The sequence below is a fragment of the Sander vitreus genome, chromosome 15, assembly GCF_031162955.1.
Source record: "Sander vitreus isolate 19-12246 chromosome 15, sanVit1, whole genome shotgun sequence".
NCBI lineage: Eukaryota > Metazoa > Chordata > Actinopteri > Perciformes > Percidae > Sander > Sander vitreus.
In genome coordinates, this window is record NC_135869.1 from 7929835 (window position 1) to 8051461 (window position 121627).

Consider the following 121627-nt stretch of genomic DNA (forward strand, 5'->3'; position numbering starts at 1 on the left):
GAGGCAAATAGTTCCAGTGTTTGGAGGAAATATGGCAACAAATGAACCTGAAATCAATTTAATTAGATTTTTTGACTAAAACTTTTAAACAATCAAAACACACAGTATTAAAAAGTAGTTTAAAAATCAGTTTGTCCAGTTAGTGTGATTAGAAGCAGACTCTTGCTAATAATTTAATAATATAAAATCTAAAAGATTACAACTATCTACATGATCAGTGCAGTTAATAGTATACATAAATACCTGATTTCTAAGTGGAATCCTGCCATTTTTAAGAGTTAAGATTTGTATGAATTGTCACGCTAAATACTGAGTCTGAGATTCACTGATTTGTCTTTTTTACTTGAGCTACTATTGGGCTATGTTTTAGTATTCAGCAAGTTACACAGTCTCTCTGTAACACGACTAACATTATGGAATCCCTCTAGAAGCTCCTTTGTCTAATGTATTGGACGGAACCAATAACAAACTAGCAATCTCGGAATCCATCAGTCTGACGGCAATTTAGCCTCCGGGGGGGCAACTGACAATATTTTGGGTGTTGCGGTGTGTGATATAAGCCAGTGGAACAGCAGCGTCAGTGACAGAGAATACGCACCTGTCTGTAAAGTGTTTCATGGGGGATTACACTGAGCTGAGAGCTTAGATGTCCAGTGAGTGAACTACAGTGAACTGACTCAAGTATGTTTGCTGGTCATACAAACGGTGATTTCACCAACATGTTGGGGGGGATGGGGCAAACAAAGTCAGAAGGTCTTTAAATCTTATTTGATAATGTGGGATCTTTGTGTCCTACATTCAAACACACATGAACGAATTGTTTTGGTCCTTTAGTTTAGTTTCCTTGTGGGATACACGGTGCATATAAGTTCATTACTGGAGTTTAAGTTCTCATATTTAATTTAATTTCTGACCTCAACAACAAAAGAAAACAGCTGATGTCAAGTCCTTAATATCATTAATACAAATAAAAGAATTCATCATGTGCTGAAAGGCATTTTACAATCACAGTTTTTACAACAAAAACAGGACGGGACTATTTGCTGGTTTTTAGGTTTGTGGCTGACATTGCCATGTTCGTACTCTTAAACACTGACTTGTTTTCGTTCTTCTTCCTCGAGCTGGTCGGATGAAAAAAAGTGTGGTGACCTGGCAGCTTCAGTCTTAACAAACACTTTCTTGATGTTATTCCAATCTAAGATGAAAGCAGCGTGACTCTAAGGTACCAATTTCACCCTTGTTCCCCCTCTTTCCCCTCTATCTGTCTGTTTCCATCTCACTATTTATTCGGTCCCTTCCCTTTCCTTTGTTCCCTAATCTCTCGTTTTCTTTTTCTCTCTTTCTCGCTCACATCTCTGGCTGATGTCTCTCAGTCAGTCTTGGTGGTTTTGTGTCTCCACGGGTAAATCAGCTCCCCAACAAACAGTTTCTTGACCAGGGCAGCCCACGAGTCTTTGGGGTAACAGCTGTAAGTCGGGGTGCGGTAGGTCTGAACCACTGTGCTGCACTTCAGAGGGTTAATCTGAGGAGGAAAACAGAAGAGCATGATCATATGACCAAATACTGAAAAAGAGACAATAATAAAGTGCTTACATAATTTGTATTGCGAGGTTGAAAAAGTATTATTTCAGTAAAACTACAGTAAAAGAGTACTCCATAATACAAAGCCCCAGAACAGACATGGAGGAAAATATTTTTAGATGGCGGGGGGGGGAAAAATCTACTTTTGTTTGTGTCCTGCCAGCAGTAACAACAATCCGACTTTTGGCTCAAATCCTTCAGAATAAAAGCATAATTCCACAAACACTAACTGACGAGAAGACTTAAATTCCCCTCCAGACATATTTTAAGACCGTGCTTTCACTAATTCTTTTGTGTCTGATATATGGGCTTTCCACAAGGGCACATCTACGTTCTCTCTCATGAAAAAATCCTGAATCTCTGAAAATTCAAATATAAGATATTGTATAGATTGAAGGTCAGCTCAGAGAAACTTTCCTCCTTCAGCAGATGAATGTGAAAACAAACTCTGCACACACATCATTCTGTACACTGGAGCTCAAACATCACAGTGAAGGAACTAGAAGTTAAACACATCATTTATTCACACACAACATTTAACCTGTTAGAGAGAAAATACAGGCCATCCACATCAGCCACTGTCTAAAGCCCCTTTCACATGCACTGCAACCCTGAAGGTACTGTATCTAGACATTACCAGGAGTAGCTGTATGTGAGAAGGCAAATGTCCGAATCATTTGGACCGGACATTAAACAGACTTTACCCTGCCAGCTGCCTAGCACAAAGTCTGTGTAATGTTCGATTGAGCCCATGTGTGAATAGAGCAGGTCATTGTCCGGAGTATTCACAGCGAGTGAGTGGGCGTGTTGATGACGTTTCTATCAAGTGGCTGGCCTGAAACCGGAAGATTACAAACATCCAAGGGTGAAGAAGAAGAAGGGTGATTTACTCAAAGACGGCAACAAAAATATTTAACTGTAGAGACGACAAGATTCAGGAACTTCTGTCTGCAAGGGCCAATGCCAAAATCGTCAGACAAGTTCAAGAACGGCAAAGAATCTGTGTTTGGTGAAAATGCGTCTGACACAAACAGACAATCTCCTGTTGTGAACTACATGTGTGAAACGGAAACTCCGGACAATGTCCGGAGCTCATATGAGAAAACAGCTTAAGGCTGATATTCCTTTTTGATTTGATCCAAATGCACAAATCATACACTGTATCAAAATTACATAAACTCAAATCTTGCTTCACTTCCTGTCCGTAGTAGCAAAAATGAAGCCTAATCCTGCGTGGGGAAGAGTCCATAGACACAGAGAGTCTATGGGCTGAATGGGACACAGAAAACTGATCAATGCCAATATATAGGAGGATACAGTGGTGAAGGTGACAGGGAACATGAGTGAGAATAATTCTCTTTAGTTTATTATGTGAGTGAAAGGACTCGATTTTGGACATTGTCCTCAGCTGGATAGAACTAGACCCATTTCAACTTCTACATTAAATATCTTTATAACAAACAAAATGGGGCTTCTTACCTCCATCAGCAGGTGCAGGGCCGTCCCAGGCTCCTCACACAGCACCCTGAACTTTACACCCTCTGTAAAGTACACAACACAAACACACATCAAATTGAGGATACGTGTCATCCATTTATTCATCCACCCATAAAATGACCACTTCCCTTTTCAGACTAAATGACCTGCAGATACCTGGTCTGCATCATGTTGTCATCCATCTGTATGTCTGTCTGTCCAATCATTCTTCCACATGGCTTCAACATAAACTCATTAGGTGTTCACATATTCAATTTCCCTCTTTTATAAGCAAACTGTAAGCAGCAAAGTAGGTCTGAACACTTTCAACACTTTCTTGAAATCAACTCACGTGCGCCTTTTGGACATTTTAGAAATCTGATTTTGGACATCCAGACTTCTACTTGTTACATAGTTGTATCTGGTTGTCCAGATCTGTTCATCAAATAGTTTTTCCATTTCGGAAAGTTTATGTGTCTTTCCGTCTTCTTACGATGGTGTTGCTTCCTTTTCTGTAGTGTTTTCTTTGTCTTTGTAACTCAGTGTCATTGTAAATGAGGGCTGCCCCTCAACGATCTCTTGAGTATAAATAAATAATTAAAATGAATGAATGAGAAAAAATTTAACCAGTGCATCCGTTTCATAGTGAGAACCTGTGGTGTTAGCATCCAGCTTTATATTTTATTAATATAACACATTTGTTCTAATTTATTCTGATTCTATTTCATTTAACTTTCATCGTGGTAACAGTTAGTCTGGCTATCACCAGACCAAGCTCAATCTTTTAAGATTGAACATTAGTCTGGGGAGTCTGCTCTGTATTTTTTTATATATTTTTTTTAAAGATTATTTTTGGGGCTTTTCCGCTTTTCATTTTTGACAGGACAGCTAGGTGAGAAAGGGGAGAGAGAGGGGGAAGACATGCAGGAAATCATCACAGGTCGGATTCGAACCCTGGACCTCTGCGTCGAGGCATAAACCTCTCAGTATACGTGCCCCTGCTCTACCCACTTAGCCAACCCAGCCACGTCTGCTCTGTATTTTCTACTGCACAAGAGGCATGATCAACGGGCATAGTTCAAATGACTCTGTACGCAATTGGATAGTCCTTCAACCAATCAGACCAACGACCCGAGTGACGTGCGGGTTTTGAGCTGATCTCCATTCTTTTGGCCACCAGCGGGGCTAGCCGGTAAATTAGGCTTTTACCAAAGCCGGTCGGTAATAAGGCAAACACATCCCTCTTTTGTAGGAATTGTTCCAGGGCAAGTTTCTGTTCCGTTTTCAGAGAAAACTTGCCTTTGAAATCGTTTAAAACAGCAGCAACAGAGGCATCAACGGGTTGCTGCGCTTCGGTGGCCGCCATGTTGAATGTAAACAAAAAGCTGCTTGCCGTCGCTTCTCTATTGTCATCGTGTTAAACCCACCAATAGCGCGCCAGGTGGATAAGCCAGTTTGTGATTGGTCCCCGCAGATTTGTAACGGAAGCAGGACAGAAAAATTTACAGGTTTCCAGCCTGAGCTGCAGGGTGAAATCAAATCGCCGGCAGATCGGGCTGGGTTTACCCAGTCTAGGTAACAGTAGCAGTTTTACACAAATAAAGTACATGCATGATAAAAGGTGATGTACCTGCCAGTCTGTAGGGCCGAGTGATGCGGAGGCCCATTGCGAACAGGGGGAAGGAGTTAATGAAGTCCACACTGAGGTGGAGGACGCCCTGGAACAGCACCACCACCAGCCGCAACTGCAGAACACAGGGACACACAAGCGTTCAAAACAGTCACACCGGAATGGAAATAGTTAGAGCTGGAGTCGCATATTAAGCTAGTCTAGAAATGTTTTTAAAATTGGAAATGGACCAAACTGCTGTAGTTAAGTGAACAAATTGAAGCAAGCTTTTCATGCTTTATTTAAAGAGTTTACTCCACCCCAAATCTACGCATAGCCATCAATCACATCCCCCGCAGATTTTAAAGGTGGCTGTTAAGTTTGTATCTGGCTTCTTCACAGAAATAGCAACTGTCGTCAGTTTTCGTTTACGTCAGTTATAAGAAAATAGTGACACATTGTCACTGTGTTACACCACTCCTGCAGCATGATCAGTTGCTCTCTTGTCTCCTAAGTCGACACAGAAGCCGTGGTAGTGGTTGGTAGGAACACTTAAACTTAACCTTTATCGTGTTGGCCAAGGGAATATGTCAATTTAAGAGTTGTTATTTCTGTGAGTTGACTTAAAACAACCCGTACAGATATCGTCCACGATGGTTGCCTTTCTTGTGGTTCTGTTTTTTTCTGTCTCTGTCACAGGAAGATGATGTCCTTGTTCTTAATCCTGCCTTGTGTGACTTTGGTGTTTTAAAAGGGTTAGTTTAAATTCACCACAGTCACACAAACAAACAGCGGTAAACCAGCAACTCCAGTGTTCTGCGAGGTGAAATGACTTGAACTTGTTTTTGTCAAGTTCCCGGTCGGAAAGGGCTGTCTGACGGCAAGGTAAAGCGGTGAAAATATGTTAAATATAGCATACATTTAAACATATAATTGATTTTTTTTTTAGGTGCTCCTTATTGTGTCTAAAATACGTTTAGCTGCTGCCCCCCCGTCCACGGCAGTACATTGCTTAGCTTCCGTGTCAGTACTCTGGGGGTGTGCCGACACCCATCTACCGTAGGTAATACTAGACTACTTATAATATTGACTATGGATAATACCTCATACAACCCCACTTCAAAAGATCCAAACTATCCCTTTAAAGTTTCTTCACTTGTAATCTGGATCAACTACATTTCGTTTCCAGGATAATCAGATGTTCCGCTCCCTGTGAGTTCTTAGTTCTTTTGGGGAATGATTGTAAAGATTTACAAATAATATGTTTAAGGTATTTACTGTCTAACTGGGACGTTTTAATAGGCGCACACACGTTGATGCACTGATAAGAGGAAATTACGTTTAACCATGTATCCAGCTAATTTAAATAGCTCACGTTACTGTATTGTGTGAAAAGTTAACTTCATCTAATATTGTAGGTGGCTTTTTCTTTTGCGGGCTGCAAATGTTTCACCAAAACAAGTTCCTTCCAGAGACTATTTTGCAGAGCCACTATCTCCACGTCCAGAGATTAGTGCCCAAGACGATTGTGATTGGTTTAAAGAAATACAAACAAGCCAGAGCTTTTTTTTCTCCTATCCCAGAATGTATCTGTGGAGGAGCAGCGCTGTGGCGATAGGTCTGGCAATGCGAGACTACTTCACTTGTGACCCGTCTTACCAGAGTGAAGACCAGGTAGTAGAGTGCTGTGGTGGGCAGCAGGAATAGCAGGACGGTGAACAGCAGTGTCCCAATGAAGAGCTGAAACACCACAAAACACACTCACAGTAAACGTCTGTACTAATGTTATGATGACAATGATGTGTGTGTGTGTGTGTGTGTGTGTGTGTGTGTGTGTTACCTGGTCCATGTCATAGGAGCAGGAGTCCACCCTCTGCCGCAGGACGTTCCACTTCTTCCCTCTAAAGAGCCTCCAGAGAGACGAGAGGCCGTAGATCTTCAGGCAGTACAACCTAACAGACACAATGTAAACATGGCACCCCACTAACTGATGATGTGTATATTTGTTGACAGAACTTCATCTATTTGTATTAAATTAAATTAATTTAATTTACAGCACATTTCTTTTTACTGGCAACCGTTGCATTTACAGAAGAAATACAAGTATTTATATATATTTGTCACCCTGTTCTTACATATTCAAATAAACTAATACATTTTTAAAAAAAGCAGCAGGAGAAGAAAACATCCAACCAACACATTAATCTCTATAATCACATTGGATCATTGTGTGTGTGGCACACATTTAAGCCACACTTTAATCAATTACCTGGAAGGAAATGGGAATATGTTACAAGTTATATAATTGTGTTTCATATACAGTCTTGTCTTTGGATTGTAATGTACTCAATCCACATTTAATTTGTTGATGAATAATGTTGTTATCCTTTGGGGAGGAACTTTAGGAAATGGGGACACATGATAAACACTATCTAAATATTGGTAACAAAAAACAAATTAGCTGTAACTTCAAAAATATCAATCAGTTTTTTAGAACCAGTTAATAGTGTTCACATTCTTCTCATGCAAAATTCTTCCTAAAAACAGATATAAAAGCTACCTAAAGCTAATTCTGAAGTACAACGATAGCTATTTTTTCATCCTCTTCAATGTAGAAACTGCATTGTGATCACAGCAGGAGATATTTTTAGGTCCAGGCATAAAGATTTAATACGTTACTCAGACAAGAATCGCACACACACGTCCATATTCCAAGAGCAGCTGGGGCATAAATATGCAAAGTTGGTAATATTTCATTATGCATCACGGGCGAGGGAGCCAAGCTATCTTTAGAGCAAATGCATAATTTAGCCAATCCTCTCTCAAACATCCAAGACTATTACCAGCGTTCAGCCTACCATTCCATCACACCACGCATCAGACTCACAGATCTGAAGCTTTTATTCAAATATGAACATACCATATTAATACTGTGAACAGAATCAAAGGTAAGTCTACCTCAAGAGTCAACTTAACAGCCCTGATTTAATAGAATATCACCAGACCTGTACTTCATCATCTCCAAACAGGACAGTGGTGACATGCCTTTACATGCCTCAACATTAAGGGTGGGAATCACAGGGTACCTCACGATACCATCAATACACCATACTAGGGATGCACCGAACTGACTTTTTCAGTCCCGATACCTGGGCTTTGTGTATCTGTCGATACCTAATACCGATCCGATACCGTTGTTGAATTAATAATAAACTGTATACCTTCCACCTTATACCTTCCTCCCACCATGTGGAAGAGACTAAAGGCACCAGACTTTCCTAACTAAACATTACTTTCCTAACTAAGACAAAATAACATAAATGTAATGTATTGAATTCTTATTTATTTGTTATTTAAAAAACAATTGTGCATTCAAATCGAAAATAGAATGTAATCAAACTTCTTAAAATAAATTGAAATAAATAAAATGTAGCAGTAGAAACAAAATAGTGTATTGGTCAAACATACAACAGTAGGCTAATCAAACAGTTACCAAACATTATTTTTTGGATTTGCTTGATTAAATTGATAGTATTGTACTTTGCAGTACCACCACCACCCCTCGAAACATGCTGCTGACGAATGACGTAGGATAGGCCCGTGGATCTGTTCATTTTTCTGACGCCCAATCCAGCTATCCAGCTAGGCCGATATCCGATCTTAATATTGGATCGGTGCACCATACATGGCTCACCATACCGAGAACTTCGCGATACAGCAATCCTGCCATTATCAATATATTGCTAGACAATTCTATAATGATCTATCACAACATTGGTCTATCTATGAATACAAAATGCCAGTGAAAAGGTTAAGTGCAGGTTTTCTCTCTTTATTCATTAGAGCAACTGTGTCCAGACTTTGGACCAACGTGGCTTGGGTATCTGTTATTTTCCTTAAACTGCTGTCCGCTCTTCCCGTTAAAAACCTCTCTTTCTCTTCGGCTAGTTAACCTATGTTCAAGTTTCCCTCGCCGATGTGCATAGCATAGCCATGAAGTAGCGATGCTGAAGTAGCGATGCTGGGAGAAGGGAAATCTATTTAGAGCGCCTTAATTTATTCATTAAAATATAGATATTTGGCCCCAGTGTATCGATTATCGTATTGCACGGAGGACAACGATATATTGACATATCAATATTTTGTCGTACCACTACTCAAAATATTATCAAATTAAAAGAAGACTGACAAGCTGACAACATGAGGACACAGTGACAAAACTATATTTATATCTCTGAGTCTTAATGATGCACCAGGACACTTTTACATTTCCTATTCTTTCATTAAGCTAAAGCCAGCTTTTGAGCATGCTGCTTTTTAGCAGGTATTATATTTACCTAGCTAGAAATCTAGACACACCCTAGCGGCCAGGGTCGTCTAACAACTTTCCCTTTTCTTACGAGCTGGAAAAACCAAACTCTAGTCAGGCCAAGAGTTGCGGCGGTTCCGCGTGAATTCCCTGCTACTTGAAAACAAAGAAGGTGGCTGCTGCTGCTGGCGAACAGCGGTCTTTCGAATCGGCTTTGGCCGTGACTCTGGAAGACTTGGCGTTAAGCTTTTCTTTGAGAAAAGAACAAAGAACGGCACAAAGTCATTCTTAAAAAAGGAAGATGTGTTTGGAATTTTGCTCTGCCTGGTTGTAGCGCTATCCTATTGCGTGCAGAGGGAATTTGAAAGACAACCGTTTATCCCGGCCCTTGGATTGAGCCCTGCCAATGGTGTGTTCCCAGACTCAACATCTTGATGTGGGTCTGGCTTGTCAGGCAAACATTTCCCATGTTCACCATCTTAGTTCATTGGTTATTATTAGCTAATTATCAGTTAACACAGAGTCCAGCTGAGGCTCATGCAAATGTCATTAGTTCTGCAGGTATTTGTTCATAAACCAAAGCATTGGACACATTCACATGATGACCTCATGATGGCGCTAGATGAAAAGTCAGAGGATCACCAAAGTTATTACAAAAAATCCTGATGGGAAGATGAATGACGAACTACAATTCATCACAATCCATCTAACAGTTGTTGAGATATTTTACATAAAACTATAACTGTCAACCCAATCATGGTGGCGCTAGAGGAAAAGTCAGAGCATCACTAAAGTCAGAGGGATTCATCTTCTGGGGATCATGAATGTCTGAACAAAACTCCATGGCAATCCGTCTAACAGTTGTTTAAATATTTCAGTTTGGACCAAAGTGGTGGGGCGATGGACTGACCAACATTGCCACTGCTAGCATGGCTAAAAATGAAACAGAGGTTTACAATTACAAACGTAATCTGATTTCCTATGGATCCAGTGACACTGTTAATATTATCATTAGGCTTTCACAATCACAAGAGTTTAAATTCTTTGGATCATCCTGCAGCTAAATCTTCATAATCTTTACTCTCTCTTCTCCTCAATGATTATATTGTCCTAAACAGTACAGAAAAAGCAAACATCTTGAGCAAACTTCTCTTCTACTCTTCCCTTTTAGACAGAGTGTGTAACTGAGGCAGCCTGAAGAAAACAACGTGAGGCACTAAATTATTTTTTATAAGCATCTGACCCAGTTACACAACAGTGACGTAAAAAAAAATCCTGTTCTGCAAGTCGGATTCAGATGATTTATGTATTGCCGTACCAGTTATAATTAAAGGGATAATAACAATGGTGTGTGCTTTTGAATGTAGCTGTTATACTGCTGCATAAATACACTTTTTCTGTTGTTTATTCTGTGCTTCATTTCCTAAACCATAGGTCCATTTTTGGTTTCCATGAGTCCATTCCTGAATGAGCAGAATTGTTGTTTATTTTGAGACAAAGTTGCTCTGACTGTTGTGATTAATAGCTCCCATTAACAGCAGGGCCCAGGACAAATATCAAAATCTAAGAGCAGATTGCCATGAAACCCAAGAGGATGATCCTGTCTTTAATGTTACTCTCCTGGTGCAGATGAAGACACCGTAATGTTCATTTTGTGCCACCACCTCCACAATCCTTCACTCAACCCCCCACAATGACACAAAGAAAGGTTACACCAAGACTCTAATGTACGGGTCAATAAAAAAAAACTAATGAAAATGTCTCTACTGGAGGAAGAAAAAGGTTGGGAAAATACGTCCCCTGCAGGTAATGAAAAGAAATATCTTCCAAATCCACAGTGTGTCTCAAATCAATACAATCAAACATACAATTTCTCAAAAGCATTTTTGTATGTAGTGTCCTATGTAGTGTGTTCACAGTAAGAAAAGTAAGTATACTCAAAAAAGTTAGCATGCATACTAAAAACACTGCAAAACATCACACATCATGAATTGTGGATGGTGGTGAGACGGCTGTAGAAAGATCTTGATAAAACTAAAATATAAGTATTAAATCTTCTGAAAACATTTTTGCCGTCTCTTCAAGTTCAAGAGTCAAAACTGCAGTTTAATTGACATCTGATGGAGTACATGCAGTATTTTATCATTTCCTGTTAGTGTTAAATGTATTCCTTAAATACTGACTGCAAAAGCAGTATACTAAAGATTACTATAGTATAGTACATACTGTATGTCTAGTATTCTGTTCGTACAGAACAAATGGTTTGGAGCAGTAGAAGCATCACATAGCCAAGTTAGATAATGTGTGCGGACCGATTCAGACTGAACTCTTAAATTAACAAACTAAATAAACAAACTGCAATTCTTATAAAACACACTTGAGGCAAGAAAGGGAAACAGATGATCAGTGAGATCTTCCCAGTTCATCAGGGGGCTGTTTCACCAAATTTGCAAGCTGCGATAATTTCCTCTTGTGTTCATTTTGAGACATTTCACTAATGAAAGCAAACACCACACAACAAGTGACCCATTCATGAGCATGCAACCCCAAATGTATCATCCTTTTGTGAGTGACAATCAAACTGGATCATTTGTGTGTAAGCAGCGCTTGCAAATCACAAAATGTGGCCCAGGACTTAGGGCTGCTCGATTAGAAAAAAAAATTAAAAATCATTATCACGATTATTTTGGTCAATATTGGAATCACAATTATTTAACACAAATACTCATTGGCTTTTGGAAAGATGTTGCAATTATTGAATTAAAAAAACTGGAAAAGTTAAACAAATCAACAGTGAAAACACCTAGAACTGAAATTTCCCTTCATACTTTTCCCGTTTGAGACTTTTTTTTCTATTCAGAACACAAGACAAGAGTTTAAGATAATAGTTTACTTACAAAACGTGATGTCAAAAGCCAAAATCGTAATCGTGATTAAAATGTTGATGAATTGCACAGCCCCACCAGGACTGCAACCTTTTCCCACTGGACTGCTTCTGTTAGCCCTTCAGGTAGATACAAACTAGCCCTACTTGTCGAAATACTCTAATGAATTTAAAGTGACACATTTTCAAAAACTTTGTGTAATCAAATGGCTTCAGAGAAGTTAAATCTACATCCAAAAACTTCTCTTAAAATATTGACTAACATGCTCCTCTTTTTATTTACCACATAGCACCTGCTTCTTTGTTTCGTAGCAGTGATCAAACTAACCCTAAACTAGCAGTGGAACCTGTGTTGGGGTCTCACCTGGCTCCGTAGACGTAGAAGCAGTAGATGTGGAAGGTGAGCAGGGCGACCATGTCCGAGAGCAGCGAGAGGGCAAAGGTCAGGCCCAAGCAGGCCGACAGGCCTCCGTACCACAGGATCCCCTCGATGAAGGGAGACATCAGGTGGATGTAGCCTGGATGGAAAGATGATGAAATCAAAGGCAGGGCCACTAGCATGCCTTTTAGTCCTGTTTCTATGTTTCTAGCATTAAAATGGTCAGATTTAACAGGGTTTCAGATTAAAGACTTTTTAAGACCATTATGAATGAAATTTAAGATCTATATCACGACATAAAAAAAAAAGTCAGATGTCAGAGTCCGAAAACACTGTCTGAAACAATTCCCCAATTTACCTCATTGGCATTATAGAACTGGTGTCTAGATTGGCTGCAATATAAGTTGCATGTTGGTCTCATTTGTAGTTGTAATACAGCGGATTATATTTGGACTAGCGACAGAAAGAACTACACCACCACAGAATAAAAACTGCGGGAACATTTCAATGAGCATTAGAGGTAGCGTTACATTGACATACGACAATTAAGATCTGTTCAAAATGATATAAGACCTAGAACACAATACTAAGACTTTTTAAGGCCTAACATTTTGATTTTGATATTTTAGACATTTCTTAGACTTTTTAAGACCCCTGTATAAGCGGAGAATATCAGCACAACATGAAGCCCTGAGTGTGTTTTGTGCTGCGACTCACTGATCCAGAGGTGAATGTGGTAGAGGAAGAAGCGGCCCAGAACCTGATCCAGGGCCCGGTTCATCTTCAGCCCTGCAGGAGCTCCCATCAGCCACTGCAGGAGCTCATCCAGCTCTTTAGCCACATGCTGAGAAAGAATCACACAGGTTAAATGGTTGGACAAAGAAATCTGACCACACCGGTTCACTTTTTAGGACTTCTTAGCCACGTCTGAGGATGTAGTTTGCTCAGTTGTCAGTAGACTGTGCGTTAAGAATTTTTAATCTATCTACTATATAGTGAAAGGCTAATAGTGAAGTATCCAGGTCAATATTTACTTGACCTAAACCTAATCTATCTTGCAGTAACGTGACAATGCCTTGTTTTCAATTCACAACACGACACCCTTTAAATTGTATGGCATCTTTTGCATGGAAGACAAAAGTGGCACTAGTTTTGGACCCATTATCTCAAGACTACAACTTAAATATCTCGATGTCTTGAGATAATAGATTATAGTTTTGTTTCACTAATATTATATTTTGAGAGTACTGTGAGAATGACTTAATTATTTTATCATCTTGATATCCTGTTATTTCTTCTGTTTGTAAACCGTTTGAAAAAGAGAGGTAGAATGTACCATAACATAATTATAATTTTTTGTGTCATCTGATCTTGGTAACACACTTACATCTGCTGCAGGCACCAGCGTGTTGGCTAACATGGTGATGTGGTTGTCTCTGTAGAGCCACCAGATGAGCAACATGCCGAGAGCCACATCCACCAGGAACGACACCACGATGTTCGCTTTCCTACAGGGAGACAGACAGACAGACATGAAGGCTACAAACGGCAGGTGTGGTGTCACTTTCAGCACAGAAAAGTCCATAACATCAGGGATTTTCTAGGTTGCTTTTACAAACGATCACCTCATGAACTGCGTGTGTCCGGCAGCTGGTTTGGGTGAGCTGAGCAACCTCATGTGTTCGGTTCTGTAGCTGAGCTGGACACAGGTGGACAGCTTACTGGACAGGAAGCGCAGCGGGTAAAGGCTGAAGATCCTAAAGAGGAAATACAATAATGAAAATAATGATGGGGAATGTGCAGCATCTCAGCATCTGGATCTGAGTAAAGAAACTAGTCAGATACGGGTCGTAGGGCTGTGCAATCAGTCACATTTGGCTCCTAACGATCACAAAAACAATCTAATCATGAAAAACTTGCAAATTATTTTGCGCATTAGATTTTGCAAGTATACTCTTATTTTGTCTTGTGTTCTGAAGGGAAATTCCAAAAGTTAAACGGGAAAAGTATTTCACAGTTCAAGGTGTTTTCACTGTTTAAGTTCAATAAATGCAACATCCAAAAGTCAATGAGTAATCGTTTTAAATAATCGTTATTTAAATATTGACCAATATAATTTAAATATTAATTTAAATATAAACATATACAGCAATGTTATTGCTGTATATGTTTGGTCTTGGATCTGGCTTGGAGCTAACCAAGCATGTGGTCATCTCTACCTGTATGCTGTGCCGTGTTAGTTCGATGGAGCATACTAATGAATTGTGTCTCTGTTTTAACATTGACTAATGAATTATCCTGTATTTCTTTTCTTTCGTCCTGTTTTACTTTTTACGTTTGATATAGCAAATGTTGCTGCTGTGTATCTTTTGTCCTTTTTATTGTAATATCTACCTGATGAATGGACTACAGACGGAAATTAGCCCTTGGGCTACAATCTGGCACTTTTACGTGTACTTCTGTACATGTTCATCAAATGTGCATTGTCCTGAAATAATAATAAAAAAATAATTGTGATTATGATTTTTTTTCCATAATCGAGTCGCCCTAATGGGTCATAGCATCTAACTCTCAAAGAACTGAGATGATACAATATGGTCATACATCTATTGTAAAACTGATACTGAAAACTGAATACTACATCTCCATATAACACAACTATAAGAGAATATTGTATCAGTTTATAGAAGAAACACTGACTTTTTATTATCCATGTTGTTATGTATATGTGTATATATATATATATATATATATATATATATATATATACATACTATATATACATATATACACATATATACATATATATATATACATATATATACATACATATATATACACATATATATATATATATATATATACACACACATATATACATATATATATATATATATACACACACATATATATATATATATATACACATATATACATATATATATACATATATACACATATATATATACATATATACATATATATACACATACATATACATATATACACATATATACATATATACACATATATACATATATACACATATATACATATATATATACACATATACATATATACATACACATATATACATACACATATATATATACACATATATATATACATATACATATATATATATACATATACATATACACATATATATACACATATATACATATATATATATATATACACATATATATATACATATACATATATATACATATACATATATATACATATACATATATATATATATATATATCTCTATCTTTGATCAAATTCATAGTACAGAAAACAGCACAAATTACAGGCTTTGTTGACAATAACAACCATAACAAATATTGCCGACTTTATCCGTTAAATTTCCTCTCTTCTCACCGGATGTTGCAGATCCAGGTCCATACGGAGAGCAGCCAGCCGATGAGCATGCAGAGCGGTATGCAGGCCTGTTTGAGCAGCTCCACGATGATGCTGGCCTCTCGACCCTCAGTCTGCCAGTGTGTCGACTTCAGTGGCCCGTCGTCGTATCTGTCCAGGAAGAACAGAGGCTGGCTGTTGGCCACCGTCTGGAACATCTGGACCAGAGGAGAGGAGGTGCATGTTAAGGATGATTTATGGTTCTGCCGAGGGTCCACGCAGAGCAGGGCTCCACGCAGAGCAGAGCTCCACGCGTTGCCTACGTAAGTGAAATGAAGTTTATACTTGTGCGTTGGTGTGTGCGTCGATCTCTTTAAGAGAATAACAGGGCTGACGTGTGTGTGTGTGTGTGTGTGAGTGTGTGAGTGACGGGGATTTGTTTTGAAGCGAGTGAGGCATAGTGAGAGAAACAAAGTGTCTCCCCTGTGTTTTCTGACAACGGTCGAAAATTTGTAGCAGGAAAAGTTAACCCTCTTCTTAATTTCATGTTGTTTATGGAGAAGGAGAACCAGGAAATAGGGGGGAAATGCAACGCTGCCAAGCCACGACCGAGTGACATGCTCCGCCGCATGGTGTAGTTACATTTTTTGAGAGGTACACGTGAGGCTACGGGGTAGGGTCCGGTGTAGGGCCATCTCCACATACCTACTGACGTACCCACGGCGTCGATTTAACGAAGAAGCATAAATCAGCCTTTAGGTCTACACATGGCTACATCCACCTGTAACCTGAGCCTCTTTCATACATGCACTTTACTCTGTACATTTTCTGGCAACATGTCATATTTGTGATCATTTACATAGAATAAGATGCCAAACTTTTGGCAGTTTTAATTTTATGCTGCATTATTAGTCTTTTATTCTGAAAGTTGCATCCTGTATAGAGAGCTCAAAGATACTTCAGACGATCAGCCATGTCAGTCTGAATTTTTTAACTTCCATTCACGTTCAGTCATACTTCCATGATAAAAAAAAAAAAAATCAACAAACAGGAATTAAAACGAGAGCCAGCACTTTTTGTGTCCTGTACCTGTCTCAGCTCAGACGGTGGAGCAGTTGTAGGGTCGGGAACTCCGTTCTCGATGGGGTGAAGCTGTGACAGCATCACCTTCCTCTGCTCGTAGTGGACGAAGATCACCTTCTCCTTCTCGTCCTCCTCCTCCTCCTCCTCCTCCTCCTCCTCCTCCTCCTCCTCCTGCTGCTCCTCCTGCTGCTCCTCCTCCTGCCCTTCTTCATCACCTCCAGCCTCTCCAGCACCTTTGTCAACCTTCTCATTCTTCTTTTTCGTCTCTCGCTGAACTACTCTTCCATCTGGCCATGACAAGTTAAATTCATTATGAACTCCTGACCAATATCTATCTTTATGTGAACAGAAAGTCCTGCTGAGGTTTATTAAAGCTATAGTGCGTAGTTTGTCTCCCCCATGAGGAATTCTAAGTAATGACAACAAAACTCAAAACTGCATCCATATGATACAAGCCTTCTGTGATCGCGCACCCCCCCCCCCCCCCCCCCTTCATGCAGTTGCTAGTAGCCAAGGAGGACACAGAGGATTAAAAAAACATGGACTCTTCAGAAGAGGTAATTATCTTCACTTGAGTTTCTGCGTTGGAAAGTCGCCGGACGGCACAATCTTCTGAACATAGCCATACTGAGAAATCCAGAGAGTGTTTTGTGGAGCTGATAATCTTAACTAGCTTTGTAGCAACTCATTTGGCAATGGCTTGAATGTAACAGATGTTCATTAATATCAGAAAGTTACGCACTAAAGCTTTAAGTATTTGACACAGACACTCAACAGAGTAACTCTAAATGAAATGGATGAAACAATGTAACAATGGTTAATATTTAAAAATTTGGAAGTTATTCCTATTAAATAATAATCCTGTCAAATTGAAAAAAGCCTCTGCAATGAGATATAAACTGAAACTAGTGATGAGAATTTGTCAGTCCTAAACTAAGCCATCAGAGAGCTCCAGTACTACTGTGTAAAGCCAGTGAATATTGGTCTGAGGGTCTTACTCTGATCCCGCTGGAGGACCTGGCAGGTGAAGCCCATCTTGCCCACCTCGCGGTTGATCTGGAGCCAGCGTTCCTGGGGGAAGATGGTGCTGAGGTCTCTGAGGAAGCTCTCCATGCCCTCTTGACCGTCTTTGGGTAAACTCCACGAGCCCAACACCGACAGCTCCACCCCACTCTTGGCCTGCATCTGGGTCAAAAAGATGGAGGAGTGCGGTGAGGGAGGAGGAGAGACTAATGACTTTAGCTAATGGAGCAGTTTTGGTTCACGTTGTACAAACTGAGCAAGAAGAAAGGTCTCTCCAGATATCATCTTTGTTTGGATTAGGAAAAAGAGGAGCAACTTGGGTTTTATTGTGCAGAAGATTTAGTTTTTGTTTCATCCAGATGGTTAAAAGAGTCCTTAAGGAGTCTGGAAATACTTTCAAAAAAGCAGCGAGTTTTGTTAAACGACCTTCTGTTTTTTTTGGGTTTTTTTTATATCACCAGGTATTTTATCTTTCGGAAAATCCACTGCCTGGCTTTGTAACTCAAATGTCATAACAATACGTGAGAGGCACAAACTGGGGCTAAATGTATCCCTAATACAGACCTGAGAGGACACAGAGGTCTGTTCTGCACTGACCTGCTGGATGTACTGTTTGACATGTCCGGGGATGAATGGGTAGTGGATGACCGCCAACACCACGGCAGAGTCCTGGCTGGAGATCCAGCGGCCGACCAGCAGGCCGCTGTCCGCCCGGTTACAGCACTGCGGGAAGAAGATCTTCAGCACCATGACTTCACTGCAGCTCAGTGTTCAGCCTCAAGCAGGTCGGATGATCTGACAAAGAGATGGAAAAACAACCAGGTCAGGTTACTTGCACATCTGCAGCACAGAATGGGGGGGCAGCTGGTGCTATTCTAGATTTCTGTTTTTGTCCACAAAAGCCATAAAAACCAATGATATGTTAGTCCATCTCTCAATCCTTTCTGATTTCCCAACCCTGCCTGTGGCTCTCAATCAATGGGTTCATACTGAAGATGTTAATCTTTAAAAACACCTCACAAATGTGCAGTTTCATATAACCTGAGAACGGTTGAATTGTTAGCTATAGCAAGAAGCTGGTGTTAAGATGATCCTCCAGGAAAAGAACAATAGCATGATGGTGTCCAGTACATTTACTCAATGCAAAATCCCCTCAACCTTTAAAAACTAGTTCTACTACATTAAGTTGCATTTGTGCTACTGTCACGCTGTTGTTTCCAGATGTGAAAGACAACAAAAGTATACGTAGGCCTATATATAAAATTGAATTGTAATAAAAATATATAGTAATACCTGATGAGTGCCGAATCGAAGAATAGATCCTTATTATTCATAAAAGATATTCCTGATCCTAGAGATGTCGGATTTAATCGCGACGGTTTGCACAATATTAAATCTTCTTATTTTTGTATGGAGTTTGGTGAACGAAAGGACGAAACTGAACGGGACTACACGGTGGGCCTCCTTTTATGCCCTTCAAATATTGACTCTAGCCGCTAGACTCAATATTTAGTGTGACTCTAGCGTGTTGTTGTGGCAACATAAAGCCCGGGGCAGCTATTGATGTCAGTGGTTAGCACAGGAAAGTAGGTTAGCTGTAGTGTTAGCTAGCTAGCGAAAAACAAATGTTGGCAGTTACCGAAAAAATTATACGGATTTACTAAACATGTATATGAAGAATAGGAGCGTTAACGCCGATTGATTCTGTCGTTAAAATGACACATTTACACATTTAACTAAAAGTGTTCAAAATCTAACTTAATTAGCTAGCTATCTGATCAAACAGCGGAGAGGTAAAGCTATGAAACGGCATTATGGACACAAGATATGTGTGTAAAAATACTTTATTTACCTTCTTTAACACTGAAAAAAACGTTCACCTTCCATTTGTAACGTCGAGTAGAGTTTAGCTAGCTAATTAGACAACAGCGCCATATTCTTTGTTGACAGTCCGTTGAATACAATGCTCCGGTGAGAAACACAACGTTCATGTGTGTTCCGGTTATCGTGATAGCCCTCCTGTCGAGTTATTTAAAATTGGGAAATTTCAGTTGGACTAGGACAAAACCAATTATAAAAGTTTATTTACGCGGATTATAAGATTTTCTGTCGTCTCTCTCGAATGTGTTTTGGATTTCTGGAGTCAGGGGGACAGCTCCACTACAGTAAGCAAAATATAAAACAAAATAAGTTTTACATCAGTGACTATATGGAGAAATATGTCTACTTATGTTTGGGCACTACTGTAAAAGCAGTCATAATGTATAACTTTAAGTCAAAAAAGTGTTTTTGTTGTCATTAATTAATTGTATTGATTATTTCATGTTTTAACTGTTACAGATGCAATAATGTCAAAAAATCCTAATAATTAAAAAACAGAACAATGCATCGTCGTCATCATCATCATACATTGTGATGATAATAATGTGCTTGTTACTCACCACTAAATGCCCAGTGTGTGTGTGCTGCTGCTGTCAGAGTTGTTGGTGAATGGGGAGTTGGCCCAACTGTAAAGAGATTTATCTCCTTCTGCAGTGACACAGCAAGAAAAGAGCGGGATGAAAACCTCCAACAGACTAAAAATAACAAAATATATTCTTGACAGATTATTAACGTTACACCCTTTAAGGCAAAATGTCTTGCCACAATGAGAGATAGTAGCCTGCTGGGAGAAAAAAAAAAGAGTTATTGTAGCTTTGTGTATTGAAACAAAATATGATTAAAAACATTGTTACTGTCTTTCCTTGCATGACAAGAGAACATGTCCCTTTTATTTTAATGTCCTCACACTGTATGCCAGTGTGTTTTGGGGGTGGTTTTTAAAATCACACTCATTACTTTTAAAACATTTCATAACTTCCCCTCCCCCCTTTTTAAAATGTTGTTCCTCTTCAAATCTTGTCAAGGTCATGGCATCTTTATTTGTCTCCCTTGGGAGAAATGTGTGTTTGGATAAGGGCAAGTTGCTGCATGGATAATACAAAAAAAAACATAGACAAAACATCAAAACAAAAGACATCGCGGACAGTAAAAAAAATTCCTCTCAAGGGCTGTTTAGGCCTATTTATTTAATGGCTTAGTGCAGATTTTTATACACTTCGTGCTATTCATTTATTTTCTTGTAATTGTTTTTGATTGCATGCGTTAACGCCATTTAGACTACTTCCTGTATTTTTACAAATGCAGTGGGTTGTATTGAGTTTATTGACCAATATACTAATTTATATATAAAAAACTACACTACCCAGTAGGTCTAGCGACAAACGATAGCATTGCCTTGTGGGTAAGCGGGAAGTAAACAGTGAACACGTTGAACATGGAGCATTCAGAGCGGAACCAAACCTCAGACAGTAAAAGAGTAAATAAGACGGATATTTTACGGGACTTTCAAGTGTCTTTTTTTGCCATGAGTCGCCTGGTTTCATTTCCCTGGACCGTGAGTATGACTACGTGCTAGCAGTATTTTAGCCCGTCTCTAAACATCAGACAAAGCGAATGTCACGCTACAAACTTATTCAGAAATGTCTAATTCCATAGACGGTATAACATAGGTCGAGCCGTGTTTTCTTGCTCAGTGGTAAACATACTCACTGTCAGTATATAACACAACATATATAAGTATTTAACAAATTAGCGGACTCTTTTGCAAAGTTTGGGTAATAAGGTCGGATTTTAAACAAATAACTTCAACATTCTTCTGTTTAGACTGCAGTCCAGTTTGCTAAGAGACTGTGGACAAGACCCAAGGTTGAATTCTAACATTTGAAATAAGAGTGGCTTGAATAAAATGTTGTATTTGTCACATACACAAACAGTATGTGTAGTGAAATGCAGGGTGGTACACTCTTAATGGTGTACTGAAAAAAACGACGTGAATGATTAATAATAATAATAATAATAATAATAATAATAATTAGAATAGCCTATACGTTTTAAAATAAGAATTAGAAAAAATAAATATAAAGGATAAAAATTCAAAGTTGATAAAATATAAATACATGTAATATAAGTATCAAAATCAATATCTGTCTTTATTGATAATCTGTTAAATATATAAAGTAAATAGTGGAAGATTATTTTTAATTTTAATACAAGAGTCAAAAGGCTGATAAACGAGGAATTCTGAGAGAGTCAAATTAGTGAGAACAATGTATTAATTTGAATTTAGTTTTTCTTAATTCTGAAACTAATTTTAACACTAAAATTAAAAAATACACCTCATTAAAAGCTTCAAACCAGTTCATACTGTAGTTTCTAACTGATAATTTCTACTCTTCAGTTTTTAGAAAAAGATCTTGAAAGCAACAAATCATCAAACCTGATTTCAGACATCCTAAAACAGGTAAGTCAGCCTGCACACTCACCGTTCATAGTCTTCTAATCAGTTATCAAGCAAATAAACAACAATGTGTCTTTTGTGTTTTTGACAGACGTGTCTTCACTCTTTGTGCCGGAAGTTTCCACCATCATTTAGATACAGGAAGCTGTTCCTCTCTGAGCTCATCAGACGGGTGGGTGGTCTGTCAGTCAGCCTGGCTCATTACAACATTCACATACAGCGGTTACATTATTTCCTAATAATTTCTTAATATATTTAAAGTTTCCAGGAAATAAAGATGACATTTGGGACTAATTATAGGAATTCTGAGACTATTAGTTTAGTTGAAAACCAGTTGTTGATTTCCAAACTTTCTTAAAAGAAGTCAATTTAATTCATAATTTTCAGTTATTTATGGCTACAACTAACGATTAATACTTTCATTATCAATCAATCTTCTAATTAAGTTCTCGATTAATCCATACATTCTTTTTTTCTGTTAAATGTACAAAACTCTCTGCCAGAAAGCAAATGCGCATAATTCCCAAAATGCCAAACTATTTCTTTAACATTTGCTTACGTGCTAACGCTAGCATGTTGGCATGCAACTTTAGCATTAATTAATGGTGTTGAATGCTGAACTAGGATATTACTAGTGGGCAGCGGTTCTGGGTCTTTTGTTCTTCCAGAGCCGGGGAGTAAATCTCAAAGCGTGCATAAAAAGTGTTCAGTTCATCTTGGAGAGATGCAGACGTTACCCCAAACACTGCTGGTTGTCCTTTTGTAGTCTGTGATAGTTCATAGTCCAGCCCACGTGTTCTGGTGCCCTGGTGGTCTATATCCATGACGTTCCACTTCTGGGATTGCTCCGTTGCCAGCGGAAATTCCGCTGGATTTTACTCATTTAGGCTGGATATCCGTTCCCTCGGGCTTCCTTTGTGTTGCCATTTTAAACTCTGGTAGATTTCTGAGGACTATGGTTAACTGCTCCTCAGATCTCTGCAGGGTAAATCCAGACAGCTAGCTAGACTATCTGTCCAATCTGAGTTTTCTGTTACACAACTAAAACTACTTTTGAACGTACAAAACAAGTTCCTTCCAGAGGCTATTTTGCAGAGGTGCCGTTGCGCCGTCCGGCGCTTAGCGCCACCCAAGACGATTGTGATTGGTTTAAAGCAAGGCCAATGAACCAGAGCACGTTTTTCTCCCATCCCAGAATGCTGTGTGGACTACCCAGACCCTCCTCCGCAGCGCTGTGAAGGAAGGTCTGGCAATGTGAGACTAGAGCCCTGGTAGTTAGACTCCACTTTGTCGCTGTATTCATACAATCCATTACTGTAGATAGTAACACAGCTACAAATGTGGACACAAATGTAGGGCTGGGCGATATGGAGATAATCAAATATCACAATATTTTTTACCAAATACCACGCTATCGATATTGTGATAGTGTAGGGTTGACAATTGATGCTTTCACAAAATATTTACACAATGCAATTTGTTATAAATTCTCATCAGTGATGTGGATATAATTACTTACTAAGTGCTCATATTATGCTCATTTTCAGGTTCATAATTGTATTTAGGGGTTATATCAGAATAGGTTTACATGGTTTAATTTTCAAAAAACACCATATTTTTGTCGTACTGCACACTGCTGCAGCTCCTCTTTTCACCCTGTGTGTTGAGCTCTCTGTTTTAGCTATAGAGTGAGGCATCACACTTCTGTTCCATCTTTTTTGGGAGTCGCGCAGTAGCTAGGTAAGGACTACTAGCCAGTCAGAAGCAGAGTATGAGGGCGTGCCATGCTAGCAGCTAGGCGAGCATGTGACGCACGTTCGTCACGGAAGTAAAGGCTGGACTAGAGCTGTTTGGAGCAGTTTGTGAACAGTGTTTTCTGTTGGAGATGGTAAGTCCCTTTGGGGTGGACTTTGGGCTTTTTCACTTTGTGGACGGATGGACGGACGACTTTAAGTGGGTAAAATAATAGAACTGCGGCGAGTTCAGAAATCACTTTACTGTAATGCAGCCTATTAAACCAGGAAAAGACAACACTTGTGTCATATTACAATATCCAAAATCTAAGATGATATCTCGTCTCATATCGCGATAATGATTTATATTGATACTGTATATTGCCAAGTCCTACAAAAAGTGACGTAGTTCCTCGTGTGTGATCCGTCCCCAGGAGGAGGCTGCAGGCTGCGATCCTCTTGACGAGCTGTACGACGTTCTGGCTGAAGTGGTGGGAGCCGAAGACACGACCGAGTGCTACAAGAGCTACTTACTGGTACCAAACTCATCATTCCATGGATTACAGCCAGGAAATAAACACAGAGGTGTATTTCCTCATATAGGGTGACTTTCATCATTCTTTCTTAAAGCTGTAACATGATACTGAGCTTTTCTAAAAGATAAAAGGACTATCAACAGGACATCACTGGTTCAGTTCTGCCCGGGGATCCAAAATGTCATCAAGACATGAATGCCATCCCTCCTGACTTTCTGGTGGTTTTGTCCTGCAGCCCAGCGGTGATGCTGTCAGCCTGCTGGAAAACGTAGCTTTGATCTCAGAGGGGACCACCGGCCTGGTGACCTGGGAGGCCGCTCTCTACCTGGCAGAGTGGGCTCTGGATCACCGGCAGGCCTTCACTGGCAGGTATCCAACCCCTAAAACCACCAACAGAACAACTTCAGCTATGAAAGAAAGAAATTATTGTATTTAATAAAAAAAAAGAAAGACCCAATTTCTTCAAGACTCAGATTTCTATTTTTATGACTGCATCCCTCAACTCTTTGATAATCTGTCCCTCTCCTCTTCTCCGGTCTGCAGGACCATTCTGGAGCTGGGCAGCGGTGTTGGGTTGACCGGCATCACCATCTGTCACTCCTGCAGCCCCAACAGATACGTCTTCAGCGACTGTCACCCCAGAGTCCTGCAGAAACTGAGAGACAACGTCCGGCTCAACGGTCTGAGCGAGCACAGTGTGGAGGAGATGGACTGGATGACAGCGACAGAGGAACACATCAGACAGATCGGGGCTGACACGGTCATTGCTGCAGGTCAGCAGATCAGTCTCGTAAAGTAAACTCCACAGAGAACATACAGTCAGCCGCCTGCCTCATTCAGTCTAGTCTATATCCACGACGTTCCACTTCTGGGATTGTTCATGTGCCGCCGGAAATTCTGCCGGATGTCACTCTTTTTAGGACGGATGTCCGTCACCTTCCTCTTCCTTTGTGTTGGCGTTCTAAACTCCGGTGGATTTCTGAGGATTATGGTTAACTGCTCCTCAGATCTCTCTCTGTCCAATCTGAGTTTTCTGTTGCACGACTAAAACAACTTCTGAACGTACATGTTCCACCAAAACAAGTTCCTTCCCGAGGCTATTTTGCAGATGCACCGTCATTGTGTCCGGTGCTTAGCGCCGCCCAAGACGATTGTGATTAGTTTAAAGAAATGCCAATAAACCAGAGCACGTTTTTCTCCCATCTCGGAATACTGTGTGTGGACTAGCCAGGCCTTCCTCCACAGCACTGTGGAGGAAGGTCTGGCAATGCAAGACTACATTGTCATGCATGCATGATGCAGATGTTTCTTCCCTGTGGTGCAGATGTGGTGTATGACCCAGATGTTGCAGAGAGTCTGGTGAAGCTGCTGTCCAAGATCCTGAGGTGTTCGTCTCCTGAAGTCTTCATCTGCTCCACCATAAGAAACCAGGAGACGTACGGCGGCTTTAAGCAGCGGCTCGGTAAGAGATTTCTGAAGATCTGTGGGAGTCAAGTCAGTCTTAGTTCTACTCTTAAAGGGAAGCCAAACCTGCCAGTCTTTATGGATGAGGCTGGTGTTGTTTAATTTCTACTTATTGACACATTTGGGATGCCGTTACCTGTTAACTGACTGAAGGTTTCCTTTTGACAGAAAAAGCAGGAATCAGCCATCGTGTGATGACAGGAGCCGTCAGCCACGTGTTTCCTTACAACAGAGTCTCTGCTATAGAAATGATTAAACTGTACAGGTGACACAACTCTAGCGCAATAAAGATTTTATTTACAAATGTACATCGTATCAAAGTGTCCTTTTTTATAAATTCAAGTGCTCTGAAGGAGGGGAAAAAAGTTTTTTTCTTACAGGTGGAGAGTTTCTCACCTGGGTGTTAGTCAAATTATCCAAAGAATCCTCAACCTTTATGTTACAAGACATTAAAACAAAAGATGCACCTACTGTCTTTCATCCCAAATATTATAACACAACTTCTCTGCCGTTCATCCCCGTTAACACATTTTGCTCATTAAAGTCCCACTCTGGTGTCCCATCAGGGAGCAGAGATCAGAGGCAGGACGTTCTGGTCCCAGTTGTCGTCCCAGCGCTGCCCTCTGCTGGTGCGGAGGTTCCTCCTGAACACTCCTAGTCTGCCGCCTGAACCGGGAAACTCTGACAGGAGAGACTGAAAACACACACAGACAAATCAACATCATTTAAATGAAGCTCAAGCAATGAAAGGGAAAAAAAAAAAAAGTGCTACAATTGCTTGGGCCCAGTTTATACTCTTTGTTGTATACCTCTGTTGAAAACCCTGAATTAAATCCTAGCCAGAAGTGAAGCGCTGAATCTTTGAGTTAACAATTACTGAATGCTCTTTGTCGTTCCTTAACATAAGCCAGCAGTTCATGTTCGTGGGTCTGTATTTTGAGGTTTTGCAGGTATTCCCCCTTACCTTGAGCTGCTCTGCGAGCTCCCGAGAGTCTCTGAAGATCAGGCCGTTCTCCTCGTGCTTCACCAGCTCGTGTAAACTGAGGAACAAAAGAAAAGAAACTGCCCCGTTTAGCTTTGAAACACATTTCAGTATTCAGTAACAATTTAACAGGTTGTCTGAGCCGTTCAGTTTATTTTTGAATTCCTTTGATTCAAAATCTTTCATAAATCATCTACTAAAAAAATGCAGCAATGTGAATGTCAACAACTCAATTCTACCGGCTATAACAGTATAATAACTGACTTCAGAAATCTGAGCCGGAGGACACGTCATCTCAGTACAACAAATGGACTCTCCTAAATTAAAACAAAAACAAAGGCTTAAAGTCTAGAGCTCCGTAAGCGTCTTTTCCAGTCTGCAGTATTCATCGTGCTCATGCTCTGTGTATTTGTATGTAAAATCTAAAACAGCCTGGATGGAGCTCACCAGTTGAAGTGGATGGCGCAGACGGGCAGGCAGCAGCCGAACATGTCCACCACCTTCATGGGGAGATCCAGACCGCTGGAGGACTTATGGAGACAAACGCCCAGATCTGCTGAACCTGACAACACAAACAACCATATATTAACATGTTTAACTGTGCTCTTTCCAGTGTAAACATCTTGTAGCGTTCACCGCCAGCTTTAAGGTTTTGTTTTTTTTCCCTCTCTTTTTAGCTGATCACAAGGCACATACACAAATTATTGACTGGGTAAATTCACATGAACGCCCGCTTAAGTTGGAACGTCGGACTTCCCAATGTCCAAACGACGTTCCCTCAGACAGCTCAGACTTTGGTCGTGTCAGATTGCTGTGACATGAGCCTGACATGTCACACTGCCTCCACATTTACGTAAAGAGATGCAGGTCTTTTTAGAAATGATTTTAATAGAGTAAATGAAGTTTACAGGTACTCCACTAGGGGTAGCTCAACAGATTTTGTACCCCCCAGATCTAACACTAACCTGGGCAAACAGTCTTTTCTTTATACTGGAACTACCCTTAGGAACCGGTTACCTGGTACACTGAAGACAGTAATAGGCATAGGCAAAGGTTTTAAACAGGGTTTGAAAGTATGGCTTAGGTGCCAATCATAGTCATTACCTATTTTTATTGTTAATTTTTCTGTATAATATGGATGAATATTGTTTAATGTATGATGATGAATGATTGATGTGTGATCTGCTGCCTCTTGTCCTCTCCCCCTGTCCTTATAGGGACCACAATGGAAATAAGTCTTTGGGCTTTATTGTGTCATCCCTGACTATTTATGTATTTTAATGTATGACACAGAGTACCGTTTCATATTTTTATATTTAAGTGGTCAAATAAAAATCAATCAAAAGTCTGAGAGGGGTTAAAAGCACACACAGTGAGTGTACAGTCCCTAATGTTTATCAATTCTTACCTAACAAGACCGGATAGTCTTCTGCCTCCAGCCAGGGAGTGCAGATCTTCACATGATCCAAATGCAGAGAGTCAATCAACTTCCTGTAGTGTTCCTTCTGGGGACCTTTACCTACACACACACACACACACACACACACACACACACACACACACACACACACACACACACACACACACACACACACACACACACACACACACACACACACACACACACACACACACACACACACACACACACACACACACACACACACACGTAAACTAAAACTTTATTGAAATGAGACGTGGACAAACAGTGAGGCAGCAGAGGGTTACCTGTGATCACACAGACTAAAGATGGTAAGGAAGCTCCTCCTCCAATGAAACCTTCGTACTCTGTTGAGAACAAACAGGAGACAAGTCAGTGGTGGAAGGTAACTAAGTAAATTTACTCAAGTACTGTACTCAAGTACAAATTTTGAGGTACTTTCCTTGAGTATTTCCATTTTATGCTAGTTCATACTTCTGCTCCACTACGTACATCTCAGAGGGAAACGGTACTTTTTACTCCACTACATTTATTTAAAAACTTAAGTTACTTTCCAGATTCAGATTACTGATACAAAAGATATAAAACAAATAAATGATTATGTATTTGTATAGGCTAAACTACCCATATAAAGTTATTAAAATGAGCTCCAGCTTTAGCAGCTGACACATTAATGCATCAGTAAATCATATCAAATAAGCCAGTAATATAATATATATGATTCTGAAATGGATCATTCTGCATAATGAGTACTTTTGCTTGTTACTTTAAGTATATTTTGATGCTAATACTTTTACAGAAGTAATATTCTGAATGCTGGACTTTTACTTTCTGCAATGCGTTATTGCTTTTTTAAAGATTATTTTTTGGGCTTTTGTGCCTTTATTTTGACAGGACAGCTAGGTGAGAGAGAGAGAGAGGGGGAAGACATGCAGGCAATCGTCACAGGTCGGATTCGAACCCTGGACCTCTGCGTCGAGGCATAAACCTGTGCCTGTGTGCCTGCTCTACCCACTGAGCCAACCCGGCCACTGGTATTGTTACTTTTAACTCCAGTAAAATATCAGAGTACTCCTTCCACCACTGTGGAACCCATTCACAGTCCAGAAGGGAAACTGTCGTACCTTCAAGAGCCGTCAGCAGGACGGAGAAGTCTTCATCCTCTGTGGAGAGAAGGAACATTTGTTTGATTAGAAACATACCGACAGTGACACACTCAAATTGAATTATTTTCATTATTAATTCATCAATCAGAAAAATATCAGAAAACAGTGAAGTGATTTATTCACACAGCGCAGAACCAAACCATGTTTGGTTCAGTTCTAATAAACACTTTCTGACACACGACCATAGCATCACTTTTTCATTGTCAGTTTTTCTGCATAATGGCACCCTAATGTGCAAGAAAATGACCCAACCCTGCTAGTAATAGATGCACCGATTACAATTTCCGATTTTTCATTGAGTTTGACCAGCCGATACCGATTTTAGCCGATTCCATTTTTTCTATCCACTTTACAGCACAAACAAATATTTATTTTCTATCTTTTAATAGAAAATTTTACATTTTGCATAGAACATAGAACATATTTTGAATAGATAAACGATCGCTATAAAATAGAACTATAAATTACTCCTGGTGTGGGAAATTCACACACATCTAAAGTGCAATGTTATGGAAGAACCATTTCCTTCTTTTCACATCCAATATCCAACTAAAAAAAGGTGATATATTTAGCAAACTAAACTTCTGTATGTATGAAAACAGGTAATAACAAATAAAAATAAAATAATTATAGCCTTGCAGTATAAAGATATTTCTCAAAACACACATACAGGCCTGTTTGAACGTCAACAGTAACGTTATCTGAAAACAGTAACAATACCGTTGCTGTCAACAGGCCTATCTGCTAACGTTAGCAACAAAACTAAACACTGAGGGAAGATTACTACGTTTTTAATGTTGGTTTTGAGCGGTAGGCACTCCCACTAACCTGGAAAGCGTTTTTAAAACAGTAACGTTAATACAGCGTGTCGGAGGAATACAGCGTCTCTTTTTTATTTATTTATTTTTTTAACACCCTGTCTCCTACACCGGCCAGCGGGGCGTCAAAGGCAGAGGGACCACAGCGTTCGCCAATAGACTTAGACTTCTCTTTATTGATCCTTTTGGGATGACTCCCGCAAGGAAATTAGATATCCAGCAGCAGATTTTAGCAGCAACAATAACAAACCTTTAAGCTAAATATTTTTTTACAAAAAGTAAACAAACAGTAAACAACAATAAACTACAGATAAATAAAAGATAAATATATAGGACTGTGTATGGTATTGTGTTATTATACAGTTAATAAATAAATGACATTTTAGCATAAATTAGCAATTAGAGTGTCCAGGTACGTATGTGAGCAGATTATTAATTTATTGCACAGTGAATGAGTGAGTGGCTACCACTCCTTCCCTTCCTTCCTGTTCTGTTCTCTACCCTATTTCCTCCTCCCCCCGAGTGAGGAGTTGTAGAGTATGATGGCATTAGGGACAAAGGAGTTCTTGAGTCTGTTGGTCCTACACTTGGGAAGGAGCAGCCTTCCACTGAACAGGCTCCTCTGGTTGCTGATGATGGTGTGCAGGGGGTGGCTGGTATTGTCAGTAATGTCCAGCAGTTTGTCCAGTGTCGTCCTCTCTGCCGCCGTCACCAGTGAGTCCAGCTTCATGGCGACCACAGAGCCGGCCCGCCTGATCAGTTTATCCAGTCTGGAGGTGTCCTTCTTGGATATGCTGCAAAATCCCCCACCAGACTTCGATACTCCTCCTCCGTCACCCTTTATACACCCAACGATGGCTGTGTCATCGGCGTACTTCTGTATGTGACACAGCTCTGAGTCTTAACAGAAGTCCGAGGTGTACAGGGTGAAGAGAAGAGGAGCCAGCACTGTGCCCTGGGGGGCTCCAGTGCTGCTTACCACAGTGTCAGACGTGGTGTCCTTACGTTAGCTTCTTGTCTCATCTGGGGTCTGATAAACAGTAAATTCATCAAAGTCAGTGTGCCCAACGCTATTTTCCGATAAACTGTAGCTGTCATATTTCACGGGACCTGCGTGAGTGCGGTTTTCATGTTCCAGTTGTTCAGCCTCAGAGGGGAGAGAGAGCGGCTGACCGTTCGCCCAAGATCACTAGAGCCGACGGCTCTGGAGAGCCGTGTATAATTACGACTTTATGACATTTCATAAACAGCTGATTGAGCGGCGGTGTGCCGCTGCTACATGCATATAGCGGAAACCCTGCATGTGCACGTGTGGTGCGGATGTTGCGCGATGTAAATCATGCGGCGCCCGAGTGAATTTGTCCGGCATAAAATCGGCATATGTCAGACTGACCGGCAGGTTGCCGGTCATGGCCGATGACGTGAAAATCGGCCAATTCCAGTCACCAGCTGGTCAATCGGTGCATCTCTAGTTTAAATACACCTTCAGGAAGACAGGAACTTCAGAGAACTGGGATGCAATGCACAACAACACGTCGTGGTTAAACTGTACCGCCTGCTTAATTCTCTCCTCAATTGAGTGTTCATTAAATGCTCCAGTGTAATTCGTCAAAATCTCTAGAATCTTCTTCACATATGTGAAATGAGTTGTGCTGCTCCTGAGTTTTTCCATGACACTCTGAAAGGCTCCTCCTCTCACCTGTCCAGCTGGTGCTGCTGAGCAGCAGCGCCGGTCGCTCCGTCCTCAACGTCACAGTGTCTCCAGCGAGGTCACAAACTGAGAAAACTGTCCTCTCCACCTCCACCTCCTCAGACCTGAAAGACACACAGCAGGTGAGTCATGGCGGTGTTTGCTCTTCAGGGTAAACCAGTGTGGTGCAGCTACACCAGCGTCTTATACTGTATGTTCCCGTCTTTGGAAACTTTGAAGATCTGGACTGAAGTTTGAAATAAACCTCTGTGGCTCTGAACAAAGCATTTGTTGGTTAGAACGCACATAAATCCAGCAGAGCTGAAGATACACAAAGAGAGCAGCTCAACTGGAAACTGAGACTTTAGAAATATTTTCAAATCTCCAGTTAGCTTTTAGCACTGACTTAATGTTCGACCCTATGTAATCAGTCTTATTTTTTAAATTCTTAATTTCGTGATTCCGTCCATGATTCTGTTATCACAGAAACTATTGGGCTCTACACATTGATGCTGCCATCAGTCTGTGACTGGCCCCGGCTAGGCCCTCGTCAAAAAAGAAACTTGCCACCGGCCTATACAACTTTTCTGGGGGAAACCCTGGGAAACCGAGGCATTTTGTTATGTTTCCTGGACAAAATGCTGTGGTGGCACTCTTATAAAACAGACGTGAAATGTTCCTGTAGTGTTTCTCACTCACTCTTTGCTCTGGAACTGAGGATACGCCTTGGCCAGTCTCATGAAGAGCTCATGCTGCAGCTTCAGTGGAGTCTCTCTGAAGATGGAGGCAGGTCTGTCATACAGAGTCGTCGCCCTGCAAACAGTCAAAACAGTCGCTTTTCACTTCCCTTCATACAGTTAAAATAATTGGGGCTGAAAGGTATAGCAGGGTTGTATCTTCCAGCTCATGTTTAAATCCAACCGCCATGAATTTAACTGTGGATATTCATTGTCCCCCAGATAGGACAAACGTTTAGCTCCAGTATTGGTGAGACTCAAAGCTAAATTGTCCCTATGGGGGATATTTACTAAGTCTGACCCAACTTTTCATCAGGGACATGTTGCGTCACCACAGTTTTTCTATTTCGTTTTGCACTTAAAGAAGGACCATGAATCCTCAGTAAATATCCCTGGGTTGTTTCTTTAAATCATCACTTTCACACTGTTCAGTAAAGTTGTGAAGAACATAACAGCCTCTACAGGCTGCTAGTGAGCCTTCAGAACGTTGGGTTATATTTATAACATGATAAGTGCAAAACAAATCATACCTGATGCCCCAGTTTTTCTGCAAGTCGACATTCATTGCATTGGTAACACACAGGTTGTGAGTGGCCAGAGGGCCGAAGAAGTGTTCATACCTGGAAGAAGAAGAAGAAGAAAAATCACTGTCAGAGTATTTTGTGCCTTTTTGGGCCATATTAACACGTTAGACACCCAGAAATTATTTAACATATAAAGTTCAAGAAAATGTTTTCTTGTAACTGAGCAACACAAGGAGCACAGCACCACACATTAATTTGTGATCTCAAGGTAACAGCCCAGAAACCACAGACTGGCTTCTGTAAACCCTAGTCCCTAGTCATTATTATTAATCTATCTAAAAACTAAACAGTAAAGTACCAACATCCACCTCCCAGTACTCACCACTTTGCCAGTCGGACCAGCGGGTGTGTCTGGCCGTGGCTCAGAGCCATGATGGTGTAGCCGTAGTTGTGCCAGTCGATGACGAATCTGCTGCCGCGCAGGACACACACAAGCCAAGCCACTGCAATGCTGGGCAGGCCCGGGGGATTCTGGGATACAAACACAGTCATTATCAGGGGCAGAGTTACAGTCACTTAATAAAAGTATTTCTTTACAAGTTACTTATTGGTTATATGCACTCTAATTAATCTGAGGTGGATTTGTAGTAAATAGGACAAAATTCAAAATCAGAATTTAATACAAATACTGGTATATGACCCTTAACTACTCACAGTTTGGATCATTAATTTCTTTATTTATAAAAAAGGCAACAAAAAAAAGTGCCTGCTGGTTAATTTTCAAATGCAGTCCATCCATCTATAGATGCAAATTGAACATATACCTGCATCAGTATATGAGACTGGGTCTCCATCTTCAGCAGCACATGCAGGAACTGCAGACACTGAAGGATCACCTTCGTCACATACGTGAGGATTTTTGGTCCCCCTGGAAAAGAAGAAGCAACAAAGCACCTTTGTGAAAAAGACTTAATCACTTTTCTGTGATTTTTCATCACTCAAGGAAAAATCGCCAACACAGTGAGAGCAATACCATGTTTCCAGTTACCTCGAACACCTTTCACTTCTATTATGGGCACTATGCTTATTTTCTCCTCTCTCAGCACGTCTTGATGAGGTTTGGTATCTAAAATGAGAAAAGAATACATTACTTTTACAGCTCAACTGATGCAGGATGTTTGTTGACTTCTGCATTAATGATCTCTTTTATTATTTATGCGCTGCTCAGCTCGAGAAGTGAGAAATTTGAAGTATTGACAATGCAGCTAGTGCCTGATTATTCGGCAAGTGTCCCACCGTACAAACGTTTGACATACTTGTACTTAACTTGAGTATTTCCATTGTATGCTACTTTATACTTCTACTTCACTACCTTGTTGTGACACTGCAAACAATTACGCTTATTGATGAACAGCATAAGGTGAAGTTTGTTGAATTATAAATCATGTATAAATGGCAGTATGAAACTTCATTCTTACCTAAAAACCCGACAAAGGTAACATTATATCCGTGCTTGCTGAGGGACAGAGCGTGATACTGCATCCGAGGGCTGCGACCGATATCCCCCAACACAAGCACACACACCCGCCGGTCTGTATCGCCGTTCCGCCGCCGCAAACTCCACAACCACAGCGACACCAGTACGGTAACAACAGTCAGAGACACAGCCGAGCACGTTACACTTGAACCTGCGGTATAAAACGCAATTAAAAACGCCGCAATGAGCGCAAACACAGCTAGAGAAGCCGTGCAGGTGCAACGCGTCGCCATGTTTGTTGTGACATGTGATGACGTGGCTCAGTGGAGGAGGACAAGATCCGGTTTAAAGGGACCGCAGACTTTATGATGCGTTCAAGAAAAATGTGTTCATCACACAACAATCTCTTAAATAATTGATAGATTGTATTCCCTTTTGTAAAGGCTTTTACTGATACTGTGTTGTGTATATTTTATTGTGGTTGTATTTGTAGGTCAAGCACTGAACTGGAGGGGGCAGCAAAGCATTGTACTGCACAATGTAAAGACATATTATATGATAAAACTTGAAACTTTAAAACTTGACTGTCACTTATTTATTTTGAAAATGTTCTATCTGCCTTTATTATTTCCTGAATTTATCCTAAATACATTTTTGTCTTACATGGAAAAATGTTTTGTTCGTTTTTTGAGCACAGCAGGAATGATAAGGACTAATTCTACCTGGTAAATCAAATTTTGTATTGATAAATGTATTTCAGAGTAAACCTTTTTCCTTTCTCTGGTTAGTGAAATAAAAAAATCTCTATTATTCTTATTTTTTTTACTTACTTACACTCTTTACTTAAAACCAGACATAGAAGTGTATGCAACCTGTCTTGGAGATTTAGTTGCAGCCCTCCTGTTTCCTGTCATATCTCTGTTAACTTCCTTTTCTGGCATGATTTTAGACTTCTACTGTGACAATAGCCTTTTTTCTTTTCTAATTCTTTAAAGATGAAAAAGTATTATTACAACTGGATGTCCCCCTCATACAAAACCTGCAGCACTGCATATTGGAAATCTGCAGGAAAACACATAGGCCTATCTAATGTGATAACAACAGATTTGAGTGACTTGTGATGACAGTTTTGGTCACAAACATCATACTTTGTAAATTTTGCAATATGTTTCTCCTGCACAGATACATATGTTTACATTTTGCCTCAGAGCAGCAGCAAGAAAATGAATATGGAAAGGACTATAAATAAAATAATATGGTGGTCTCCGAAAACAATGCAATACACTTCACTCTATCTCTCTTAAACACTTTAGAGAGGTAATGTAAGACGTGCAGTGGTGGGATGTAACATTTACTGAAGTATACTGTATACTGTATTTAAGTACAATAGTGAGGCATTTTTCATTTTCTGCTACTTTATACTTCTACTCCACTACATTTCTCTGACATTAGTTACTAGCTACTTTTAACTACTTTTTAATGTTGAGATTATTACAAAATATAAATCAACTAATAATGATGATGTTTTATTATGGATTAAGTAAGATAATACGATGCAGTAAATAAAGTAGTCCTTTAACTGCAGTTTTACCAGCTGCAAAATACAAGTCATGAACACTTTAATGCATCAGTAACCTAATTATATCCAATATACATTATTTTTAAATGGGCCATTCTGCATAATGAGTAGGCTACTTTTGCTACACCAGTAGGCCTACTTACCCAGATAGCAATGAGTCAGCGGACCACCGGCGGTGCTCCAGAGGCAGTAGAAGCGTCAGAATGGCGTAATCGCAAACACGTTTTCCCTTCCGCGGCCCGTCGGAGGCAAACGCTATATATATATATATATATATATATATATATATATATATATATATATATATAGTTCAATGATTGATCAAACCAGACAAATTTCCATTTGGCGTTTTAATTCCACATTTCAAAGTACAGTAACTGTCATTGAAACAAGATGTGTCAGATCACTGAAATATAAATAATAGAAAAAAAAACAACAACTTTTGAACGCAGTACTTGTAGTTGTAAGTAGAATATCTGAGTACCTCTTGAACCTTTTAAGAGTTATTGTTTGGTAATTTGGAGTTTGGATCGTGGAGGTAAAAGTGTAGAAATATGCAAATGATGTGTCTCAGAAATAAAAAAAGAAATAGGCCTACTTTTAAGTTTGGAATTCGTAATGACAGCCTTTCTGACGTCACTCACACACACACACACACACACACACACACACACACACACACACACACACACACACACACACACACACACACACACACACACACACACACACACACACACACACACACACACACACACACACACACACACACACACACACACACACACTCCCGTTAGAGGAGAGACGTTTTTCTCGGTTTCGAGAATCCAGACTGGGACTTTCCGAGTGAGAAGATGCGGGCAACGGGACTCCAGGTGGCCGCCGTGCTGGCTCTATTTGCCGCAGTGTTGCGGTCGCAGGCGGAGGTGATCGATGACGTCCTGGGCAGCCTCTCCAGGGGAGCATCCTTCCTGGAGCGGCAACATGAGCACATCAACCTGGACGGGGTGGTCGGGTTCCTCATGCTGCAGGGTACGTAAACACATCCTGCGCTGCTGAAATAGGAAACAGGCTGCAGCAGGAGCGTCCTCTTGGTGTCCTTTCAACCGCAGGAAACATCTGGAAAATATCTGCACTTTCTTTTTGTTTGTTCATCACGAGTGGCTTTAGATAATGTGGGTCACTATTTGGAATATTCATTATAGGCACACAACTAGGCCTAGGGGTGAAGTCAGTTAATTTGGGACACTTTTTTGGTACATTACAAAGAAAACCTTAGACCTTAAGTGTTTCTTTTAGAACTTGTTAAGGATCTCTGCTATATATTTTTTATAAAGAAAATGTGTTGCCAAGTAAAATAGAAACTTTGGACCTATAAACACATCAAGAAGCCCTACCTCACTCTGATGACATGTTCAAGTAATATTGGATAGTGATTGACCGTTCAAAAGGACACCAAGCAATTTAGCTTAATTTGAAGAACAACTGAATTTCATGTTGTTTTTTCCCAAATCCATTTATCAGTTCAGTCATTAATTCATTAAATCATTTATTTAACCTAACTAAATGTGTGATATGCATAGATGTTTGTATACATGTAACAATGATGGCTAATTCTGGAATAGTGTGGCTGACATGACGCACTGCAAACAGACAGACACACTATATCTATCTGTGTATGATTACAAAGTTGAAAAACATTTTATTGATTCTTCTTTGCCCTGCTTTGTTCTTATTCCTTAACCATTTTTGCTTTTCTTTAGTTTAAATATTTGTCATCATATTTTTGTAACTGCAAAGAGTCTATAGTATAGACTTTATTGTCCCCAAGGGGAAATTCTTTGTCACAAACCGTACGTTATGGACAAAGCACGCTTACAGAGAAACAAAAGTACAAATATAACAGAATGACATGCAGGGGAATAACACAGACAGGTAACACACACAAAGTGCCAGTGGTTTATCTCGGTCTCTCTTATCTCAGGCTGCTTTGGCTGCAGGCACCAGGCTTTGAATGGTGAAATGCCTGGAGAGTATAGTCATGCTAGCAGCACTGTGAGGCCGTACTAAGTAGGGGTGTGAATCTTCACCGGTCTCACGGTTCTATTCCATCATGATTATCCTGTCAACAATTTGATACGATTCGATATCCTGATGCATTGCGATGCGTCACCTCCTCAATATTATTATATATTCCTGGTTTTCATCAACAAATTCCAGCAGTCGGCTATATATGAACTCCCCTTTTAACTGTATCTGCACTTAAAAAAAGACACTTCCTGAATGTGGTGGAGTCTGAACACAGCAGACAACAGGCAAAAGGCAAAAAAGAAAGAAGTAGCGACCGGAAAATCAACAAGTAAAATCATTAGGCAATACTCCATTATGGTCTGTCACTGCATTGATGCAGAATAGTCCAGGTCCGCATCGCGATGCATCGATGCAATGATACATTTCAACACCTCTAGTACTAAGGTACAGCAATGCTTTGAGCTAAACGCTAACATGCTGATGTTTAGCAGGTATAATGTTTACCATGTTCACAATCTTAGTTTAGCTGCAACCAATTCACAGTGTGTGTTCTTGGACTTAGTGCACACAGTGTGTGTTCACACAGACACTCTGACACACAGGACTTGTTCTGGAAATGTTAAGTTTTAATACATTTCCATTTGCATATAACCTCTCACACAAATGAGTGAACATGTATTGTGCAAAGAATGTGTTTTCTCTTAGAGCCACTGATCCTTAGTCTGTTGTTTTGTGTTTCAGCTGAGCTGAAGGAGGCAGTTCGGACATGGCCTCACAGCGACCCAGTCAGCTGGGCTCAGAGAAGCTCGGCCGTCGCCCTGGTCAAACGTCTCGACCAAAGCTTCGAGAAGGCTGTCGCTGCCCTGCAGCAGGACGACCCCAAATACTACAAAGGTGAGAAGGACTTAATTTCCTAGAAGTCCTCTGGCGTGTAAAGCAGTAAACCTACTCAGTTGTGAAGCATGAAATGGAAATACAACGTTTTTGACAATATGCCAACAAAGAGTGTTGTGACAGTCAGCTCAGAAAGCCTCTAATATTAATAAAATAAACGGTTAATACATGTGAAATGCAACTGAAATCACAATTAGTCATCTGTCTGAGGTCCTTGTACTTTACTTGAGTATTTCATGCTACTTTTAGGATGCAGTGTTCCTTTATGTGTTAATAAATGATCCTATCTCTCTATCTATCTATCTATCTATCTATCTATCTATCTATCTATCTATCTATCTATCTATCAAAAGCCTTTTTGGATCAGCTGATGAATGTATTGTCACAAAGCTGAAAACAGGGCTGTCATTCTGAAACCATGAAAAGTTGACTTTCTAGAGAAGCGTGGTTCTCACAGGACAGCGACGGTACAAACATATAATGATCTTATACAATATAATGCATTGCTGTAGATTAAACCACTCAACAGGAAATAAAGGAGTTACAATTAGCACAACCTTAAACATCTACAGCAGTAAAATGCAACATACACATTAATGTAGCAGTAATATTAATCCAGAAACATTAGATATAATAGTCAAACACTGACAGGGAACATTGCACTATACATACTTTTACTTTAGGTACTTTAAGTACATTTTGCTGGTAATACTCGGTAATACATATTGTAATTAAGTAAAGACTTCTACTTGTAGTAGAGTATTTTCACTGTGTGGTATTAATATTTTTACTGAAGTAAAGGATAAATACTTCTTCCACCACTGACTGTACCTGTATGAAAACGGAGCCTTCTGATGACTGATGACAGTTTCTTGCGTCCTTCCTCTCCTGTGTGTTTGCAGAGTTTGAACCCCTGCTGTCATGGAGTTTCTGGCTGATTCCTCAGGAGTGGAGCTCCACTGATCCCAGCCTGGTGTATCCCTCCACCATGACCACCGAGTGTTACGACGAGCAGCTCAGCGACAAATGCCTGACCCTGCTGCTGGGAACCTGGTACCAACACACACCAACACAGAGAACAACACACACTTTGCATGACTTTATTTCCCACCAGAAATCTCAGAGGAGGGATGTGACTTCGGCTCACGACCCACACCTCTCTCTTTCACTAGTCTCGCATTGCCAGACCTTCCTCCACTGCGGCGCTGTGAAGGAGGGTCTGGCTAGTCCACACAGCATTATAGGATGGGAGAAAAACGTGGAAAACGTGGAACGTGTACGTTCAAAAGTTGTTTTAGTCGTGCAACAGAAAACTCAGATTGGACAGATAGTCTAGCTAGCTGTCTGGATTTACCCTGCAGAGATCTGAGGAGCAGTTAACCATAGTCCTCAGAAATCTACCGAGTTTAAAACGCCAACACAAAAGAAGCTCAAAGCAACGGATATCCGGCCGAAAAGAGTGAAATCCGGCGGAATTTCCGTCGGCAACGGCACAATCCCGGAAGTGGAACGTCGAGTATAGACCACTCTTTCACTAACATTACACAAATGTTTTAGTTGCCTAATCTTACTAGACCTAAACTATAGTTTAGAAAATAATAAAATGTGTCATTTTGGAAGGCACTGATAGTCTCTCTAAACAGCATCCTCTGACCGTCAGGCTGCCGAACTCTGGACAAGAGCAGCTCTGGGAAAATATAATTATTATAAACATAATAATTCAGTTATTACTATGCCCTCAGAGTAATGCCATGTCAGACTGCCCTACCCTCTGATTGGTGGAGCTTTGTTGGGGCCTGAGAGGATCTGCAGATGCTATTCAGGGCTAAAAATAGTACTCCATGTCCTCTGTATGTTTTTAAATTAAAAAAGCATTGTAATTGAAAGTATAATGTAATTAACAGTTAATATTCTCTAATAAAAACATGAGCTAAACAACTTTATTCATCCAAAACATCTTCATTAATACAGTATAAAGGCAGTACAGTACAGTATAAATGCTTTAATAAAACACTTGCTTAAAGGTTAGGATTTTGCTGCTGCTTTTTTGTTTTATTTCACTGTAAATTTTGATTTTAATCGCACAAAACAAAGAATAATGTAGTTTCAGTGTGAGGGAACTAATGTGCGTCTGTCTCAACAGGAAGATGAACGGGACGCCCTGCATCGTCACCAAACCCTGCCGGGACACCATGACTCGCTTCGGCTGTCCACACTACTCTCTGTCCCACCAGCTGCTCTACTTCATGATCGGAAAAATGGTGAGATGGTTATTTTCTTTAATTTCTAAGGCACTCCGAGTATGAGGTATGGAGTTGAAAGGCATGAAGGAATATTCTGATATTTTAGGAGAAACTCACTTAATGTTGTTGCAGAGAAATCTCATGCTTGTGCATTACGGAGCTAGAGGCAGGAGGTTATTAGTTTAGTTTAGCATAAAGACTGGAAGCAGAGAGGAGAACCAGCTAGCATATCAACACCTCCAAAGCTCACTAATTAAAGGTAGGTTTTTGGTCGACAATTAAAGTTATGTTTACATTGTGTGTATCCTTGAGGCCTAAAGACACATTGAATATTTCTTCCTAAAACATTCCCAGAGACAATATTTAAAAGAATTTAAGATGTGCATTGCTGCATTTCTTGGCACGTTATCGTCACGTTATTATCGTCAATCAGTGGAATAGTATGAAACTTGCACAACCTCCATCCTCATGGTGCATGAGAACAAGGCTGCATGTGCCCCCCCCCCCCAAACAAAGTACCTTTTACACAATTTATCTTGATTGTTTAAGCAGTATACAAAGGTGCTGGTAGATGTATTTGTGATCCTTGGACTCAGCCATGCTAGCTGTTTCCCCCCTGCTTTCATTCTTTGTGCTAAGCTAAGCTAAGCTAATTGCCTTCAGATTCTAGCGACATAGTCAACGCACAGATACAAGAGTCTGATCATCTAGCTCTGGGCGGAGAGCGGGAATCGTCAGTCATTTTTGAAATATGGTGCGGTGGAACAAAGCGTTGACTGACATCACGTCATTACAGACTCGGCTGCCAAAAACCAAAACAACGTGAAGGGCATTCAAACCAACAGCATCTTGAAGAAAAGATACAGCATACATCATCTTTTAATATGTAGTTACCCTAAAAAACACCTGCACACTCACTGTATTCTCAGCAGATGCAAAGATAAAAAGAGTATTATAATAGAATAACTGAGCAGAATCATTGCTTTATTTATAACCTCGACGCTGACTGGTTTGTGTTTCCGCCTCAGAGAGGCTGCACCAACCTGCTGAAAGGCGACACTCGAGCGTCCCGAGCCAACATAACTGAACGCAGCTACCAGAAGATCTTCTGCTCCAACATGATGAAGACCAACCAGGACATCGTCAGGGACGGTCTGACCGAGCAGACGGTGGACATCTTCATTGAAAACAGTGAGTTTTTACCAGGGTTTTACGGGTTTCTGTTTTCTGTGCAGTAATTCCTTTAATCAAAGACTTTCTTGATTCAAGCTGATTCAGTCTGCTTTAATGTGTCTTTTCATGAGATACTGTCCTCTAGTAAGTGCAGACAGAAGGGAAACTGCACTGTGAACAAGTGTAAATCTCTCGAAATTGAAGAGTGTTTTGACTGACTTCCTCTGCTCTCCGTCAACAGTCCTGGTTTGTGGATTGGCTGGTTTCTCTGACTTCTACAAAGTTGATTGGCTGCAGCATATCCTCGGGCTGCAGGATGAGGAAGTGGGCTGCTTTGGGAGAGACAGTGAGTATTTGAACAGCAGTTAAAGAAATCCAGTTAAATGCAATCTGAATCATAATTATGTCATTATTTTCAGGTAGCATGGCTGTCAAATTGATTATTTAAGTCTAATCTCTTGTGTTATCTCAAATTATCAACACTGTTTTGTGGACATAAATGAGTCAATCATTTATACCGCTCCATTTTTCTGGTATCGTGGGCTGATTCCCACAAGAGCTGAATTATTTGACTTATTTGTGACATCTTACAGACTCTCCACTCTCAGACTGTGTCCGTTCTGGATTTTAACTTCTTGGTTCATAGTTTTTTCTGTATGTTTAGATCACAATAGATTGATAAATGAGCTCCAAAACAGATCAAAATCTGGTTCCATTTTCTTTTTATCACAGGTGAGTAGGGTTGTACGATATTGACAAAATGTGATGTTGCGATATTGATTATGAATATTGCGATATCAATATTCATTTTGATATTTTTAAATATATGTAAAATTACAAAAGTTATGGGAAAACGCATCAAAATAGATTCATAACAAACACAAGGTTTATTTCAACTGACAGTCATATTGGACTGGTACAACATGAATAAATAAATAAGGACCATGTCTACAGAACAGGACATGTTGTACTGGTTGTACAGTATAAAATAAATAAATAAAGAGAACAGGACACAACTTTTCTTTCGCTTCTCTGATTCGTTCCGTTTTGTTGTCTCTATCTATTTCTTCACTTACACTGTCACTCTGTCGAAATATGCACACACGTGGTACGCTCCATAGGGTTTGTCACGTAGTGGACCCGTGCGATGACGTGCACTAACATATGCAAGTGGCACGGTAACTGGCCAATGAAACATGATCATTATAGCGTTTCAAGCGGGCTCTAAATCAAACACAACTAAGCAACACAGCCAACGGATGCGACGTAGCGCTCCACAAAATAAATAAAATATTGTATACTTATCACGATACTTTCAATATAATATTGCGCAACGTGATATCGTGATTACGATATTGAGTCGATATATCATGCACCCCTACAGGTTAGCCAAAGAAATTAGGATTTTAACAGGTGGTGTAAATGAGAACTTCTTTGTTACTTAGCAGGTGTCTGTGAACAGCCTGAACCGGACTAAGATTATTACCTGTATACAATGGGTAACCCAACAGTTTATCATCTCTGCTGTTTGTCTTCTCAGAGAACATTATCTCTCAGATCATTGGAGACGAGTTGCTGGAACAGCTGCAGCCGCACAGGAGAGTGAAGAGGAGGGAGAAAATACTTCCAGGTCAGTTTAGGACCTGACAGATCTGGTATAATATAAGTCTGCCATCCCACAGAAAGCTCTCTCCACTGAAAATCAAACAGGGAGCGTTATAACACTGTGGCTCCGATTCATAAACTTATCACTCTTAAATTTAGGGATTTGTACACTAGTGTGTGATGCTAACCACCTTGTGCCGAAAGAAGACAGAGGAAATGTTTTTTGACTCTAATTTTTTTAAGCTCAGTTTCCTGTACCAGTGCTTACTTTTCCCCCAAAATGTTAATTTTAATTTCACCTGTATCTGTATATTTAAAATTGGTATACCACACTGTGTGGATATTTTGAAGCGGGGTTCTAGTAGAAAGAAAATAGTTCCTACATTTGCGCATCACAAGCCGAGTGTCATCTAGTTCTATTATATTTGGGAATTATAGTGAAGGCAGACATCTCTATGGTCGATATCTCGAACACTGTTTAACTCACACCAAAATAATCTAGATTGCTAAATAGCACTACAGGTAAGAGGAAAAATATGTATTTTTGATTTTGGGGTGAACTTTTCCCTTTACTGTCCTACTCTTCCATCTGGTTTCTGTCTGGTCTCTCAGATGGCTGCTCCAGTCACATGACGGCAGTGGCTGTTGGTGCTCTGGGAGGATATCTGAACTACTACCTGACAGAACAGGACATAACCAAGAGGCCGCTCTCCTGAACGCACCCACCCAACCCTCGGCATCCTCACAGGTGTGTTCACACGAGCAAATCGTAATGTTGTAGACCATCAGGTAGAGATGCTTTTTACGACTGGACTCCCGACACAATATGTTGCTTTATGAACATAAGTTGTAAGATGATGAAAATGCTTAACTAAACGCTGGGATGTGGCCGTTTGACACAAAATTAAAAAAGATTTCTTCTACCTTTTATATTTTATAAATATAATGAGGACGATGCTGTAATCCTTATGTGGTGTATCTGACCTACAGTTAGCGATCTAATCATTCCCAAAAAAGATGTCTTTTCAAAGTAGGGATGCTCCGATCCAGCAGATTATTACAAATAACTTGAGGAGTTAAAAAAGGGTAAATCTGATCTCCATGCAGTTCATGTTGCTGTCCACGTGCAGCTGGACATGGTGATGCTGCTGTTGTCTTAAGATATAGACAGGCAGTGTCTTCAGGATGTTATTTGATCTGTGATGCAACAAGCCAGTTTAAGAATGTATCTTTTCTAAATGAAATCAGTCAGTATTACAAAAAACTAAGTATTACAAAATAAAATGGGTCAGATTCATCTTTTTGCCACACAGCTTCTTAACTAGTTTCGCAAGGGATAGATAGTGACAGCGGTAATCGTGATGTCATCTCCTGGTTGGTAGTGTTTATCCTATTTGATGTAAAAATAAATTGTAAAGTAATTTGATATTTTGGGCTGCTCTGTGATCAGTCAGAGAGAAAAGGTTTGCAGAGGAGAGACCCCAATTTAGGTAAAAATACACCTGTTGATTTTTCGAGGATGTATAACAAGATGTGATGCATTAAAGGAAAATGTTAGAACATGGTTCTAATTCTCGTAATTGTGCATAAATTGGGCATGTTTGTCCCCCAATTCAGACATCTGAAAGGTTTGAGGGGTTTCAGATGATGTTCGATGATCTGGCAAGCAGTTTGTTTGAAGCACACTGACCTGACTGACACTGATCCGTTTAAAAACAGAAATCAGTTAATGACATCGGTCATTAAAAGCCTGGTTGGAGCATCTCTATTTGAAAAACAAGGAAAACAAGACATATTTACTGTAGCTTTAAAGAAAAACATCCTAATAAGCAGTTTTTCTTCCAAAAATAACATCTTTATTTTATTTTAAATTATGTTTATCTACTGAATGTAAACCCACAAAGGAGGGCCAGAAGGCAGCTGTACAACCAGCACTGACCAAAGAGGATGTATGCATGAACTATGAATGTCTGTAGATGAACTTACATACAACATGTTATCATGCATTCCATGTTAGCAGAATAAACAAAGTCTGTTGTATTTACACACGTTATCCTCTATAACAGTATATAAGTAGTACTGATAATAAATGTAAACTTATCTCTGCTTACATTACTGGCTGTAAGAGTCATAAAGTGAGAACGAACACAAACTGATGATGTAAGATCTGTTGGAGCCATCTTTCTGCCAAGACTCCCCAAGCCCAACTCAACTTCAAAATAAAAGCTTCCCCTGGGGTGTGCGTGTGTTGACGAGAGACAGGGAAGACAGAGTGAGTCCAAAAGCTTCCGGGAACTGGAAACGGTTTTGATTCCCAGAAATATAAATCTCGCACAGCAGCCTCATTATGTGTGCTGATTGTCTCTTGATTCCAGTTCCATCATCTTTTATATCAAAGACATCGACAAAATGCCACGGCTGGCTGCAGTCAGTGACGTCACTCATCTGGTAGAAACCTCACACGTAACAGTGACACCTGATGAATGATGTCACTTGTTCCAGCCAATGACCTCATAAAACAGCGCCTTGAGCAGTCGAGCCTCGTAGGTGACGGTGTTCTTGCCGATGTGAATGTGGTGCTCCTCCAGAGGCTGCTCGATGATGGCCGGGACCTCCTTACCGTACGCTACAGGTGAGACAAACTGATGTCAACTCAAACTGAACAACATATAAAAGGTCCGCTGGCGTCTCCTAGAGGCTGAAATGCTCGTAACACCACACATTATGAAAGCGTTCCGGAGGGATTTTGCTATTCTTACAGGTAAAAGTCTGACCTAAAGGTGGCAGTAGAGGAAAGGTCCCAGGGCCATACAAATCTAAAGGGTTCATACTCTGAAGAACATGAATGTGCTCGGCTAATTTAGACTTTTTAATTTAGTGTTTATTATATAAGTTGTAACTGTGACTAGATCACTGAAACCATCAGGATTCATCCTCTGGAGACCATAAATATAGATGCACATTTCATTAAAAGCTGGCCAAAATGTATGGACACAATATTGATAATTATGGAATTTCGGTAACTGTTGCTACGCCTGTTAAGCTTTCTATTTTAACGCTGCATATATGCAGTGATTCACAATGATAATGAGGGCAGATTTACCATCGAAATTCTGAGGATTTTTTTAAACAATAGGTCCTTGAATTCAGACAAAAAAGGAGCAAATGCAGAAGCAGTTTCTCACTGTCGCTAGCAGTTTTGATCAGCTGTAGCTACCTAGCTAATCGCAAGTTAGCTCCATGAGTTTAATGAAAAATTTGGCCGACTTTTTAATGTCTTCAGCTGACTTTGTTTAAAACGAAAATCCTGTAAAAAAGGTTTTAAATATGCAATAGATGGCTACATGGTGTACTGCTAAAAGATGATAACTAAAGGTAATTATTCTCACCATGTAGAAAACATGGAAATAAAGAAACTGAATTGTTCTTGTATTGCAGTGTAGAACGAGTCAGTCCTAGTATAATAAGAAAAAATGTAAGATCAGGCTGTTATTTCATGCTAACATATCCCTGCTACTGAGCCTATATCTAGGTTACTACTGTAGGAAGTAAGCAAGTTAGTTAGCCAGAGATACTTGCTAAGCTGATCGGTTGCTGAGCTATGACTAGAAAACTGCTGTCTGAGTGAGGGGTTTATCTATTGTCTATTTTGACCTGATGGTGACGCTAAAGGAAAGCTCCAGGGGATCATGGGATGCTAAATATGTGCATTTAAAAACTGATAAGTGAAGTATGTCGCATTGGAATCAGTATATATCTCTCAAAGTACTCAGCTCAGACATAAAAGGATCCTGCAGAAAAGAAGCCTGTTGTCACACTGATGGTGTAGATAATGCTGGTTAATGCAGTGATCCAGCATTTTGCAGGTGTGTGCGCGTGTGTTTCTGTGTGTGTGTGTGTATGTGTGTTAATGCTGCTCACCCTCGCAGTGCTCCAGGAACTGGATACACTCCTGTACCACAGCGTCCCTCAGCATGACCATGTGTTTGGACATGTTCTCCAGCAGAGAAAGGAAACAGCGCTTGGCGTAGAACCATGTGTCCGTTCCCAACTACACACACACACACACACACACACACACACACACACACACACACACACACACACACACACACACACACACTAATGTTAATAAAAAGTCCTGCTAGCGTCTTTGTTTTAGTTTCAGTTATGGTTTGACTCTACAGGATGATAAGTGGTGACTTCTTCCTTCTGTTGTAAAGGAATCAGAATTCAGACATGATAGATTGTGAGAAGCTGGCGTGACTGTGTGGCTCGCCAAGCTTCACATTCCTGAACTCCTCTCTGCTTTCACTGTGAATGTGACTTTGTGGTGGTGATTGTTGTGAGGATGAGGAGGGGGCAACACTCAGGATGACGGCTTGTGTTCTCAGCTGGAGCTTAGTGGACTCAGCTGCAGCCAGAGTCTGCTGTTGTGACTGGATGAGATCAAAAGGTCCCAAAAAGAGCAGCAGCTCAGAGAAGAGTCCTGCAGGGCTCAGATGGTTATTTTTGGTTCAAAAATTTGACATTTTAATTCTAAACACTTTTTGTAGTTGTGTTTATGACCTGTCCATCTGTCCACCTGCCTCTGCAAAAGTGACAATACTGCCTGCTGCTCTTAGAATATAAAAGCCAAACTACTTTCCTTAAGAATATATGTTGAATGTAATCTGTTATTTAAACATTGCTACAAACTTTTTTTTACAAACAAAAAAGCCCAGAGAACAATTAAATGGCTGACCTTCTTATTGTAAGGCTCCAGGCTCTTGATGACACGAGAGATGCCAAAGTCATAGTTCCCCTTGGCGCAGTACAATGTCCTGAAAGAAAAACACAACTTCAGACACTAACAGTGATTCTTTAAGAAAGCTTACTGTAACCCTCATGGATTTGCATTGTTAAGTGTGTAGATTAATTCAATACCTTAGGAAACAGATACAATACACAGTATGTAATTAAAAACTCTAAACTCTAGTTTTACAGTACCAACTAGCTCGTCCAGAGCTTTTGACCGTATACCTCCTTCTTCCTTTCAGAAGTTTCAGACTACATACTAGGTCAGTTGATGACAACAAGGAAAGGAAAGCTGTAAAAGGCAGTGTGTTCTGGTTGATAGCTTCAGAAAAGCTAGTAAGCTAACCTAAAGCTAAGCTTAACCTAAGCTAAACCTTTCAATTTTTTAAATCACAGATTTGGACTATTGTCAAAATTGAAGGATGCCTTTGTTTGTTTTGTTTTTAAAATCACTTTCACTAAGTCTCCTTGTATCTGTCCAAGCTTAGTGTCCTTTCACTTTAAGTTCAAGCAACTGAAATATGTCAGTGATGGTACCATGGGCATCAAACATGTTCAATATTTAATACTGTATTTAACAAACCAAAACTAGAAGGGCACTTGGGGAGCACAGACCTCTTACAATGTTAATGCAGTGTGAATTTTCCCTGTCCGTAACCCCTTTTTCCGATAATTCCGACACCCCATGAACGCAGCACAAATGCCCTATCTCGATATGTTAACGAAAGTGAAAAAGAAAAAGAAGTCATGTATCAGCCCTGTGGTTCGGATCTGCTCCAAAATTGAATGGGTTCTTAATTGGCCCGTGCTACACCCTTCCACCAAGTTTCATGGCAATCAGGCCAGTAGTTTTTATGTAATCCTGTCGACAGATAAACAAACCAACCAAACACATAACCTCCCTGGTGGAGGCCAAAGGAACAGCCAATCATATAACTGTCTCTGCTCTTTGTCTTGATTGATACACAGTGTGAAATAAAAAAATAAAAAGATTTGGAAGAACGTAAAAATTTGAATTATAAACTGAAGGAATGAAATAAAACTGATCTGCAATAAACCAAGATGAAATCCCATTTCATAACAATTTCATGATTTTAACAATTAATTGGAGTATTTCACAATTTCATGTCTATGTTACATATTTTATATTATGATTACTATTTATTTAATAATGCCTGCTTTATTTCTGTGATATTAATCACTTTGGGTCTCCATAACTAAATGGCACTGTGAATGTTAATAGTATTAGTAAGGTTTGTAGATAGATACAGATATACATATAATGAACAAACAGCCACACATGCACACTGAAAGATTTCTAAATCCATGAGGTTCCTGGAGCAGAAATAAAAGGATCAATGCAAAAGCAGATTATAAAAAGCTTCTTCCTGAAGGATTAGTGAAAAGCAGCAGCAGCTAGAAACTCACCCGATGACCAGGTTGACGATGCAGAGGTGGAAGACCTTTTTGTCGGGGTCGTCGTAGGAGATCTGCTCCTCCTCTTTCTCGATCTTTCTCATCAGCTCTTCAGCCTGTTAAACGACAGGAGGAGGAAACGAGGGGAGATCGATTCATAGTGTGTTCAACAAAACCACACAAGTCAGAAGAATGTCATTTAACCCTACAACAGTTATCCCCATACAAAGACACAATATTCACAGGCAAAACATGAAAGTTAACTTATTTGCTTTTCAAAAAAAGTATTATCAACAAAATATACTTAGAGTAAAGAATTAAACGAGAAATTAGTGGTGGAAAAAGTATTCAGATCTGTTACCTGAGTAAAGTAATGCCACATCATAATAACATTACAATAAAGGGCAGGGGCGGAGCCAGACGTAAACATTGGGGGCTCAGGCCAAACCTAGAGGAGGTCCGGGGGCATGCTCTTTTTACAGCAGCTATTTGCATGATTTTTTTTTTTAAGACATTTGATAATAGAATACCTAGAAATATGTACATTATTTGGGAAAAACCTGATCGTTGCCAAGGACAAGAATCCTCTATAGCCTACATCCTGTTTTTAACTATTAACTATTAACACTTAATAACTGTCTTCATCATTCTGAAACCAGAACACAACAGATGTTAAGCATGACTAATTTGACTCCTGCCACCTAAAAAAGGCAAAATTGTACTTTTTTTCTTACTTATCTTGAAACCAATATTTAGTAGAGTTCACAGACTGAATGGCAATATTTCCACAGTAATAGAATTGTTGCTCCATTGATTAGACGGTCCAGTCAGAGGGACTGAGGAAAAATGACAAAAAGTTGAAGGTGGGCCTATTTTAAAAACCTAAAACATTCTGGGCTTTTGAGAAAACATAAAGGGCAGGAGCCCCCAGAAGCCACCCCTCGCTCCGACCCTGTGTAGGAGCCCTGCATTTAAAATGTAACTTAAACAGTAAAAGAACATAATAATGTTGTTTTACTAATACTAAAGTACAAGTACCTCAAATGTTTACTCAAGTACAGTACAGTACTTTCCACCACTGTATACAACTAATAATTAAGCAGAATGACCCCTTTCAGTGTTATAATGTTAACAACAGCAGTGACAGGATGACTGCTAGTGAACAGGACAACAGCACTGTGTTAACTTGTTTGAGCAGTACCTCTTCATTCTGGCTGGTCAGGATGTAGGACACACACAGGTTGGCCAGGACCACAGCGCTCACATTCAGGATCTACAGTGGAAACACACACACACACACACACACACACACACACACACACACACACACACACACACACACACACACACACACACACACACACACACACACACACACACACACACACACACACACACACACACACTTTGGCTCATTTGACACAATATTTCCAGCCAGCACTCTGACCTTTCAGAAACCTTTGTTAAAACCAACCCAGTGCCTGCAAGTTTCCTCAAACTGATTTTAGGCTTGTTTGAGCTATTCAGAATAGAAAATAATTCAAATGTTTTCAATGACAATTATTCACATTAAAAAATGAAAGCCTAACCTCAGACATTTTAAGACTATTTGGGATGTGAAGAAACCCTGCTAAACAATGTTGCTCTGGTAAAATGTGTGCGTTTTCAGTGAGGAATGGTAACCCTCCAGGGCCCGCAGCTGAGTTTATTGTGACTTAATTTTCTGAAATTGGAGAAAAGTCAACATTTTCAGATGTCACAGAAAGACACAAGTACCACTTCAAAAACACAAACAAAATGAGAACCCCACACAGCAAAAAAAAACATGGAAACAGATATCATGCACAGATGTGAAGCCACTCCAGAGGAATCAATACAGAGCTGTTTGGGTCTGTATTTTTACCGAAGGTTTGCACTTGCAGGGACACTCCTGAATGTTACACTGCTCCACCTGGACAAAAAGGCAAACTGTCAACATTTAGTCCTGACCTCAGACTGTCAGTGGGGCTGATTAACAGCATTGGAATTGAGTGTTTACTTCAAAATGATTAAAGTATTCAAGTGTCTGCATTTTTCTCAGTCCTTGCAAACATTTGTTTTCATATGAATGTGACCAGCCATCCTGAAGCACTCACGTTATCGTAGTGCTTCTTGACGATGGGCTCGTAGAATCCGATGGCCTCCTTGTATTTGTTCTGCATGAAGAGCACGTGGGCTACGTTCAGCTTCCAGGTATCATCCTCATTACAGACCTCCACCGACTTGCGGAAAATCTTTTCCACCATCTGGAAGTTCTCCCGGTTCCAGTAGATCTTCGCCTGGGCCATCAGGACCACGATGTACCTGGGAAAAGGTCGGGACAAGTACATGGTGAATAGGTTGTTGTATTTCCCCAATTGCAAAATAATTTTTACTGTAATTAACTAACTGGAGTGATGCCTTTGGTTGAAACATTAAAGCATAATATGTAGATGTGTCCTGTGGTCTAAATTATTGGTCAATTATTTTTAGGCTTCCAAGAACACGTTTCTTCTTCTTATTATTAGTTCTCGCAGGGGATAACATTTTTTTACATTAATGATTTCAGATTCAAATGTTTTATTTGTCACTGGCTGATATAATATGTGCAGTGAAATACAGGTAAGTGTGCAATAAATAACAATAATTAGAATAAACAAAAAACTAAGGATTAGAAAAATTAAGAAATATAAACATTTGATTTATGATTAAGTATTAACATGCTGCGTATATTGGCCAGGTGTACAGGTGGGCTATGCTTTTTTTCAGTGTATAAAACTTGAAAGTATACATGTTAACATATTGTATTTAAAATGATTACATATTGGGGCAAGATCACAGCGATCAGCCTCCTAACTACATTGTTATCTGTTTCAAATGCTTTTCCTCTCACATCTCACCACTGTGTTTATCTGTGTGTGTGTGTGTGTGTGTGTGTGTGTGCAGTGTTTCCTCTATGTTTATTTGAAAATGTTGGCCTGCCATGGCAACATTTCTGCCGCCATTGTATCAGAAATAGGGCAGATGCACAATATACAGTAGTCGCGGTTGCCTTTTAAACGTGCAGTAGGTAAGCACCAAACTAACTTTCTGTTATATTTGCTGAAACTGACCCTATGTTCCAGTAGAACTACATGAAGCAGATCATTTAAAAAAGAATCTGGCTCCTCTGGTTCCACCTACAGCCTGTAGTGTGATTTGCAAAAATCCACAGCTCCCTGTTCAGATGCCGGGGGGTGTCTGCACACGCATTCATTCTCCCTTGTGGGGGAGAGGGGCTTAGGAGACCGTTTTGGGCTTCAGCAGAAAGGGGGGAGGGACTGAGAAGTTGTCGATGTTCAAATGTTTTTGGCTAAGCCCTGGAACTTCACAATCCTACCTACAGCACCTTTAAATGATCCTGCCTGTTGGAAAGCCTGTTCACGCCCCCCGCAGGTGGACGGCGATACTGCAGTCTGATGTCGGTTTAGTGAGCGGCACTGTGCTTTGATGTCAGTTTTAGAGAGGCAGCGGACTTTTATTTAATCCTTTTCTTCATTCTGTTGGTTTGTGCGTTTGTGAGGAAAACGTGAGTATTGTACATGTGGAGTTTGTTGTGTGACACCATGCAGGACAAATATATCTGTATAGTTTAACTATTTAGATCGAAGTTATGGCAGGAGTTGTCATCAAAGGGGAGGGGGCTTGTTTGTTGTTTGGACAGACCTGCCCCGACTGCTAAAAACAATCCTAAAGGAAACACTGGTGTGTGTGTGTGTGTTTGTCCTCACTTCTCTTGCATCAGGTCGTAGTCCTGCAGAGTTTTCTTCTGTGCTTCATCATCTCGAGCCAGCCTGGCCTCCTGCACCTTAGAGAAGATGGACAAAACAACATTCAGCTAAAAGCTTCCTGAAGACAAAAAAAATAAACAAACAAACTGCCATGGTTTGTGCACAGCCCAGGACAAGAGAGCTCTGCAGCGGGTGATTAAAACCACCCAGAACATCATTGGTACCCCTCAACCAAGCATTAGTGATATCGGTGAGGTGCCTGTGCAGAGCCCAAAGGATATTATAAGAACAATATCTACTCCAGCAACAGCATGTTCACCCTGCTTCCATCTGGCAAGAGATACAGGAGTATCTGCTGCTTTGCCACCAGACAACAGTACAGCTTCTTCCCTCAGGCTGTGAGACTCCTCAACTCCACCTCACCCTCCGTACTCCACCATTAAAAATAGCTTTGTTTTTCTTATGTAGCATAAACGTACTACAACCGCATTTCGTTGTACAACCCTGCACATCTCAAAATGAAATTTAGACCTATGAAATATAGACAAATAAACATATTTACAGTACAATACAAATAAGAAAGAAACAAAGAAAGCTCTATGAAGGTATAGAATCAGGGTTCATACGCATTTTAACCAATACTTTTCCATGACTTTTTGGCAAATTTTCATGACTATGTATTCCTGAAAATGTTAGTCGACATTATACAATAAGAATAAAAATCTGTGTTAAAGTTTACCCTCAGAAGTTTAACAATAAAATTAATGACAATTTATGTGGTTCATAGTGGGGTTCGTAATATCGCGCCCCGAATAGAATGTTGAGGTTAGGACGACGTGAAATACATTTATTAATCACATTATTATGCTGTGTTAAAAAAGAAATTCCATGACTTTTCCAAAACTTTCTGGGTCTTTTTATGTTTCCAAAACCTTTCCAGGCCTGGAATTTGCATTTTTTAAATTCCATAACTTTACCAGGTTTTTTTTCCAGAATGGAGGAAGAAGAAGAAGATGAGAAGAAGAAGGTAAACAACCTGCTTGGCCAGCTTCCGTAACTGCTCTGTCAGTTTGCCGTTCATCTCATCAAACTTCCTAAAAGCCTGTGGAATAAACAGACGGTAATATTAATTTGATCATTTCAAAATATTTAACAGACAAAATTACAAAGTTGGCACAGATAGTTGTGTCTCAGTGGGTCGGGAGCTGGATACAAAGACCTGCACACTGAGAATAAAAAACTCTGTGGAATTATTTGGTGACTGTGACCAGCTTAGTCAAAATGTCACCTGTAAAGGCTGTTTTACATAAGAACTTCAAATGTCAGTGTACATGTTCCTCCCAGTACCTTTATTCCATCCCAAGTAGTTTAAACATGTTTGACCAAATGAAAGTGACTGTGCTGTCCAAACTGTCCAAACTTAACCCTTGTGTTGTCTTCACCGTCGTCCATGAACTTGTCAATCCGGGTCAAAATTGAAAAATGTGCTTTGTTTGGAACTTTATCCCTCTTTTCAACACCTTTTTTTATTCATGGTCAATAAACCTAATAAAATGACATTATACCTAATTTTTGAGTTTGAAAAAAAGCAGATATTGATGTTGATTTAACGAAGAAGCATAAATTGGCCTTTAGTGCTGCTGTAAACGAGGTTGATGAGACTAAATAATGACAAAACAACTAGCTGAAAGACGCTAAAACACTGTAAATCTCAGGAGAACTGTACTGTTGGTGATACTTCTCTGTGGGTAAACATATTGATTAATGTGGCTTTAGATATAAAATGTTCAGTACCTCCTCTGGTGCTGTCTGGCAGGTCAACAAGGCATCAAGAAACTCATACATGTACTGGAAAGGACAAAAAACATGTTGACTTAAATTTAGCTTCTGTCATAGGAAACCTGTCATGATTATTACGTTTTTTTGTGCAGGCAAACAGACAGAAAAACAAGAGTTCCTGCATTGTGAATTAGGACCTGGTGTGCTTTTTAATAAAAACATCACATATGACTCAGTCCAGTAACTTACCGGCGAGAGGAACTTGTAGGTGAGATGGGCGTTCTCTGCCAGGACGTCAGCTGCCAGATCAAAGTACTGAGAGAGAGAGAGAGAGAGAGAGAGAGAGAGAGAGAGAGAGAGAGAGAATAAACCCAGCAGTGACATTAATGCCATTTTAATGAAAGCCCACACCTCTCTGCAGTTTTCTGTGTGTGTGGAGCTTTTTCCACTAAGACTCACACAACATGACTCCAAATCCTTTTGGAAACATTGCTATTCGCTGCATGGAAACCCCTTGTACCGTATGGTGAAAAATGCTGACACAGACAGTCCCCTAGTGTAACAGAGGGGTGTCATGTTTGTGAAGAATAATTCTCTGTATAATGAAGACAACTCCAACTCCACAGGGTGGGCGCTATAATGAAGATCTGTTCAATCTAATATCATTCGGTATATCAGCCCTGGTATAAACAAGGTTCTCATTCAGAGTTGTTGGTTATGGAGCTAACAAGACTAATTAAAGGGAAACTTTTCATTTACTCAGGGAAAATAAATGACGGATGATGTGCATGGTAAGTTCATTCTCTTGAAACAGGACATCAAACACACATCACATCTGACAGATGAATGTGTGCAGTTATAGTTATCGGACAGCCATGTTTTAAGGTGTGTTGTAAAGGTGGAATATGTACGTATATATTTAATAGTAGTAGGCAGTGAATTCCAGTTTTGTATTGCCGTAACAGAAAATGATAATTGCTCAAATGTGCTTTTCCTGAGTGGAATTAGAAGGTCACCTTGTGTGGTGCTTCTGGTGATCTGACTGCTGTTGTTAGTTTATGAAGTAACTGAGCCCAGCAATCCTTGAGCAGGTGAGGACTTGCTGAAGCATAGAAGAAGAAGAAAAAAGTAAACAACGGCAGAACTGGCTGCAGCATTGCCGTCAATGCTTCGATTTGATTGGATGACCTACTTCGTCGGATCAAGCCTTTCATTCACCATAAAAGAACTCATCTTAACCTAGTAAGTTTACCAGAGAGACTTGCAGTCACTCTGAGAGTCCTGGCATCTGGTTGTCGACGAACCCGTTCAGGCCTCCCGTTTCCGCTTTGTCGCGCGCCACTGAAAAAAAAAAAGAGCCATGCGCGACAGCTGGGTGCGCGCCATAAATCGGTGCGCCGGCAGGATATTACGTCATTTTGACGTCACGATGGGGCGCGCCACCTTGGATGCGTCCAGTATAATTCTCGCTTAAAGCCTGTTGTGTACCTCATGTTTGCAGTAGAGCAGCAGCAGGTTTCCGAAGTTGACGGGGGGGAAAGAGGGCTGCTGCAGCAGGAAGGCCAGCTTCTCAAAACCTTCTGACGGCTTCGTGTCCATGTTCACCAGAGCCTGGTTGTGGAGTGTCACAGGGTCCAGCTCCTGCCAACACACACACACACACACACACACACACACACACACACAGGAATACAAGGGATACGCTATGTTTCATGCCTACATAAATACTGCATTATATATTTTAGTAGGCATTAAATTCCACTAGGGGGCACTAGTTGTACACTTCTCACACTTCTCCCAGGTTAAAAAGACAGTCATGACTCAGCACCAGTTAAAGACTGGACCAAGGACAGTGCCCCATCTGTACATTCATTTTAATGAAGCAGTTTCAAGACGATAAAACTATCATCATTACCTCCATGTAAGCCTTCACACCTAGGTCTCTATTCTAATATTCTATTAATTTCTGTTATCTCCAGGCTGTTAGTGGGGCAGGTACAGGCAGCCCTAATTCAGATTATATAAGAATGATCACACATAGCCAAAGGGTGTAAAGAATCCAGCTGTGCGCATGCACGCGTGCACACACACACACACACACACACACACACACACACACACACACACACACACACACACACACACACACAGTTGGTGTGAATGGGTGATGATAGTTACCTCCTCTGATCGGGGGGGCATGTCTGTCAAAGCCTCCTGAGCTCCTTTCACTGCAGGGAAACACATGAAAACAAAAAATGTTTGAATCAGTGTTTCTCCTACACACTTGTCTTTATGGGATAAACAAATTAAGCAAACTTAAATTAAAGAAACTCAAATAATCAACACTTAAGTTACCCTCTGGAGTTTTCTTGTAAAAGTAGAAGAAACAAGAAGTTCTGTTCAGTGTTTTCCACCATAACACTGTGTATCCTGAGGCCTAACAAATATGTAAAATGCATTTCCTTTTTAATGAAGCTGATTTTATGAATATTTAAAATCCTGCATTGTTTACATCATCCTCTTCCTTGCTTATTAAAAATACTGCTTTATGGCACTACTAGTGGTCAAACACTCCACAAGGAACCTTTAAGTTGTTGATACTTTAAAGTGCTCATATTATGCTTTTTGGCTTTTCCCCTTTCCTTTACTGTGTTATATACCTTTCTGTGCACGTTATAGGTTTACAAAGTGAAAAAGCCCAAAGTCCACCGCCAAAGGGACTTACCATCTCCAACAGAAAACACTGTTCACAAACTGCTCCAAACAGCTCTATTGTAGTCCAGCCTTTTATTTCTGTGACGAACGTGCGTTACTTTGTAACACACGTTATAATGCTCTGCCTAGCTGCTAGCGTGGCACTCCCTCATACTCTGCTTCTAACTGGCTAGTAGTCCTTACCTAGCTACTGCGCATGTGCGACTCCCAACAAAGATGGAACAGAAGTGAGATGTCTCACTCTGTAGCTAAAACAGAGAGCTCAACACACAGGGTGAAAAGAGGAGCTGCAGCAGTGTGCAGTACACAAAAATATGGTGTTTTCTGAAAATTAAACCACATAAACCTATTCTGGTACAACCGCTAAATACAATTATGAACCTGAAAATTAGTATAATATGAGCACTTTAAGTAGAATAATAAATAATAGTAGTAGTAAGTAAGTAGGTCACTAAGCAATTAAAAATATAAAGACTGGACAAGTTAAATCACTGTTGTGTTGTATTAGTATGGAAAGTAGCGAATGTCACAAATTATGACTTTAGGGGTTATTTTGTAAATATCAAGCTCTCTAATCTCTCCCTCTATCCTCCTGCTTGTACATAAGTTACATGGTAATTTTCTGAAGCATTGAGTGAGGTTCTTACGGTTCTTCAGCTGATATTCGATGGCAGCTTTGAGGTTGAAGGCTTCGATCAGGGCTGTCTGATGCAACACCAGCGTGTTGCCTACGCTGTGGACATCGATGCCCTCAGTGGTCATGCCAACGCTCAGCTCTGGTGTGCAGAAACACAACATCAGGTTAAATATTGTTGGAAGATCCTCAAGTAATATAACTGGACTAAAGTCTTAATTCAACAATTAAAATGTCACTCTAGCTGCTGTAAAGACGAGTTAGTCTGTATGTTGGACTAACACAGATGAAATGATGGCAGTTCCTCTGCGATGTGGTTTTACCTGGATGTTCTCTGATGCCTCTCTCGATGATCTCTCCGATGTATTTGAGGGCCTGAGCGTAGTTCTTCAGGCTGTAGTAACACAGGGCGATGTTGTAGGACAACGCTGTGAGAAAGGAGGAACAGAAAGACAACGATAACAAGATGCATTGTAAATGGGGCCTGTAACCAAATATCCATCTGGTAGCCTACCAAATTTCTCCCTAAATTTGTGATAAAATAACAATTTGAATCATATCATTAGCCTCCAGTTTTCCAAGCTTGTAAAAACGCAGGTTTTTTTTCCCCCCAATGTTGTGCTGCTCTGAATAATCACGACAAAGCAAATATGATGGCAAAATCAACCAATCATTCAGCTGAATCAGACCCTAAAGCATTTCATGATCAATTTAGTTATTAGATAAAGGCGTATGCGGCCTTTGTTGTGTGATGTGACATGTCCCCTCGTTTTCTCTATAAAAGTTAATGTTATCAAACGTAAAAATGTGCATAGAATCCATCCACTGAAGGCGTATTGATGCGTGTGTCTCTGACAACTACCTGGCACGTATCCCAGCACTTGCATGGCGGAGGTGAACTTCTTGCAGGCCTCCTCATACTTGCCATCCTGGTAAAGCAAACAGCCCATATTGTAGGAGTAGTCTGGGTCATCCTGGGGTAGCTGCTCCAGCAGTGACTGTACACACACACACACACACACACACACACACACACACAGAAAATGAATGGATGTGTGATTGACGGCTGCATATAATAATGATTCAAACTGTCACCATATTGAACTGAAATGTTATGGTATAATTTGTGTGCATTAACAGATGTTGATGTTGATGAAATGTGAGAGAGCTTGTCACCTTGGCAGTGGAGTAATCTTCCTCACAGTATTTGATACAGGCTTGCAGCTTGACCATCTGTGCCAGAGAGAGAGAGAGAGAGAGAGAGAGAGAGAGAGAGAGAGAGAGAGAGAGAGGGGATAAATCAAAGGTAAAGGTAAGTGCTGGTTTGACTTTGGGCCAAAGAAATTAAGCAATAACATGACTACAGACATCCATAATTCATTTTCATCATCAGGAACCTATTTTTCCGTAATTAGTTCACACATTTTCTGTGGAAGTTACATCATATTTCTACATGATCTTTTATATTGATAACATGAACTTAAATTCCACCATTAGTTTGACTTTCTGGTGATGAAAAATGTGTTCCTTGTTGCTGTGCTATAAACATTTTGTTTGTTTTATTTCAGTAGTTGTACATTTATGGCCCATATGCATTTGTTAGAGCACTTCTGCTGAACAACAGCTCCCAGTGATGGAAAGTGTGTAAAGGATGGAGGGAACAGAGTAAAGTGAAGCAGTGATGGAACACCTGCAGCCAAACTCTTTCAGGTCCCCATAAAACAATGCAGTTAGTCTTAGTGGAGCTGCTAAAAAGTTGGCATTTCAGTGAAACAAGTTTTTCACATGCTGCATTTTGAGCACAGCATTGTGTACACACTGTACCTTGATGTGACTGCTGGGGTTGTCGAGCACGAAGGAGGCCTTTGTGGCCTCAGGATAAGCACCAGCTTTGTATAGGGACTGGGCGTAGTAGACCTTGTACTCCTCAACCTCTGGGTGAAGCTGGGTGAGCTGCTCATAGCACTCTGCAGAGTTGGTGAAATCCTGGATGTGATAGTAGCAGTAACCCAGCAGAGACAGCGCTGCCCTGGACTGTAACACAATAGAAAGCAAGAGTTAAACTGACGGTCGTCTGCAGTGTGGGTAAGAAGAAAAACTCACTGTCTCACAAAGTATCTAAGACACAACAACATTAAAATACAAATCAGGATGTCTGCAAGTACTACAGCACGAAATGTGCCTTTAAAACTTTTTAAAAACTAAATACAAATCATAAATTTGCGATATAAATCAGCTTAACCCATATTTTAAAAATATTTTTATATTAAAGACTAAATCACACTATTTCCACTCGGGCTGCAAATAAAGTTGATCTTTTATTATTGTTATTCTGCCTATTATTTCTCAATAAAAAGTCAGAAAATACACACATTGAAGAAGCTGGTATGAGTAAATATTTGTCTTTTTTGCTTGAATTTTTTTCTTCTACCGATTGATTGATGTACTAATCATTTCAGCTCTGTTCACAATGAAGTAACATTAACACATAAAAAAGCAGCAATCCTTGCATTTGTAAAACTAGAATTTCTGAAATGTGACTGAAACCATTAATTGATCATCACAATCAATTACATTTTAGGCCCAATATTTGCAATAAAATACTTACAAAAGACCTGCAGACATCCTGAAATGTTATACTCTATACACATTTTATATTCCAGACACCTACCTTCGTGTGTTTTTGAAGTTGGCCGTTTAGGATGTGAATTGCTTCCACATACTGCCCGTCTTTGATCTAAAAGACAGAGAATGAACTTCGTGGTTTTATATACAGTGTTCCTATTATTATTATTATTATTATTATTATTATTATTATTATTATTATTATTAACATTATCTTACAGAACTAGCTACTGACACAAGCTGTTTCTAATAACGTTATGGTAAAGTATAACGTTAACTTTAATTCACCGAGCATCATTTTAACGAACCATTTAACTGTTTAACGTTACGCGGAACTGCAGCACAGGTAACGTTAGTTATTATTACTAGAGATTATTTAGAGATGCGGTAACGTAACGTTAAAGTTAGAGTTAACGGGCAATAACGATGCAAAAGTTGACCTTTTATTGAGTTGTGTGTGTGCTTGTTGTTTTAAATGTATGCTGAATTTACTTGCAGTCCATCGCAAAAGTGTTATATCACGAGTGTATGTTTTCAATAAGATAGAAACACTAAAATCAACGATTTTTGAATGGAGTTTCGTTCAGCGTTAACGCTAACTGTTATAACGTTAACGAAGCTAACGTTAGCTTATCCCTGAGCTGGGAAGCTAACCTCAACTAAAACAACAACATTCTCACCAGTTTGTATATTGTAGCTGTGTACTCTCCGTCTTTTATAGTTGTCATGGCTTCAAACGAGTAGTTTTAGCGACAACAAATTACTTGTAACGTTGTGTGTTCACACAATCTGAAATATATCATCTAGCTAGCTAGCTAGTTTCTGTTTAGTGGACGGACGGGTCGCATAGGTGCTGTTACTTAGCAACGGAAAAGGACCGGAAAAGGAAGTTTTGACAGACGCGTGTAACAGCCAATCATAAAGGAGTTACGCTGGCCCACCTTCAATGTCCCCCCCCATACCTTTATTTACGTTACTGTTCTTTTAATACATCCATGGATACAACAATTCAACTAACCATAACTTTATGTAACATCATGTTTTCCCTACAATGTTATTTAATGCAGCTTAATTTCTAGTTTATCCAGGTCAGTTTCATTTCATTCCAGCATTTTTATTCATTACATTGACTGTTTAGAGATATGGTTCTCACAGAACAGTGAGCTACAAACATCTTACAGAATATGATGCATTGCTGTAGCTTAAACTACCCAACAGTATACAAATGAGTTGAGAATTAGCACAACCTTACAGCAGTAAAATGCAACATACACATTAATGCAGCAGTAATATTAATCTAGATTCAGAATCATCATATATAATAGTAAAACACTGACAGGGAACATTTTACTGCACAATCAATGCTTTTACTTTAAGTCAGGTTTTGAATGCAGGACTTTTTATTTGGAGTATTTTCACCATGTGGTATTAGTACTTTCACTGAAGTAAAGAATCTGAATACCTCCACTACCGTTGTAAAATAAAATCACTGAAGAAATGACTTTGTGAAATGAATACAGACTTCTAAAAACATTAATTGTAAACAATAAAAACAGCTTTAAAGAAATAAAATTGTGTGACCAAGTGTGTGCTGTTTATAGAAGTTAGTTCATTGCATGTCTATGGAACCAGCCTGGCAGGAAACAAAGAAATACATCACTGACACTGAGATAGTTTTCTTTCCTTAAGGAGGAGACAGCAGTGGCGGTGTCAGGCTGTCTGACGGCCAGGGGCAAAACATAAGATAAAAAGTGCACCAGCTGCATGTACTGCACCAGAATGAGTGTTTTCTAGCATGTAAGGCAGCCTATATGGCACTGCATTATGTTTTCTCCACTGTAATGGCACCCCAGATGGCACTTTATCACGTTTTCTCACACCCCTGAAAGTTTTTTTTTTATGAGATTTTTTTTGTTAAAAACCTCTTATATCATTCAAATAAACCATAAATAAACCCTTATGAGGGAAGGTAAGATCAGCTCAAAATAAAATACAGAAGGAACTGTGAGGGTAAAAAAAACTCATAACGTTAATGTTTTTCTTGATTTACACACATGTGCATCCAATGTAATCCATTTATTTATCCATGAATTAACATGAAACTTAGCACACCTTAAATGGAAAATGAATAGTACATTGTTTTACAAATTAAGGTGTACCTGTCGGACAGCCAAAGATAAAATATATTTAGAAAATAAATATATTTTGTGTTAATTTATATGGTTCTTTCTTTCTTTCTTTCTTTCTTTCTTTCTTTCTTTCTTTCTTTCTTTCTTTCTTTCATTCCTTCTTTGAACAAGCACAGACAGACAGGTAAAAACACACTAATGAGCTCATTTTCCAGGAAGTGACTGACGGGTCACAGAAAAGAACACACACTCACACACACACACACACACACACACACACACACACACACACACACACACACACACACACACACACACACACACACACACACACACACACACACACACACACACACACACACACACACACACACACACACACACACACACACACACACACACACACACACACACACACACACACACACACACACACAAAGACAATGGTCAAAACAGATGAAACCGACCAAGGTGCTGGAGCTTCGCCTTAAACCTAAACCACTGTGCTGACCACTGGGCCTCCATAATGATGGGGGAAAGAGTAGATGGGTAGATGCTGTGTGTGTGTGTGTGTGTGTGTGTGCGTGTGTGTGTGTGTGTGTGTGTGTGTGTGTGTGTTGTGTGTGTGTGAAAGTGAGATTCTTTTGTGTTTATGCATGTACATGCATGCTTGTGTGCAGTGTGGGTGTGCTCTCTTTCTGCACTTCTTGCATGCCTCTCACTGCCTTCTGTTGGGATTGTAAGGAAGCTGTGAAGTAGAGGAGCTGCGAAACAACAGGTACACACTATTGATAAGTAGATATATGTGCAGAGAGCAGGGTTTTATTTACATATGGATCATATAGCTCAATCATTTTTTGTAGCCTTAGATGATAAAGAAAAGAAGAGGGGAGCTGTTAAAAGGGACGGGTGGGTTGATGTGATATCAAGAGTAAATTGTTCTAATGTTCAATAACTTAAGCTTCATTTTTCAGCTCTTTTTGTTCAAAATTGCTTCCTTTTTAATTGTAACCAAAACAAACAAAGTAAAAAAAGTGCTTATGAAATCTTAAAAAATACTTTTCCTTTTAAACAATGTTGCTGCTTTGAAAGAAAATATGACGGTATTCATGCTGCAGACGTGTAATGCATGTTTGAGCTAAAAGCTGACTGGGACTGTATTGTTGAACATGAATTTGAACAAGGCATCTGCCGTTTAAATACTGAATAAATCTAAGAAATTCTGTCATTCTTCCATGTGCCTTCTTTCACAGCAGGGCCACACTTATTTCATGGTTGCCAGATTGAGCCCGGTTAGAGCTGATGAGATTTTAGTTGCTTAAAAAAAAATGGTGGGCCTGTAGATAGCTTTTGACTGAGGCTGGAATTTCATTGTGGTTGTTTATGTGTGTGTTATTATGTGAGTGTGCATACCTGCAGGGACAGAAGGAGGTTATGTGTGTTTGATTTAATACAAGTTTTTGGGAATTGGTGTAATTCGGCATTAAGTGATGAGTTAAGAGATGACACCAAAATCCTAGGTGCTCCCAGTATATATGGAGCATATTGTGTATACGCTGTTGATTCTATATTTGACTGATTATCAACAAATCCCATGAAAAGACCAAAACAAACAATGTGTTGCTGATTGGCTAATTGTTTGCAGCCCTGCAATGCTTCATTGGATCAATTGCTTTTTCAACAGAGAAACCGCTGTTTAATGTCATGATTCCAGAAGAATCAGTCAACTCTGTGGAACACCAGCCTTATTCTTCGGTTAAAGTCAGCAGACTGACCATGTAGTAATATACAGTGCAATTTCCCACAGTGTGGATTGGAAGTGTTTTACGCTGCAGTTCCTTTAATGACCACTTGACAGTGCTCAAATGACTGGAAACACTCCAAAGTTATCTCTTTCTGTCTCCCCCATGAGGAATTCTAAGTAATGACAACAAAACTGTCGATGATACAGGCCTTCCGTTACCGCGCAAGATGTCCACAGCAACTCTACAAACTTACAAACAAACCCACTCTTCAGCCTACAGTACTGAGAAATACTGTTTCATACTTTAAAAAAGGAATCTGAAATCGTTAACTGTCTTGACACCATCAGTTTTCTGCTTGAGCTCACCAGCGGGTCCATCTCTCAAATATGTGACATTCATTTAAACACAGTTGTATAGTCTACTAGAGCTTTGTGTATTATTGGAGTAATGTCTGTGTGTGTGTGTGTGTTTAACTGGATTAAACATGAAGTTCCCGAGGTAGTTTGTACTTGGCATGTCTCTGCAGCTCTCCTCCCAGTTTTCCACGTCTCTCTGTCAGTTCAGTTTTTTGTTTCAGCTCTCTGACTGCTGCTTGGAATCATTCCTTTTAGTGTGAGCTGACTGCAGAAGCTGAGAGTTTAGCCTCGGGGCTTCTTCTCCTGTTAACCCTCTGACACGCCTCAAAGACTTAGAAGATTTCCCTTTTTACTTTGCTTTGTCAGGATTGATTGCCACAGTGATTACAGCCATACAAGGTTTAACACAGTGCTGAGGAATAGTGTAATACCTGCAGCATGCTGACTCTGGCTGTGCAGAGCAATAAGACTAGCATAAAGACACAGAACTCAGAGGACATCATGCACTGTGAGACTTCATGAAGACTGAACCCTCCAAAAAGGAGCTTGGATACATGATTTAATTACACTTATGTATTGGTAAATTGCAAATAACTAAACATATACAGTCATGTGAACAAATTAGGACACCCATACTAAAGTTGACTAAAAAGAGGAATAAAAAAATCATCATTAGGAAATTGATCTTAATGCCTTAATTAAAACAATGAGGAAAAATCCAATCTTTAAGGACACCAATTTTCTTTGTGAATGAATAATGTATCATAAATAAATAAATGTTCTTCCTTAAAATAAAGGGGGCATAAGTAAGTACACCCCTATGTTAAATTCCCATAGAGGCAGACAGATTTTTATTTTTAAAGGCCAGTTATTTCATGGATCCAGGATACTATGATCCTGATAAAGTTTCCCTTGGCCTTTGGAATTAAAATAGCCCCACATCATCACATAGCCTTCACCATACCTAGAAATTGGCATGGTTTTATTTCAGTTAGCCTAATAGCTGGTTTGATTTGCATTGAGAGATGATTTTATGGAAAGTAACCCATGCTAATCTCTAGGTATGGTGAAGGCTATGTGATGATGTGGGGCTATTTTAATTCCAAAGGCCAAGGGAACTTTATTAGGATCATAGTATCCTGGATCCATGAAATAACTGGCCTTTAAAAATAAACATCTGCCTGCCTCTATGGGAATTTAACATAGGGGTGTACTTACTTATGCCCCCTGTATTTTAAGGAAGAACATTTATTTATTTATGATACATTATTCATTCACAAAGAAAATTGGTGTCCTTAAAGATTGGATTTTTCCTCATTTTTTTAATTAAGGCATTAAGATCACTTTCCTTCACTTTTTTTCACATGGCTATACTCATACACACTGCCTGACTGAATTTGCCTTGATGAAAATAGACAGAACTTAAATGGAAGCAGGGCAAGTTTATTTAAAGTTAATTTAAAATAACGGTATTAAGTCAAAAATAAATGAAAAACCAGGCAATAGAAAGAGAAAAATAATTGTGGTAATTTGTTCCAGATATGTGTAAGAAAGTAATGTGATAAAAAAACAAAAAAAAAACAGGCTCAACTCCAAAAACAAAACAAACAACTTGACTTAGAATTTTCGTTAAACTGCTAAAGATAGACAGGTGTAGTAGACAGTAGTGTTGTTGCCTAAACCTAACCCTACCCTGCATGTAGAAATATGATGCCAAAGGGACCTGACTAAGTGTCCGTACGGGATGAGTTGGGGGGTGAAAATGTGTTGGAATATGATCAAAAAACAGGATAAGACTCAAAACCAGGAATGGAAATAAATCTGTGTTTTTGTGCGCCTTCATTTCCCCCCAGGTGCTGGTCCATCATGGCCCCCAAACTGAGCGTGCTGCTGCTAATATTGTCCGTTGTCACGGTAACGGTTCTGGCCCAGAGGCGACGGACGTCATCGTCGATGAAAACCACTAACACTGACGAGTGGAACTACAGGGATGGCTGTGAGCACCCAGAATACTCTCTGTTTACCCCAGGTCAAAGGTCAGGTTCAGGGCGCATCATGATGATGTCAGAGCTAGAGGTGAAAGAAAAGCTGTCGGCCGATGTGTGGATGCCTTTTTGTTTTGAGTTGAAGCTTTACTGCTCTCTTCAGACAGATCTGAGACAATAAGGTGCAGACCACAGCCAGAGACGGTTTAGAACTGAGACGCTTCAGTCAGAGTCATTTCCTGTATCTGTGTCACATGGGTTTGGCCATTGCCACGCCTCTGTAGGAGACTAGAGGCAGGTCTGGAGTGGATTGATTCCAAAGTTAGCTGCATTACTTTTTGTTTTCCTAAGAACTTTATTTCAACTGCTAAATATTGTTTCTTGCAGTATGTTTGGTGTGAAATAAATACTCTAACCTAAATTACCTGAATGCATGCTACCTGGTCGATGTTAAAGGGCAGGTGAACTTAGCCTGTTGGAAAAGCTAAGCTAATGAGTCCAGGACTATAAACAAAACCGATTATAAAATAATATAAGCCTGTATTGATCCTCAGGGGGAAATCAGGTGTTGCAGCAGCAATGGTCAGAAAAATTACAGATTAATAGAGAAAAAGTTAAATAGCATAATTAGAGGTATATCAAACGAAAATAAAAATAGAATTAAAAATATAACTATACTAGACTGGGTAAACCCAGCCCGATCTGCCGGCGATTTGATTTCCCCCTGCAGATCAGGCTGGAAACCTGTACGTTTATCTATCCTACTTCCGTCTGCGGGGACCAATCACAAACACTCTTATCCACCTGGCGAGCTATTGGCAGGTTTAACACGATGACGATAGAGAAGCGACCAAGCAGCTTTTTGTTTACATTCAACATGGCGGCCACCAAAGCGCAGCAACCCGTTGATGCCTCTGTCGCTGCTGTTTTAAGTACGTCACCCGGATCATTGCTCTGATTGGTTGAAGGACTATCCAATTGCGTACAGGGTCATTTGAACTATGCCCGTTGATCACGCCTCTTGCGCAGTAGAAAATACAGAGCAGACTCCCCAGACTAACGTTCAATCTTAAAAGATTGAGGTTGGTCTGGTGATAGCCAGACTATAACTATACAAGAGCAATTAAAAAAATCAGTATCACCACATCAATTTACATTGATACCTTTTGGTTTTTAAGCGTTGAGTTTTGAGCCAAAAGCGATCAAGTGTTTTTAGCTTCAGTAGAAGAACTAATCTCCCTTTAAACTAACACACCCAAACCGCATATCTCATCAACATTCTTGTAAACAGGGCATGCGTGTGCCGGTGTAAACAGGAGGCAGCCTCGTATACTGGGCATAACCAGGAGGCAGCATGTATACTCCTAATCTTCAACCGCACACCAACTAACTAAGTTTTAGCCTACCTTTCTAATTTGACTTAGGGTGATACAACTGAAATTCACCAAAAGGTTTTTCACCAAATCATCTCTCATTATCAGTTCTCTTTAAATGACTCAGGAGACAGTAACTATTTTATCTTTACACTCTTTTTATAGCAGGAAACATGAATTCAGTGGGTTCTGACTTATAGAACTATTGTGCCTTACTTTGTGTCACCAGATCTGTGTTGTGGTTGTGATTTATTGTCTCAGCTGAGAAGGTGAACATGCGTGGCGTGGCCAACCTGACTCAGGTCCTGGACAACTGGAGGTTCGACATCCTGAGCCAGATGAAAGGACTTCTGCAGAACGACCACCAGTCTCTCCTGCCCGACTACGCCAGGTATGGAAGGAGCAGAGAAGGAGGACAAGGTTATCAGTGGGATAGACCTTCCTCCACAGCGCTGTGGACGAGGGTCTGGCTAGTCCACACATCATCCCGGGATGGGAGAAAAACGTGCTCTTGTTTATTGGCATTTCCTTAAACCAATCATAATCGTCTTGGGCGGTGCTAAGTCCCGGACACAATGACATATGCCTCTGCTAAATAGCCTCGGGAAGGAACTTGTTTTGGTGCAACATGTGTACGTGTGTACGTGCAACAGAAAACTCAGGTTGGACAGATAGTCTAGCTAGCTGTCTGGATTTACCCTGCAGAGATCTGAGGAGCAGTTAACCATAGTCCTCAGAAATCCACCGGAGTTTAAAATTCCAACACAAAGAAAGCGAAAGGTGACGGACATCCGATATATCAGTGGGATAAACCGATTATTATGTACATTTCTGCAATAATATAATACACTGAGTCACCGTGTAAACATGTTCTTGATCTTGGAAACAGCAGTTGACAAAAATAATCTCACCACAAGATCCATTTAGTAGCTGTTCTGGAGCTTTCAATCATATCCCATCTTTATCAGCAGATGCACTTTTATCTGTTTTCATGGGATTGTAGATGGATTTCCTTTTTATGCTCCATGACTAAACAGTGTGTACTGTATGTTGCCTGGGCACCATGTTGCAGGCTCACAGATGTAATTTGGGTTTTGGATGTTTTCTGACTCTCTGCAGTTCAAAGGATCCGTTTCAGTGAAGTTTGCAAAAAGGTTTCGATTTGACCTATGCGGGTTTCAAAGCAGTATTACTAATATTGCTTTGAAGGACATTTCTCAAACAGCTATTGTTGCATTAATGTGTTCTGCCTTTAATACTGTGTATAATTAAACAAACTGCATCAGAAGATCATATCTGACTTTTGACAACAGCTCAGTTAAACAGTCTAAATACAATACATAAGGTGAAACAGTCAATTGATGGAAGATATTTTCCGTTACAGCATTGTAACTCATCACAGATTTATAATTTTCAAATGTTTTAGATCAGAATTCGTTGACATTGAAGGACAGACAGAAAATGACAAAAACAGAAATGAGAGCAAATGAAAGAGAGAAAAGGAAAAGCTGCATGGAGAGGTCAAATGAAAAGAAAATAAGGCAGAGACTATCCCTGTTTATGTAACTGCTGGTCTGGACCATAATGATGTCTGGTCCTCTAAACTGTGGCCAGAGGCAGGAAACACCAGACTTCCTTGTGGAAAACTCGAGCCCGGTTTTCTTTCACACTGAATAACAGCACATTTCTATTTTGACTTTTAAACTGCAGTTTCAGCTGCAGTTTCCTATGACAACGTTGGCCACAGAGTGGACCCAACCAGCCTGAAGGATGAACCAAATTCCTGTGGAGACTCCTAACTTTTTTTTTATTTTACTCGCGTGGAATATTCTGCTCATTCAAAAACATACAGGAGAAGTGTGCTCTGTCAAATGTGACACAAGTTTCTGAACTAAACTCAGCTGTCTTCTTCATCCCAACGTCTTTTTTTTCACATTTATCCCCCTCCTCATACTGTCTCTTAATGTTTTTCACAATTGACACATTTAATCGGTGCTGAAGAACATAACGTTTGCATTTATGGGGTTTGAAAGGAAGTAAGTTTGACTCTGAAATGTGAATTGTAAACCCACACTAAATGAATGAATAAATAAAAATAATGGTTTGAGGAATGATGAGTGATTCTCATGAATAATGAGAATAAAACTTGAGGTGCTCTGGGACCAAACCAGACTGCAGTGATGAAAGAAGGAATGAAAAAACAGAAATACTACTAAACCTAGTCTATACATCGAAGACAATTCATTTAGGGGATTGCTCTGGTGCTGCCGGAAGATCCGCCGGACGTCCCTCATTTTGGGCCGGATGTCTGTTACCTTCCGTTTTCTTTGTGTTGGAATTTTAAACTCCGGTGGATTTCTGAGGACTATAGTTAACTGCTCCTCAGATCTCTGCAGGGTAAATCCAGACAACTAGCTAGACCATCTGTCCAATCTGAGTTGGTCAGTTTTCTTTTGCACGACTAAAACAACTTTTGAACGTACACATGTTCCACCAAAACAAGTTCCTTCCCGGGGCTATTTTGCAGAGCACGTTTTTCTCCTATCCAGAAATGTTGTGTGGACTAGCCAGATCCTCTTCCACAGCGCTGTGGAGGGAGGTCTGACAGTGCAAGACTATACCAAACCAGATGAACTAAGCGCTCTCTGTGTTGCTGTCCAGGATCCAGCCGCTGTCTGAGGCTTTAGATGATCTCTACAAGGAGTTCAACGCCCTCAAAGCTCACCTGGGTGACCTGACCGACAAGTTCTCCGCCATAGAAACCTTCATCGACGAGGTCAAGGCCAACCGCGCCAACAACGCCAATGCTGGCCCGGCCTCTATCCCAGACCCAGGCCAGGACCCTGTCCCGGCCCCGGCCCCCGTCCCCAGACAGGCTGGGAGGAGGGTACTGAGGAAGAAGGCCTCTTCCTAAGCAGCCAATGATGTGCTTCTTCTATCTTGATGTCTCTGTTCGTATTATCTGGCTTAAGCTAATCCTCCTATAATTTCATCACGTTGTATACAATTCTTAGGCCAAGGCACTCCCAATTTATAACACTAATATCTAAAATTTAAATATACAATACAGCACAAGATTTAACATCTAAAATATATATACATAAATAAATAAGCCCATACAATACACATCTTATATTATATGTAAAAGAGCTGCACTCGGCGTGTTGCTGTAAACCCAGCACCGTTTAATATATACCAAGATCTTTTTTTCCAAATAAATATTGTTTTCCGGTTATGTTTTTACATTTCCTGTGACAGGGCAGTATAACACGCAAATTGGTTTAGAAATCTGCACACGTGCTGTGTCTGAAATCACTCACTTGACTCATTCAGTCCTCCCTATAGTATATGTGCTGTAAATTGATATTTTTGAAAACATTTTGTATGCATCGCATTGTGGGATTGTTAGTAGAAAGTAGTCCATGCTATGGACACATTGTAGAATTCAAATAAAATGGCCAAGGGTATATAAAGTGGACTATGTAATAATAAAAAGCTAGGGGTTTTGAACACAGCTACTATTTCCAGTTTCCTCATAGAGTAATATATCTGTTGTTAAAATTAAAAAAAGAAAATCCAGGTATTTGATTTGCAAGATTGATTGTTTGTTGTTAAGTGCATGCCGACTTTAACTACACAAGCTGAGGGATATCTTCAAACTTGCAGCACAGCTGAGCTGGTTAGAAAGAACTTGTTCTGTTTGTTCTGAATGCTTTTTGGACAAACATGCTTGTTGGTTTGGGTTTACTGCTAAATATTTCATATTTACCTATGAGCTCCAAATAAACTAATTTCTGGCATTCATTCAGTATTTCAGTTACTGTTTCTTCGAACAGAAAAATACGTTGCACATCTATTTTATGAGACATATGCGTAAACAAACTCCTTCGCACTGTCTAGCTTGCAAAATACATTGATTAGGGACGTTTCAGTGCTATACCTTCATCAGGCAAACGGTTTGTGACAATGAGAAACCATCTTAAATATGGAGTGGCTGTAAATCTGCAACCAATCACATTCCCAATGTGCAGTAGAAAGGCATGAATACCAACCATCAATTTATTATATTACAGTCTCTATCTCAATCGCAGTCTTTCTCTCTAAAAATCATAAATGTGCCCCCAAATGCTAAAACTAAATGGGTAGGTTGCTATAAAAATCAAAGCTTAAAGCCCCAAAGGCTAAACTGCATTCTCAAAAAGATGTATTCTCAAATATTGCAGTACATTTGTAGATTAACCTGGAGGGAACTATTTACATGGCAAGTGAAAAAAATGAAACCTTCATTATAAGTAATAATATAATATATACATGGGATATATGTGAATTAAAAAGTGCATTACTTTTCGTAGGTATAAGAACGAACAGTGAAGGAGAACTCCAGCCTGAGCTGTGATGACTGAAGTAATGGAACATCACCTTTGGAGGTCTGTCATTGGCTGATTCAATGCTTGAAAAGGGCATTTTGGGTAGGCATGATTGTAGTCTCTATTTTAGCTCAGAAGACTCACATTTTGCTCAAAGTTACTTTTAGCTTTTTTATACCAAGACGTTTTTTTTCCTATTTGTTACTCAGAATGTTTTGACCGTTAAGTTAAAGTCTGGGAGCCTTTTTTTTAGAAGTTCTATATACGTGATCTGGTATTATTCACCTCTGATGGTAAAGTGCAGTCTGACTGACGACAACGCAGAGTTTAGTGGGGCTTTTTTTATCCTGATGAGAAAACCTTTATGATAGAAGAAATAAGAAGAACTCCTAAGAATAGTTAAGTATAAAGATCTGTGGGTATTAAATATAATCTGTCAGACACTTCAATTCATACACTGCCTACCAAAAAAACTCAAATCATCCAAACTCTACTATATCTGGGTCTCAGAGCTGTGACCCAATTTGTATTACAGTAATCCTATACACACTGTGTGTAATCTGACGTTGCTCTCAATTCTGACTTACCACCCGGATGCCTTCCGCTGGCTTCTTCAATCAAATTGTTATTAATAATACACAAAAACACACAACGAACACAATTGAGAAAAAATATGCAATAAATATACATATAAGAAGATGATTATAACTGACAATATAAACTTGCTGATGTAACTTTATATAAATAAAGTCATTATTAAACATTGTGTTGATTAGAAACATGTATTTGATTTCCCTTGTTCATCATTAGCTGTTTTAACAGTCAGTAAACAGATCATATCGTATCTCCTCACTCACCACTCTACAAATACTGGAGTAATAGTTGATCCAACTACTTCAAAAAGAAATGGGCAAATTTAATGCGAGCGGATCAGAAGTCAAAGGAGACAGCCATTAACGATTGTTTTATTGTTCTCAAACTAAACGTTGTGATGTTTTTGTCGCTGTCTGCTGTGACGGATCCAAAACTAAACCATGAAGTCCAGATTTTCTCGGTCCATTGACGAGCTGACTGTACAGTAAATCATGTAATGAATACAACATGAAAGCAGGTGGTGCAAAGAAAAAAAACCCTCAAAAAGCCAGGACTCACTTTCACGCCATAATTCATCGTCACACAGTGTTATTGGTTTGCCTCACTTGACCAATTCATTCAGATTCAGTGGCTGCAGCTCTTCCACTGTCCTCCTACCATTTCTGTGTCAAAGGGGAACTCGGATCAATAACACATTTCATGCTTTCTGGTGTCAGTGACACGCTGCAGTGGTGGCGATATGACTCCAAAAAGAACCACTTTGCTATTTGAAACTTTCATGTCTGCTGTCTGATCGTCCTGCTGAGAGACCGGTGGTGATGGAAGCTGATTAAACTAATTTTCTTCTGGTTTTCATACCACACAAACCATGAAAAAGTCTCGTCCTTCTCGTGTCCTTGATCTCTGTGACAAATTTACTGTAACGCCGCTGACCTCTGACCCCTCATCCTCATAATGTCATTGTATGTCACAAGACTCTACCAATCAGATGTGGCGATTGATTTTATAGCGCATCACTTAAGGCTTCTTGAGGTGGAGGTCAGTGGGAGGTGTCACCTCCATCTGAGAAGCTCTTCTTAATTAAGCCACCAGTCTTAACACTATCAGCTTTACCTTGAATCAGCCGCTGGAACGGGACAGTAAATAAGGTACTTTATAAGGTACTTTATTGTCACATACACATAAATGTAGCAAAATTCATTCTCTGCATTTAACCCATCCCTCAAGGGACTAGTGGGCAGCCATTTACAGCGCCCGGGGACCAACTCCAGATCTGAGCCAGTGCCAGCCTTGATCAAGGGCACTGACTGGAGAACCTAGTACATGTTTTTTATGATGGGGGAAACCGGAGCACCCGAAGGAAACCCACGAAAACATGGGGAGAACATACAAACTCCACACAGAAAGGTGCCACACAATTTGAAACATGAACACATAAGTCCTTGTCGGAGACGCATCAGGACACTTTAGCGTTTAAACTACGAAAGATATGTGGTCAAATGCGTCCCAGACCACCTTGGCAAGTGGTTTGAGTGATCGGATCACAATATGTCTTGGTGGTCGTTTACACTCGTATTTAGTGCTGTCCACTTGTGATCCGATCGCCCAAGACGCATTTTAAAACCACTTGTAAACAGACACAGGAGCTTTGAGCGGCGATGTGTCTCAGCTGTCCACTTGTGTTCGGATTACCGAAACGCATTTTCAAAACCACGCGTTAACAGGGCCGTGTCCAGTACAGAGATAATGTCACAGGATATGTTTAGCCTAGCTTAGCACAAAGACTGGAAGCAGGTGGAAAGGGTTAGCCTTCCTAAATCAAAAGTGAAAGAAGACAATGTACCCTAGCTCCCCCTACCCTGTCTGTGGCTCTCAGCTCCAAGCCTAATGGTTCCTCCTGAACACAATCTAAATCTAAACACAAATAGTTTCACAAGTAGTTTCCCAAGACAGCTGGTCACTGTAGTTTTTATCAAACGAACAGGAGGAAATAGTGCATTTGTTGGGGACTATTTTCAGCGGTGGATTAATCCACATTTGGTGCAATGCTAGGGAGTTTTCAGGGCAGTAGGACGGTGTATGTGGGGTTGACTCAAAGTAAACTACAGTGTGTGTGTGTGTGTGTTCATGTAATGAAGGAACATGTAACCCAGGGCAACAGTGTGGCTCATTGATGTGTTTTTAACAACAATGGAGCTCTATGGCACAGACGAAGAAGTTATATCAGGCTGTGATACACACACAATCCTTGTTCAGTGTTAATTTTGTATTTTCATGGTATTTATTTTGATTGAGACTCAGTTTTATTCATAAAAAAATAAAGCTAATGTTTGTGGAACACATATTTCTAACACTCAACACTCTAACAGCTCATGTAGTCATTCATCTTCAGGCACAGGAAGTTCTTGTCCAAAGGTGAGCTGATGATGTATACAGTATTTGTACGACTGGCTGTAAAACACAGCGTGCTCTCAGTCTTACCTGTCGGCAGCAAACGGGGAGATTGCATCGTTTCTCCCGGTGACGTGCCCTTGTGGAGCCGTTTGCATTTCCTGTAATCGAGAACCGACCGCTTCGTCAATAAAGTAAACAGACTTTTATTAGATATTGCTTGATGGTGAGATTTTTTCCTGAGGTATGACTTAACAGAAAAAACACCGGGTGAAAGATTAAAGTGAACTTCCATAAACTGGAGCAGGGGTATATTGCACTGGAGGTCCATTTGTCAGCTGCAGTGAATGCAGTCCTCGATTGTATGTAATGGTTTACACAGACTTCTCTTTTTCTAATGTACTCGCAGTTTCTGAAAGGTTCAATTTGAGCAGCGTCTAACATGAATAAATTGAAGTCAGCACTCGGATGAAAAAAAGGGGACAGCTGCCACTTTGTCTTGTGTTTCTGCATTTTCTGTTATGGGTTGGTGTGTTTTATCTTATTTTGGTAGTCTGTTTATGTTCTGTATTTTGCTAAGTTTCCTGTTTTATTTTGATAGGTTGGTTTTCTGTCTTGTCTAGTCCGGTTTTACTTTATGTCTTGTATTTTCCTGCCTTTTTTGATTGTTCTGCCGAGCCCTTGTGTCACCTGTCTTGTGTTACCTCGTTACCCTGTGTATTTAGCCCTTGTGTTTCCCTTGTCTGTTGTCAGATCATTTTGTGTGTGTGTGTGTGTGTGTGTGTGCTGTGTGTGTGTGTGTGTAGTGTGTGTGTGTGTGTGTGTGTGTGTGTGTGTGTGTGTGTGTGTGTGTGTGTGTGTGTGTGTGTGTGTGTGTGTGTGTGTGTGTGTGTGTGTGTGTGTGTGTTATGTTTATTAAATCATCAAACGTTCCTCAGTTTCCGCCTCTGCATTTTGGGTCCGCATTTTCTCCAGCCATCCTTAACAGAATGATCTGACCACTTGGACCTAGCAGAGAGGCTTCCTTTTTTCCCGGTGGGTTCTCAGTTTTTGTTTTCTGTTTTTCTACTGGTTGCTGCTCAAGACCTACCTGGACCATGGATCCTGCACACCCTTTTTCTGATGAACTTTGTGAGCTAATTTGTGACCTGATAGAGCTGAAGGCTATGTGGAAGGAGGCAGACAGTGAGTACCAGAAGGAGGCTATTTTGTCATTGGCTCGTAATATGGTGTCAGAAAAACTGACTCAATTCCTGACTGGGTTAAAAGATTTGTTTCCACTCCTGCCCATCCACCTGTGTGCCGTTTGACTACAGGTTTCATGTCCGTTACCCAGCCTACTCCTAATCCTGTCGGTGCTCCACCTGGAGGTGAGCCAGAGACTTTTTTGACCATCTTCCAGTATATGGCTAAGTGTGCTAGACAGACGGAGGAAGCCAAAGCCACCAGCCTTCAAGCTGGAGGACAAGGGCCCAGTTCGCCTTCTTGCAGCTCCCCTGAACACGTCTCAGTCGGCTCAACGGCAACCTGCTCTGCGGGCACCCTCAAGAACAAGCAGACCTTTGAAGGAACTCGCCTAACCATATTCCCTGGGAACCGTGGAGGCCGGAGATGGGCCAGAAGACAACATGGCTCCCGACGCCATGCCCTGCTTCACCCTGTCTTCAGCCCAGAGTCCTCGCTGTCCAGCGGCCTCGAGCCCGTGCTGTCCAGCGAGCCAGAGCCTGAGCTGACCAGTGTTACCAGTGTTCCCAAGCTGATGTGCAACCCTTCTGTTCCTGAGCTGATGTGCAACCCTTCTGTTCCCGAGCTGATGTGCAACCCTTCTGTTCCCGAGCTGACGTGCAACCCTTCTGTTCCCGAGCTGACGTGCAACCCTTCTGTTCCCGAGCTGACGTGCAGCTCTCCTGACCCTGGGCCGACGTGCAGCTCTCCTGACCCTGGGCCGACGTGCCGCTCTCCTGACCCTGGGCTGGTTAGCGGCCCCATCCCAGAATCCCGGCTAGCTAGCATTCTCCCTGATCCCTGGCTAGCTAGCAGCCTCTCTAGTTTCCCTGAGGACTCTAGTGTCCCCGACCTCTCTGGCTTCCCCGAGCTTTCAAGCAGCCCTCCAGAACCTCAGCTGGCTAGCAGCCCTCCAGAACCTCGGCTTGCTAGCGGCCTCCCTGATCCTCCTCCAGAGTCTCTGATGACAGCTCTTCAAGAGTCTTCCAGTCGTCCAGAGTCTACGTCGACTGACCTCCCAGAGTCGACGTCGACCGCTCTCCCAGAGCGTTCGCTTACGGGCAAGCCAGTGACTATGCCGGTCTCCGGCGCCCCAGAGACTGCCCCTGAGGCTTTGTCGGTCTCCAGCGCCCCAGAGACCTCCCCAGGGACTTTGCCGGTCCCCGGCGCCCCTGGGACTGTCCCTGAGACCGCCCCAGTGACTTTGCCCTTGTTTTTGGTCAGACCCACTCCTGCCCCTCGTGCCCTGTCGGCACCCCTGTCGACCTCTGTTCCCGTTGCCTATTTGGCAGACCCCAGCCCAACTAACCCGTCGCCTAGCATCAGCCCAGCTCACCCGTCGCCTGGTCTCCAACCCAGCTAACCCTGTCGCCTGTCTTCAGCCCAGCTGGCCCGTCGCCTGTCTTCAGCCCAGCTGACTCGTCGCCTATCTTCAGCCCAGCTGCCCCTTCTCCTGCTCGGTCTGCCTGTCCTCCTGAAGGGTTTCGCCTTTGCCGCAGACCTGCTCGGCCTTCAGAAGGGATTCGCTGTTGCGGACGGCTTCCCGAGGGGATTCGCCTTTGCAGCCGGCCTTGTGATGGGTTTCGCCTTTGCCACAGACCTGCTCAGCCTTCAGAAGGGATTCGCCGTCACGGACGGCTTCCCGAGGGGATTTGCCTTCGCAGCCGGCCTTATGATGGGTTTCGCCTTCGCAGCCGGCCTTCAGAGGGGATTTGCCTTCGCCTCAGACCTTCAGAGGGGATTTGCCTTCGCAGCCGGCCTTCTGATGGGTTTCGCCTTCGCAGCCGGCCTTCAGAGGGGATTTGCCTTCGCCTCAGACCTTCAGAGGGGATTTCGCCTTCGCAGCCGGCCTTCTGAGGGATTTTGCCTTCGCAGCCGGCCTTCAGAGGGGATTCGCCTTTGCCTCCGGCCTTGTGTTGTGTTTCACCTTCGCCGCCGGCCTTGTGTTGGGTTTCGCCTTGGCCTCCGGCCTTCAGAGGGGATTCACCTTTGCCTTTGCCGCTGGCCTTCAGAAGGGATTCGCCTTGGCCTCCGGCCTTCAGAGGGGATTCGCCTTGGCCTCCGGCCTTCAGAAGGGATTCGCCTTCGCCGCTGGCCTTCAGAAGGGATTTGCCTTTGCCGCTGGCCTCCAGAAGGATTTTGCCTTCACAGACGGCCTCCAGAGAGATATCGCCTTCGCCGTCGGCCTCCAGAGGGGCTCTACCTTCGCCGATGCCGCCAGCCACCTCGGAGTCCTCGATGTCCTGCTTGGCCGCCTGAGGGGCTCTACCTTCGCCCACCTGTTCGGCCGCCTGAGGATCTTCGCCGTCCTGCTCGACCTCCTGAAGGTCCTTGATGGCCTGTTCGGCCGCCCAAGGGGTTCCGCCTTCGCTGCTGTCCACAGCCCTGGACCCCAGGACTAGCTGGCCGCAGCACCTTGGTGCCCAGGCCCCTCTGTCCTCAGTTCCCTGGGTCCTGCTGTCCTCTATTTCCCTTGCCCCGTGTGACTCTGGTGCCTCACCTCGCCCCTCCAGGGTTGATTTATTTTGACTGTTTGGGTCATCCTCAGTCTATCCTCATGCTATACCAAAACCAGTGTGCTGCCAATCATTGGCGATTTGAGACCCTAAATTTAATCTCAGCCCCCCTAAAAATTATAATAATAAAAAACAACTATTTTTTTTAGTCTTCAAAAAAAAAATCAATTATAGTGCTTAATAGCTCAAAGGACTTGAAACAGGTTTAATATCCTGTGTCTGTCGCCGATGCTATGCACCTCTAACCCAGTCAAAGAAAGGGTTAACAGAAACGTAGTGGCCAATTGGAGGTAGTTGTGCTAGACTCCCGCCTTTGGCTGAGTCTCTATCTGATCTGTCAGAGGGAGAGCAAGAGTGCAGTTGTGAAGTTAAACATTGGTAGTCCCCAGAGAAGAAGTGTCAGGTTTAGTTCCATCATAGTGTTAATAGTGTCAAAAAACGATAGCTGACGTTGTTGTTCAGTAGCTAGCTCAGAGATTATCGGCTAATGAAATTATTGATTTCGTGAGAGGGGGTGAGGGTTGTAAGGCACTGTATCCGTGTCACATTCTCATTAGGGGCTGAGCCCCCCTAAAGGTCTGATCCTAGAATTGCCCCTGCTGCCAATTAAGATCTGGATATCATGAAACATGTTTCTTTGCCATGGCTGTTGATATGTCTTCATCTTTGTACCATACGTGTAATTGTTGTCTAACTCTGTATTTTTATTTTTATTTCTTCTTTTGAGCGGAGCTGCTAGGGAACGCAAAATGAATTTCCGTGTAAACTAACAAAGTTGTATTGTATCGTATTTCAGACATCCCTCTCCCCAGCAACGTTTTCCAGCTCTTCCTGGGAACCTCGAGGCGTTCCCAGGCCAGATGAGATGTATAATCTATCCAGAGTGTTTTGGATCTACCCCCCGGGGCCTCGTACCAGCTGGACGTGCCAAGAAAACCTCTAACGGAAGGAGTCCAGGAGGAATCCTGATTAGATCCCTGAACCACCACAACTTGCCTCTTTCGATGCGAAGGAGCACCAGCTCTATCTCGAGCTCCTTCCTCCTCACCGTATATCCAAGGCTCAGCCCATATTTGTTTAAAAGGGATACACTACCAATTTGGATATCTGGCTTTTGTTCCTATGTCGTTTGAATGCTCTGTCGCTTGCAATGTCACTTTGGACAAAACCCTTTGTCAAACGATTGCAATGTAAGGTAATTCAAAGTGCTTTACATAAGACCGAAAGAGAAGACATAAAAGACAAAAGAGGGAACTGTTTGGAGGCTGCTGAGAGCAAGTGGCTACACCTGTACCTAATGAGAACTATTTTAGTGACCAACATGCTGGAAAGCATCAACCCTCTCTGATCTTTTGTATGTAAGTGATTCTTTTCTCTCTAACCTTTTTCTAAGCTTAGTTCCACTGCGATCCAAAGGGTGTACTCTGTAAACTGTATAGTTTCTTCTTTCCAATTCTCTGATGTCATTTACTGCAACTTCAGAAGCAGCAGCTGTACAGCATCAAAGGCAGCAGGAGTCGGCTTCGTTTGCCTTCAGTGTAGTCAGAGTGAGTCTCACTGAGGATGAAATGCACTTCTCTGTGTCCCCAGCCTGTTCATTCATCGCTCCAGAAGCAAGTTAATTATTACCATTTCTACTAAATATTGCAGTTTTATGTTGAACTTTTTCTTTGCTTTTTACATTGTCTGCTTTCTTCTTTCCTTTTGATCTACATTTCTTTAACAATTCACAATACTTTTGTGTGCCTTTTAATGTAAAGCACATCTGGTTGCATTAAATGTGCCATGTGAATGAATATTCAACACATCCTCACGTTCCCCAATCTGCTGTGACTTCATGAGGTTACTTACAGTAAGACTCCTCAGCTCTGCACAGACATCAATATCCTGCCCTGATTTCATTATTTATCAGGTGCAGATCAGTGCCGTTCTCTTTGTCTGGATTCACTCAGTTAGAGATGTAGAGGTGGTATGGGTTCTGACTCCCATGCATACCGATGCTCACCAAAAGGAGCAATAACATATGCCCATGGAGAACATAAAAAAATTGATGAGCACCCTCAGTACTGAGATAAAAGAAAATTAATTTAAGTTTTGGTCTAAAAAACAACTTGAAACTCCATGAACTTCATGTCAGGTTTACTGACCTAAGATGCAGCTGTTCTGACCAATGTCAACGGTTCCTCTAGCATCTCAATGCAATTGCTCGTACAGCATTTATATGGTCTTAAATTCATGACTTTTACTTGTGACAGAGTATTTTTACACTGTGGTATTTCTAGTTTTACTTAAAGGGAAAATAGCAGCAATATTCAATCTTATACTTTATGTATCTATTCTATCTATCTAAATGAGGGATATGGTGTGAAAAAAAAGCCTGCATGTTCTTTCCAATGTTCTCTGTGTCTCTGGGGCTCAGCCAGCCGCAGCTGCAAATCTGCTCTATTACTTGTCACGTGTTAACACATTCTCACTCCCAGCGCGTCAAAAAGCGATGCAAGGTCAGGTGCCTTTGGCGCTTGTTACTGACGCAAAAAGTCTTCTTTAGCGCCTGTCCCTTTGGCGTCATATTTAGACGGGCTTGGTCAGGACTGTTGGCCTCACTTTTTGACGCTGGGTCGGGACGTATGTTGAACTGACATGCGGCACAAGAACAAGACAGTTAGGTTTAGGAAAAGATTGTTTCAGTGACAAGCGGGACAAGAACAGGACATGAACCCCAGTCTCCTGGGTGAAAGTCCTTGGTTGTTCGAGCCATCCACACCCCCAACCAACCTCCTTACGCAGATTTTTGATCTTTCATACTACTCGCTACCATTGTCGCTCTTAATACTACGTCATCTTACAGCGCCGCGGTCGAGCTGTTGCTATGCCCGGTGTGTTCCATACAGACGCTAAAGGGCGATTTTTAATTATTTTTTTTTGTCGATATCCGGCGCTGAGAGCCACTGACTAAGTGTCAGTATTTTATGAGTTGGGAGTGAGAACAGGTTGCACGTGTCAAGTGAGGAATGAACTACATGCTACTTCTGCTTTGGTTGCTGGGGACACAGTGTCCACAATCGTCCTTGTTCTCTTCTCTTGTATTGCGAACTGGCTAGACGTTTCCATCAGCGAGAGGATGTTATGAACAAGGTTTTTTTAACTTTTGACTGACTGGGATATTCAGCTGTGTTCAGCAAGAGCGAGGCCGAGGAGCCGGAGAACCTGAACTGCCGAGAGCCAACACTGACTGGTGGTGCTTTTGCTCAAATTGCCCTCCGATGCCAGAACAGAAACAGAATTATTCTGCTGCAGGGAATGTCAGAGTGGACAGTACAACATGTTTTCGCTGGATACTGTCGCCGATGACAGCTTTCACAGGGCTTTCTTTTTGTACGCTATGTAAGAATGACAGTGATCTACTAGGCTTGCTGCATACACTGTCATCAGAAAACAGGGAAACAGCCAAAAGCTCCTCATCCAGTTTGTTTTGGCATCTGTTGCCTCAAAGTTGGTCTTTCTAATAATAATAATAATAATAATAATAATAATAATAATAATAATGAGTAGAATGATTGATAAAGGGCAATGACTCCTCTGATCAGGAGCGATGAAATCCCAGACGTCCTCAGCCTCTCGCACCCCGCAGACAACTAAATATTTATCTGCCAGACTGGAAAGTAATTAAATGTTAGCAGCCTCATTCACACAGCTTCAAAACTCTTTCTCTCATTATTCACTAAATTATTGTGACGAGAAGCGAGAGCGGAAGCATCCTTAAGGAATCCAGTTTGGATATTGAAGAATTTGCAAATATTAACATTTATATTTGCCATAAGGAAACTGATTTCTGCTGCTTGGTTAAACAGTGAAACTTGGTAATAACAACAGACTTTATTAAACCTAATGAAGTGAGACACATGATATGAGATTCATGTAATATTTGCTGAAAAGAGTCAGAAAGTTGAACCACTAAAAAATACATTTCCAAACATTTTCCAACAATAAGTCTGTACATGTATCATGTGAAATCCATCACGTATATTTTATAAGGTAACACAGGAAGTGACTTTCTTTCCGTTTCTAAACACAACCAATCAAAATGCTACACTTATTTACCAGGGCACACACACACTCCTCACATGTGCAAACACATTATGTCATAACTGAACACTAACCAATCACTGCTTTAGTATAGGACTATACGGAGGTCAAAGGTCAGATTACCTGTTTTGAACAATGGATGCCAACAATAGACAGAGAGCAAGGGGAGGAGGAGGGACAGACAGGGGACGACAACGAGGACAAGGAGGTGGGCAAAGAAGAGAAAGGAGAGCCATCTCTGATGAGATCAGGGCCACACGGATTAACCATGAGAAAAGCCCATCTTGAGTAGCTTTACAATGGCGTCCATATTGCATGCAACGCTCTAATGACTATTTCAGCATTACAAATCAATCAGACTTTGTTTGTGCATACAATATAAGCCTATGAAAGACAAGAGAGCTTTAGATTTAGAACAACAGTGTGTACATGGTATATCCAAAAATTTACTATTATGAAAAAAGTGTTTAGCATTTGATGCAAATGCTTCATTTTGAGATGTGTTTATGGCATTTTGAATGCAGTATTTCATTTTGAAGGAGATGTGAGGCATTTTGCATTTTGTGTGTGCAGTTTTGGGAATTGTGTGTAGAGTTTTGAAAAAAAGAGACATAGTTTTGAAAACGTGTGTAAGCAGTTGGAAAAACTGTAAGCACTATTCTGAAAACAGGGACCGTTTTTTCAAAACACTACACACAATTAGCAGAACACCTCAGACCCTTTGCAAAATGAAACACTCTTGCAAAAACTATACACTAATTTTAAAAAAAACATATTTTGCTACCATATGAAACACATGTTTCATATGAACACGTTTGAATTAGTTACCCACTGCTGTTGCTAACCTAAAACACTTAGAGTACTGTAAATGAAGTACACAGAGAAAGTGCAAATATACAATAAGTTCACCAAACACTACACAAGACCAATGCTGCAGACTGAGGAAAATATCATTTATTTCTCTCCATATACCCAAATCAGTCAACAGGTCAACATGGAGAATCACAACAAAACATGTCCCAGTTTTCATGCTACTACAGTAGTGTGCATAACACTGTTAGCTCAGCAAACAACAGACAAACATAAAATACTCTATCCAGTACAGGTTACAATTACAGTAAAAACTGAAATTACAGTACATAAAATACTAGACTTACCTGCTGCATTTGTATAGTGCTTACACCTGATTGGTGTGTCTACAATTAAGCATCCATGTGTTTGTGTACCTGATGGCTGTGTTTCACAGATTGGCTCATAGGTGTGTCGTTTCACAGTCAGTGCTTTGGAATTGCAAGGAAGTGACATCATGATATACTTCCATGTATAATGTCTACAAGTGTGTTTGGTGTTTTGCAAATCACTGTTTGTATTGTTTTACAAAATGTGTGAGGCTGACATTGTGCTTATAGTGGTGCACATCTGGGCCAGTGATTTGCTCCTTGAGTGTAAGGTTTTAATAATTGTGTAATACTTTTGATTTCAGTGTGTAAGCAATCGGCAAAAACTGTAATGTGATTACTAGGTGTTTCAGGTGTTTAAATAGAATGTACACATATCGTGTCCTACGAATCACAATACGTCCATTTTCAATGATTCTCCATCTCACAATTTACATCCAATGCCAATAGTCTATGAGGATAAGGGTGTGGAGGTCTGAGTGGGGGATGGATGTGTATCACATCTGACACATGCATAGACTGGAGTTAATATTACAGACCTGCAGCATTCACCTTTTTTACCAAACATGACCACATCTTTCCCTAACATTACTGTAGTTGCCGTGCACAGATACTGTCTGCAACAAGCAACAGTTTTTGAAACGTTGTTAATAGACGTAAAACATGTTGTTACTGAATGTATATCAGGGTTTTGCAGACCTGAATATTGACGTTTATGTCTGCGGTAATCACAGATGGAGAGGAGGATAACATACAAACACTGTTAATGTACCTATCAACAAATGAGGAAGCATTTAAGCAGAGTTTACATGGATGTAGTCTATATCCACGTCCTTCCACTTCCCAGGATTGCTCCGTTGCCGCCGGAAATTCCGCCGTATGTCCTTCTTTTCAGCCGGATATCTGTTCCCTTACTCTTTCTTTGTGGTGTAATTCTAAGGACTGAGGACTATGGTTAACTGCTCCTCAGATCTCTGCAGGGTAAATCCAGACAGCTAGCTAGACTATCTGTCCAATCTGAGTTTTCTGTTGCACGACTAAAACTACTTTTGAACGTACACATGTTCCACCAAAACAAGTTCCTTCCGAGGCTGTTTTGCAGCGGCACAGTAGCTCTGCCCGGTGCTTAGCACCGCCCTAGATGATTGTGATTGGTTTAAAGAAATGCCAATAAACCAGAGCACATTTTTCTCCCATCCAGGAATGCTGTGTGGACTAGCCAGACCCTCCTACACAGCGCTGTCTGATGATAGAGTTACACTGACACATCATCTTTGAAACAGTTTGTATTGTGTCGTTTCGCAGCTATAGTTTGTTTTTTCTCATCTTTCATTTTCCAGTAGCAGAGCAGACGTTCAGGCCAACACTCAGCCTCTCTGAATCTTTTCTCTTCTTCTTCTTCTTCTTCTTCTTCTTCTTCTTCTTCTTCTTCTTCTTCTTCTTCTTCTTCTTCTTCTTCTTCTTCAATCATGCAAATAAAGTGAGGCAGGAAAGCTGAAACCAGGCAGGCAGAGTAATCCCTCCTCTATCCCCCTGTCATGGCTTCTAATCCAAGTCCCTGATGCCCCGGGCTCCTTAGCCAACTCTCTGTGTGTGTGTGTGTGTGTGTGTGTGTGTGTGTATGTTGGTTCCATCGCTGTAGCTCAGCACGCATACACAAACATTTTGTCGGATTTTCTTTGGAAACAAAGCAGGAAACAGCTGGAATCGAGAAGTGTCTTGTTAATTTGTCGGGAGAATCTGCAGGTTTTTGGATGCAAGTAACAAACAGCAGAAGGTGTTGCAGCAGCTCGGACCAGCTAAGTGCTGACTTTCATGTTAAACTAGGTAAACGCTTTGGCTCACTGTCAGCTGAGACAAGATGAATCATGGAGACACCGGATGACACAGCAAAAGAAGAAAAAAGAGTGTAATAGATGCTTTTGTGCAGTTTGTGGCTCAGTTCAGACGAAAAAGGAGAGGTTGTGTTTTCAACCTGCAAGATCTTCATCCATGTGAACAAAAATCAGGCTATATATACCGTATATACAGCCATACTTAAAATTATGAGATTACATGCTGTAAAATAACATCCATCATCCCAAAACAATTTATTATGCACAGAAATGTTTACATTTATTCCGAGCTACAGATCCTTGGAGGAATAAGTGCCTCCACATGGACGTTCCACACACAAGCTGCAGGTGCTGCAGGAGGAGGCTCATGAAGCTGAACGAGTGGGGCTCAGGTAGCTGGCTGATGTGCTAGCGGCCACTCAGCATTAGTGACCTGTGAGCAGAAACAGGGAGCAGGTGGAAGGCAATGAAAAGAGGAGTGGCACGAACTGTTTTTGGCTGGGTGAAGACCAGACGTGCTGCATTAGCTAGCATTTTGGACCATTTGCAAAGTATTTACTGTGCATGCTGCCAGCTCTGCAGTACCTACAGATAAACACATATAATGTCCTGAATCAGGGGTCTTCAACTTTTTTTTAAGCCAAGGACCCCTTAACTAAGAGAGAGACGGAGCAAGGACCCCCTACTACATATATTGTATGAAATTAAGTTGCATATTAAACAGGATCTACAATAAAGGGTGGGTGGCTTAAAGCCTAAATACATATATTCTTTAATGCATGGAATACTAAGCTATTACCTATTACATAAATCACGTTTTAATGTTAAACATACATGTGGCACAGTAAATCCTTATTAACTGTATCCATGGATGGCTACCTTGGTGACTACCTTACCTATAGGCCAGGAAGCCTGTCCTAAATAAAGGACTGTTACTAGGACATACTGTATGTGAACAGGGCTGGACTGGGATAATAACCCAGGCTGGGAATCTAGCATCATCTCCACATATTCACAGCATTTTCTTCTGTTTACTGTTTATATCATTGAACTTTGTTTTTATTTCATTACTCCACACAAAAACTGCTTCAAAAAACATCAAAAATAGTTAGAAACAAGTGTCTTCAGTTTCAAAGGTTAGTCAGTTGGACTTCCACAATTAAAGCTACAGGAAAGAATAATCCTATATGTATACATTTTGTGTTTTGTAATCAATTTGTTTTATTGGCATTTAGTACTTAACATTATATAAAGTGAGGTTACAAGTTGATGGATTGCCAACAAAGTATATCCACAAATGTATATGCATTGGTCAATATAAAACTAGTAACATCAACTAAATGAAAAAACAACAATATACAATTGGTTTAAAGAAGAAAACAATAGAAACAGATAATAAAATTAAAATTATAATAATTTCTGCCCCATCCCTCAAACCCCTCCCTTTTTAAATTTAAAAAGTTTATATTTAAATGTAGTGTGCTTTAGGAGTGTTTGTTTTGCATTTCCTCAAAGCTCTGACTGGACTTCTGTTGATCGTCAAACACAAACCATGTCCTTTGCTCGTGAGCATCTCTGTAATTTTGCAGCATTTTGCGTCGCTTTTCTTCCTCACAGATCCACCCGTTTTCATTCTCTCTTTGTGTATATAGATACAATATTTACTAACGGAGATCTTTTTTTCCCCAAAGCTTTTCCAGAAGTGACATGTCTGCTTTTAAAATGCTGAAAACACAATGTGACAAGAGGCCTTTCACAGCACAGGTGAAGCCTCTGGGAGGAGGCTCTTTTCATCTGAAAATGTTAGCCAAAAGAAAAAAAAGGCCAACCATTATGTGCATTATGTGTTCCCCATCGGAAGAGGGCCTTGGCGGCTCCGCTGACATTTACAGGGGCCCCCGGTGACAACGGGTCGCAGGCTGTCTTTCAACAGGTCGACACATCTGTCACAACAGATCTGGAGGACAAAATTGTGCAGGATGTGGAGGCTCTTTTGAAGCCAAATTGTGGGGACCGACAGGCTGCTTAGTGTGATTAGGAGACTGAGGCGATGGCAGCTCCATTTTCTTGCGGAGGCAGTTTGATTACAGACACTTTGATAAACAAGTAGGTGACTCCTGAAGCGGGAAATCTCCCTTGTCAAGTTGATTCCCTCATGTCTCACAACCCCCCCCCCCCCACACACACACACACACACACACAGGTCATCTCTGCGGTCCTGATTGTGCATTGTGCTGTGACTGCCCTATTATAACCTTAGGCACCTTTACCTGCCGCAGCAGCACATCTGTGGTAAGTACTTTTGATTGTTACTGTAAGAACATTTTGACAATTAAACTAATGCACTAATGCAGGACTCTTACAGTAAAAGGTTTTGTCCACTACTGGAGAAATCACACCACATACAAGACATTCAGATGGATTCTTATGGTGCGATGCAACAAACAGCATGTTTTTATCCAATCTTAATAAATTACAGGAGTGACAATGAGCATGTAGACAATCAGCTGTCAGCCCAGACTTGTTCTGTGATTCACTCTGTGTTTAACTTTGAACTCACAAGGTCAGACAGTAATTGACCTGCCAGGGATTCACTGCCTTTGATTTAAGACTGTCCTGCTATGCAGCACATATTCCTCTGCTGGGATGCACATGAGGAAGTAAATAATGCTGCTGCTGCTGCTGCTGCTTTTCCCGCAAAGTACAAAACATAGATAAAAATGCAACATACTGAGTAAGTTTGACAGTAATTACAGAGATAAATATTAAACGTTAAATATTGAACCTCCATTAATTCATATTTTTATAGTAGGCTTAGAATGAATCGGAAGGGTTCTGCAGCCCTGCTGAGCCTTTTAGCTTCTATTAGCTCCTAGATTTGGTTTTACTGTCTAGTTCAGTCGCAGCGTCTTTTAAAGTGGCGCGATTGCATACAAAGTCAATGGAAAGGCACATCTGTAAAAAATTCCAGTCCAGCAGTCATTCTGCTTCCGGTCGTCTGGGCGTACCTTTGTCAAAGCCATGGCTGTCCCACTGGGTTGTGGACGCCATTGAACAGGCGTATACATTTGTGGGTGTGCCTGTCCCATCCTGGGTACTGGGGCACTCAACCCTTGGCGTTGCTACCTCGTGGGCTTATGGTGGCAAGCCTTCCCACGCTGCTATATGTACAGCAGCCACGTGATCATCTTGGCCCACCTTCATTTGCTGAATGTGGCAGCCAGCCCCTCCTTTGTGAGCGTATGATAGGAGTGTCACGTTGTTAGATCACTAAGCCTTGGTGGCTATGCGCTATGTGCTGGATATTGCGAGAATCCAGCTGCCGTGCAAAGTAATGGAATTTATGAATCTGCTTCATAAGCGTACAGAGACAAACGACAAAAGAGACTGGAGGGAAATAACAGAAATAACTACCGTTTCTGGTGACTAGCTAACTGGCTATGTACAGTTGGTGTATTGGCTTTTTGGTTTCAGTTGAGTGGTCAAATTCAAACAAATGACTCTGTATGCCCAAAATAACCCCTAACTTCCCAACTCTATAGAGGAAAATACATCAAATGTATGAATGGTTGTGACTGATTAACTACAATGTTGATAAACATCCACAAATCATTGATTGTGAGCAGATATCATCAGCTTTCATTCAAAACTCCGACTGCTTCCAGCGTTAGTGAAACTATAAAACTGGCAACAATTTGGCAGAGTTTAGAGAGAGGGGATCACAGAACCCCCCCCCCCCCAGGAGACAGAGTTGTCTGTGATCCTGTTAGCTCTGTTGTCTTAGCGAGGACGGATTTTTCTCCGGATTTGAGTCCAATCAGTCCAAACTGAAGCTGCTGCGTTAAATTAGGTGAACTGGGAATAACACAAATCCCAGTCTGTGAACAGTAACACTCCACCAGTCAGTCAACCAAAATATGAATAAACACACAGATGAAGAGATTACAAAAAATTGTTTTTTTTATACTTCTTTAGTTCAGTTGTTTGGGGCTTTATAATTTGGAAGAAGGTGCCCACACTAAATAACATTTTATTTATGCTATAAGTAATTGGTCCCTGAGGTGCACGGAAGTCTTTTGAACAGCATGTGAGGTTTTTGATTCATTACTGTTTTTTCCCGTTTAGGAATATTACTAAACTCAAGCCTATGGTATTGTGTCTAAAGCTTTTATTTCGTCTAAGCTCAACTATCGCAACCGTGTTCAAAGCTTCAGACCAGAACCACAAAAGATCTCATTTGAGTCTGATCTTAATCTCTTTACACTGGCTCCCCATCACATTCAGAATCCAATTCACTTTTCGAGCTCTGCATGGTCAATCACCCGCCTACATGAGAGATTTACTGCAGCCTCATTGAGTATGTTTACATGCACACCAATATTCCACTATTATTCCAAATATGACAATATTCCGAATTTGCATACATTCCAAAGAGAAGTGTACAACTAGTGGTAACAACTTATGAAGTTGGCTGAGAAGATGTAACACAGAATTGGGTGATAATTTATAGGCTACTTTATGCTTTATAAACAGGCAAACCAAACCGGAGGACAACAAGTGCATGGGAAGACAATACGAGGGTTAAAATAAATTGGCTTACAACTAAGGAAGTCCTGAGACAGGCAGGCAGGCAAAAGCAATTCCAAAACACTCAGAAAACTGAAGACTAGGGACTCAAAACACAAGGAACAGAGAGACATAGGGAGTTACAAACAATGATCTGACAACAGATAATAAATAAAACAGAAAACTAAATCATGAAACATACACAGGGATGGAACCAGGAAAACACAGAGAAGAGAAGGAGACGGTGAACAAATAAGGAAAGAGAGAAAGAAATAACAGGAAGACCACAACAGAAAACCACAACCATGACTCTCATGTCACCAGCAGGTCTCTAAGGTCTTTTGATCAGTGCTTGTTGGTCGGACACCTTTAAATAGCAGCTTGGACTTGCTTTTCCTTTTTTTATCTCCACTTTATTTATTACTTTAATAAGAGTGTCTGTATTTTACGTCCTGCTCTCTTCTCTTAGTGTGACGCACTTTGTGATGTCTGAGCTAGAAGGGTGCTATGTTACTATTTATCACCTTTCTAGCTCACAATGACAGAAGAGAGCAGGATGTAAAATAGAGACACAACATTAAAGTAATAAATAAAATCTAGTTTTTTTCTTGCTGTTGTTTTTGCCTTTTAGCCAACACCTGATAAATATTAGGATGTGCGTATGCCACTTTGGAGTTATTTTGGTGACATTACAGTGAGGGCATGTTCTTTGTTTATTCAAAAAGAAACATCCTGGATGAGTTCTTTTCACACATAACTGACAAAAAGCTTTTAACATCCCATTAGTTTAGCCCATTTTCCCCCTCTGAAATCAGAGTGTGTTTCAGACTTCAGACAGAGATGAGCTCTCACAGAGGAGCCTCCACCTCACTGGTGCCAACCATGACAGATGTACACACACACGCATACATGCACGCATGCACGCACGCTCGCACGCACGCATGCACGTACACACCTGGAGCAGACACATGTAATTCATGCTAATTGCACTGTATGACTTGCCATAAACAGAACACCTACTGCCTCCCACCTGACACACATGTACTGTAGACACACTTTATTTGCATGTGCACACACACACACACACACACACACACACACACACACACACACACACACACACACACACACACACACACATCTCTTTCATTCATAGGACAGTCACGAAGACTGAGCAGACGGTGGAGGTTGGAACTGGTGGTGAGCTCTGTAAGTGTGTGTGTGTGTGTGTGTGTGTGTGTGTGTGTGTGTGTGTGTGTGTGTGTGTGTGTGTGTGTCTGTTTGTGTGTGTGTATTGGCCCTGGACTGAAGGCCATGTGGGCCCCACAGGCAGTGGGACCACAGCCCATTGAAGGGCCTGTCTGGATGTCAGGGTTTGTACATTTTTGTAAATGTGTAAATTTGTAAATCTGAACGCACAATGTGCGATTATGTGCCTGAGTTTGTTGAGATCAGATGGAACAATTTAAAAAGGCGCTATGCAGTTTGGGCCATTTCTTCGCTGTTTTCTCACTTTTTGCTCGCAGGTTTCTCCATAGAGCTCCACCTACAGCTTTGGAATAGATATTTGGTAGCTCCTATCCGGGTCCTCGTTCAGTCAGTCTGCCGTTTCCTCTTTCTTTAACCTTTCTCTGTTCCACCGACAATGCTTTCCTAGCTTTCCGCTTCTTTTTAGCCGGCTCAGCCATAACGATAGTGTGAAAAACTCCATCGCTACCTTGTTAGCCGGTTCCTGAATGGGCTCGCCGGCCAAAAGTTGCAAGGGTGGTTTTTCCGCTCACAGGCGCTAGGAGGGAGCAAGATGACCACCATTCAACTCGAAAAAAGTCATATAACTATTCCAATGACTCCGAACCTGTTCAGTTAAGGTAACTTAAGCTAAAGAAAACTGCATAGTTCCCCTTTAACAACAGACTTGGCTCTTACTTTCATAGCTCCACTAAAATATTTTTTTAAAGATTAATTTCTTGGCATTTTAGGCCTTTATTTTTGACAGGACAGCTTAGCCACGAAAGGGGAGAGAGAGGGGAAATGACATGCAGCAAAGGGCTGCAGGTCGGAACACGAACCTGCGGCCGCTGTGTACTCTGCATATGGGCCCGCGCTCTACCAGGTAAGCTACCCAGACGCCCAACCAACTGCTAATTGATGAATAGCTAAGATGTATATGTATGCTTTTGGTATTGTCAACAAATCCCATAAAAAAGACCAAAACCAACAACATGTTAGTCGGTCTCTCAATACCGTCTGACTTCATGTCAGTGGCTCTCGGCCCCAAGCCCATTGTTTCCTACTGAAGACAAATATAGACTATAGCTTCATTTTTTGTAGTTTTTATCAAACAAACAGGCGGAAATAGTGCATTTGTCGGGGACTAACACACACACACACACACACACACACACACACACACACACACACACACACACTGTTATGGGTTTGGTTTGTTGTTCTGTGTTTTGTTTTATTGTGGTGGTCTGTTTTGTAATTTGCTCTGTTTCTGTTAGGGTTTGGCATTTTGGTTCTGTGTTGTCTTATTTTAGTAATCTGTTTTTTCTGTTTTGTATTTTTGCCCTGTTTCCTGTTTTATTTTGACGGTCTGGTTTTCTGTCTTGTCTTTTGTCTTGTTTTACTTCCTGTGTTTTCCCGCCCTTATGATTGCCCTAATGTGTTCCACCTGTTTCCCAGCCTTGTGTCACCTGTCTTGTGTTTCCTCGTTACCCTGTGTATTTAGTCTTTGTCTTCCCCTTCTCCTGTGTCAGATCATTTTGTGTCCTGTCAGTGTGTTTTCAGTAAGTGTTCCTGTGCTATCTTTCCTGCGGGTTTTTTGTTCCTGTTGCATCTCCCAGTGTCAGCTCTCGTCAGTTTCTGTACTTCTTGTTTATTCCAGTTGTTTGTACGCCCTTTTGGATTCTCGTTGTCTTCATTTTTGGTATTGTTTTTTTGCCTGCTGCTGCGCTCAGGACTTTCTTGGTTTATTTTTTTTTTTTTTTTTAATAAATCCTCACTTTCTCCTGCCTGCCTGCTTTCCCTGCATTTGGGTCCACTATCTCCTCTCTCTCTCACACACACACAAAACTTGGAAGATACATTCATTGGTTTTGGTCTTTTCATGAGATTTGTTGACAATTAGGAAAATATAGAGTAGCTGTTGTGGGTGCAGGTGTTAGTCTTTGGGCTCATTTATTCAGAACCAAACTCTGTGGCTTTTCTCTAAAGTTCTGGACTCCATCTGGAGCCTCCAGCTCTCTAAACAACAATGTATCTGAAGAGCAGCACCCCCAGGTGTCCCGGGAGCACCACAGTCTGCTGACATAGAGCCACAGTAATGCTGTGACATATGGTGTAAAATGCTGAGGATGACTCATTAGGAACAACAGTTGTGGCAGAAACCTTGTGTTTTGCATCTTGTCTGCATTATTATCCATTAATGCTGCAGCAGAAACTGTAGCCTCTTTACCTGATGCACATATGCGGAGAGAATAAACTCTCACTTCTTACCTGAACTGGAAAATATGAAAACACTTTTATGTCCAAATCTTATAGTGTGGTCACAGCTTTTCCAGAAGAAGTTGTGCTCAAGTTGGTTTTAAACAATAATCTGAATCCTCAGATGTTCATTAACAGTTTGACATTATCTTGTGTATTTATACTGTAGACTTCCTCCCTTTGTCGCTCTTTATACTAGGTCACGATATAAGTCAGTAAAGACTAAATGGTGTGAAATCACACGCAAAAAACAATAAATGCATAACACGCAAAATGACATAAGGATTTTGACGCCATTTGGTGCTACCGGTTTATTTTTAAGGGTGACCTACACTTACTACTGCACCTGAATGCATCATGCTTAGACAGTGATGGAGGACTGAAGCTGCTGCTGTGCTTTGCTTACATAGCAGTTTGATGTGGCTGCTTCAAAATAAAAGCCACAAGCTGCAACATATCAAATTGTGATGCACCGATTGGATCTCACGGGATCAGGATGTTATCCAATCAGTGTAAAGTGTCAATTACAGGTAGTCTGTCACCGACTCCCTGGTCTCATGTCACCTTATAAAGGATTCCAATGAGTTCCAGGTAGTGAGGTATGCAGATTTCAATTTTGAGAAATGGAGAGCGCTGATATCAGATCAGTACTCTACTATCATCAAATACTCTGTTTTGAGGTAATCAAGACAATAATTGGATGGGTGCATCTACTACTACCACTTTTGAATGTGAAGCAGCAGCAGTAGTGAAGTGAACAAAAGCAAAACAGTAACAATGCATGCAAGCATTGTTTCCTACGAATCCCTTGTGCATGTGAAGACAATTTGGTGGACAATAAAAACTACTATGTAGCAAGATAATAACTGAATGTACATATGGTGAATGGCCATCAATAATATAATGTAAATCTTACGGGTTATGTCTGATGATATAAATACCGCCAAGTCATTAACATCTTACACTCTAACTTCCATCCCATTTAAACGTAACAATAACAAAATGTATGGCAAATCAAATTCTGCTTAAAGGTCCAATGTGTAGGAATTTCTCCCATCTAGCGTTGTGATCATATATCGCAATCAACTCTCTCGTGCCACGCAGTTCAAAGTACGTATTACAGCTACGGTAGCCTTCTTGCTTCAAAAAGCCGGTCTCTTGCTCTTTTCAATATCCTTTTTCTTTTTCTGGGCAAAGAAGAAGACTCCTGTTCCTGAAATTTGGATTTTGAATACGTGTGGTCCTCCGTGTTTCCTTCTTCAAACTTGCCGGGGCCGGGAAGCGACAATACCCATTAGCAGCATTAGCAGCACCTGTGAGTTTATCATGTGACAGCGAAAATGCGAAAGGCGGAGCAGTATGTCCTGTATGTTCCTTACCGGCTAACGTATTTCAAGATGGCGCATGAATATGGAGTGTCTACCCCAGTTCATGTGAATGCAAATGTAAAATTTCAAGCCAAAAGGACTACTTGGAATTGATGAGGGTAGTAAATATTCATGAAAAAGGACAAGTTTGTGAACGGGCAACACAGATTTTGATAATGAACAACTAAACACGTTACACACTGGACCTTTAAGGCAGTGTAACCTAGTATAACCTTCCAACACACACACACAACACACACACACTTGCTCTAGGTGAGGTCCTGCAGTCTCACATCACACAGACACACAGACACACACACACACACACACACACACACACACACACACACTTGTACCCCACCAGTGTCCTTTTTACCAATGATGGACAGGTGTGATCTTACAGAGAAAACAACAGGTGTTTTAATAAAGAGCCTCCACGGGGTCAGGACTTTGATGAGATCACACACGCACGCACGCAAGCACACAAGCACACAAGCACCCAAGCGCACACACACACACACACACACACACACACACACACACACACACACACACACACACACACAGATATAATGCCATTCATTTCAACTATAAAAGGATACTTAAAGAGTGCCAGGTGGTCGTGTCACACTCCACCACCTGTGTCATCGGTGAGACCAGATGCTTCCTGCCGCAATTGGCACTCTATAAGTATGTGTGTGTGTGTGTGTTTGTGTGTTATGTGAGACTGCAGGAACTCACCTAGAGATCTCCCTTTATAATTGCCCCCACAAGGTCTGGAAGTGTGCGTCGTCTTCAGACAGTAGGAGGTGATTCATTAACGTGGAAGGATTTCATGGCTCACTGATGATCAGCTGCAACACCACGCAGAGCTGAGAGAACCTGAAGATTGTAAACAGAATATCAGCAGCTTCCCCCCTCAGAGTTTGTCTGTCCTCCTTTTGCTGCTGTGGGCTTCTTCACACAGTTAAACAAGGATGTGCAGGATGAAATGTACTACAGACTAAATTGCTGCATCCTCACAAAAACCCAAAACTAATGATGCGTTCAGGTAATCTCTATCGTCTTGTAAAGTCAATGAGGTTACCTTTAAACAACTAAGTAAATGTTAAAGATATAGGAAATTAAACTATATGTGTGTGTAAATGTGTTTATGGTCTGTTCACTGTGCTTCACAGGAATATAAGGTTTGTTATAACTTATAAGTGAATAATCTGTATGAGTAGGTGTTTTTCTACCCCCCAAAAAAGGTTTTCCTGCTCCATTTCGACAGCTACACAGGCAAAGAGAAATAAAAAAAGACATGCAATTACAGATAAAGAGTAATTTGTGATTATTTTTCCACAATGGAAAATCAGACTCCATTACATTGTGCATGGGTTTCTATTTTTGTAGTATTTCAGTTTCAAATCTGCTTCTGGCTTGTGGGTTATGATAAATGAATCCTGTGCACATCATGGCACTAGTGTGTTTTGAACTTACAGGAAAATGTCTGTGTTTATTTTAACCAGGGTCTCTCATAATTATGGCCATTCTGACTACAGTTTGAGTCATGCCAACTCTGCACTCACCATCTCAGGGGAAAGCAGTGCTAGCCTCTATAATCTTTCCCAATAAACTTTCATTTTTTGACCGACAGTAACCACAGATTGTAGACCCCTGGAATAGCTGATGTAGCTAATAACTGCACAGGGATCTACTTACTGGACAACTTTCCGGTTAACCAAACTGCTGCCTGCAGTAATCACAAATTGTCAGTTTCTTACACAGCATGTTGCTGTTGCCCAGCAACATCTTCATTATTCAGTATTTTGAATGTATGTCAGCTAGGCACATTTCTGTTTCACTGTGTGTACGCAGTACTGCCACAATTCATCTGCATGTACGGCAGAACAGAAAATCTGCAAACTTTCCCTAAAGTTACCAGCTAACACTAGCGGTAGCTAGCTAGCTTGGTAAAAGCTTTCAAAACAAATCTAGTTATAATCTTGCAAAGTGTGACCCTGCAAGATCTCCAGTCTTTACTTATTATGACAGATAGTCTTGGTTGACAGATGGTTGTCTTTAGATTTAAGATGGTGTCAGACTTTAGTCTTTTCAAAGTCTTTTCAGAGTCTTCTAGTGTATGGTAGGCATAACTTTAACACCGGCTGCAACATCACACTTTCAGGTTGGGGCTTAAATTGCAATGGACAAACTAGCATATTGCCCAAAAGAGACAATATTGTTCATCTTGCACATTTGACCTTTTAAATGATACACCCTCTTCTTTGTGCAGATGATTCCCTCCGGGCCTTGCAGCAGCTGAGTTTGGACTGTAACCTTTGTTCTTATGGAAATCAAACACCCAGCGGTTTGAACCGGTAGCTTCTGTTTGTTTGTGTCGTGCTGTGAGAGGGAATCCCTCGTGGACGTCAGAGAATATGTGATTCACGTCAGTCAGGTACAGTTAGAGGGAGGGTTCCGACCTCTCTCTGCTGTGACCCCTCGCTGGGTCTCAGCACCCTGCTGTCCTGCCCCCGACAGGCAGTTTTACCAATCTGTGTCTGCAATGTATTTGCATGCATGAGTGTGTGTGCGTTCAGGTGAGTCAGGGTAATTCATTTTAGGCATGTGTGTGTTTTTATTTTTTTATTCCAAGAGTAAATGTCAGTCTGTCTGTCCAACTCTTCAGTCGAGAGCAAAATATCTCTACAATTAGATGTGGATATTTATGGTCTCCAGAGGATGAATCCTAATGATGTTGGTGACCACAGATGTTTCCTCTAGCACCACCATGAGGTCAAAATGTCCACTCCTACCCAAGAAATATTAGATTTAAAAGGCAGTTTACCATAGATGACATTCCTATTTGTAGTTTTATTTGAGCAGGGCTGTATTTGAGTGTTCCCAGTGTTTTTTTGTCTGAATTAATTAGCATGTTAAATTATTTCTTCGAACTGTTGTTTAGGTAATGGTTACTTTTACACAGAAATCGAATTTTACGCTGCAAAAAAGCGGCGTCATTTGTTTCTGGAAAGAGTTTGATTTTTCTGAGCTTTTGCACCATGAATAAAAGGCATCAACCAATCACGTTGCACCTTTACTAGAGGGAACTGAAATTCACTCAGAGCACTTTTTTTCACTAAAATGAAACTCAATAAAATAGCTTACAGTAGCTTAGTGTTAGCTCTTTCTGCTTCGGCTTCCCAACTGTGGTTGGCCTCGATCGCTCGCTCTGATCCGCTTACACCGCATCTACGTAGCGTCACTCCCTCTCTCTCGCTACATCAACATCCTCAGAAGGACCTCAAACTGTCCCACCGACATACTGAAATATGTCCAGATCCAGCCGTAGTACAGAGGGGAAAATAAGTATTGAACGCGTCAACATTTTTCCAAGTAAATATATTTCCGATGGGGCTATTGGAATGAAATTTTCACCAGATGTCAGTCAGGAATAAAAACATGTATGTCCATGACAAAAGTTATGTGTAATAAAGTGGAATGATAATGGGAATATATATTGAACACATGAAGAAAAAGGGGTGTAAAAAGACAGGGGAAGCCAATAAACCAGCTGAAATCTGTCAGTATTCAGGAATCAATCCTGCCCCCTATTAGTGCAAATTAATATCAACTGGATTAGCCCTAATTGATGGCCTATAAAAAATATTTCTCATTACCAAGGTGCCACTCAAGAAGCATTTCATGATGGGTAAAAGCAAAGAGCTGTCCCAAGACCTTCGCAAGCTTATTGTAGAAAAACATACGGATAGCATTGGTTACAGACGAATATCTAAACTTCTGAAAATTCCAGTGAGCACTGTTGGGGCTATTATCCGGAAGTGAAAAGAACATAATTTCACCATTAACCGGCCACGACCAGGTGCTCCTCGCAAGATTTCTGACAGAGGAGTCCATAGAATACTTAGAAGAGTTGTCGAAGAACCAAAGACCACTCGCGGAGATCTTCAGAAAGACCTGGAAGAAGCAGGTACAGTTGTTTCAAAGAAAACAATTGGTAATGTACTCAACCACCACTGGCAGAATTCATATAATTGAAGGAAGGATGAATGGAGAAATGTACCGTGACATTCTTAATAAGAAACTGCTGCCATCTACCCGGATGCTGAAGATGAAACGAGGGTGGACATTTCAGCAAGACAATGATCCCAAACACACAGCCAAGGAAACTCTCAATTGGTTTCAGAGAAAGAAAATCAAGCTGTTAGAATGGCCCAGTCAATCACCAGACTTGAATCCAATTGAAAACCTCTGGAAAGAAGAGGTTCATAAATATGCCCCCGGAACCTTCAAGATTTGAAGACAGTTTGTGTGGAAGAATGGGCAAAAATCACAGCTGAGCAATGCGTGCGACTAGTTTCTTCATAGAGGAGGCGTCTTGAAGCTGTCATTACCAACAAAGGCTTTTCTACTAAGTATTAAATACAGCAAGTGTGTTCAATACTTTTTCCCTGTGTGATTTCATTTTATTACACACAACTTAATGTATGGCCTTTTTTGTTTTGATATCTTTGTATGTGTGGTAAATTAAGTTGCAGCACTGCGTTGCCGATGTGTGGGAAAGGAACTTCGTTGACACTGTCCTTGATTATAAAAGGTTTATTACATCAAAGATTTCAGCATCAATTTACAGACTCCATGGACATCTGGAGAGACGACCGACCCAATCTTGAAATTTGTCGCTCTGAGGTTGTTCTGGTCAAACCTGAAAACATGTACCCTAAGCTGTGTGTAACATGAGACGTGATGATGGGGGTAGGTGAATCCAGGTCCTGGGGTCAATCAATCAGTAACCCCAATTGCCCCCACAGAGCCACTTCCTCTGGAATGTGCCCTCTAACCATATGCCTTGGCCAAATGGAACCATGTTTGTTATAACAAAGACTTTAAGTCAATCAGATACTACATATGTGTGGATTATTTGGGTTGTTACTGACATCTGGTGAAAATGTCATGCCGATAGCCCCATCAGAAATATCTTTACTGAGAAAAATGTTGACGTGTTCAATACTTATTTTCCCCGCTGTAGATGAGCTTGCGCAAATCTATTCAAACCTGTTATTGAAAAAGTGCTCTCATCGCTACTGGTATAAATAGTTCTGATGTAGTTTACTTGTCACACCCCCGGTGTGTAAAGGCCTTTAATCTTATTTTTTTTTACTGAGTTCAGCTTAGAGCACACCAACGTTTGGATACAAGAAAAAAAAACACGCACACACACAAACCTGAAATCAATCTCCCTCCTGAACGATTTTCTTTCTGTTCTCTAATTTCTCTTTATAAATCCCTTTGCTCATATTCCAGTCCAACCAACACGTCTTGGTCAGTAACATTACAACGACACAGCAAGTCATCATTTTGGTTACGTACAGTATATGTCTTTCAAATTAACTTGATTTGATCAGTTAGTCAGCCAGCGTCAGTCTGTCATCTTGGCTGTGCACAGACCCAGCTGTGATTATGATGTCCAATGATCATCTTTGCATGTCAACAGACAACACAACACATACTCCGTCATTTTATAGTGAAACATATTTTTGTTTTGAGTTTGGATTAGAGGTTTGTGTTCAAGAGTTGAAATAATTCTGGTTTACTTCAATTTGGGTAAACTCCAGTCCTCCGTCCACAATATCAGTAAAATGTAAATGGTACCTTAAATTTTACCTGTCACACTGCTCAGAGGAAACATAAGCAGTCTATTGCCATCTCCTTGACTCAAGCTTCAATTGGTCAGGCTAATGATCAGAGTGGAGCTTGATTTAATTTAGAGAAAGAGAGGGGGGAAGTGTGTGTGTGTGTGTGTGTGTGTGTGTGTGTGTGTGTGTGTGTGTGTGTTGTGTACTGTATGCAAGCAGAGTATATATTTATTTGTGCATGTGTGTGTGTGTGTGTGTGTGTGTGTGTGTGTGTGTGTGTGTGTGTGTGTGTGTGTGTGTGTTTGTGTTTGTGTGTAGACAATGTGGAGGTCGTTGGTCCATCGGACATCTCAGCACTAATTTGATTAATTTTGCCCCTGTGGCATTGAAATGTCTAATCTAAACAAGGTGACATGGGTGGTGGATGGATACACACACACACACACACACACACACACTGTAATAACATCAGTTGCTGTACATTGGTGTCTCCCTCGCTGTCTGTGGAGATGTAATGAGGACAGGTGACGGACGGGCGAAACATGATGACAACCTCCATTGATTCGTTTTTATGCTTGAACCCACCAAGGTTAATGGATCCTTAGGATCTGACAAAGATGATTCAATCTAGCCATGTGTGATCATCCTGATTAAACACAATAAAGCTTCCTCTCAAACTTACTATGCAACCTATGGAGAGTATGTGTGTGTGTGTGTGTGTGTGTGTGTGTGTGTGTGTGTGTGTGTGTGTGTGTGTGTGTGTGTGTGTGTGTGTGTGTGTGTGTGTGTGTGTGTATGTCTATATTTGTGAGGAGTTTTAAACTTGTGTAAACCTTTTTGGGGAAAAAGTAAACCCTGCATGAATGAAGTAAAGATACAAACCTGTTGTGATGGGCGACAGGAGAAAGGTTTATCTGAATTAATTTTAAAGAGTATTTAAAGAGAGTTTTTGATGTGAGGTTATATAAATTACTTTTTTCTAATCTGATGCGACATCTTCTGGCAGTCCCTCCACAAAACATCTCAAATCCCTGTTAGAAAATGGATTCATAAGCAATGTACTGCTGTGGATGGGGGCAGCAGCTAAACATATTTAAGACTCCTAAAAAATATCAATATCAGTTTAAGTGTACGCTATATTTAGAATATTTTCACCGCTTTACCTTGCTGTCAGACAACCCTTTACGACGGGGAACTGAAGCCATTATCTCTGCTCTCTTTAAAGCCACCATACTCCACTGACAAAAACAGTCATTTTACCTCGCAGAACACAGGAGTTCACCATTTAACATGGTCTCAGTGCACTTTACAATTAAAGGAACATAGTAATAACAGACCAGCAACATAAGAGAATAAGTGAAAAAGTTTGTTTGTGAAGGTTGCAGAAAGGATGGTGTGTTATGGTTGGCTGTAGTAAAATGAGTAGAGGTGGGTTTTCAATCTAGATTTAAAAATGTCAACTGAGTGAGCTTCTTTAACATGTAGTGGGACGCCACTCCACAGATAAGGGGCACGGTAGGAGAATGCTGTATAACCAACAGATTATTTTGTTTACTAAGGGAATGAACAGGAGACCAGCAACAAGGGAGCGGAGAGAGCGTGCCGGTGCATATGATGTAATAAGCTCACATAAATAAGGTGGTGCGAGTCCATGCAGGACCTTATATGTTAAAAGAAGAATGTCCTTTTTCTTGGGAGGACAGTCTCACCAGTGAAGTACACTTATGCTCTATGTGCCCACAAACATGGAAGCCTGAAGAATTTTGTTTAGAGGATGCATTATGCTTTGTCTGGGATGAACGGATCTTGGAAAATCCATGGTAGTTAGTGTACACAAATGGCCTTTTACAGTAAGGCTGTTAAGCTCATTAGACACCAGACAACAACTTTGCTATTTTTAAATCTTTAACACAAGATTGAGTTGAGGTTTTATTATGGTGTTTCCTTAATTAATAAAACGAGCATTAAACCAAGCAGGTTCGAGGGGAAAGCCTTTTAGACTTGTCGGGCTTTATACACTGGCCAAACCTGAATTGTTCAGAATTGATTTGACCTTAACAGCCAAGTAAAAATCATGTTCGGTTGAAAGCTATTTGATGAGGGCCTTCCAACATCTTTAAATCTGAAAAAACAGAATGAGCCCATATCAAGCTGAATGGATCTCATCTTGTTAGCACATAAAAGCCTGGTCAAGACTTATCCCGTTGCATGGGTAGTGAAGTGGCTCAGTGGTTCCCAGTGTTTCCCAGTGTTCTCTTCAATACCTGCTACCATTGCTCATCTGCCATGCCAGCCAGCTTTCGCCTGCCACCACCTGCCTTCTGCCAGTTTTTTCTTTGTGACTTTTTGTTCATTAAACACCCTTGAAACTATTACTGTCTCCTTTTCGGCACTTCCTTCGGGGTCCAAACCCAAAGACACACACCTAACAAGTTAATTGAACTTCTACTGTGTGCTTTATTTCCTCCACACTGCAGCACACGAGTGTCCCTCCATCTCTGTCTGTGTCTAAATAAGTCGATCTCTCCCTAATCGATAGCCAGCCTGATATTACTGTGGGCCGGTGGGTGACTTATTCCTCTGAGCTGCAGACGGGCCAAAGCAGCAGGCTGACGGAGGACGAGGATGAGTCTGAGCACTGGAGCGTTGACTGTGGATTGGATCTGAGGAGAGACAGACTTCAAAGATAATATGAGAGGGAGAGACAGATACAGCGGGGAAAATAAGAATTGAACACATCAACATTTTTCTCAGTAAAGATATTTCTGATGGGGCTATCGACATTACATTTTCACCAGATGTCAGTAACAACCCAAGTAATCCACACATACAAAGATATCAAAACAAATAAGTCCATAAATGAAGTTGTGTGTAATAATGTGAAATGGCACAGGGAAAAAGTATTGAACACACTTGCTGAAATGTATTTAGCAAGTCCTCTATGAAGAAACAAGTCGCACACTTTACTCAGCTGTGATTTTTGCCCATTCTTCCACACAAATTGTCTTCAAATCTTGAAGGTTCCGGTAGCATATTTATGAACCTCTTCTTTCCAGAGGTTTTCAATTGGATTCAAGTCTGGTGATTGACTGGGCCATTCTAACAGCTTGATTTTCTTTCTCTGAAACCAATTGAGAGTTTCCTTGGCTGTGTGTTTGGGATCATTGTCCCAAACCACCCTCGTTTCATCTTCAGCATCCGGGTAGATGGCAGCAGAAGAATCAAGAATCAAGAATGTCACGGTACATTTTTCCATTCATCCTTCCTTCAATTATATGAAGTCTGCCAGTGCCAGATGCTGAAAAACAGCCCCACACCATGATGCTCCCACCTCCAAACTTCACTGTTGGTATGGTGTTTTTAGGGTGATGTGCAGTGCCATTTCTCCTCCAAACACGGTGTATGCTATGACAGCCAAAGAGTTCGATTTTGGTCTCAGCTGACCAGATTATATTCTCCCAGTATGTCATTGGCTTGTCCAGATGTTGTACAGCAAACTTAAAGCGAGCTTCCACATGCCTTTTCTTGAGCAGTGGTGCTTTGTGTGGTGTGCGTGCATAGAGGCCATGGCGGTTGACTGCATTACTAATTGTTTTCTTTGAAACAACTGTACCTGCTTCTTCCAGGTCTTTCTGAAGATCTCCGCGAGTGGTCTTTGGTTCTTCGACAACTCTTCTAAGTATTCTATGGACTCCTCTGTCAGAAATCTTGCCAGAAGCACCTAGTCGTGGCCGGTTAACGTCTGTAACCAATGCCATCCGTATGTTTTTCTACAATAAGCTTGCGAAGGTCTTGGGACAGCTCTTTGCTTTTACCCATCATGAAATGCTTCTTGAGTGGCACCTTGGTAATGAGAAATATTTTTTATAGGCCATCAATTAGGACTAATCCAGCTGATATTAATTTGCACTAATAGGGGGCAGGATTGCTTCCTGAATACTGACAGATTTCAGCTGGTTTATTGGCTTCTCATGTCTTTTTACACCCCTTTTTCTTCATGTGTTCAATATATATTCCCATTATCATTCCACTTTATTACACATCACTTTTGTCATGGAAATACATGTTTTGATTTCTTACTTGGGTTGTTACTGACATCTGGTGAAAATTTCATTCCAATAACCCCATTGAAAATATAGTTACTGGGAAAAATGTTGACGCGTTCAATACTTATTTTCCCCGCTGTAGATGTGTGCAGAGAGTCTGAGGGAATTACGTGTTTGTGAAAGAAACAGCATCCAGGAATTATGTTTGCTGTGTGGCTATACCAGCTGACTAGTAACATTTCATCATAGTCATGGAGGTGTAGAGCAATGCCATTAAACTCCTAACCCGACCCCAACCTCCTCCGTAGGTGCTATATATTTGGTATTATTGATTTAACCAAGATTTAATGTTCCTGTTAGTTCTCCGGCAGAGTCCTTGTTGTTGCTCAGATTCTTTAAAAGCTTCCTCAGCCTTTTCCTATCACACTATTTGCCATATGGTCAAGTTTCATGTCTTTATATGTCATATGCTCAATTACAGTAGAGCAGTCGTTGGCGATGAAATTCTTGTTCTCAGGCTCCCTAACAACGCTACTACAAAATGTATGAAAGAATAAAATCAAACATTTTTTTTAAAAAAAAAAAAAAAAGCAAAATAAAGTTTGATAAAAAAAAGGAAAAAGGAAAAACATGCAAGTAAAAATGAGAATCCAAGACATAAAACACAAAATAGGAATAGAATAGATAAAATCAATAAGTATCTCTGACCGAGCGATAACCACAATGGGATCCACAAAACCATATTGTAGTAGCCTAGACTAGATCAGGTTTGTAAAACCTGACAAGTTTTGAAAGCGAGGAGAGGAAAATAAATTATACTGATTGCTGTCAAAGAACAGAGAGTGGCGCTGCCTCCTGCTACACAATATTATTACAACTTTTCAGGCTAGTCTCTCTAGGCACAGTAGATGAAGGAGACGCCTTCAAAAAAGTGCTGCAGATGAGAGAGAGAGAGAGAGAGAGAGAGAGAGAGAGAGAGAGAGAGAGAGAGCATGTTAGGAGAGTAGGTATTCTGGGAAGAGTTGTTCAAGTGACTCATTCTAACTAAGTTATTTTATCTGCTTTTATATATTTAACTGTTTTAACTGCTCTTCAATGTTTAATTTCTTATACTGCACTGTAACTTTCTTTTTTCTCGTATTTTATCTGTTTTGAATTTTTTAATCTGTTTTCATGTAAATCTGTTTTTAATTTTTTAATCTGTTTTCATGTAAAGCACTTTGAATTGCCCTGTTGCTATACAAATAAAGCTGCCTTGCCTTGCCTTGCCTAACTACAAAACGACAAAACGACAAAATGACGGACGAGAAGCGCTCAATGTACTTAAGTGCTTTGGATGAAATTCTGTAAATAGATCCATCTCAAGAACAACTGAGCTATTCCATCAGCTCCAGAGGAAGCTACTGAGTGGACCTTGAGTTGTTATAAATCATTTGTGAAGTTTACAGGCTGTCCAGATGTGTTGTCATAAGTGCTATACCAATACAATTATAAGTATTGTGACAGCCCCTGCTTAGTAACTTGTGTGTATGTGCTGCATCACTAATTGTTTTTCCTTGATTGTTTAGGTAGTCTGGAAGCCTGATTGCAGTCTTTCAGCCAGATTTGGAGCACCTGGGCCCAGTGTTCCTCAGGCTGTAAAGGCCCGGGGTGGATCCCAAGTCTCTTATTTGATATCTCCTCGCTCCTCACTCAAACCGGAAGTCGTTCTGGCCTGCCTTCTTGAAGGCCGTCTCAAAGCTCTCATTTCTGCCCAATGAATGGAGGATGCAGCCTTTTCCGGAAAGCCGTGCAGCTGAAGCTCCGCCCATACAGCGGACGAGATCATGTGACGCTTCAGAGGAAAGGATGTCTCGTCCCCATAAAAACACATTACTTAGTTTCCTCTCTCCTCGTATGATTTCCTCACATCTCTCCCATGCTTCCTCGGTGGAACGGACTAAGAAGCACAGAAGGGAAGCAAGTAAAAGGAAACGTGGATGCAAGTTAATGACCTGAGACGTATAACCCCGCACTCTCTTCCTGCCAGCATCTGCAACCCATTTGCGTTAATACTTTACAACACCTTACGCTACATTATCAACACCCACATGAACGTTACTGATGTCACTGACTAACACACCTCACACTTGAATTTGTTCTTTAATTTATAGTATTTTTGTTATAATAAATAACATATTATTTGGCATTCTGTGTTTGTTCACGTTTTTGGCCCATAAGCCGGGTTATGACAGTATTGTTTTTAGTATTATTGTTATTAATTAAATGTTCAGGTGAAATGCTCAGCTTGCTCCCATTGCAAATGTTTAACAGAAAGCTTTAAAAGCTGTGTGTGGTTACCTTCATGTTTTCCACAGATCTCGGAGATAAGCCATCCTGCTGTTCTCCCTCTCTCCGTGCTCTGTTAAAGCCATTAGCTCCTATTTCTCTGGAGCTTTTTGTCAGACACAAACAATGTTGTTGTCTTCATAAGGAAGCAGCCAGCAGCAGGGAGGGAGGACAGATACGCTGTGAGCCAGAGACACCAGATTAAGCTCAGGATTAGCTATCGATCCTTCCATGCAAACACACGTTTTCCTTTTTTCTCACTTTTCTCACACTTTCTCGTATTTCCCTGCTTCCAGTCTGGTTCTACACTGACACGTCACGAAAAGAAATCAAAGATTGAGACAGTGAAAGGTAGAAAGTGAAGACTGACTGTGTTTCCCATGAGCTAATGAAGCCACGTCCCGTCCAATCAGCAGCAGAGATCCGTCTCTCCGAAGCCTGATAAGGAAGGCTGTAATTGAACAATTGGCCGTCTGCTGGGTTGAAACACGTCAGGACAGCTCAGACAGCGTCATTATGGAGCAGAGCAGAGATTTACCTGCTTTTTGCTGTCAGTGGTCACAGGGGATTTTTTTAATTATATTAAAAGCTGACTGAAAACAAGAAAAATCAAACAAAGAACTAGAACTAGAACCTTTATTTGTTTTGTGCAACGCATGCTGGGGCACTGTCTGTCTCCAGCATGCATTGCACAAAACGAATCAAGGTTCTAGTTCTGTTTGTTTTTTTCTTATTTTCAGTCAGCTTTTAATATAATTTGTATTATATAATCATTAAAAAGACCTTTCAAACGGTTTAATGTTCTCTGCAATGTTTTCCCCTACGTCAAATGTTCATTGTATGTTTCCCATGGTCAATATTTTGAATCACCTACAGTTTGCAGCCTACTGATGATACTCTTTGAAACCTACACCTTCAAATTCCCAAGCAAGACCTACCTACAGTACCTACAGTGGCTCATTGAAATTGCATTTTGAAACGTCTATCACTTTTTTTTTTCTTTTGCAATTTGAACTGTGAAGCTACCCCACACCTACAATATTAATTCATATCAAGAGACACATGCTCTGGGAACATAGTAGGGATGTTGCTGTGGGAGCCATGAGACACCAAAAATGCAGTAAAACTTGTTTACAAAAACCTAAATTAAATTGCTAAAGAGATTAGATGTGGATGGAAGTGAAGTCACCGGTGTGCAGGTGTTTGTAGGAAAAATGAAAAATGAACTAAACAAAGCACATGGAGAGAGTCTTCCCAAGAGACTGGGAGCACTGGGCCCAGGTTCTCCCAGTCCGCTCAAGTGGACGAATCGCCTACCAATTAAATGAACTTGCAAGACTGGAGCAAACAAGGCTAGAGGGACGGGTGAAAAGGCTTTCAACCTTGTCACTCCAACCTTGGAGTTGTCTATGTTTTTCAGTTTCTATGATCAACACGTGTTCAGCCGCCCAGCTTTGATAACATGTTGGTGAGGAGAGTTTACAGTCTGCAAACATTAGTCCGTTGGCTGTGAATGTAGGTCCTTACGCCTGAAGGGCAAGTTATACTTTCAGCATCTGCGAGCGTCCACGAGGCCTAAACTTTGTTATGTACCCATGTACCCACATACCCACGCACTCCGAAATGTATGACTGCACAGACTGTGGGTGTTGTAACCTTTGGACAGAGACAGGATAACTGTTTCCCCACCGTTTCCAGTCTTTACGCTAAGCTAAGCTAAGCTGAGCTAATCGGCTTCTGGCTCCAGCTACATGATGAACATGCCGATGTTTGAGTTGTACTGTGCCAATTTTCTCATCTAACATTTGGCAAGAAAACAAATAAGCACGTTTATCAAAATGTTGAACTATTCCTTTGAACGAGACCCTAACTGATCATTTGGAACCAGTCTGACTCGAGTCCTGGTTCAGGTCTTGGTTCTTCGGTGACAACTCTAGAATAAGTCACAATAGGGACAGTATTGAAACTGTCCCCATGCTTTATTTTTTATCTCCAACCTGACAGTAGTTGTAATTATGCAGCTAACAGTGCCGAGAGTAACTAGTTACACACAGATTTTAATCATCCTAATACTCACCAACTCCTTAAGCTTTTTATTGTAATGTAACCCAGCTGTGGATCAGAATAATAGTTCAAACCAGGCATGTCCGGCCCGGGGGCCAATCACGGGTCGCGGCCAGATTTCATATGTCCCGCAGCCTCGGTTTGTGAGACAAGAGCTAGAGTCATATGTTGTAAGCTTAAATATGAACAAACTTTGCATTACGCATAATACGTGTTTAAAATAAGATTTTTATTTACATTGTGTACAGTTTGGTTATCTGACTACTTGATGTAAAATTAAGGCAGAATTGTTTTAGTTTTTTTCATATTTGTTCAGGTTCTTTTTTACAGTTACTGGTTCACGCCTGAGTGGTGTTGATTTGGTTACATTGCCATTTACTTTTTTTTTTAAATACATATATATATATATATATATATATATATATATATATATATATATATATATTTCTTTTTTTAAATGGTTAAAGATCAGTGCATTTGTATGTAACCTTTATTGTTAAAAAAAAACCATTGGCCCTCGGGCATCTTCACATTATCAAATCTGGTAGTTTGGACACCCTTGGTCTTAACAGAACCTTTATTTGAAGGCAGAAAAAAAATTCATGGACTGTCTGTTTCCCTTTACCTGCCAGCTGAATGAGCGTCCTCGTCCACGTCAAACAGAAGAGGTGAACGCAGACAGACTTTGAATAAAACATTGACTCACCGAGCAGCACATACGCGTGTGCACTCCACCTCCATTCGAGGTGGGGATTTATGGTGTATATCCTCCTTTTCACATTCTCCTGACACTTTTATTACAAAGTAAAATATCACAGAAATTGGACATTTCCCTCTTCTGGAGATCAGGCAGCGGAGAGTGAGGTGAGCGAGACAGGTGAGCTTTCCAATAACAAGGTCCACCTCAACGCCTGACTAATCCTGACATATGACACGGGGGCTCTCAGAGAATAAAGGATGGCCTGACTTCCCGCTGGGGTCCCTGGCGGTGTGCTTTGATTCTGAATTGGACAAAACCTCCGGACGTTAATGGTCCCTGTGAATTTCAATCGAAAGCTCAAAGAATTAGGAACAAGCGAGACTTTCTGGAGTCCGGTTTCTCCTGAAGACTCATAGAAACTTCAACATGGACACCAAACACATGATGCAACCCAAAAACACAACATTTGTAATCTATCACAGAGTAGTAGGGCCACAATTAAGAGAAAAAAGAAGATCTGGAAAATAATGTGGAAATATTCAAAGGAAAAGTCGTAATATTTTGAAAATAAGGTCAAAATTATGTGAGAAAAAGTTGTAATTTTACAAGAAAAAGTTCATATTACAGGAACAAAATCATAGTTCAAGAACAAAATGCTGTGCGTTATGACTCGATTGGGTGGATTAAGCTGCCCAGCAGTACGTGAAGTGGAGTGTGTTCTGAAATAACTCAATCTTTCCCCTCTAAAAGACGATGTTCTGTTTCAACAGCCAAAATCAGAAGTCTATTCATGTGTCTCAGTGCCCAAATATATTACAAAGGAACCCTGTGATGCAAAGACACAGAAGTTATAAAATGCCGAGGTCACTCGTGAAGGTGAAGGTGTCTGTTGACTCCTCTTAGGTGAGCCACTGTCTCTGCACAGCTCTGGGAATAAAGAGAGAGATTGAAGGGAGAGCAGAAGGGCAATCTATCTGCCTTTCTGTTCTCGCCGTCTGTCCCTCGTCTGTCACTTTCTCCCTCTTCCTCCACAGCTGCAGCCATCAATCACATCCGCCTCCACTGTAAAGGCCGACTCTGTGTGCACCAATTGGAGGCTGCAGATTTACAATTTTAGCCTCGCTGTCCGAGTTTCAGACTCTTTCTCTGCTTATGACGCACGCACGCGCGCGCACACACACACACACACACACACACACACACACACACACACACACACACACACACACACACACACACACACACACAGATGTGTGAAAATCACCACTTTCTTTAATGAAAGTTTTGCTAGGCAGTGCCAATGAAAGTAACAGAACAACGCTAAGCACACGCTAACTTTTTCTCTGTGTTTTGGCCTTCTGTCCAAACAAACGTTTTCAGGACGTTCGATCAAAAACGGATCTTGTTCAGAAACAGTTTTCAGTGTTGTCCTGTAAGTACATTTTGCTGAGAATACTTGAGTAGCCTACTTTTACTTTAGTAGGATTGTGAATGCAGGGCTTGTAATGAAGTTGTAATGAAGACATTTCTTTTAGACAAGTTTGGTATTATGTAATACTTAGCCTTCAGTAAAGGCTCTAAATACTTCTCCCACCACTAACTCCAGTTACAGATCTTTGGTCTTCAGAACTTGAACCGTACTTCTGCCCTGAAAAAAGGACATTCTCTGCAAATATGAGTAGTGAGCAGTACTGTACAGTACAAGTGGTGACTGTGACGCAGCAGCAGCCTCACCTGTGGGGTTCAAGAGGTCACCACTTACAGTGTGCTTCACGTTGGGCTGGTTTGCAGCTTTAATCTGACTCAGCTGTCTAAATGCTGTTGTAATTCAAAATGAATGTTCTTTCCCTGCACAGTTTTGTCCATCATCTCGACAGTTAACGCACTCTGTTTTACTATAATATAGCTTCACACTGCTGTGCCTCCATCCATCTCTCCATCCATGCTGCTAACTGATGAATCCATACCGTCATTCATCTCTCTTGTCATTTTCCATCTCCTCGTGATTTACTGTATTTGTCTCCCTTAAAAAAAAACCTTAGTCTATCTAAAATTTTTGAAGTTTAAGTTTACGTTTAAGATGCAGATGTTTTTTTTCCTCCTGCTGAAGATACGTTCTGGATTACAACAACCTTCAGATACTTTTTAAGAACAAATGTATTATGTTGCTAGATGCACATTTTTTTGGTGCAACAGACATTTGCATCCGAAACACACTGCACAACTGCGTGTTGAAGATATTTCTGTCTTTGAGTGTGCAGAAATACTTCAGTTTCACTTAAGAGAACATTATAACCCAGGTGTGTGCATAAACAGTAGCCTACAAAAACAAAATACTGTAACTATTCTTGTCTTTTCCTCTCTCTACGACACTTTAATCCTCTCTTTCAGACTCCCTTCATGTTTTCCATCTTGTTTTGCTCACCCTATACAAAAGAGGGTAAAGAAGGAAAGATGAAGTGAAATAATGAAGAAAGTAAAAGGGAGATATGAGAGTAAATTTTTTCTGCTTATACTTGTTTACTTTAGCTTTAGTAAAAGTTTAGAATTTAGTATCTGAATCTAAGTATCTGATCTGAGTTTAAAAGGCTTTGGATGCTTCTTCCACTGCTGTTATTTCAAACAGACCCGTATCGACAGGAGTTTCCAGCTCACTGAGAAACAGCTCATCTGCACGCCATGAAAGCAGGAGCAGGTGTGATATTAAATTATGACTTCAGTGATTTAAAGTACAAGGACGGGCCAGTTGTGCCGCTCTGCTTTCTGAATGTAATCAACATGACTGGATTAACTGCTGGAGTTACACAGACACCACAGCAGCGTCTCTACACAGTCGTCTTATTATGCGGCAGGTTAAGCTGCCAAACGTTGTGCCCCGAAGCATAAAGACATAACTGAGATGTTTCAAAACAGAGATAACACCATCTGAAATAAAGCGATACCATCCATTTTGTAACACTCATCCTGCTGAGGCCTGAAGCTCCTGGATTTAAACCTTCACGCTGTGAGCAACAGTGCTAATCACTGAACCATCGTGCCACCCAAAAAGAAAAAGAAAATAAATGATTGACACTTCAGTGAGTTGGGACTTTTGGTAACGTTTGGTGAGGTACAGGTTTGGAAATCCAGACGTCTTGTTAGTATTCGGTCAAACACTTGATTATGAAATTAGCTGCACATAATCCACTGAAGCCCATGTGTAGTTCTTACCACACCTACCCGAATTTAGGCCTAAACCATCACATACCATTTAATGTTTCTTATCTATTTGTGTAACTCCCATGAACCCTTTTTTATGATTAACAAGTTTTATTATTTTGTTAAAACAGCATACAAACACCATTTACAACATGAACACATCCCCTCCCCCCAAACACCACCATTCGTCATCAGCACTTACTCAAAGAAAAAGTAAGACAAGCTAACATGACAACCATAATTACTCAATACAATACAATACAATACAATAATGACAAAATAAACAGCTGTAAACCAAATAAACATACATATATGTGACAAAACACTAAGCCCATTGTATACATCTCTCCACAGTACATGGCTATTTAGGAGCCCTCCAAAAAGTTCAGGAACTTTTCCCAATTTCCTAGTGTAGACATTCAATTACATTTTTTCAAATGCCGCTACCCTAGCCATCTCATGAGCCCATAAACCTTCTTAAGCTGACATAAGTTCCGTGGAACCAATTAAAACCATTCACAGCATCTGTTTGGTATCGATTTAAAGCAGGCAACGGTTAGTTTGCATCGTTAGTTTACATTTGTCTGTGTCGCACTGGTTCAATTTAACTTCCTCCAAATGTCCTTGCACAAGCCCCCCAGTTACACTGATACATATATTAATATATTATGGTTTGAATTCATATTCACAGGCCTCCTCCTCTGTGTCTCTGAGAAAAATTCTCAGAGACACATATTTGTAATTTGGGGCAACTTTTGGCATAAAACCAGTCGAAGATAATGGCTTAAGATAATGAAAATACTGGCACTGGCCTTCAGAAAGTCATTTTGGTGGAACCCTGATACGGATGGCTGGCGGTGACAGATAGACAGACAGAAAGTCCCATTAGATTAGGAGAGGGAAGCATGAAGAGGAGGTTCAGCAGAGGATATAATGAGCTGCAGGTCAGCACACAGCCACAGTTCTTTACCGAGGGGAAATCAGGAAAACGTGGGGATCAGCCAGGGTGTTGGCTGCAAACACACACACACAAACACACACACAAACACACACACACACACACACACACACACACACACACAGACATTGAATTCAGTTTGAGTGTGTCTACAGGCCATAGGACAGACAGATGGACTGATATTCACGCATTCACAGAGCTCCTCTGCAGCTTACAGAAGTCCGTCACAGAAAGGATTAACAAACCGTCTGACTGCCATCGCTCTGTTTTTCTTTTTTAATCTCATTCTCTCTTTAAAAACATTCAAGTTCACCAGCTGTATCTGAAAGTAAACACAACCTTTGTTAATCTTAACGCTGCATATAGGCTTCTTTGGCCACTAGGGGGCAGAAGAACAAACCTGTTTTCAACACAAACAACAAACTATTAAAAATAAAAGTACAAGTCAAATACATTTTCCCCAAAGATGGTTTCTGTCATTTAATGTGGTTCTGATCATTTAATGTGGTTCTGATCACACTGATATGTTTTAAGTTAAGTTAAGTTTGGTTTTAATAAGGTATTTGATTCTACAAAAACGGGGTGAAACGCCATGATTGACATCTGTGATTGACATGCGACTGGCAGGGCGGGTGTATGGACAGGACTGTGATACCGTGCTACTGTGTGTACTACTGTGCACTATAGTGGGAGAAAGTGGAGACGCGTCGTCCACTTTTATATACAGTCTATTGTCGGGACCTGATTTGCGAAAACAGCTTCACTATCAAGTAGTGGGACATTATTAGGGACTCATTATGCTTCAAACAACGTGTTTGTCAGATCGTTGAACGTCTGAAGCCACTACAGCTTTCCGACATCACACTCAGGGCGGCTGGGTGCAACAAGTTTTGCAACTTTCCAAAACCAACAATCTGACAATCACACTTTCGACAGTGATTGAGTAGGTGCCTCCTTTTTCATTTTTCACACAATCACCACCTTCACCTTTTGTGTTTTCAAATAAGTGCAGCACCAATCACAGCCAATCTTGAGTGGGTCCCTTTCTGCTGGCACTCACTGGGAGCAGAATAGACTAGACTGGCCCACATTTTCCAACACCAGCCTTTTTAAAGATCAGAAACATTTTTTTGCCCTTTTGGGGAAGTCTTCCAGAGATGAAATACTTACATTAAACTAAACTTGTGTATGTTTTCAGGTGCAGCTCATTCGTTGATCAGTCACACACTCAAACACACTCACACAAAAAAAAATTCTTATTGTTCTCATTTTTTCTTTTTTTTTGAGCTCCTCATCTTGACAGTTGGTGTCAGCTGTAATGTTCAGCTGCTTGACAGATGATTCTGTCTTTTATGCATTGAATATGACGGGAGACACTTTCAAACTCGTTTTTAACTTGTCAGGAATTTATTTCCTCTGTAGCAGCATAAACACACTGCAGTTATAAAAGAAGGTCAGTCCCATTGCGCCTCTCACAACTGGCTGGACATTGGAGAGCAGCACGATTTTCCAGGTCAAAGTTCAGTCAGATTGAAAGAGATGGGGTCACGACCACAACTGTCTCACTCTGCCCCACTAAGAAATGAAAGGGAAGCTAAATACAGTCTGACGGCACCGGAGGTCAAGGTGGATGGTCGGTTCCTACAAAGCAGGTGACTTTAACATGGTTAGCTTCTCCTGTAGTATTAGTTGCTTAATGCTACGACAGGTCTTTTGAGTATATAGTTAAAAGGGTAAGTGCTGACATGTGATACGAGGGGGAGTGTTTGTGTGACACTGATTAGTGACTCCACAGCACTGCAGAGGAAGGTCTGGCTAGTCCACACAGCATTCTGGGATGGGATGAAAACGTGCTCTGGTTTATTGGCATTTCTTTAAACCAATTACAATCGTCTTGGGCAGCACTAAACTCTGGACGCAATAATGGTGCTTCTGCAAAATAGCCTCTGAAAGGAACTTGTTTTGGTGGAACATGCTAGTTCAAAAGTTGTTTTAGTCCTGCAACAGAAAACTCAGATTGCACAGATAGTCTAGCTAGAATGCCAAAACAAAGAAAGGTGAGGGACATCCGGCCGAAAATGAGGGACATCGGACATTTCTTTTTTCGGCGGCACCGGAGCAATCCTCTAAATGAACCGTCGTGGATATAAACTAGACGCTGGTTAACCTAGATTGCAGGCGTGGAGAGAGAAAAAGATCGATTCAAGAGATTGTTTCAGGATTGAGCCACACGCGGCAGGCTGACGGCTGCTCACCACATTTCCACCCAGAGAAAATTGTTGAAGACAAAGACGTTGAAAGACTATTCTTGTTTCCCACAACACAACTTTTTGTAAACACACCTTTTAAAACCTGAACTACAACAAGGAAGACGAAGCTCGCAGTATCTGGGTGAGTCAGTTTAACACAGTACAACCGCTGTAGAAGATGGAAAGACAAACACTCATCCAGGCAAGTTTAGTCTCTCTAGCTAAGTTTCCATCCACTTGTCAATTGAATTTTCTGAAGTTTGGTAAAAAAAACTCATGCGAATAAAGCTGGTGAAAGTGTGTTTCCATCCAATGGCTTTAAAGCGAATAAAAACCTGTGCGTAATGACGTCACATGCTGTTTTGCGGTCAAATTGGTATATTGAATTGATTAAGGTGTTTCCATTCATTTTCGCACTGAATCGCACAACATTCAAGCAAACATTTGCGAACAAAGTTTTGCTAGACAAAATGGATTGCGCCATCTACCAACAAATGATCAATATTGCACAAGCTGTAATAGTGCTTATGTGCCAGCTGATAGCGACATATCAAGCTATAATAAGAAAACGACGACGCTATCAACACATTGCTATGATGATGCAGATGCAGATGCACGTAAATGCCCGACGACAACGGAGGCGGCCTGTGGTGTGGGAACGGCAGCGTTATATTTTGCTCGTAAATTAAACTCAAAAAGTCTCTTGTCTCCTCGTTCGTCCACTTCCATCTGTCTTTGTTGACACCCGCCATGTGTGCAAACAGAGCGGAAATACTGGGCGGAAATTAACTAAAACTAATTCTTCTTCATTTTGTGGCGGGTTGCAACCATAAAATGACCAAATAACGTTTCCATCAGCGTTCATCACATAAGCCGTATATCGATCAAGATAAAATCCGATGAGACCGGACGTATTTCCTTTGAGTCGATATTTATGAAATTCAATCGAATTTTACTGTTTCCATAAGGCATTTTTCATTCGATATCACTTAATTTGGATAAAAACGTGTGGATGGAAACATAGCTACTCTCACGTTGAATGCAACACGCAGAGAGACTGAGACAGGGGGATTAATGTTGCGAGCTAAGTTAGCCTTAAGTAGTCATGTGTCTTTGGTATACAAGCCCAGGTTAGCTTAGCTTTGTAACACTTATACTGAACCAGACTACAAAATGCACCTATTTGCGGTTTAGCTTTAAGAATTTGAGGCATTTCTGAGGAAAATGGTTGTCATGTAGTTGAAGACTCAGTACCACCGCTGCTCTGTCACCTAATCCAACTGTTTATACTGAGGAGGTCCAGAGGAGCAGACTGATTGTTAAAATGTATGCATCGACACACCACACACATTGTCAGCAATCCATCCTCACAGAATTTGCATAAATGTCATTTACCGGCCAAAATAAACAACTTACCTCTCCTCAGACCCCCCCCACCCATCACCCCATCACCCACTTCTCCATGCACCCATCCAGACACTTAATTGGAAAAACACAACCAGGAGGAATCTGCTGAGCGTGGAATTGATTCGCAGGTTAATTTCACTGCAAACCCCTGTTCATATTTTATTTTTTATTTTGTGACGGCTGCTGAGAGTGAGAGGGGGGATCACACCCAATAAAGTTGGCCAACAGCAGTAAAGAGGGATTCTGATCATTTACTCAAGTAAAACAAAACATGTTCTGTTGAATCCAACAACTTAATTAGCTGATGTAGATTTGGTTGTGTCTACTTTAATTTACCGTACAAATACACTATCTGTATCTTGTGTAAATTTTGTTCAGTATTTGCAGCCTCACAGTGTTGAGTCATGAAACCTGATGTCAGAGTCACAGAGCTGAACTGCTGACTGATTAAACACAATATCCACTTCAGTTCACAGACTGCAGTCAATCTCAGAGGTTGCTCTGAGCCACTGATGGCTCTCAAATACAGCCCGTAGTGTGTGTGTGTGTGTGTGTGTGTGTGTGTGTGTGTGTGTGTGTGTGTGTGTGTGTGTGTGTGTGTGTGTGTGTGTGTGTGTGTGCGTTTTTGGGTCAGACTGACAATCTCCATTGACTGTTTATTGGTAGCGTTTGTGCTGTCGATCAATAGTCAGTCAGCTCCTGCACCAATCTGTGATCTGTCAATGCCAAGACTTCATGTAAATTCTAACTATACCTGCATCTTTTGCAAAATTGTGCAATGTATGTCCCAATTTTGTTCAGGCATCTTTATCTCTGGGTGTATTTGAAGAAAATGTACAGTATTGTGTGTGTGTGTGTGTGTGTGTGTGTGTGTGTGTGTGTGTGTGTGTGTGTGTTTAATTGTGCAACATTTACATAGTCATAAAGGTCACCTTTTTGTCATTAAGACTGAACCATAGTTTATTAACTCAACCTTGACTATACTTTCCAGAGATATTGTAGAATTTAAAAACATTGACAACGGACATTATCTGGGTTTTGTGTCATCATCTGATCAAAGTTCCTGTCTTGGCCTTAGGGTTGAGCAAACTTTTCACCTCGAGACAACAACGGAGGAGGGTTTTCACCCTTAAAGATGGATTTCCTTTAAATCTTACTCTGAACTATGAATCAGTGGGCAGGGAAACAGCTGCAACAAACATAATTCAGCCTGATGACTTTGTCAGGCTGAAAATCTGCCTTTGTTTCCTGCAAATCAGCAGACTCTCAGCAGAAGATTCTGCACAAAACAAAGCCTGTAGAGTGAGAGGTGCTTGAAGTTTGTCGTTCCGGAGTACGCACATGAAGCTAAGTTAGCAGTGGTGTGTTGCAGGGCTGTGCTGTGCCTGGGGTGTATCGCGTTACAGGCTGCTGCTGCAGCAAGCTGTGTTAACTCGGACGTCGTGATCTACTACTGGATTTCATTCAGGCGGCAAACAAAGCTGGGGCGAACCCACAGATGGTCCCATATATCCAATGGGAAATCTTGTCAGGGGCATCTATCCAACAACACAGCAAAAAATGTGTGTGTGTGTGTGTGTGTGTGTGTGCAGAGGTGTATGTGTATTGTGTGTTTTCAAGCCAGAAAAGGGGATTTAGCCGTCACACAGACAAAGTGATTCACAGCTCTGTTTTAGGAGCTTTAAAGCTCACAAATTATACGCTGACGTAACAGTAGAAACCAACTTAAATATGTTTCATTTGTTGAAAGAATTTGATTTGATTTGTTTGTGAAGTGGATCATTTGATTGGTGTATTCTAACTTAACTTTCAACATGAATTTATTTAATATCTTTTATTTTATCACAATATTGGCAGCTCAATAACGTAGTGGCATGCAGTACGAGTGAGAAATATTATGTAATATACTGCATAGTAAACACATTTTCTAGAAATTGT

The 121627-nt window shown here is 40.8% G+C and overlaps 6 protein-coding genes and 1 long non-coding RNA gene across 12 annotated transcripts; 3 read left to right on the plus strand and 4 right to left on the minus strand.

Moving 5' to 3' along the window:
- Positions 1-985: 985 nt before the first annotated feature.
- On the minus strand, positions 986-20251 carry pigq (phosphatidylinositol glycan anchor biosynthesis, class Q). Of its 3 annotated transcripts, none has more exons than XM_078270496.1 (14): positions 20152-20251; positions 18308-18505; positions 17686-17872; positions 16694-16974; positions 15626-15822; positions 13864-13995; positions 13626-13746; positions 12956-13082; positions 12224-12377; positions 6507-6618; positions 6326-6406; positions 4688-4802; positions 3061-3122; positions 986-1522 (listed from the first exon to the last, which is right to left on the minus strand). In XM_078270496.1, the coding sequence occupies exons 2-14, from the start codon at positions 18458-18460 to the stop codon at positions 1370-1372; spliced, it is 1875 nt and encodes a 624-aa protein (XP_078126622.1). In that variant the 5' UTR covers positions 18461-18505; positions 20152-20251; the 3' UTR covers positions 986-1369. The 3 variants fall into 3 exon arrangements, with proteins under 3 accessions (XP_078126622.1, XP_078126620.1, XP_078126621.1); XM_078270494.1 differs by lacking the exon at positions 20152-20251 and adding an exon at positions 19563-19678; XM_078270495.1 differs by lacking the exon at positions 20152-20251 and adding an exon at positions 19004-19182.
- Positions 20252-20981: 730 nt separating this feature from the next.
- Positions 20982-26090, plus strand: eef2kmt (eukaryotic elongation factor 2 lysine methyltransferase). Its single transcript, XM_078270500.1, has 8 exons — positions 20982-21146; positions 21990-22052; positions 22141-22221; positions 24217-24318; positions 24554-24687; positions 24862-25091; positions 25643-25780; positions 25951-26090. Exons 1-8 carry the CDS (start codon positions 21027-21029, stop codon positions 26049-26051), a joined length of 969 nt encoding a protein of 322 aa, XP_078126626.1. The 5' UTR covers positions 20982-21026; the 3' UTR covers positions 26052-26090.
- Positions 26058-34927, minus strand: alg1 (ALG1 chitobiosyldiphosphodolichol beta-mannosyltransferase). Of its 2 annotated transcripts, none has more exons than XM_078270499.1 (13): positions 34619-34927; positions 34189-34266; positions 33965-34068; positions 33523-33671; positions 33147-33236; positions 32579-32692; positions 31889-32004; positions 29330-29368; positions 28493-28552; positions 28173-28283; positions 27212-27326; positions 26747-26822; positions 26058-26476 (listed from the first exon to the last, which is right to left on the minus strand). In XM_078270499.1, the coding sequence occupies exons 1-13, from the start codon at positions 34908-34910 to the stop codon at positions 26345-26347; spliced, it is 1476 nt and encodes a 491-aa protein (XP_078126625.1). In that variant the 5' UTR covers positions 34911-34927; the 3' UTR covers positions 26058-26344. The 2 variants fall into 2 exon arrangements, with proteins under 2 accessions (XP_078126625.1, XP_078126624.1); XM_078270498.1 differs by having other exon boundaries at positions 34174-34266.
- A 1979-nt stretch (positions 34928-36906) lies between these two features.
- Positions 36907-45706, plus strand: c15h16orf89 (chromosome 15 C16orf89 homolog). Its single transcript, XM_078268828.1, has 8 exons — positions 36907-37228; positions 38969-39121; positions 40024-40174; positions 41265-41382; positions 42393-42555; positions 42779-42883; positions 44078-44167; positions 44755-45706. Exons 1-8 carry the CDS (start codon positions 37051-37053, stop codon positions 44856-44858), a joined length of 1062 nt encoding a protein of 353 aa, XP_078124954.1. The 5' UTR covers positions 36907-37050; the 3' UTR covers positions 44859-45706.
- Positions 38001-42496, minus strand: LOC144529632 (uncharacterized). Of its 2 annotated transcripts, XR_013503035.1 has the most exons (3): positions 42408-42496; positions 39953-40171; positions 38001-39113 (listed from the first exon to the last, which is right to left on the minus strand). It is a non-coding gene; the product is annotated as an uncharacterized LOC144529632 (long non-coding RNA). The 2 variants fall into 2 exon arrangements; XR_013503034.1 differs by having other exon boundaries at positions 38001-40171.
- A 264-nt stretch (positions 45707-45970) lies between the features above and the next one.
- On the minus strand, positions 45971-62756 carry ift70 (intraflagellar transport 70). Of its 2 annotated transcripts, XM_078268826.1 has the most exons (20): positions 62577-62756; positions 61943-62008; positions 61096-61305; positions 60448-60504; positions 60134-60269; positions 59595-59699; positions 59285-59413; positions 58101-58150; positions 57411-57563; positions 56172-56237; positions 55938-55991; positions 55180-55245; positions 54144-54220; positions 52491-52698; positions 52259-52306; positions 51557-51628; positions 50368-50471; positions 48887-48965; positions 48064-48193; positions 45971-46768 (listed from the first exon to the last, which is right to left on the minus strand). In XM_078268826.1, exons 1-20 carry the CDS (start codon positions 62622-62624, stop codon positions 46632-46634), a joined length of 1995 nt encoding a protein of 664 aa, XP_078124952.1. In that variant the 5' UTR covers positions 62625-62756; the 3' UTR covers positions 45971-46631. The 2 variants fall into 2 exon arrangements, with proteins under 2 accessions (XP_078124952.1, XP_078124953.1); XM_078268827.1 differs by lacking the exon at positions 52259-52306.
- A 1939-nt stretch (positions 62757-64695) lies between these two features.
- On the plus strand, positions 64696-73288 carry LOC144529631 (uncharacterized). Its single transcript, XM_078268829.1, has 4 exons — positions 64696-64803; positions 67980-68122; positions 69746-69875; positions 72146-73288. Exons 2-4 carry the CDS (start codon positions 67993-67995, stop codon positions 72396-72398), a joined length of 513 nt encoding a protein of 170 aa, XP_078124955.1. The 5' UTR covers positions 64696-64803; positions 67980-67992; the 3' UTR covers positions 72399-73288.
- The last annotated feature ends 48339 nt before the right edge of the window (positions 73289-121627 follow it).

Coding starts and splice junctions, on each gene's coding strand:
- pigq (XM_078270496.1), bottom strand. CDS start 18,460: ATGGTGCTGAAGATCTTCTTCCCGCAGTGCTGTAACCGGGCGGACAGC. Junction 17,873..18,307: donor TCAAACAGTACATCCAGCAG/GTCAGTGCAGAA, acceptor TTTTTGACCCAG/ATGCAGGCCAAGAGTGGGGT. Junction 13,083..13,625: donor CGCTGGTGCCTGCAGCAGAT/GTAAGTGTGTTA, acceptor ATTCTTTCTCAG/CATGTGGCTAAAGAGCTGGA.
- eef2kmt (XM_078270500.1), top strand. CDS start 21,027: ATGGAGCATTCAGAGCGGAACCAAACCTCAGACAGTAAAAGAGTAAAT. Junction 22,222..24,216: donor TCTCTGAGCTCATCAGACGG/GTGGGTGGTCTG, acceptor ATCCGTCCCCAG/GAGGAGGCTGCAGGCTGCGA. Junction 25,092..25,642: donor TGACACGGTCATTGCTGCAG/GTCAGCAGATCA, acceptor CCTGTGGTGCAG/ATGTGGTGTATGACCCAGAT.
- alg1 (XM_078270498.1), bottom strand. CDS start 34,910: ATGGCGACGCGTTGCACCTGCACGGCTTCTCTAGCTGTGTTTGCGCTC. Junction 33,237..33,522: donor CTGGTCCGACTGGCAAAGTG/GTGAGTACTGGG, acceptor TTCTTCTTCCAG/GTATGAACACTTCTTCGGCC. Junction 26,823..27,211: donor TGCGCCATCCACTTCAACTG/GTGAGCTCCATC, acceptor TTTGTTCCTCAG/TTTACACGAGCTGGTGAAGC.
- c15h16orf89 (XM_078268828.1), top strand. CDS start 37,051: ATGCGGGCAACGGGACTCCAGGTGGCCGCCGTGCTGGCTCTATTTGCC. Junction 39,122..40,023: donor CGACCCCAAATACTACAAAG/GTGAGAAGGACT, acceptor GTGTGTTTGCAG/AGTTTGAACCCCTGCTGTCA. Junction 42,556..42,778: donor GGACATCTTCATTGAAAACA/GTGAGTTTTTAC, acceptor CTCCGTCAACAG/TCCTGGTTTGTGGATTGGCT.
- ift70 (XM_078268826.1), bottom strand. CDS start 62,624: ATGACAACTATAAAAGACGGAGAGTACACAGCTACAATATACAAACTG. Junction 60,505..61,095: donor ACCCCAGCAGTCACATCAAG/GTACAGTGTGTA, acceptor TCTCTGGCACAG/ATGGTCAAGCTGCAAGCCTG. Junction 46,769..48,063: donor GTTCCTGGAGCACTGCGAGG/GTGAGCAGCATT, acceptor TCTCACCTGTAG/CGTACGGTAAGGAGGTCCCG.
- LOC144529631 (XM_078268829.1), top strand. CDS start 67,993: ATGGCCCCCAAACTGAGCGTGCTGCTGCTAATATTGTCCGTTGTCACG. Junction 68,123..69,745: donor GTGGAACTACAGGGATGGCT/GTGAGCACCCAG, acceptor TTATTGTCTCAG/CTGAGAAGGTGAACATGCGT. Junction 69,876..72,145: donor CTCCTGCCCGACTACGCCAG/GTATGGAAGGAG, acceptor GTTGCTGTCCAG/GATCCAGCCGCTGTCTGAGG.